The sequence below is a fragment of the Pomacea canaliculata genome, linkage group LG5 (genome assembly GCF_003073045.1).
Source record: "Pomacea canaliculata isolate SZHN2017 linkage group LG5, ASM307304v1, whole genome shotgun sequence".
In the NCBI taxonomy this organism is placed as follows: domain Eukaryota; kingdom Metazoa; phylum Mollusca; class Gastropoda; order Architaenioglossa; family Ampullariidae; genus Pomacea; species Pomacea canaliculata.
This window is the reverse complement of record NC_037594.1, coordinates 9,896,191-10,037,733: the sequence shown is the minus strand read 5'-3', so window position 1 is coordinate 10,037,733 and position 141,543 is coordinate 9,896,191. Positions and strand designations below refer to the sequence as shown.

Here is a 141,543-nt window from a genome sequence, read left to right as displayed (position 1 = left end):
ACAAAACAGTTTGAAATTGTAAATACTGGCACAGACAACACTTTATGATGAATAAATGTAAAACGTTTTTGTTGTAACATACACTTCCTACCGTTTCTCACTGATTTTTTAAAAATAAATATAATAGAGGTGAGGACGAAGCACCTTTTTTTCATTCTTGTACCACAACGATTTGAGACAGAAATGAAGACATTGTGGACCTTTGCAATTTCTCAAATAGTTACAAACTTGAAAAAAGAATTGTATGATTTTTGTGTGGTAATTTTGACTGTGACATCTGGTTTCTAAAGGTTTTTTCGCATGTTTAAATATATCCTCAAACAAGAAAAGGATTTTTTATACATGCTTGACTTACTACAGTTCAATCTTTTTCATTTTTAAAGAAATACAAGTCACACATACGAAAAATGTTTTATGGTCATAATGTAGAGTCTGAAGGAAATGTACACATATGCATTCTAATTTCTTCATCATGAGACAGAGACGAGATGACAGAACAGAGCAGAGACTCATTTTGACACCTGATGACTTTAATACAAAGAGACTTAGAGAGAGAGAAGAGACAGACAGAGAGAGAGACTAGAGACAATAAGACATGAGAGACCAGTGAGACAGAGAGACAGAGAGAAGAGAGAGAGTCACAGAGTCACACTGAGAGGTCAACTCTTCAGAAGTTCACGATGAACTGAAGCCAAAATCAACCCTGAGTGATGAAATCATACAACTTTACGGAACCACTGACTCTTGTAAGAAAATACAGAATGTGGTGAAATGCAGATTGCAGAGAGAGATTCATGACAGGGACCAAGAGTTATTTGACTAAGTTAACATTCCTGCATGGGAAAATTTAGTACAATTTTCATACTGAAGTCTTATTTAACAATTCTAGTCTTTCTTTCCTCTGTGACGACCGTGACAACAAATATGAATGTGTACAAACAGCGCAATGAGTGTTTTCAAGGCCAGGAGCCGCAACACACTGCTGGCACCCATATGAAGAATAATCAAAGACTGAAGAGCATAAATTTGTTTAAGAATATCTCATATCCTACTGGTGACATTTATATCAGGTACGCATCTGGTGTCATCACAAAACCGGTACACGTTAAGCAATAAATAAATTTTGATATATTCTTTAATTTAAGCGAACAAGTTTTGCTACAATTTTTCTTAAAACGCTCAAACTATATGACTACCATACTGAACAAAAACCTCATCTTTGTAACGGGAAAAATATATAGCTATTAAGGACAATACTTTCAATAAATTTCAAACCTTCTGCCTACAAAGTGCAGACACTCGAGAGATGCAACAGCTAATTTAACGGTGCATGTACACCAACGGGAAAACCCCTCCACCCCTGAGAAAACGTGTCTGCTAATGAAGTTTGTGAGCCTGTTGACGTAAGTTACAACAGTTTGGATCCAGACAGGTCCTTTTGTGGCGAACTGTCGGTTATCGCGAAGGACTAGGATGAACTGGTCACAGAGAAGGAGATGAAACAAAAGGGTGAGCTAGCTGCCAAGTGTTGACAACATTTTAGTCCTTCCCAAGATCCCACGGACCCATGTTATTCTGGTGATGGCTGCTAAGACTTAAGATCATATTCTTTATAAAGATTACAATTTCTCTGGTAAAGGACTCACTCTTCTTGGTGGAAAGGAGCATCATGACACGTAACTGCAAAGAGAGAAGTGTTGTGACTGTGCATGTGTTTAGATTAACCTCAAGTGTATCGTGTATGTTCGGTGCCAGCAGGATCAAGCTGAGTGCAGAAAAAACAGGAAGTGGATTCAAGGAACCACCCTCTTCACTTGATGTGGACCTTCTTGTAGAGCAGGGATGCCCAACCTACGTCCCGCGGGCCATATCCGGTCCGCGACGCGGTCTATCCGGCCCGCGAAACTTCTGCCCACAGAGCAGGAAATCGGCATGTTAGTAATAAAAAATAATATATATAAAACAAAACCCGAAAAAAAGGAAGAAGTATTTATCCCTACGTAGGGATTTAGACCAGGAGAAAACACAAGAAAAGTAATTAAGACGTACGTGGACATGCCGTGGGGGTCTGTTAAAAGAGGGGAACACAAATATTCACCACAAACAAACAAACAAACAAACAAACAAACAAACAAACAAAACAAACAAGCAAACAAACAAGCAAACAAACAAACATGAGAAGATCAGATGAACTTTGTCATCAGCTATTTTTTTTCGAAACATTGTACTTGAACATTTTGCTGTGGGACCAGCAGTCCCCAAATCTGCTTTGTGACAGCTGGCAAGCGGGCTTGGCAAACCACTGTTTTCGAAAAAACAGGAGTTTTTTTTTCGCTAAAGTTTTTTCCGAGGATTAATAGCATAAAGCTCGCGGTGCCGACGAGGGTAGGCGCACTGGTGGGCTCCGCCAGTTAATGAGAGGAGCAAGAAAGTCTGAGGCTTGAAGACTGATGCTGGCAAGGTCTTGTTGCTGGAAGCTGTCAAAACGCACACAACCGTCAGAGGAGCGTGAGATCGGACTCTCGATGCTGACGCCCCTCTACTCTCTACACAGAATAAAGAAGGGATAAACGCGTGGTTTGATTTTAATTGCAAAGGTAGGAACACATTCATTAGTTGTTGGAGATTTCTTGCAACAATTGTTTCATTACGATATTTTTGTTACTCTAAATAAAAGGTTAAAGTTAAAACTCATCTCACTACGCTGAATGCGTTCCATGTAACATATATTTAAAAAAACATTCTCTCTGATCAGGACTGTACTTGCGATAATTACCTCATTTAATAACCATTTTCACTGATTGCTCGTTACTGATTGAAGGAGGTTGATCTTGACATACCAGCATGTAGACTTGCTCGAGCCACATAAATTCACATTCATGCCTCTTTCTGAATTTTAGTATTGCACTGCACAGAAATCACTTCGGAGTTTTTGTCTTATTTTCAATAATAACAACATGGCAGAGAGATTGCGTGCTCGCTCCCGAGTACAAGGCTCGAAAGCAGGAATTTGTGTTGCTGGCACGGGCAGGTGCACCGGCGCTCCAGTTTTGCTAGCTGCAGTGAGGAGAGGGGGATGTTGTTGCCGGACTTTGCAGCAGCCACAGCAGCCTCACTTCCAAACCTGAAGTAATGACTAGCTTTGTAATCTTCAGACCACAGTCAAAAGGCACATTCCTCCACATCTAGGGGTGCTTGCGCCTGTAGTAAAGTGAGAAAAATGAGCCGTTAACTTCAGCACCGACGCGAGGCTGTGCTGCTCCCTCGGCAAAAGACAATTAATACACCCTACTCCCCTTCCAAAAAAGTAAACAATTTATTAATAAAAATACTGGAAAAATTATACTTGTAGGCATACATCTATTTCTGAACTAAAAATTTAAGCAATAAATATAGGCTTTCATATTACCATAATGGTTGTCGTGGTCTGTAGCAAGACTCACCAGATTTGAGTTCGCAAGCACATACGAAGCACATTTAGAAGTCATTCGACAGGTCAAGCGACAATACCAAGAAATTCGTAAAGAACGATTTTGTGACGAATTAAAATGTATAACTTAGCTAACAGTGCATCTCCTCCGGACACAATCTAGTCGACAAATATATTTTTTGGTGCACAATCTTGTCCACAGGCATACTTTTATTTCCAGAAGTTTCTTAGATATTCTTTACGACAAAGTCCATACCGACATGGATACAACAAGAAAGATCAGAAAAAAAAAGTAAAATCAAACAACAAGCTTTAACGTCCCCACGAGGTGGTGCAGCCTCACAGATGTCAGCTTTTTAACCTTTTTTCTTACCATTTTTTGTGTAGTCATGCTACTTTTATCTAACTTTTGAATGGAATACATTTATTGCTACCCTTTATTACTAGCCTATCCAACTTCATTCTTTTCAACATTTCTGTGGTCTCTCCTTTTTATTTGGAATGCTGAAAATGTTTTTTTTTAATTGGACAATGATCTTCTACCGTCCTTTGAATTAGCACTTAAACCACAATAGGACACTCTAGAATGGGCAAACGCCGTACCGGCCCGCCCGCGGCCGCCCACCAGTCTGAGTTAACTAGTTAGAAAATTAATGCCCAGCCCTTAGAATAAAGATACGTTTTAAGTTTTCGATTATATATTTTCATGAATACATAAAAATAGATATAGACGATCCATTATACACACAAACATACATAACGCAATCAGAATATGCCTAACTATCAATTGCAGTGTGTAAAGTAATAGCTTTTGATCATTTTGTTTTCAGATTTCTGGTAGACTGGTAAAAGACACAAAAATAACAACACAAGCGATAATGAAACGGATTATTATGCCTTCTATGACAAAATTCAAACTATGTATTATGCCTCCTACATCTGGGTCCTCGCAGCCTTTGGCGTCCCTGGCAACGTGGCCTGCATCTTGACAGTTGCTACAATGACCTCACCACGGCCACCGTATACGTGGTGCTGTTGGCGGCGGCAGACCTCGCAGCTCTGGTACTCAAGTTAATCTCTCACCAGATTTACTATCATGAAGTGCCGGTAAATACATTTATCTGTAAAGGGGATGTGGTTGTTCAGGTAGTCAGCTGCTACGCCAACTGGACCCTCGTCCTCATCTGTTTTGAGAGGTTTCTGGGCGTGTGCTATCCCTTGAAAAGAAATGCTTACTTCACTACGAAGAAAGCCATTGTCATTGCTGTGCTGCTTGGTCTGACCCTGTGTTTGTGTTTTTCTGTATGGATTCGTTCAAATGACAAGACAGAAGAGGGATACTGTTTCGTCCCGGAGTACGCACGTGAGTTCCATACGACCTACTGGTACTGGATTATAGCCTCCATTTACTTTTTTCTGCCCTTCATCCTAATCTCTATCTTCACTGCCCTCATCATTGTCAGTCTCAGGCAGCAGAGAAAGGCGCGTGAGGCCATCAGGGTGACAACCCAGTCCATATCAGGGAAGACAACTGAGGCACGAGTTGAACAGACCATTTGTATCATGATGGTGTGTGCTGCTATTGTCTTTCTGTTGCTAATCTTGCCTACCTGCATATATCATAGTATTGCACCATTGGAGATACTTAAAGACGACACCCCAGAAAAAATTTTTGCATCGGCAATGTTCCAACATCTTGCCATAAGTTTATCAGAAGCTAACCATGCTGTCAATTTTTACATTTATTTTCTCTCTGCCAAAAGGTTCCGCTTTCGCTTTAGGGATCTGATGGGCAAATGTTTTCCTTGCTTACGAAGACGAGCGCATGAAAATATTTACAAAGGTTACACTTCCAAGACACAGAGCTCCGTGTTACATGAGAGTAACATAAATGTAAAAACAGTGTAAGGATCAAACAGGAAGACCTAGCTTGGACTATAGGCTGCTACTTCTACTTGCTACTTACTCTGTGCCATCGGGAAAGAAATCTGAAAAAAGAAATACAGACACAAATGGGCTGTACTACTTTGTGCTAATATGAAGTAATATATGTGTGTAAAGAAATGCGTAAGAAGCTCGACAAAAAAAAAAAAAAAAAAGATACGGACCCACACGAATTTAATAATTAAAACTAAATTAAACTAGGGACTACATATTGTTGCCTATCTAGAGAGAAACAACTAAAGAAATACTGTTTAACTATAACAGTTTGAAGATAATTACCCATACTTATGTTGAAACATTTAATTTGGTTAAATGATGATCATGTTCATCGTTCCATACTAGCATACACGGAGATGTGTCAGATCATTCAAATATTCCGCTGTTTATATCTGCATTTTATCAAGTACAGTACCGGCTGTTAATGGAGAGAAGAATTTGTTCCCTTTGATGAGAGTTCTGTCCCTTCGCCTAACAGGCTGAGGTGATCGGCTCTGCTTGATTTTGTTTGTTTTTTGTGGTCGTGCTTCGATATGGATAAAAAAGTTGAACCTACATGTTTACATGTGCTTCTGCTGCGTTTTCTTCCTCTTCTTGTTTGCAACAGGACTGTATATAATGTATATCATGTTATTTTGAAGTGCGAACTGTTTGGATCTATTGGTTGGATTCTACTCCGCCTGCTTCACTCGCTTATGGCAGCGACCTTGAGGTAGAGTGACTGAACTGAAGTGATGATCATCCTTTTGATGTTTCATGATAACATTTCATTATACTATCAAGATTACTTAATATCTTCCCAGTATTATCCTGATGTCACTAACCTTTATGTTCTCTGGAGTCCATACCGAGTCTACAGTGATCTCCCTTTACTGGCGGAACGCAGTGAGTCCTCGAGTTGTCTTTCCTTTTGCATCATTCTTATGATTTTGTGATTTTGTTCTACATCTTTGTTACTATTTTGTGTTGTTTTTCTACATTTTTGTTACTATTTTGTGATCTTGTTTTACATTGGTGTTACTATTTTATGACATTGTTCAGCGCAATAAGTTCCCCTTTGGCTGATATATTACATTTTAGAAATTTCTCACGTATGATTATTATTATTTGTATGCTTATTTATGTATATGTATGAAAAATTTAATGAAAATGTTGATTATTCAAAGTCTTTAGTAATTATTTATAAAATATTTACTAAGTTAATCAGAATAAAATAGAAATCACAAGGTGAATAATCTGGTTTTAATTATGCTGTATGTATTTTTATAATGCAGGCCATTAGACAATTGAAGATAGCTTCTAAAAAGTTACTGCACAAAAAAGGAATTGTAATTTAGCTAATTCTTGTGTGTTTGCTTGTGTATGGGGAGGGATGGTTCTTACAGAAAGATTATGGGTTGGACTCAGGCTACATCATGCATGCAAACACAGAAAACATGCTAAATGAGGAAAGGAATGTTCAGGAACTTATTTTCTTCAGTATGGTCAGTAACCTATTAACAAAATAATATGCCTGCTTTATCTTCAGACAAACCTAAGAATTTACTTCATGTGTTCCAGAACTTAAAGAACTATTTATAACATAGGGCTTTGCTTTCAATAATCTGAGCAGGTCTTGAACTGAAGTTAGCACTGGTTTCTGTATAAAAATTTTGTAATTAAATTTGATGTTATAAACCAAGCAAAAATCCCTTAAAGTATAATTACACCATATATAAAGCACAATTTGAATAATACTCCTAGGTATGAAGGTAAGAGAAATACTTTAGGTTTACTTGGGTTAGCATCTATGTATGGGTAAGTTTTAGTATGCATACAAGTACATGTCTCCCTAAATATCAAATGTTGTTGGACATAATCAATCCCCACATATTAATCCCCTTTGTATACTGAGTAAACATCTTAAAACAAATCTGCCCAAAAGTGTACTGGAAAAAGTGATCAAGAACTATAAAAAGAGTCTGTATGTGAACATACTTATGTCAATGTTGTGTTATGTTTGATATTATTGGTTTTGCTTGACCATATCATTTTCTCTTTATGTGATGTCTTAGATATGTGTGACATTTATATAAACAATTTATTTATAAATGCATTGGACGTTAAATTCCCATTAATATCCAGTAATAATAATGGTAATAATACAGTAATTGCCCTTGTAGACTAATAAAGTTGTATAAATTGTATTAAAGCTTGACTTCTAAAACCTTCAAAATTTTCGGCAAGGGATCGCGAATCTTTGAGTGTCTGTGCTGTGGAGTGTAAAACGCGGAGAGTCTGGCCTTGCCACAGGTATGCGCGGGTTTATTTTCAGAGAACGGAAAGGGAGGAAGGGAGGTTGTTGCAGACAAGGCAACATGAGCGCTCAGCGAAAATGACTGGAAATAGAGCATAAAGTGTCACAAAACCAGATTCTGGTGGTATTTTATGACACATGAAATCACACATGAATTGTCAAGAAAATATGAAGTGACGGAAGGGTAGTATTTCTAATAGTAGCATCGTCTGTATGAGCTGAATTCGTAGAGGAAAGATGCAACATCGACGCTTTCTAAACCGTCAGGTTTACAAGTAAAATCGGGACACTGTCACAAACATATCATCAGTCGCATCTTTATCCAGCACAATGTTATAAAAACTGACAGAGGGCGCTATTGATCTGCGTGATCCAAAGAGCTAAGCAGGAATGGAGGGCGACAAACGTATCAGGAGCTTTGACGAGAACACGTACGAGCAAGCCAAACAGTCAATTTTACATGCGGCTAAATGACGAAGAAATAAGTATTTACATTGATAACTGTGTGCACGATTTTTATAATGTTATCATTAATTTTAACGGTAAAAAGTCATTATCAGCAGTCATTTGCGACTATAAAATAAAATTGCCATGCTCGAAATTCACCATCTAATGAACAAATTACAGGAGTTTATCTTAGACAAAGGCAGATTTGAAATATGTTTATATCTTACTAACAATAACAATAACTAGGTGCATTGATGAAAATATTTGAACTCCCATTTTTCAAAATGGCCTCCACCATAGTTCCATACTTCAAACTTTATAACTCAATCAATTTTAGGACTAGAAGAAAGACAAAAACCTGCACATTTCGACGATATCCAATTGGTAAAATCCAAAAATTTCCGAGTGAGGACTCATTTCGTCGTGGCGGGTCCCATTTGATAACAGCTGTCACTTTCTTTTAGCAAACCCCCTGATGGTCTTTCTAGTTTTCACGATGTTGGATACAGCTGCTCTTGGTGTACGATAATTTGATGCGACATCGGAAACACCGATGCCACTTGCCGCTCTCATAATTCTCTATGATTTCTTTTGCATCCTCTATCATGGGTCTAATTTTCTTTCCTGTGAAGTGTTATCGCGAACTTTCTCAGGACCCACGATGACGCATTTTCACGAAAACAAATCAAACATCTCACAAAAGCTACAAAAATAAAAACACCCAGTGGAGCTCTGCACTGTGCGATAACCACCCCAGACTGACACGTGATCCTTTGTTTCGACTTGAACATCCTACATTTCTGGGACTCATGACCGCCAGAAGGACTGGCAAGTACAAAGGTTTGTACTGTATTCTGTAACCTCTTCATCAGTGTGAGAAAAGCAGCTCACTAATCTCTAAGCTAAGGTGAAGGAGGAAAGAAAAGATTACAGCCCTAAACATCAGCCACCACACTGGAGGCTGGCTCAGGTCTGTGTCGGGATGCTGCCGGAGGACTTGCTAGGACTGATGTTACACAGTGTGTGAGAGCGTTGGTCCTGATTCACAAATTTGAGGTAAGCACGATCGTAGTCAGTTGGTTTATTGCAACCATTGTTTTACTTCACAGCCTTTGAAATTAAGATATCAAAAAAATTATTACAAAGATAATGTTTTTAATTATAGTTGACCATTGTGAAGCTACTAATACAGTAATAAACAGCAGACAGCAACCTACGCAAAATTTACTTTTGTCAAAACCTGTTCAAGTTACAACTTTGTTAACAATTTGTTGCCGCAGCCTGTGACTGTGAACACGGTGTGCGGCACTTGTGAAAGGAAATGAGTGGATGGTTAAGTGAGCAGTTGAAACTTTCTGGACGAGTAAGCACTTCATTTTGTAAACGTTTGGCCAGTCGTTCACTCCGCGAGGAAACCAGCTAGGGACCTAGACACGCAGCGCGTGGGGACTGACGACTCTCCGACTCTCCGACTCTCCGACCGCCCACCTTTGTGCCACACTACAAGGCGGGAGGAGGTAGTCCTTTCAAGACTAAAGATAGACACACCTATGCCACGCAAGGATACCTCTTGCGAGGTGAACTACCACCAGGTTGCCCCTGGTGTAAGGGAAATTTTAATGTATTACACCTTTTGATTATCTGTCCAGAGCTCCAGATCATCCGACGACAGTTTTTTTTTTACAGCAAATTCTCTATTTAGCTTATTTAGGTCCGTCCCATCGGCGGCAATCTTTACCTATTTAAAAAGAATAGGACTATATCATCAAATTTAAGTTTTTACATTCTGATATTTCTCACTTAATTCCTGGTGTGTTGGTGGCCTTTTTGGGCTTCACCCTTCTTACACTTCATTTTTCTTTTACACCTTCTTCACTCACTATGTTCATTTGTTTTTAAAGATAATTGATTTGAGACGATTTAACCCCAAAACCTTTAAACTTAAAAAATATTTTTATTGCCGTTATATAGCCTAGTTGCTGGCTCGGCATTAAACACTAAACAACAACAACAACAACAACAACAACAACAACAACAACAACAACAACAACAACAAAAAGCTGTCCGCTTTCTGAACGCAATATAAAAAGATAAAAAGGAGAAACAAAAATAATAACAAAATGCAATTTCTGAAATACGATATTTTCTCTGCCCTTTGATGATGAAAGCCTTATTGATGAGTGTGATAAAGTACATCTATTATTAATGCTGCCTTAATACACGAAAGTTCACAATACACATCACGTGTGTAGAAAAGACTGTCTCACACGTAGGTCAGCAGCGCCACATGGCGGCCAAATTAGTGTGAGTCTAGAGGGGGGACGCAGTCACGACCAAGTGTCTGTCTCAAAAGTAGAGTTGTGGCAGTTACACCACGAACTTGTATTACTGGACTGATTACAGACAGATTTTTGCCAGTTAGCTACTAAAAACGAGGCAGGTGTGTATTAAGCTTCCGCTTTAGTCACATTCATTGTTAAGGCTCGCCGAGACTAACAGCAGAGAACTTTGCAAGAGGTTAAGCGTTGGTCTCGGCAAACAGACAGCAATCTACCTGTACACCTCCATGGTTACACCGCCAGCCTGCAACATTGAAATGCGAAGCAAACGACATCACACCCAAACGATGGACGGGGGGACAGCAGCTACACAGACACCACCTCCAGCCCTACAGGACGTCCAGGTCTGCTCTCTACTCGCGATTGAGAGGACTGGCATAACCTATTATCTAAATGCTGTGAGGACTATGACATCCAAAATATTGTGTTATTTGTTGGAGAAATTATTTATTTTTTGACCTTATCTCGTAGACTATCAAGATTATTTGATCCCTATAAATACCTGGGTGTAGCCGCTTCATCTCTGTACTCAGAGTTGTTTCACCATCGGGAAGCTGTCTTGTGTAGGTTTTAGACGGACTAGCACCCAGGCGCTCTATCAGTGACTGTCGGTGTGTAAGTGGGTCTGTATTCGTGTCTGAAGCACAACTTTGAGAAATACTGTCTGACTTTTTTTTTATTGTTGTTAATTCTTATTTAACGACGATTACTGAATTAAGAATGTAAGCTCGCTGTTTTATCTCAGAGTTTGATTACGGAGAAAATGAATTATTTTAGTAAGAAAATAGAAGTAGTAGTCTGTCAACAAGATTCTTTATGCTACAAAATACACACGTGTTTTTGAATTTGGAAAAACAAACACAGAGCATTACTGTTATTTCTTTAGCCGAGATGTAAGAACACTCGTAGGATACCAAGAATCTTTACTTACAACAGTCAAGCAGCGTAACCTGGTTTTCTGTGGTCATGTGATCCGAACCTTGTGAAGGACTCTCCTGCAAAGTACTTGGAGGTAGACGCCGCAGGTGCTGAAATTAAGAACTAGCTTACGTAGGTCAAAGAATGGACTGGTCGACATGTACAGGACCTGCTGACTGTCGCCTACAATTGGCAAGAGTCATTGGCGGCCATGTCAGGTGCCGGGTCTATCTCTGTACTCCCCCTAAGCGACAAAAACTGGTCAAGGGACGACTGAGTAAAAGTAATGTTGCGGAGAGGGGATAATTTTATGAAGACAAGCACAGACAGACTCGAGGGTAAATAAGAGACAAAGGGAGAAGGGGTTTCAGAATAGTTAGCCTTGTTTTCGTAGTTGTATAATTTTTCAAATACGTTTACTGTCTGGAAACCGACCTTCATGAATTCTACTTTGCAAAGTTTCCTAATTTGTTTCTGTGTCGATCTACGTACTCTCTGTTGACAGCGCAGTGCTTCAAGCTCTTTGTTGTCGTCCATAAACATTGTAAGACATTGCTAGGATGACATCCTGAACAACGGTTACTTGTTGAATGGCAAATTATATTTCTTGACTTTTTCAAAAGAAGTTTACCGCACGTCTTGTGGGACTTTGTGTCGTCTGTGGTGCGGGCAGGTAGAGAGACCATGGGACCAGAGACTGAGTCAGCGTGCACGACACACTGCAGTGAATGGAACTGTTTAGCAGCTCGTTAAAAATTATCTTTGATACATTGCACATTTGTTTCTCTCTGAAATGTATTTGTGCGTGCGCTCGCATATACTCGTTATAGGATGAAAGGAAGGAGGTCGTGACTAACAGAGTTATACTTGGAAGATGCTTTGGAATAGCTTGTCTTCTGTCTTCTCTATTTTTCACTCCACCCTTGTTCTCCTTTAATCACAGAGATATACATTTTTAATATGTTGAAAGTAAAGCAGCCTTGATTTTTGCATCAAAGATGTCTTTCTTATAGTGCAGTGCGTTTAGAGACAATGTTTATACTGTCATTAATTCTGCAAATACAAACCGAAGACCTTTTAGGTCTACACATTTATATGTCTAGAATATCACGCTGAACGTTTGGTAGTCTATAGTCACCTCACTTTCAGAATGCTGCATCTTCTTGCTGAACTGTGATTATTTTTCAAAGGTACAGTTCTTTGGATGCTATTTGTAAAAAAAAAAAAATTGATAATCACTTCCGACACTTTTATATTTACGAGATCTTTCGACGTGTGACACATTTTTTGCTTTACTTTTAAGATTGCATATGGATTCCAGAGTGGAACAAACTCTTACTTGTCATTCCTACGCAGATCGAAATATTGTAAACGATGTTTCAGTATTGAACATTAGACATAGATTAACGTTTGAAAAAAAATGGACAAAAGAACAATTGATGGTGAAGTAAAAATCAAACCTTACACAAGACATATACGGTAATTACATATTTTGAAGGTGACAGAAAGACAGCAGAAAATGTCAAACAAGAAACAACAACCAACAACCCAACCCCAACCTGAAAAAAAAAGGAAAAAGCAATGAAGTCTGTAACAGACATACTACTAACCGACTTGAACACTAGACATTACAAATATTGCAAACTTATTTGTATTGCTGAGAATAATGTATGACATCTCTGCTTCGATTAGTTTTCAGTATTCTGCGTGACTACAGCAACAGTGACTATGAACAACACAAACGATACTGAATCGGAGCTCTTCCAGTACTACAGGACAATTCAGTTTAAATATTACAAAGTGTACATCTGGGTGCTGGTAGGTGTGGGTGTGCCTGGCAATGTCGCCTGCATCTTAGTAACCACATCCATGACCCTCACTACAGCCACCTTATACATGTCCTTGCTGGCCGTAGCTGACCTGTTGACTCTGGTACTGAGGCTTACGGTTCATCAGATGGACATTTACGAAGTGCCATTAAATACCTTTGTTTGTAAAGTGGGAGTGTTTGTAGAGTCAGTCGCCAGCTACGCCAACTGGACTCTGGTGCTGGTGTGTTTGGAACGGTTTTTATCCATTCGCTTTCCTCTCAAGAAGAAAATCTACTTTACTAAGAAGAGAGCTATTCTCATCGCCGTGTTACTATGGATGATAGTGTGTTTGTGTTATCTTTATGCGTTCATTCAAAGAGACCACAGAGAGGAGAGATACTGTGGTTATTCGCAGTCTTCTCATGATTTCGGCGAAACCTACTGGTACTGGATTACAGCCTTCATCAACTATTTTCTTCCCTTTATCCTCCTCCTCATCTTTCCTTGCCTTATCATCGCCAGTCTCAGGCGACAACGAAAGGCGCGCGAGGCCATGGTAAGGACAACCCGGAAAGTCAGGGGAGACAACGCAGACAAGAGTTGAAGGTCGCCATCTCTGTCATGGTGGTGTGCGATGCAATCGTCGTCATTGTCACCTACGCCCCATCCTGCATATATCACGTTATGGTACTACTCGACATGTTGAAATACGATACCATCGAAAACACGTTTACGTCATCTTTGTTGAATCAGTTAACAGTACTTTTATCAGAAGCGAACTATGCTGTAGACTTTGTGATATACTTTGCTGCCTCCAAGAAGTTCCGTTCTCGTTTTATAAAGCTGATTAGAAAATGTTTGACCTGCAGGTGTAAAGAGATAAAGAGTAGCTATGTAGACTATTTGGACATTATGAGTATCTTTTGTATTTGAGGGAAACATGATGTTTGTATCAGATTTATAAAATGTGTATTATTGTCATGTAAATGTATTACTTTTTATTTATAAATATAAATAACTATTTGTGGCATATTCCTCTTGAAGTCTTCAATGTTCATTCTCTATATTTATTAGCAGCATTTTGTTGAAGTAATATTTTCACTGGGCATGCTAAACGTGGCTGACTGGGATTGGGCGCTTTTATAGTCTACTCATCCATGCATCATTAAGAAAAATATGCTTTCTCTAAAATTGTTTAATATTGCGACCACATGTGAAGTTGTATTTCTTTTAATGTGATGGCAAACAGCTAGCTAACTGTGGTTTAGTTCTTTTCGATGAAGTTTTACACATCGTTATTCGTTTCCTTGAGACGATCTGTTAAAAAATACATGTCGAGCTCAGACATCACACTCTTTCGTTATTTTTTCTGGAGGTGATTTTGCTGGCTTGTGTTAGCGGGTCACTGTTCCTGTTAAGTTTTAATTTGATGCCATAAAAAATAATTTCTCTTTCTCACATCGAAAATATTTTTTTTTTTTTGAGAACACTTTACGAACATTGTCATTAGCAAAGGCGGTTGTTTGAGTGTGTTACACGGCACAGTTAACTTGTAGCCTTGTCCATCCCCTGTGACCGTATCGTGTACCCAGCATCACGTGATTCAGTGGATATTAGCTTGTTTGCTCGATTTGCAGACTGGAATTAGTGGAGACTGGTATTAATGGCACTGCATCTCCCGGTGTCGACTTTAGTTACTGAAAGAAAGACAAATAAAAATTAGAAAAAAGATTACATTTGTAAAAATACTAGAAAAATATGTGTGTGTGTGTGTTTTTGTGTGTGTGTGTGTTCGCAAGTGTGTGCCCATGTGTGTATTAAGGGTGAAAGAAAAATATTTACTCAAATCTGTTTTAACATTTACTGATACAGTAATAAGCTTGATATAGTGACAAGGCTTTAGGAATCGCATTTCTTATCTATAGTAAACTGGCATACCAAACAGTTTGATTTAGTGTAAAATTTCTGAAACAGACAATTGACGTAAATAAATGTAAAACATGTTTTTGTTGTTGTACTGTACACAGGTCTGCTTCCTACTTTCTCACTGTTAACTGCGCGGTGTCCGAAATGAAACAAAATAACATAATAAGGAACTTAAATAGATGCACACATTTACCGACATTTTTAATGAACATATTGACCGATTTACTGCGTAGATGTGACTGCAGTTGACGTGGGAGACCAAAGGTCGCTGGTGACTAATGGCGAGTCTGTTAAGCGAATCTGAACTTTGAAAAGTGTGATGTGTCTCCACAATAAAGCCACATAATAACAGTCACCTTTGTGTTGACTGTTGTAACATTATGGAAGGATATTTGTCAGTAGGATCTTTGTTCCTAGCGGCGCCCATGACAATATGGCATTCATTATCACAGCCACGCTAATGACCTTTATTAAGGCGACCTGACACAGCTTCCTGTTCGGGGTCACAGACCTCTTGGCTCGAGTGTTCACGTTTAACCTTACATCAGATTTGTCAGGACAGGATGCTACTAAATATAGTCGTAGTTAGTGCTGGTACCCAAGCCGCGCCCGTCCTCGTCTCTTTCTACTGAAATTCTTTTCAGTCTGCTTTTCTTTTAATAAACAAGTCTGCTAATTGTCATCTCCACACTACCTAGGATGCCATTTTGTTCGTGGTATTTGTGAACACTTATGTAGTGATTCATTGTGAGTACGCTAGTAAATTCGCCTGCACTCATGGTGAAGGTAAAGATAATCCGATGATTGTACTCTCATGGAGGGACTGGGGTATCACAACGCTCCTTATCTTCTGGGCAAAGTTTTGTGGTTTTGTACCCTCCCTTGGTACTTTAACTTTACCAAACCTCTTAGGAGTCAGTTACTAACTTCACAGCTAGGTATCACGAGTTTAGAACCTTCTATTTTGCACACATACGGTTTCGAACCCTATTTTTTTAGCCACCAGCTATCCGCTCCGTCTACGCTTACTGCTACGTTTTGCGATCGCGTAAACTATCTTTTGCTCTTCGTGTTGTTCTTCAACATCTGCCTCACCTCATGGGGTGTAAAGACAGGGAGGGTGATGTCTGCGTAGTTACACAGTGCATGAAATAAAAGTAATGTGGCGAGACGGGGGGAAGGAGAGGCTTGAGATGAGTGTAGTACAGGTAGTAATGGTTTAAAAGACACGAATTTGTTTACGAGTATCTCATGTGAGGAGTCTTATCTTTTCATGCTAATAATCACTAACAGCATCACGAGACTCGCCCTCGCTTGGGTGCTTCTGCTGATATGAGTGGGTGAGACATAAAGACTGGGATGCACTTTTACTGGCAGGTGTGATTGAGTTTAAATTTAATTTTATTGTGTATAAAACTCCTGACAAGAAGAGTTTCCGTTTTCTTTGTAAGAGCCAAAACTTTTTACTGTCCAATTCACTAGTTTTACTTTTTGTTACATTACATATACGATATTCATCTGCCACATCATCATCCTCTGCTACAAGAGACAATGCATAATTCTTAAACATATTCTGTCTCTGGCCCGAAACTACTTCCTCTAAAACTAGGTACCGGCACACAAAATTAATACAAATAGTACCGAAAAATATAAGAAAATAGTCTCTACCAACACTGACTTTATACTCGTGATCAAAAAACTGATTTATTAAAAGACTTACTGAAAAAATATATCCAAATTAAAAAGGAAACGAGTTTTGCGCTTGGTACTTTTGCCTGAAGACACCATATTTTAAGTACTTCGTTTCAAATACTAATTTACTAAATAAACATAAAAAATATTTTTTAATGTAAAGATTTTATTGTAAATATTATATTTATCCTCACAAAACACACATTATTCGCTCCGTCACGCATTTTTAATTTTCTTTTGCATTAAAAACGTACTCGAACGAAAAACGACAGAAAATGGTTGCTTACATATTGTTTGTGGAGGACTTCTTGGACAATCTATAAATAGGTTTATTTGTACGGTCAGTAAAGATAAAATAAATTTTTAGTCTAGTTTTTAGTTTTAGTTTGATCTGTTACAAAGACAAGATAGTTCTACAGCACTGTAATAAGCTGGGCTGATCGTTGTTTTGATGCGAATTGTTTTCAATATTCTACTCTTCGCAATATCTCAGTATTTAATGCTTAAGTCCTGACTTCTACATTTTTTCAATCTGTCCCCTATCTAATTTTCACACCTTAAAATGGTTGTTTTTAGTGCCGTTTTCAGCATTTCCAATAAGATGTACATCTGTCACTATTTTCATGAAGTTTTTTTTATACTGCAAAAGCTTCAATCATATTAAAGTTAATTAATTTCACGCGAAATAGCTGCATCAGGTTCACAACAGCTTCCATGAATTCTACTATCATGCAAACTTCCACAAGAAGGCAAATGTTAGAGAATATGCACAAATGTGGAGGACAATGTAGAGTTCTCCGTGTGTCACCCTGCTATTGCTCATACACAGCAGCGACAGGAAGGTTGTCGGAAGAGAATTAGAGGAAACGTTCGATGACGTAGGCAGACTGAGGTGCGGACACATTAAGCAGCGCGCGGTGATCACGTGGTTAATTTGATGCACTGACTGCACGAGGTGATGCTGCGAGTGTTGTTTGCTGATTTCAGTGGAGAGCAATAAAGGCGTTTGCTGTGCACGAGCTCAGCGAGCATCAGTGCAGTAGCTGCTGTTGGAGCAGGTCTGTTATGTAACAGTGTGAGCAGTCTGTAGCCTCTAGTGACTAGTTACACACAGACCCACAACACCATCCCTTGCTCGTGAGTATGTTGTCTTCATTAGGTGAAATTAGATTTAATTACATTAAACGTTGCTTATAAAATTTCTTTAAATTTTCATGAATAAGACGTAAGACAGTATGTCTTCGCATGTACTTTTTTTTTGATGGAGATGTGTTTCTAATGTCTGCATCCAAGCATCCGGTCGTCCAATCATGTACACATCCATTCGTGTATCTATCCACTAGCAATTACTTCAATCTCTTGCTGTAGCTTTCGCCTTATTTCTTCATTTCACTCCTTTTTTCTGTAGTTTTCAGACTTGTTATTTTACTTTTGTAGTGCTCAGAAGATTGAGGGTTACTACAGTAAGAAAAGGTGGTATAAAATTTGCTCTTTTCTTTTTCCTTATCTTTCTTCAACGACTATGGATTGTACACAAGAAGCACGGGACGAGGACGTCTGACGTGGAGCTTTGCTAAGTTTTTCTTCTGTTTTGATCTACGTGCTCTTTGTTGACAGTGCAGTGCTTCTTTCTCTTTTTTTCGTCCATAAACACTGACATCAATAGGATGACTTCTTGCAAAACGGTCAGTCGTGTGGCAGATTATATTTCTTGACAAAATGTTCAAAAGAAGTTTACCGCACAATCAAAGCAAGACTTGTCTTGTGGGACTGTGTATCGTCCTGTGGTGCGGGCAGGTAGAGAGGCCATGGGACCAGAGACTGCGCTGCACGACACACTGCAGTGACTGGAACCGGGAGAAAAAAACAAAACCAAAAATACTAAGAAACACTTTTTGTTCTTCTGAGTTGGAACTGCTTAACAACTCAGTAGAAACAAACTCTTTATTAACCTTTGTACGTTGTTTCTCGCCGAAATGTTTCTGTACGCTCGCGCTCGCGCGTGTGTGTGTGCTTAGCGTGATTGCAAAAGCATGTTTATTCCCATAGATACGTGAAAGACATTCCTCGAATTGTATCAGTATATATATATATCTTTAGAGAAAGAGGTCGGTTACCTATAATGGTTCTTAGTAGTTTTTGGAGGTAAATCTGGATAGACGCTGCGGCTGATGTAGCTCGCCAGTTGTGCTTGTCTTTGGCGGTGATGAGCATGTCCTGTAGACACGACGTCCACTCCTTTGGTTGCCAGACAGTTCTACATTTGATCAACTCGATTTTCAGGAAGCTTGCTGCTGCAATGAAGGGTTCTGGCGTCCTCAGAGGATGATGACCGTCCTCTGTAGAGTCACTAATGATAAGAGATTCAGAGCAATACATGTACTCGTCAAAAAATAAACTTAATCAAGAAGGCCGTGACTCATAGGGTAGTACTTGGAAGATGTTTTGGAGTCGCTTGACATTTGTCTTCTGTAGTCCCTCCCTCTTCCTCTTCCTTTGATCACATGGGTCAAGGAATTCATATTATTCATAACTGAAAGTTGTTCTTCTTTCTTTACCTTTCTATATTTTTCGGGATGTTTAATTTTTTTCCCGAAAGAATGTGCAATGTGTTTAGGGTGGTGCATTTAAAGAAATGTTTTACTGTCATTAATTCTGCAAAACACAACCGGAGGATATTTTAAGTCGACACGTTTCTGTTTCTAGAATATCAATGTGAAAGTTTAGTGGTTGATAGTCACCTCACTCTCTCCCCAGACTGATGCATCTTCTGGGCTGAGCTGTGATCGTTTGATTCTTTTACAAACTTGCAGATTCTTCTATGCTTTTAAACAATTTGCCATATTAGTCCTTCTAGTGTTTTACTAATTGGGTCGATGAGTTCCTTCCTTCTGTGCTTTAAATTCTTCTACTTTATTTTTTTAGATGGCTTTTTTGTATTCCAGGTCTTTGTATACAAGATTTTTTTTAAAATTCAATCAAGAAAATTTTTATTCCCATGCATATTGAAATGTTGTAAACCGTGATTTAGTATTGAACATTGGCCTAGATTATTGTATTAAAAAATGGACGAAAAGAACAAAGTGGATGACGAAGTAAAATCAACCATGTACAAGACATATACATAATTACATAATTTGACTGTATTAAATAAATGAAAAATGTCAGACAAGAAAGAAAAAAGCAAAAAACTATTAAAGTATATTACAGACGTACTACTAACGGACTTAAACACTAGACATTACACATATTGTAAACTTATTTGTATCACGGAGAACAATGTATAACATTTCTGTTTTGATTAGTTTTCAGTATTCTGTGTGACTACAGCAACAGTGACTATGAACAACACAAACGATACTGAATCGGAGCTCTTCCAATACTACAGGACAATTGAGTATCAATATTACAAAGTGTACATCTGGGTGCTGGTAGGTGTGGGTGTGCCTGGCAATGTCGCCTGCATCTTAGTAACCACGTCCATGACCCTCACTACAGCCACCTTATACATGTCCTTGCTGGCCGTAGCTGACCTGTTGGCTCTGGTACTGAGGCTTATATTTCACCAGATCGCCTTTTACGATGTGACAGTAAATACTTTTGTTTGTAAAATGGAAGTGTTTATACTGTTAGTCAGCAACTACGCGAACTGGACTCTGGTGCTGGTCTGTTTGGAACGGTTTTTATCCATTCGCTTTCCTCTCAAGAAGAAAATCTACTTCACCAAGAAGAGAGCTATTCTCATCGCCGTTTTACTGGGGATGATACTGTGTTTGTGTCATCTTTATGCGTTCATTCAAATAGACTATAAGAGGGTAAATACTGTCATTTTCCGGAGTCTTCTCCTGATTTCGCAACATCTTCTGGTACTGGATCAAATCCTTCATCGTCTATTTTCTACCCTTTGTCCTGCTCCTCATCTTTCCTTGTCTTATCATCGTCAGTCTGAGGCGACAACGAAAGGCGCGCGAGGCCATGGTAAGGACAACCCCGGTTACGTCAGGGGAGACAACGCAGACAAGAGTTGAGGTCGCCATCTCTGTCATGGTGGTGTGGGATGCAATCGTCGTCTTTGCTACGTACGCCCCGATCTGCATCTTGAGCCTTATTCTACCATTCAAAATATTGAAATATGATACCGTTCTCAGAGGGTTTACGGCTATAATGTTATGGCATATAGCATTCACTTTATCAGAAGCGAACTACGCTGTAGACTTTGTGATATACTTTGCTGCCTCCAAGAAGTTCCGTTCTCGTTTTATAAAGCTGATCAGAAAATGTTTGACCTGCAGGTGTAAAAGAGATCAAGAGTAGCTATCGTTATTCCTTTAATTGAGACGATTCTGTTAAAAAATACTTTTTAAGCTCAGACATCTTTTGATTTTTTTCCCGCGACGGAATTTTTGCTGGCTTGTGTAAGTATGTCACTGTTCACGTTAAATTTAAATTTCATGCAACAAACATTTATCGACATCGTACATGTCTGTAATTATATCTAAAAATCAAAATGGGATAATTAGTTTGATGGTATAACAAATAATTTTATTTTCTCACATGCAAAGGACTTTTGTTTTGAGAAATTGGGTTTAGCGAGGTCGGTTGTTTGAGTGTGTTACACCGCAGTTTACTAGTAGCCTTGTCCATCACCTAGCATCACGTGATTCAGTGAATATTAGCTGTCGGTAGAAAACCTTATAGCTATGGGCAGCTGTGTATAGGAAACCTTATATTTTATGTGTTTTACAAATCTCATATTAATGGACAGCTGTGTACGGAAACCTCATAGGTATGGACAGCTGATCCTTTCCTTCGTCCTCCCTCTTTTAAACTGCAACGACTTTGTGTATGTGCAGACACGTGCTGGTCATTGTGATTGCGTGTCAGTGTGTGTGTTAAGGACAGAAAGAATTACACATTCGCCTACTTGTACATCAGGTGACCGCGCAGATAGAGAGTAAGGCATCATACACATTTTTTATACATTCAAACGGAGACATACATCAGCTTTTTCTAGATGTGTTTTCCAGTCTAATATAATTATCGTTAAACTAAACATATGAACATTTAGATGACAATTAATATCTTTGTGTAAGCCTGATTAAAAGTCAGTAGTAGATAGTTTCGAAAATATACTATGGAAAACGCAGTCTTCTTACTATACGTGACCCGATGCCTAAGGGTGACTAGGAGAACCATGTCTTCCCTTCCCTCTCAATGTGGTTACTAGCGACTACGAGTCGCATGCCTGAAAAGACGTGGAATCTGCGGGTCTGCTTAAGAGTCACATTTCTTATAAATAGTAAACAGTTTAATTTAGTGTAAATATTTCTGGAACCTACCATTTAAGTAAATAAATGTAAAACATGTTTTTGTTGTAGTAATGTACACAGGTCGGCTTCCTACTTTCTCACTGTTAACTGCGCGGTGTAACTGAAGAAAGTTTTCTGTCAACAGCTAGGTCTGGCAGGAACCTTTTGCATGGTAATTTTTTTGGTCATTCCTATAAAAACATGTGAATTCATTTCCTTGCTCAAATATAAATTGCTTGAAAAAAGATTTGTATGATTTTTTGGTAAATTTGCGAGAGACACTGATGGTTGTTTAAGTTTTGTATGTTTGAAAGAATCCTCATAAAATAGACTTTTTCTATACCTATTAAATGATATTTAATTCAGTTGTTAATTTGTATTCTGTAAGAAAATACCTTTGATAAGTATTTTGATAATGTAGAGGATATTCTAAGCAATGTACAGATATGATAATTCTAATTTTTTCTTCATGAGACAGGCTTTTTCCATGGATGACAAATATGTGATTTCTCATTTTTGACCCTTGTTTTATGTACTTCATTAAAAAGACTTAGTTTTAATAAATTCAGCTTTGTTATTAATTAAAGTACCTACAATAATTATCTAATACCATTTCTGTTTGGCATTGTGTGATAAAATAAATGACTGAGATTTCCATGGCCACTATTATGGTCCGGCAAAGCATGCAACTCCCATCCCCTTCATATCCGCCACTCTCACACCATTGAGTCTTGTAAGAAATTCCTCACCAACAGACTGACAAACGCATATGGAATGGAGACCAACACTGAGAGGATCAATAACAGCAAGAAATTCATTTTATCTGTACCACAACACTCGATGTCATATAGATAATGTTTAGACAAGCAAACGTTGTCTAGATATAAAGTAAAAATAAGTGTAATAAATGGTGAATGGACGAAGCACTTTTTTGAATTATCTGAAATACGATAATTTTCTCTTCCCTACGATGATGAAAACCTTATTGATGAGTGTGATAAAGTACATCCATTATTAATGCTGCATAAATACACAAAAGTTCACAATGCACATCACGAGTGTAGAAGAGACTGACTCACACGCCATCTGAAAGTCGATTGGTTGTTTGTGATGGTCAGGAGCGCCACATGGCGGGCAAGTTTGTGTGGGTCTAGAGGAGGGGTGCAGTCACAACCACGTGTCTGTCTCAAAAGTACAGTTGTGGCAGTTACACCACGAACTTGTATTACTGGACTGCTGGCAGACGGTTTTTTTTTTTTTTTTTTTTTTTGCCAGTTAACTACTAAAACGAGGCAGGTTTGTACAAAGCTTCCGGTTTAGTCACATTCTCGGCTCGCCGAGCTTAACAGCAGAGAACTTTGAAAGAGGCTAAGCGTTGGTCTCGGCAAACAGACATCATTTCTTCTATACACGTACATAGTTACACCGCCAGCCTGTAACATTGAAAGCGACGCAAACGACATCAGCGATGGACGTGGGGACAGCAGCTGCACAGACACCACCTCCAGCCCTACTGGACGTCCAGACCGTGGGATGAACTTTATTCACGAAAGCGCCGTCTTAAACAAGAACGAGGCCGTGTGGGCCTAGTGTAATGGCTGCCAAAATATATGAGGACTGATGCACATGTATCAAAATGTCCGTAATACCGGATCTGGAATTCATCCTACGTTTCTACAACCACGGTTCACAAAGAGAGAAGACTTACATTAAATAACCTAATATTTTGATTTGTTTTAGCAAGGTTAGTATATCAGCCTTTTATTATCAACATATAAAATCTTATTGTAAGATATGATCTTTTTCTTCGTGTGCGTTGTATGCTGTAGATTATTTCTAATGATAAACTGGTTTGTCTTTGCTTTCACTCAGTATTCTTCAAACATATTTTCTGACTTTTCAATATTAGTTCAGCTGTATGAGTGGATGTACAATACGCCGGTATCTTTCCATGCTTTGTAATACTGCTACAATACTAATATTTGGCACGGAAACGCAATAACCAATATGCTAGATACAATTGATGCATATGTTGACATATAAATAAAAGAGGAATGTTGCATTTTTCTAATTGCTGGTCGCTCACAACACGCAGTAAAATGTCAGAAACGTGGGGTGCGTGTGGCAGTGGGTGGCTCACACCCCAACTAAATGTTGTCCGCTGTGGTCAGCAGCACTGACTGACTTACAAATGTGTTGGTCCACAAGGGGATGGAGGGAACGGCGGGGAAAGGGAGAAGCTGCACTCAAGCTGCGGGTAGGTGGACCTCAGGTCTACCGTCAGCCCTGTCCTTCGATACGGGTAGGTGTCGCGTGCCCCCATGTCTGGGCGGGGATGACCGTCTTGGTATGGTTTGCGCATGCGTGGTGGCTCAAGGTACATGTGTAAGTTCTATGCACGCAGTCGCTTTAGTGGTTACGATAGATGTATGTATGGATGGATTAGCAGACAGTTAGGCGGTTTTGCTTATCGAAACTAACTTATCCTGTCAGCTGTATTCTTTTTGTATTCGTGTTATTCTATGCTTGTGTTTTGTAGTGTTTTGGATGGGAGGAAAGTCCTACTGACGATAACAACCAGACATATTAATGTGACATTTAGTCTGCTCTCTCCTCGTGATTGAGAGGACTGGTAATCCTATTATCTAAATGCTGTGAGGACTATGACATCCAAAATATTGTGATATTTGTTGGAGAAATTATTTATTTTTTGACCTTATCTCGTTGACCATCAATATTATTTTAGCCCTATAAATGGCTGGGTGTAGCCGCTTCATCTCTGTACTCTGAGTTGTTTCACCATCGGGAAGCTGTCTTGTGTAGGTTTAGATGGACCAGCACCAGGCGCTCTATCAGTGACTGTTGGTGTGTAAGTGGGTCTGTACTCGTGTCTTACCACAACTTTGAGAAATACTGTCTGACTTTTTATTGTTGTTAATTATTACTTAACGACGATTACTGAATTAAGAATGTAAGCTCGCTTTTTTATCTCTGAGTTTGATTACGTGATAAAAGGAATTATTTTAGTAAGAAAATAGAAGTAGTAGTCTGTCTACAAGATTCTATGCAAAATACACATGTGTTTTTGTATTTGAAAAAACAAACACAGAGCATTACTGTTATTTCTTTAGCCGATGTGGATACGCAGGATACAAGATACAGCAGTCAAGCAGCGTAACCTGGTTTTCTCTGGTCATGTGATCCGAACCTTGTGAAGGACTCTCCTGCAAAGTACCCTGGAGGTAGACGCCGAGGTGCTGAAATTAAGAACTGGCTTACGACGGTCAAAGACTGGACTGGTCGACCTGTACAGGACCTGCTGACTGTCGCCCACAACTGGCAAAAGTAACGAACAGAAACCCAACGACAAAAACCGGTCAAGGGACGACGGAGTAAAAACAAATTTTGTAGTTCTTATAATTTTGCAAATAAGTTTACTGTACTGAAACCGACCTTCATGAATTTTACTGTCATGTAAATTGCAACAAGAAGGCAAATATAGATAGAAAATATGAACAAATATGAATACTTTGATCACAGTACCACAAGTCCAAGAAGGTTGTCCCTGAAGGATTTAGAGGAAATATTCTTTGATGCAGGCAGATTGAGATGCAGGAGAATGGAGCATGGCTCCCTGTGTGCAGAGGCTTAATTTGATGTCCTCACTGTACGAGGTGATTGTGTGTGGAGACCAATGAACGTTGTACGGCCACGAGGTCAACAACCAGCAGTTCAGTAACCACACCAGGGTGATGCTGTGGGCGTGTTTTCAGAGTAAAAGATAACAATACAGGTGTCTCCGTGCACGAGCTCAGCGAGCAGGTCTGTAACAGTGTGAGCAGTCTGTAGCCACTAGTTACTGTAAGACTGACAACACCATCCCACATCAGTGCTGGTGAGTATGTTGTCTTAATTAGGTGATAGGTTAAACATTGCTCGCTAAAACCTCTTGGTTACTTTGACCTTCGAATTTTCCTAAGTGGGATGTAAGACAGTATGTCATCAGATGTACTTTAGTAGAGATGAAATGTGTCTAATGTCTGCATGCCATCATCCAACCATCCGGTCATCCAGTCATGTACACGTCCATTTAGTTATCTGTCTGTTCATTCGTGATGATTTCAGTATCTTGCTATAGTTCTCTCCTTATTTCTCCGTTTTCACTCCCTCTTGTTTGTGTAGTTTCCAAACTTGTTATTCCGCTTTTGTAGTGCTCAGAGCCTTTAGGTTTGCTATGAAGCAGGTTTGCGTATCTTTCATTTCATCTTCTTTATCTTCTTCTTCAACTCAAGAAACACGGGACAAAGACGTCACACGTGAAACTTTGCAAAGAACAAACTCATACTTTTTTTTAAGGTGCATCCTAGAACATTTTCATTCCTACGGAGTTCAAAATATTGTAAAAGGTGATTCAGTATTGAACTTTGACCTAGATTATCTTTTTTAAAGAAATAGGCAAAAAGAGCAATTGATGATGAAGTAAAATCAACCTTATACAAGGCATTTACGTAATTACATGTTTTGAAGGTGATAAAGAGACAGCAGAAAATGTCGAATAAAAAACAACAACAAACAAACAAAAAAAACCCACAAAAACAATGAAGTCTGTAACAGAAGTTTACAAACGGACTTGAACACTAAACATTACAAATATTGCAAACTTATTTGTATCAAGGAGAATAATGTATGACATTTCTGGTTTGATTAGTTTTCAGTGTTCTATGTGACTACAGCAACAGTGACTATGAACAACACAAACGATACTGAATGGGAGCTCTACAAATACTACACGAACATTTTGGATGAATTTTACAAAGTGTACATCTGGGTGCTGGTAGGTGTGGGTGTGCCTGGCAATGTCGCCTGCATCTTAGTAACCACATCCATGACCCTCACTACAGCCACCTTATACATGTCCTTGCTGGCCGTAGCTGACCTGCTGGCTCTAGTACTTAAGCTTATATTTCACCAGATGTACATTTACGAAGTGCCATTAAATACCATTGGTTGTAAAATGGAAGTGTTTGTAGCATTAGTCAGCTGCTACGCCAACTGGACTCTGGTGCTGGTGTGTTTGGAACGGTTTCTATCCATTCGCTTTCCTCTCAAGAAGAAAATCTACTTTACCAAGAATAGACCTATTCTCATCGCCGTGTTACTGGGGATGATACTGTGTTTGTGTAATCTTTATGCGTTCATTCAATTAGACCACAGAGAGGAGAGTTACTGTAGTTATCCGGATTCGTCTTTTGATTTCGTCAGAACCTACTGGTACTGGATTACAGCCTTCATCTACTATTTTCTTCCCTTCATCCTCCTCCTCATCTTTCCTTTCCTAATCATCGTCAGTCTCAGGCGACAACGAAAGGCGCGCGAGGCCATGGTAAGGACAACCCCGGACACGTCAGGGGAGACAACGCAGACAAGAGTTGAGGTCGCCATCTCTGTCATGGTGGTGTGCGATGCAATCGTCGTCTTCGTCACCTTCGCTCCGATCTGCATCTTGAACCTTATTAAACCATTCGACACATTGAACCATGGTACCATTCACACAAGGTTTACGGTGACAATGTTAGAGTTTATGGCAAGAACTTTATCAGAAGTGAACTACGCTGTAGACTTTGTGATATACTTTGCGGCCTCCAAGAAGTTCCGTTCTCGTTTTAAAAAGCTGATTAGAAAATGTTTGACCTGCAGGTGTAGAAGAGATCAAGAGTAGCTATGTAGACTATTTGGACAGTATAGGCATCTTTTGTATTTGAGGGAAACTGGCTGTCTCTATCAGATTTATAAATGTGTATTATTGTCATGTAAATATATTATTTCTTACTTAAAATCTTTGTGGCAGATTCCTCTTCAAGTCTTCAATGTTCAGTCGTTATATTTATTGGCAGCATTTTGTTGAAGTAATATTTCACTGGACATGCTAAACGTGGCTGACTGGGATTGGGTGCTTTTATAGTCTACTCATCCATGCATCACTTAAAAATATGTTTTCTCTAAGTCAAAGATTGTTTAATATTGTGACTACCTGTGAAGTTTTATTTCTTTAAATGTGATGGCAAGACAGCTAGCTAACTGAGTGGATAAGTTTCGAGGAAGTTTTACACCTATCTATTCATTTCTTTAAAGCGATTCTGCTCAAAATTATATTATATAAAGTATATACTTTTTGATTTCTTTTATTACTTCACGTTGGCAGTGTATGCGTGCTTGCATATATTCCAATTAAGATAAAAACCATGAATATTTTTCATGTTTCCTTAACATAACATGCAAGGATTGTTTATTCAATATACACCTCACAAACCTGTAAGATGTAAAAGAAATTTATTTTATTAAGATCTCAAATTAAGATTTAGACATGGTTTCTTTTCAAAGAATGAATTGAATCAGTAAAAAAACCCAACAAAAAAAAAAAACAACACCAAAAAAAAAAAAAATAAAAAAAAAAACAAGAGTCAAACATTGACAAACATTCAACTTTGTTTGATTAAAACTAAAAATTGTGGATATCTTGACATTTTATGTTATAAGAATTGAGAAAGAGTTAATGTTCTGACACATGAGTAATTATATCTGATGTTAGAACTCACGATCTTGTGTCTTCGTGACAATCGCTGTACAGCTGTGTATTGTACCCTCTAGCAGGGAATTTTATTACTGTTTGTAAACATTCGGAAATGCTTACGAGACAGTGTCTGTACCTTTTGGATTCTTTTCATAGCTTAGGAAACGAATATTATTCTTGCTTAAAGAAAGTATTATATTATTCAATAATAATCTCTAAATCGTATTTAACTCAATAATCAGTTTGTGTTCTTTAATTAACGACTATTGATAAGTATTTTTATGATGTAGATATTTTGAACAGTGTAAAAATATTTGATTTTTATTTCTTAAACGCGAGACATGTTTCTGAGAGTTTCTATACATGTGTTTGTGAGATGTCTCATTTTTTGACAACTGTTTTATGTACATTTCATTAACAAGACTTCTTTTCAACGAATTGATTTTGGTTACTGATTAAGGTATAAAAGTATAAAACCGTTTTCTGTCTCGCATTGTGTGACACAATGCATGGTCTAGCTTTCCATGGTCACTGACTATTATGGTGAATCAAAGCAGTGCAACTTCCATCTCTTTATATCCGCCACTGACACACCATTGAGTCCACGGTCCACTACATGTGACTATAACCAGATTTTTACCCTCAGTTTTAGTTTTGTCAATTAGTCCGTCCTCTCGATATCTTTCTATCTTGATTATTTTTAGCTTATATTGTGTGTTATACACTTCGATCTTACAGTTGTCCATTCTAACATGTACTAAACGTTGATTATTTTTGAGTATGGAACACGTGACACACCTGCATACCTTACGTCCACACGTGTTCTTTTCAACAACAAAACACAAACATCTGCCAGAGGGCTTCCAAAATTTTATATTTCAGCCCACCCCCACAAACTCCATCCTCAAAAAATACTGAAAAATTTCTTTTAGTCTTTTTTTTAATTTATTAGAAAAACTTTAACAAAGGGCAATCGTAATAAGAATAAGATTACAAGAAAACTCTTAACAAAAGGTAATCTGTCTTTGTTGATTGGTTGGTGTGTGTTTCTAATAATAATAATTACAAAGCTCGTCTACTCAAAGGGAGACAACTCAGTACACATTTGTTTCTGTACAAGAACGCCCTCGGAATACAAATGACAGAAAATGGCCGTTAATTGCACGTGGGCAAAGTATTTCCTTTAAATGAAGATTTTAATGAGGCAGCGTACTGCTACAGACAAGTAAAATGTAGAGACTGAGTGAGTAGAACATGGTGAGAATGTAGTTTCTGTTGCACCATGTAGTCATTTAGTAGTGATGAAAGCTAATTTTGAGTTGTTTAATCTCCTCGAAAGACAACACTGTTGTGCATGACTGACTTCGGCGTTATTATCGTTCTTTACGTTAATTATCGTCAATGTTATCCTCCAATGTATTATCGCAACACTAAAATACCTCAAGTCCTCAGTTCTCCACTTTTTCGCCCTTGTCACCTAACTCCGTTTGATACTTTGAGTTGCCTGCTTCACAGCCGTCTTCAGCATTTTCGATGAGATGCCCTCCTGTCACTATTTTCTAAATGTAGTGTTCAAACATTAATTATCGTCAAACTTAAATTAGTGTCAGACCCTTACCTTCGCTGATTGTTTGAACAAAAGTGGAAAAGGAATAAGCAAACGCTGCCTTATGAAAAACACATTGAGAGAGCAACAAGAGTAAGCATACCTTTTCTGATATTTTAAAAGAGTCCTAAATGGAACAAAATAACATAATAAGGAACTTAAATAGATGCACACAATTACCGACATTTTTAATGAACATACTGACCGACTTACTGCGTAGATGTGACTGCAGTTGACGTGGGAGACCAAAGGTCGCTGGTGACTAATGGCAAGTCTCTTAAGCGCATCTGAACTTTGAAAAGTGTGATGTTTCTCCATAATAAGAGCCACATAATAACAGTCAACTGTTGTAACATTATGGAAGTATATTTCTCAGTAGGATCTTTGTTGCTGGCGGCGCCCCTGACAATATCGCATTCATTATCACAGCCACGCTAATGACCTTTATTAAGGCCACCTGACACAGCTTCCTGTTCGGGGTCACAGACCTCTTGGCTCGAGTGTTCGCGGTTACCTTACATCAGATTTGTCAGGACAGGATGCTACTAAATATAGTCGTAGTTAGTGCTGGTACCCAAGCTGCACACCCGTCCTCGTCTCTTTCTACTGACATTCTTTTCAGTCTGCTTTTCTTTTAATAAACAAGTCTGCTAATTGTCGTCTCCACACTACCTAAGATGCCATTTTGTTCGTGGTATTTGTGAACACTTATGTAGGGATTCAATGTGAGTACGCCAGCAAATTCTCCTACACTCATGGTGAAGGTCAAGATAATCCGATGATTGTACTCTCATGGAGGGACTGGGGTATCACAACGCTCCTTATCTTCAGGGCAAAGTTTTGTGGTTTTGTACCTTCCTTGCTACTTTAACTTTACCAAACCTCTTAGGAGTCAGTTACTAACTTCACAGCTATGTCTCACGAGTTTAGAACCTTCTATTTTGCACACACACGGGTTCGAACCCTATTTTCTTAACCACCAGCTATCCGCTCCGTCTACGCTTACTGCTACGTTCTGCGATCGCGTAAACTATATTTTGCTCTTCGTGTTGTTCTTCAACATCTGCCTCACCTCAAGGGTGTAAAGACAGGGAGGGTGATGCCTGAGTAGTTACACAGTGCATGAAATAAAAGTAATGTGGCGAGACGGGGGGAAGGAGAGGCTTGAGATGAGCGTAATACAGGCAGTAATGGTTTATAAGACACGAGATTTGTTTACGAGTATCTCATGTGAGGAGTCTTATCTTTTCATGCTAATAATTACTAACAGTATCACGAGACTCGCCCTCGCTTGGGTACTTCTGCTGATTTTAGTGGGTGAGACATAAAGACAGGGATGCACCTTTACTGGCAGATTGCTGACAAGAAGAGTTTCCTTCCGTTTCCCTTGTAAGAGCCAAAACTTCTTACTGCCTACATCAGTCGTTTGAGTTTTTGTTACATTTCATATACGATATTCATCTGCCACATCATCATCATCTGCTACAAGAGTCAAAGTAAATTCTAAAACATATTCTCTCCCTTGCCCGAAACTACTCCCTCTACAACTAGGTACCAGCACACAAAATTAATAGTACAAACAGTACAAAAGAATATAAGAAAATAGTCTCTACCAACACTGACTTTATACCCAAGTGACTATGACACTGATTTGTTAAAAGACTTACTGAACAACATATCCAAATTAAAAAAAAACGAGTTTTGCTCTTGGTACTTTTGCCTGAAGACACCATATTTTAAGTACTTCGTTTCAAATACTGATTTACTAAATATAATTATAACATACTTTTCAAAGTAAATATTATGTAAATAACATGGAGGGTTTCTTTGTCTGTCAGATGGCCGAGACCAGTAACATCTGTCGTTATGGAGCAGAATTTACGTTCAAATTCTACTTGGGTGATTTTATTTTTGTTTTAAAAGGAGTCACAAAGCTTTCTTGCTGCATAGAAAACTGTGTGGCATTTAATGATGTTGATATAGAGGATGTGGTGAATTTAATGATTTCAGTATTGTTGTTGGCATTGCAGGTTCAGTTTATGTCTCTTGCACGTTGAGAAATTTCATAGGCGGAGCGCTGTTTAACGTTTGAATGACTGTAGGGTCATTCATACAGATTTCACATTAACGTATATCATAGCGATGCAAATAACATTAACAGTAAAATATTTACAGACAGAAGAAATTAAACACAGAGGCTACCGGAGTCGGAAAGTCTTACCCGTAAAAAGACTTTAATTTTTAAGATGTAGAAAACATCCTTACGAAGATCTTCTTCTGTAAATTCTTCAGTTATTTGTTTGTACGTTTACTTTGGAAAGATTTACATGCAAGTAAAAAACTAATGATGGAATAATGTCTAATGATAAGAGATAATGATATGTTCAAGATGAAACTTGCCGAATTCAAAGTAATCCACCCTTTCCATTCTCAAGATACACACCCACAAACATCAGCATGTACAGGTCAAGGCCACTCGCACAGACGTCAGAGTTGTACATAGCGAGTCAACAGGGCTGGGAACCAATTAAATCTATTTCCTTTATTTCTTATGGGAAAAACTGTTTCGGATAACGAACATTTTGGATAGCGAACAACTTTCCAGAACGAATTATGTTCGTTAACCGAGGTTCCACTGTATATGGTTCCTAGCAGTAGAGAGATGAAAGATGTTCCTTGAACGCGATATAGGAATGTACAGTCTTCTGGAACAGAGCACTCCAAGCTTGCCCCATTCCTCCTTTCTTCACACACACGCACATACAGATATAAACAAACACACGCATACTCACCAATACACATAAGAAAGGAAAGCATTGTCCATGTACAATGATTAGAAAAGTTAAATAAACATGTTTATTAAAAGGTGTTTATGCATAGTAAACAACCTCACTCCAAAATATTCGAACTGTAAATACAGTCTCTGCCACTTTTACAGAACCACTTTTAAAGTTTCATTTATGTTTGTTTAGGATTTAGTGAAGATAAACAAGTTTATTAATTAATTCACTTCACATCTAATGTCGGTGAAAGATTTTTTTCTTAATGAAAACCGCCAAGTGGAATGGGCGACATATACAATGAAGGCAGATACATGCCAGCAAGGACAAACACTACACAGTCTTACTGATAACATATCTCCGATGGGACAATCAAGTCAAGGCAAGTCCAGGCAAGTCGTTAGTCTTGTTGTTGTTGTTACACTGTAACACGACCTCTGGGAAATAAGAACAGCAAACTATCCTCGAGGTGTGAACTAAGGTGACAAAACCCTTTTCTTAAGATCTTATGCAGTCTACGGACATGGTTTTGTGTGAGAGATGAAGGTGCATGTTTATGACTATGCATGTCTAGCCATGTTTGAGGTGCTGTGCGTCAGTGTGCGTGTGTGTGCACAATACAGTAATTAATAAAACGCCCACATACACACATGTTACATCCCAGCATGAAGCATATATGCAATTATAGTAAGTTGGATTTATGTTTGTGTGTACATCTTTTTCTCTACGCTGGAAGCAATTTATTTTGGATGTGCATTTGTGTATTGTTTCTGCATGTTTGTGCGTGTGATGGAGTGTGTGTATGCCTGGATATATGGGTGTACTGTATGCATGTGTGTGAGAGAGTGAGAGAGATATCATGTGTGCATGCTCGTGCGTTCATATGCAGTGTGGGTTTCATTTTCATCATGATTCCATTAGTACAATCAATTTTGCGACAACTGTAAAAAGAAAAAGAAAAATTAATAAAAGTATCATTAGCTGGTTGAAAACGTTTGACTCTTCAGACTGCATTTCTAATTGTTAGATGCATGCTCATATTGCCATGTCTCCGGACAAACAAGCGTGTTGTTTACCATAATCGATATCAGGCCAGTAAACATCCCTGGTGTCAAAAACCACAAGACTATAACTCACCCTGCACTTCCACCCGTACTGCCTCCTGCCCCTCCCACTGGTACCAGCAAATCCTCACATCGAGCTTTCAATAAAGCAGGCAGCGATTGTTTTCTGGCGAGGAGACAGCAAGTCCGCATCGGGGAGGGGGTGGGTGTAGTGGGGTGGGAGTAGGGTGGGTGTGGGGGGGCTCAGCCGCTGACTGCAGACTTAACACGCTTGGGCGCATGACAGGAAGCGGGAGGAGTGTGTAGGGGGAGTGAATGGAGATGAGACGCAGTTTCCACTGGAAGAGTACAACACTCTCTTGTTCCTCGCAGAAATAAAAGGTCGCTGCCAGACACTGGCATCGGACTTCTCGCAGGTGCAGCCTGTAATGGACTTCCACGTGTGGGTCCTGCGCGCAAGGATTAATTTGCACTCGCATGCACCCGTCCAGCATACGTCCACACGTTCACTCCAAAACATACAGATTTCAACATGAATAACGAATATAATGAAAGAAAAGATGTACATACATATATATATAACTACATAAAAGATTGGCTACAAGTATATCTTAAAACTTATCTCTCTGGTGTTTCTTCTTGATAGTTTCTCACGATAATAACTCCACTGCTCACTATTCACAAGTTACAGTTCAGTCCTATGTAGACTTCAACGAGAGTTCACAAATTCCTGCTTATCCAAATTCACACATCACAGTTCAGTCCCCACGTGGACTTTAACGTCTTCTATGATCTCTAAGACGGACTCTCAGCGGCCGCTCACCAGCTCGCTACTTGGAGAAGTGACGTTCTCTGCCCTCGCCAGACTTGGTTCCTTCTTCCGGTGGGCGTAACTTCCTTCCGTTGGCCTTGGAGGTGTAGCAAGGGTCTGGACGCAGGTGTAAGGGGCGTTGCTCGCCTCAGGCGGTCCCGACCTTCAGCTGGACAAAGAGAGGTCGGGCTGTTACCGGTTGTCTCCCTCTGGCCATGGTTGACTCGCGGCCGCTTACGTCAGGTGTTGTCGTTTACTTTCGACTGGCACTGGTCATGAATGGCGGCCAGACATTTGGCGCGCCAGTAGGGCCGGTATGCCGCCAGCTTGACCAGTTCACTGCTTTTAATCATTGTAACAACATTACCCCACCCGACTAACACACTAAATCCCCTAACTACACAAAATGCTACAAAAGTAGAAACATATTTTCTACACAGCTCCTGTCACTGTGGCCACTGCTAGCTTCAAGCTCGGGGATTCAGAGGTGAAACGACTGGCGAACATCTGGAACTCAAGGAGCTTTGGGGAACCTTAAGTCACGCACGGTTAGTTTTGAAAGTTAATAACACCTTGGAATTAAATTTTTTTTTTTAAATAGTGATGTCTTCCACATTGAATTAAACAGAGAACGAACAGTTTCACATACTCTATGTGTTTATAGTTTCACAGTTGTATTTCTGACAGTTAGGTCTCTGTACTTCGTAGACGTCGAATAATTTTTTTGTTTAAAAGTTTATAGGCATCCACAGAATTAAATTTGTGTGTGTGTGTGAAAGAATTACCTATACAATGAACATCACACAAGAAATAAATTCATGTTTTATTGAAAATAAGTTTCATTATACTTCTCGTATCAATCGAGATTACGTTTGACATTTTCCTTTAATTATTTTAGTTTTGGAAATGCTTCTATGGTTTGTCGGAATAACATGGCCACATCATATTGAAATCCAAAGTTTCTATAAAGGAATTTGCTGAAGTTGGAAACAAAAAAAATGTACAAACAGTTTGGAGGACGGTCGTGAAAATAATATGTCAGTAAAAAGGTGGCGGGGTTGAGGGAATGGATCGTTATAAACAACCAAACAAAGCCACTCTAAGCAACAAAACATTCTGTAATTTCACACCGCATAGCAGAAAGTAGTTTTGGAAATGTTTTCATCAAATGCTTGTTTTGAAGCACCGCGTGACTGGTTTTAAAGTAAGAGCAGGAAAAACAAATGAAATATTTTGAAACGCCTAACCCTGGAAGGCGCGTGAGTCGGTACCTGCTAATTCCCCGTTAATGTTTTACCCCCACTTTGAGGTCTGCTAGTTAATCTGTTCTACTGATATGATTATTTATAACTAACGGTGTCTCTTTGTTGTCTTTTATACTTTATGGTCATAACTGTCCCTTCCATCATATATTCGTCATTGGCCTAGTATTTGTGTCACGTGCTGAGCGCGCTGGACACACGTAACGCACACGAGCTCATACAAACGACAAAACACAAAGATTGGCCAGTAGGCTTCTAGAATTATATGTTTCACCCTTCACACCAAAACACTTTTTCCTTGATTTAAAAAAAATTCAATTTATGGCAAGAACATTAGAAAAATTATTAGAAAAAGACAGAATCCGATCGTAATAAGTCGTCATGAAAAGACAATTCTAAATACATAGGTAATCTCCCTTTGATGACTGGTGTGTTGATGTTTATAATACCACAGCAAAGCGAGATTAACTCTTAACTGTTGTTTTTTTAAATTATCTCTTGTATTATTAAAAAGGCACACTTGTATTAAAAATGAAAAAAAAAATGGTTGCATATATATTGCATGTGGAGGAGTTTTTGGACAATCGAGGCTTTAATTAACGGTGTATTTAAGAAGCGCGGCAATGCTTGCAGAAATATAGAGACAGTGTAAATAGTTTTTTTGTACTGTTATGCAGTCAGCAAGGATAGAACAAATTATTTTAGTTTCATCTTTAGTTTTAGTTTAGCCTGTTACAAAGACAAGAATGTTCTACATCACTGTAATAAGCTGGGATGATCGTTGTTTTGATGGATGCGAAGTGTTGTCGATATTCTAATCTTCGTAATATCTCATTATTTAATGCTTAAGTCATGACTTCTATACTTATCTGTCACCTATCTCCGTTTCACACATTAAAATGACTGTTTTCAATGCCGATTTCAAATAAGATGTACATTAATCTCCGTGTGTCACCTGCTATTGCTCATACATGAGGAAACGTTGTATGACGTAGGCAGACTGAGGTGCGGACACATTAAGCAGCGCGCGGTGATCACGTGGTTAATTTGATGCACTGACTGCACGAGGTGATGCTGCGAGTGTTGTTTGCTGATTTCAGTGGAGAGCAATAAAGGCGTTTCTGTGCACGAGCTCAGCGAGCATCAGTGCAGTAGCTGCTGTTGGAGCAGGTCTGTTATGTAACAGTGTGAGCAGTCTGTAGCCTCTAGTTACTGTCAGACACACAACACCATCCCACATCAGTGCTCGTGAGTATGTTGTTTTCATTAGGTGATAGGTTAAACGCTGCTTGATAAAATCTCTTTGACCTTTCCTGAATAGGATGTAAGACAGCATGTCACTGCATGTACCTTTTTTTGATGTAGAAGTGTTTCTAATGTCTGCACATCATCATCCAAGCATCCGGTCGTCCAATCATGTACACATCCATTCGTGTATCTATCCACTAGTAATTACTTCAATCTCTTGCTATAGCATTCGCCTTATTTCTTCGTATCACTCCCTCTCTTTTGTGTAGTTGTCAGACTTGTTATTCAGTTTTCGTAGTCCTTAGAGAATTGAGGTTTACTACCAAGTAAGAAAAGTGGTATAAAATTTGTTCTTTTTTTCTGATGATGATGAGAGGAGGATACGTTCGTGCACCCAGCAAACACATTTTGACCGCCTGTTGCCTCCCAAGTGACTATAAACATGGAGGTTTCTTTGTCTGTCAGATGGCCGAGACCAGTATCATCTGTCGTTATGGAGCAGAATTTACGTTCAAATTCTACTTGGTGATTTTATTTTGTTTTAAAAGGAGTCACAAAGCATATTCCTTCCTCTTTAGGACATCAAGTTTTAGTCGTTTTTTGTCTGTTTAGAAAAAAGGTTCATTAAATTCTCGATTTCTTAATTTTTCCTTTTTAAAGTACTTGGGAAAGGTTTTTGTCCTGACACATGAGTGTCATCACATATAGGTGATGTCAGAACTCTTAGTCCTGTGTTGTGGTAACAGTCGCTTTACAGAGATTGCTGTGGACAGCTGTGTATAGAAACCTCATAGCTGTGGACAGCTGATCCCTGTTTCCATTCATTTCTCCTCCCTCTATTATTGCAACGACTTTGTGTATGTGCAGACACGTGCTGGTCATTGTGATAGCGTGTCAGTGTATGTGTTAAGGACAGAAAGACACACACATGTACATGAGGTGACCAAGTAGATAGAGAGTAAGGCATTCTATATACATTCACACTGGGACATACATCAGCTTTTTCTAGATGTGTTCTCTCAGTCTGAAATAATTGTTAACTTATTAATATTTGACTAAGCAATCAATATCTTTGTGTAAGCCTGACAGTGCCACCCTGCGAGTGCCACCCTGCTACTGTTAGCTTCGTTTGGTGACAGCAAAGACACTAACATGTGTTTACTTTTCATGTTTAAATTTTCTCGTTTCTTTAATAGGTATCGCACTCTTAAAAAACTGTATTTTCTGTGTCTGTGTGTGTTAAAAAGACTTAGTTTTAATAAATTAATCTTTGTTATTAATTAAAGTACCTACAATAATTATATAATACCATTTCTGTTTGGCACTGTGTGTGATAAAATAAATGATTGAGATTTCCATGGCCACAATTATGGTTCAGCAAAGCATGCAACTCCCATCCCCTTCATATCCGCCACTTACACACCATTGAGTCTTGTAAGAAATTCCTCACCAACAGACTGACAAACGCATATGGAAAGGAGACCAACACTGAGAGGAACAACACCATGATCAATAACAACAAGAAATTCATTTCATCTGTACCACAACACTCGATGTCATATAGATAATGTTTAGACAAACAAACGTTGTCTAGATATGAAGTAAAAATAAGTGTAATAGATGGTGAATGGACGAAGCACTTTTTTTTTCCTTTGACCACAACGACTTGCCGTGAGCCAGAAATGAAGACATTGTGAAGAACTTTGTTTTCGCATAAAAGTAGTTACATAATGTAACAATTTAAGGGTTTCAAGTGTCTAAGACTCACATCTTTTTCTAAAGGTGACTTTACAATCTAGCCTCAACTCAAACAAGACAAAGGATGAAATCAAGCGATGTTTACATCTTACTCACTACAGTTCAATCTTTTTCACACTGCTATGTGTCCAGTCTTGAACAGACAAGAAAGAGGGCAAGTCACCCATACCAAGGAAATGTTAGAAGGGAAGTTACTGGTAATAATGATGAGTCTGAGATGACCAAGGCTCAACCTGTCACAAACACCACAGCATTCGATGCAGAGAGAATCAACTCTTCAGAAGTTTCACGATGAACTGAAGCACAAAATCCACGACCTGAGTGATGAAATAAGAATGTTACAACAGAATTTACGGAACTTCACAGAAAATACAGAATGTGGTGAATGCAGATTGCAGAGAGAGTTCGGACCTGGACAAGAGTTATCTAAGTGTGATTGATCGGGGAAGAGCCCCGGATGTTAACATGGTAGCTATCGTTAGCTGTGTGTCGCCGAGAGAGTATTGTGTTGAGGCGAGTTATTATTTATGCATAATTGTCTTGTAATCTGTCAGGTCCTGATTCATTCGACAACTTAATAACATGATTTGGACAGCCTGATGCAATCGATTTGTGTTTTTTGAAAGAACGCGTATTTGTCTGGTGCGAGTGTGTTGTAGACCCACCCGAGCCATGACAGTTTGGTGTTCAGCAATAAAGATATAAGATTGTATTAATAAACGCTGTGCGCTTTCTGAACACACTAAAACAAATAAAAAGAAGAACAAAAATAATAACAAAATGCAATTTCTGAAATACGATAATTTTCTCTTCCCTACGATGATGAAAACCTTATTGATGAGTGTGATAAAGTACATCGATTATTAATGCTGCCGAAATACACAAAAGTTCACAATACACATCACGAGCGTAGAAAAGACTGACTCACACGCCAGCTGAAGATCGATTGGTTGTTTGTGTTGGTCAGCAGCGCCACATGGCGGGCAGGTTTGTGTGGGTCTAGAGGAGGGGTTCAGTCACGACCACGTGTCTGTCTCAAAAGTACAGTTGTAGCAGTTACAACATGAACTTGCATTGGTGGACTGCTGGCAGACGGGTTTTATTTTTGCCAGTTAACTACTAAAACGAGGCAGGTTTGTACAAAGTTTCCGGTTTAGTCACATTCTCGGCTCGCCGAGACTAACAGCATAGAACTTTGAAAGAGGCATAGCGTTGGTCTCGGCAAACAGACAGCAGTCCATGGTTACACCGCCAGCCTGTAACATTGAAAGCGACGCAAACGACATCACAGCCAAACGATGGACGGGGGGACAGCAGCTGCACAGACACCACCTCCAGCCCTACTGGACTTCCAGGCTGTGGGATGAACTTTATTAACGAAAGCGCCGTCTTCAACCAGAACGAGGCCGGTTAGCCTAGTGTAATGGCTACCAAAATATATAAGGACTGTTGAATGTATCAAAATGTCCGTAATACCGGATCTGGAATTCATCCTACGTTTCCACAACCACGGTTCACAAAGAGAGAAGACTTACAATAAATAACCTAATATTTTGATTTGTTTTAGCAAGGTTAGTATATCAGCCTTTTATTATCGACATATAAAATCTTATTGTAAGATATGATCTTTTTCTTCGTGTGCGTTGTATGCTATAGATTATTTCTAATGATAAACTGGTTTGTCTTTGCTTTCACTCAGTTTTCTTCAAACATATTTTCTTACTTTTCAATATCAGTTCAGCTGTATGAGTGGATGCAAGAACAATACGCCGGTATCTTTTCGTGCTTTATAATACTGCTACAGATGATTGTTTAATTACTTTGTAATGAATTTCTTAAGCATGAAAACGATTGCTAAAGCTCTTTTCCTACTACATGTGTCGTTAACATTCGAATTAGAAACTAACACTGTATTTAATCCAGTAAACTGTTGTTAAGGAAAAAACAACAAACATTTTACTTTTCTTATTTCCTGTTTTGCAGCATTATTCCGTCTCACGACTAAAATCCTTTGATTGCTTGTGTCAGCAATAGTCGTTTGACAATCTTTTTACATGTCAGAAATGTCTACAGGTGCTTAAACCAAAATGAAGAAATTAACGCTCTTGAGGTTTCAATTTACAATAATTTTGCATTATATCTTGATTTACGAGAACAGTAGTTGATTCGATGTCAAAATCAACAAGCTATCAAATCTGTGTAGCCTCTCGCTAACAAAGGACCCTAAAGTTCAAACAGTTTTAATTCTGTTCTCAAATAAAATAAGCTAATGTTAAATGTTAATCTGATTATTTACATTCATTATTCTCTTTCAAAAAGTCAAGTAGTTTAATATTTGGCATAACCGCAATAACCAATATGCTAGATGCAAATGTTGGCATATAAATAAAAGAGGAATATTACAGTTTTCTAATTGCTGGTCGCTCACAGCAAGCAGTAAAATGTCACAGACGTGGGGTGCGTGTGGCAGTGGGTGGCTCACACCCCAACTAAACGTCGATTAGTTGTGAGTTGTGGTCAGCAGCACTGACTGACTTGTACAGGACCTGCTGATTGTCGCCAACAATTGGCAAGAGTAACGGACAGAAACCCAACGACAAAAACCGGTCAAGGGACGACAGAGGAAAAACACATTTTGGGGAAAAAGGGGATTTTCGTAGTTCTTATAATTTTGCAAATAATTTTACTGTCTGAAAACCGACCGTCATGAATTTTACTGTCATGTAAATTGCAACAAGAAGGCAAATATTGAGAGAAAACATAAATAAATGTGTAGGACAATTTGGAGTTCTGCGTGTGTCACCTGACTACTTCTTCCGCTTTTGATCACAGTACCACAAGTCCAAGAAGGTTGTCGCTGAAGGATGTAAAGGAAATGTTCTTTGATGAAGGCAGATTGAGATGCGGGAGAATGGAGCATGGCTCCCTGTGTGCAGAGGCTTAATTTGATGTCCTAACTGTACGAGGTGATTGTGTGTGGAGACCAATGAACGTTGTACGGCAACGAGCTCAACAACCAGCAGTTCAGTAACCACACCAGGGTGATGCTGTGGGCGTGTTTTCAGAGTAAAAGATAACAATACAGGCGTCTCCGTGCACGAGCTCAGGGAGCAGGTCTGTAACAGTGTGAGCAGTCTGTAGCCACTAGTTACTGTCAGACCGACAACACCATCCCACATCAGTGCTGGTGAGTATGTTGTCTTAATTAGGTGATAGGTTAAACATTGCTCGCTAAAACCTCTTGGTTACTTTGACCTTTTCCTAAGTGGGATGTAAGACAGTATGTCATGAGATGTACTTTAGTAGGGAAGAACTGTGTCTAATGTCTGCATGCCATCATCCAACCATCCGTTCATCCAGTCATGTATACGTCCATTTAGTTATCTGTCTGTTCATTCATAATGATTTCAGTATCTTGCTATAGTTCTCTCCTTATTTCTCCGTTTTCACTCCCTCTTGTTTGTGTAGTTTCCAAACTTGTTATTCCGCTTTTTGTAGTGCTCAGAGCATTTAGGTTTGCTATGAAGCAGGTTTGCGTATCTTTCATTTCATCTTCTTTATCTTCTTCTTCAACTCAAGAAACACGGGACAAGGGCGTCACACGTGAAACTTTGCAAAAACAAACAATTACTTTTTTTCAAGGTGCATCCTAGAACATTTTCATTCCTACTGAGTTCGAAATATTGTAAAAGATGATTCAGTATTGAATTTTGACCTAGATTATCGTTTTAAAAAATAGAGAAAAAGAGCAATTGATGATGAAGTAAAATCAACTTTATACAAGACATATACGCAATTACATGTTCTTAAGGTGATAAAAAGACAGCAGAAAATGTTAATTAAAAAACAACAACAAACAAACAAACCAACAAAAACAATGAAGTCTGTAACAGACGTACTACAAACGGACTTGAACACTAGACATTACAAATATTGCAAACTTATTTGTATCACGGAGAATAATGTATGACATTTCTGCTTTGACTAGTTTTCAGTATTCTGTGTGACTACAGCAACAGTGACTATGAACAACACAAACGATACTGAATCGGATCAATTAGAACACTACTGGACAATTTTGTATGAATTTTACAAAGTGTACATCTGGGTGCTGGTAGGTGTGGGTGTGCCTGGCAATGTCGCCTGCATCTTAGTAACCACATCCATGACCCTCACTACAGCCACCTTATACATGTCCTTGCTGGCCGTAGCTGACCTGTTGGCTCTGGTACTTAAGCTTATATCTCACCAGATATACATTTACAATGTGACATTAAATACCTTTCTTTGTAAAATGGGAGTGTTTGTAGATTTAGTCAGCAACTACGCCAACTGGACTCTGGTGCTGGTCTGTTTGGAACGGTTTTTATCCATTCGCTTTCCTCTCAAGAAGAAAATCTACTTCACCAAGAAGAGAGCTATTCTCATCGCCGTGTTACTGGGGATGATACTGTGTTTGTGTTATATTTATGCGTTCATTCAAATAGACCACATAGAGGAGACATACTGTGATTATCAGGATTCTTCTGATTTCGCCAGTACCTACTGGCACTGGATTACAGCCTTCATCTACTATTTTCTTCCCTTTATCCTCCTCCTCATCTTTCCTTGCCTTATCATAGTCAGTCTCAGGCGGCAACGAAAGGCGCGCGAGGCCATGGTAAGGACAACCCCGGACACTTCAGGGGAGACAACGCAGACAAGAGTTGAGGTCGCCATCTCTGTCATGGTGGTGTGCGATGCAATCGTCGTCTTCGTCACCTACGCTCCGATCTGCATCTTACGTCTTATTGAACCATTCGACATATTGAACTATGATAACCCTCACACAATGTTTAAGGTAAGACTGTTCACGCGTATAGCAATTACTTTATCACAAGCGAACTACGCTGTAGACTTTGTGATATACTTTGCTGCCTCCAAGAAGTTCCGTTCTCGTTTTATAAAGCTGATCAGAAAATGCTTGACCTGCAGGTGTAGAAGAGATCAAGAGTAGCTCTGTAGACTATTTGGACATTATCAGTATCTTTTGTATATGAGGGAAAGTGGCTGTTTCTGTCAGATTTATAAAATGTGCATTACTGTCATGTAAATATAGTATTTCTTATGTAAAATATTTGTGGCATATTCCTCTTCAAGTCTTCAATGTTCAGTCGTTATATTTATTAGCAGCATTTTGCTGAAGTAATTTTTCACTGGACATGCTAAACGTGGTTGACTGGGATTGGGTGCTTTTATAGTCTACTCATCCATGCATCACTTAAGAAAAATATGCTTTCTCTAAGTCAAAGATTGTTTAATATTGTGACCACCTCTGAAATTATATTTTTCAAAATGTGATGGCAATGACAGCTAGCTAACTGTGGTTTAGTTTGTTTCGAGGAAGTTTTACACGTATCTATTCGTTTCTTTAAAGCGATTCTGTTAAAAAATAATATTATATAATGCTTTTTGATTTCTTTTATTACTTCAGATTGGCAGTGTATGCATTCTTGCATAGACACCAATTAAGATAAAAGGCATGAATATTTTTCATGTTTCCTTCACATAGCATCCAAGGATTGTTTATTCAGTACACATCTCCCAAACCTGTAAAACGTAAAACAAATTTATTTTATTAAGATCACAAATTAAGATGTCGACATGGTTTCTGTTCAAAGGATGAATGGAATCAGTATTTAAAAAGCAAGAGTGAAACATTGACAAACATTAACTTTGTTTGATTAAAAAAAACTATGGCAAATTTTGGATATCTTGACATTTTATGTTATAAGAAGTGAGAAAGAGTTAATGTTCTGACACATGAATAATTATATGTGATGTTAGAACTCACGATCATGTGTCTTGGTGACAATCGCTGTACATCTGTGTATTGGACCCTCTAGCAGGCAATTTTATTACTGTTTGTAAACATTCGGAAATGCTTGCGAGACAGTGTCTGTACCTTTTGGATTCTTTTTATAGCTTAGGAAACGAATATCATTCTTGCTTAAAGAAAGTATTATATTATTCAATAATATTCTCTAAATCATATTTAACTCAATAATCAGTTTGTGTTCTTTAATTAAAGACAATTGATAAGTATTTTTATGATTTAAATATTTTGAACAGTGTAAAAATATTCGATTTTTAATTCTTAAACGCGAGACATGTTTCTGAGAGTTTCTATACATGTGTTTGTGAGATGTCTCATTTTTTGACACCTGTTTTATGTACATTTCATTAACAAGAATTCTTTTCAACGAATTGATTTTGGTGATTGATTATAGTATAAAAGTATAAAACCATTTTCTGTCTCGCATTGTGTGGCAAAATGCATGGTCTAGCTTTCCAAGGTCACTGACTATTATGGTGAATCAAAGCAGTGCAACTTCCATCTCTTTATATCCGCCACTTACACACCGTTGAAGTCTTGTAACAAATGTCTATAATAAGCACATCTTGTCTTTAGCACTGGGCTTTAAAACACGGTCCACTACATGTGACTATAACCAGATTTTTACGCCTCCGTTTTAAGTTTTTGTCAATTAGTCCGTCCTCTCGATATCTCTCTATCTTAATTATTTTTAGCTAACATTGTATGTTGTAAACTTCGATCTACAGTTGTCCGTTCTAACATGTACTACACGTTGATTATTTATGAGTATGGAACACGTGACACACCTGCATACCTACCGTCCACACGTGTTCTTTTAAACAACAAAACACAAACATCTGCCAGTGGGTTTCCAAACTTTTATATTTCAGCCCAACCCCACTAACTCCCTCCGCAAAAAATACTGAAAAATTACTTTCGGTCGTTTTTTTTTAATTTATTAGAAAAACATAAACAAAATACAATCGTAATAAGTCGTGATTAAAAGAAAACTCTCAACAAAAGGTAATCTGCCTTTGTTGATTGGTTGGTGTGTGTTTCTAATAATAATAATTACAAAGCCCGTGTACTCAAAGGGAGGCAACTCAGTACACATTTGCTTCTGTACAAAAACGCCCCGGATACCAAATACAGAAAATGGCCGTTTAATGCACGTGGGCCAAACTATCCGGTAATATGAAAGATTTTATGAGGCAGCGTACTGCTGCAGACAGTAAAATGTAGAGACTGAGTGAGTAGAACCATGGTTGAGAAGTGTAGTTTTGGTTGCACCATGTAGTCATTTAGTAAGGACGAAAGCTAATTTAAGTTGTTTAATCTCCTGAAGACAACACTGTTGTGCATGACGTCTAAGCATCGTCAATGTTATCCTCCTATGTACAAGTGGAAACCGGGTCGGTTAACGAACTGAATCCGTTCTGGAAAGTGTTCGTTACCGAAATGTTGGTTATCCGAAACAATTTTTTTCCATAAGAAATAAAGGAAATAGATTTAATTGTTCCCAGACTCCTGTTTGACTCGCTAAATTTGAAAGTGGGACAGGCTATATAGTATTTGTTTTAAATAGAACAGTTATAAACAATATATAGTGGAGTTAAATAGAACATAAAAACGATTAACGAAAGCATTTTAAAACGATCAGAAAACTTGCCGTTTTGACGGCGTGGTTGGAAGCAGGTGTGGGGAGGAAGGGTGAATTACTGCTTTGGATTCCCTCTCCATGAGCACGTGACCTTATCTGTTAAAATCGGGTGTGACTCCCCTTTGCTTTAAACTTTGAGGTTAAAAGAAAAAACTTGTCCCATGTCTGTGCTTCTGCCTTTTTTGTAAAACTTGGTAATACGACATCACATATCCGACAGACGCATGCCACCTTCATACTTTGAAACATTTCCTTTTACAGTTCATTTGTGGGCTGCTTCTTGTCATTACCCCCCCCCTCACTACTAGTTAATTGCCTCACCAGAATCTTCTTTAATAGGAGCCTGCGATTGAGGTTATCTTATTAAAATAAAGCAACAAAAATCACTAAAATAAGAAGGATGCGCACAGATACAGGATGTACGACCGATCGCAACTGTGTCTCGAGCGCGATGATGACATGCGGTCGTCACGTGTGTTACAACCGTGGCTGTCGTTATCCGAAATTTGTTCGCTATACGAGACTACAACTTTTAAGAAAATTTTTGTTCGTTAACCGACAAATTCGCTATCCGATGCGTTCGCTAACCGAGGTTCCACTGTATTATCGCAACACTAAAATACCTCAAGTCCTGACTTCTTACTTCTTCTCGCCTTTTCACCTAATCCGTTGAAGATACTTGAGTTGGCCCTGCTCACAGCCGTCTTCCAGCATTTCGATGAGATGAAACCTCCTGCTCACTATTCTAAATGTACTGTTTTAAAACATTAATTATCTCAAAGTTAAATTAGTGTCAGACCCTTACCTTCGCTGATTGTTTGAACAAAAGTGGAAAAAGGAATAAGTAAACCGCTACCTTATGACAACAACAAAACATTGAGAGGAGCAACAAGAGTAAGCATTACTTTCTGATATGTTAAAAAAAGAGTCCTAAATGGAACAAAATAACATAAAAGGAACTTAAAAGTCACAGCCAGTATTACCGGAACATTTTTACATGAACATATTGGACCGACTTACTGCGTAGCTGTGACTGCAGTTGGTGTGTGTACGTGGAGTGGGGGACCATGTACAGGTCGCTGGTGACTAATGGTCAAGCTCCTCTAAGCGCATCTGCACCTTTGAAAAGTGGTGATGTTTCTCCATAAGGTAGAGACGCACATAATAACAGTTCAACTGTTGTAACATTATGGAAGTATAGTTTCTCAGTAGGATTTTGTTGCAGCGGCGCCCCTGACAATATCGCATTCATTATCACAGCCACGCTAATGACCTTTATAAGGCCACCTGACACAGCTTCCTGTGGGGTCACAGACCTTTGGCTCGAGTGTTCACGTTTACCTTACATCAGATTGTCAGGACAGGATGCTACTAAATAATAGTCGTATGTTAGTGCTGGTACCCAAGCTGCCACACTCCGTCGCCTCTCTTTCTAACTCGACATTCTTTTCAGTCTGCTTTTCTTTTAATAAACAAGTCTGCTAATTGTCGTCTCCAACAACTACCTAAGATGCCATTTTGTATTTGTGAAACACTTATGTAGGGATTCAATGTGAATACGCTTATAATTCGCCTACACTCATGGTGAAGGTCAAGATAATCCGATGATTGTTACTCTCATGGAGGGACTGGGTATCACAACGTACCTTATCTTCTAGGGCAAAGTTGTTGTGGTTTTGGTACCACTCCCTTGTACTTTAACTTTACCAAAACTCTTAGGAAGTCAGTTACTAACTTTCACAGCTAGGTGTTCACGAGTTTGAGAACCTTCTATTTTGGCACTACACACGGGTTCGAACCCTATTTTCTTAACCACCAGCTATCCGCTCCGCCTACGCTTACTGCTACGTTTTGCGATCGCGTAAACCATCTTTTGCTCTTCGTGTTGTTGTTCAACATCTGCCTCACCTCAAGGGGTGTAAAGACTGGGAGGGTGATGTCTGAGTAGTTACACAGTGCATGAAATAAAAGTAATGTGGCGAGACGGGGGGAAGGTGAGGCTTGAGATGAGCGTAGTACAGGCATCAGTGGTTTAAAAGACACGAGATTTGTTTACTAGTATCTCATGTGAGGAGTCTTATCTTTTCATGCTAATAATCACTAACAGCATCACGTGACTCACCCTCGCTTAGGTGCTTCTGCGGATTTAAGTGGGTGAGACAAAGATTGGGATGCACTTTTACTGGCAGGTGCGATTGAGTTTAAATTAAATTTTATTGTGTATAAAACTCCTGACAAGAAGAGAGTTTCCTTCCGTTTCCCTTGTAAGAGCCAAACATGCTTACTGCCTACATCAGTCGTTTGAGTTTTTGTTACATTTCATATACGATAATTCATTCTGCCCACAGTCATGCATCCTCTGCTACAAGAGACAAAGTAAAATTCTAACATAACCTTCTCTCCCTTGCCCGAAACTACTGTACAACTAGGGACCAGCACACAAAATTAATAGTACAAACAGGATACAAAGAATATGAAAATTCGACCTCTACCAACGACTGATCTGATACCCAAGACTATGAAACGATCTTATTAAAAGACTTACTGAACAACATTTATCCAAATTAAAAAGATAACGATTTTGCTCTTGGTACTTTTGCCTGAAGACACCATATTTAGGTGTGAACTAAGGGAGTGACAAAACCCATTTTTATTTTAAAGATCTTATCCAGTCTACGGACATGGTTTTGTGTGAAAGATGAGGTGCATGTTATCGACTATGCATGTCTGCCTGTTTGAGGTGCTGTCGCGTCAGTGTGCGTGTGTGTGCACAATACAGTAATACAACGCGCCACATACACCACATGTTAACATCCCACGTCCCAGCACCGAAGCATATATGCAAAATATAGTAAGTTGATTTATGTTTGTGTGTACATCTTTTTCTCTACGCTGGAAGCAATTTATTTGGATGTGCATTTGTGTATTGTTTTCTGCTTGTTTGTGCGTGTGATGGAGTGTGTGTATGCCACCCTGGATATATGGTGTATTGTATGCATGTGTGTGAGAGTGAGAGAGATATCATGTGTGCATGCTTCGTGCGTTCATATGCATTGTGGTTTTCATTTTCACTCATGATCCATTTAGTCCAATCAATTTTGCGACAACTGTAAAAAGAAAAAGAAAAATAATAAAAAGTATCATTAGCTTGTTGAAACGTTTTCGACTCTTCAGACTGCATTTCTAATGGTTAGATGCATGCTCATATTGCCATGTCTCCTGACAAACAAGCGTGTTGGTTTACCCATAATCGATATCAGGCCAGTAAACATCTCTGTGTCAAAAACCATCAGGAACTATATACTCACCCGGCACTTACCCCGTACCTGCCCTCCTGCCCCTCCCACTTGGAAGTACCAGCAAATCCTCACATCGAGCTTTCATAATAAAGCAGGCAGCGATTGTTTTCTGGGCGAGGAGACAGCAAGTCGGTCATTCGCGGTGAGGGGTGGGTGTAGTGGGTGGGAGTAGGGTGGGTGTGGGAGCTCAGCCGCTGACTGCAGACTTAACACGCTTGGGCGCATGACAGGAAGCGGAGGAGTGTGGAGGGGGAGTGAAGGGAGATGAGACGCAGTTTCCAACTGGAAGAGTACAACACTCTTCTTGTTCCTCGCAGAAATAAAAGGTCGCTGCCAAACACTGGCATCGACTTCTCGCAGGTGCAGCCTGTAATGGACTTCCACGTGTGGGTCCTGCGCGCAAGGATTAATTTGCACTCGCATGCACACCGTCCGCAGGCACGTCCACACGCTCACTCCAAAACATACAGATTTCAACATGATAACGAATATAATGAAAGAAAAGATGTACATATATATATATAACTACATAAAAGATTGGCTACAAGTATATCTTAAAACTTATCTCTCTGGTGTTTCTTCTTGATAGTTTCTCACGATAATAACTCCACTGCTCACTATTCACAAGTTACAGTTCAGTCCTATGTAGACTTCAACGAGAGTTCACAAATTCCTGCTTATCCAAATTCACACATCACAGTTCAGTCCCCCACGTGGACTTTAACGTCTTCTATGATCTCTAAGACGGACCCTCAGTGCCGCTCACCAGCTCGCTACTTGGAGAAGTGACGTTCTCTGCCCCTCGCCAGACTTGAGTTCCTTCTTCCGGTGGGCGTAACTTCCTCCGTTGGCCTTGGAGGTGTAGCAAGGGTCTGGACGCAGGTGTAAGGGGCGTTGCTCTCCTCAGGCGGTCCCGACCTTCAGCTGGACAAGAGAGGTGGGGCTGTTACCCGGTTGTCTCCCTCTGGCCATGGTTGACTCGCGCCGCTTACGTCAGGTGTTGTCGTTACTTCGACTGGCCACTGTGATGAATGGCGGCCAGACATTTGGCGCGCCAGTAGGGCCGATATGCCGCCTGCTTGACCAGTTCACTGCTTTTATCATTGTAACAACATTACCCCACCCGACTAACACACTAAATCCCCTAACTACACAAAATGCTACAAAAGTAGAAACATATTTTCTACACAGCCTCCTGTCACTGTGGCCACTGCTAGCTTCAAGCTCGGGGATTCAGAGGGTGAAACGACTGGCGAACATCTGGAACTCAAGGAGCTTTGGAGAACCTTAAGTCACGCACGGTTAGTTTTGAAAGTTAATAACACCCTTGGAATTAAAAATTTTTTTTTTAATAGTGATGTCTTTCACATTGAATTAAACAGAGAACGAACAGTTTCACATACTCTATGTGTTTATAGTTTCACAGTTGTATTTCTGACAGTTAGGTCTCTATACTTCGTAGACGTCGAATAATTTTTTTGTTTAAAAGTTTATAGGCTTCCACAGAATTAAATTTTTGTGTGTGTGTGAAAGAATTACCTATACAATGAACATCACACAAGAAATAAATTCATGTTTTATTGAAAATAAGTTTCATGATACTTCTCGTATCAATCGAGATTACGTTTGACATTTTCCTTTAATTATTTTAGTTTTGGAAATGCTTCTATGGTTTGTCGGAATAACACGGTCACATCATATTGAAATCCAAAGTTTCTATAAAGGAATTTGCTGAAGTTGGAAACAAAAAAAATGTACAAACAGTTTGGAGGACGGTCGTGAAAATAATATGTCAGTAAAAAGGTGGCGGGGGGGTGGGGAGGGAATGGATCGTTATAAACAACCAAACAAAGCCACTCTAAGCAACAAAACATTCTGTAATTTCACACCGCATAGCAGAAAGTAGTTTTGGAAATGTTTTCATCAAATGCTTGTTTTGAAGCACCGCGTGACAGGTTTTAAAGTAAGAGCAGGAAAAACAAATAAAATATTTTGAAACGCCTCATGCAATTTCTCTAGAAGAGTAAGTATTAAGCTAGACATGTGGCTACACTTGTCGCAGGGTTGTCTCATTGTGTGTATATAGCAGGCTTACTTCAGTATATAGATATATGTACACTGTCATAAATGACACCATATTTTAAGTACTTCGTTTCAAATACTGATTTACTAAATATACTTATAACATACTTTTGAAAGTAAATATTTTGTTTATCCTCACAAAATACGCATTATCCTCTCCATCACACAAAACAAAAATATGCTCTGAACGAATGACGAAAAGTTGTTCTTTATTGAGATTTAAAAGTGATATTTCTGTTGCTAAAAGGCCATGAAATACTTTGAATTTAAAACGAGCGATTTTGTGCGATTGGCGACTTTCCACCAGCTGGAAGGCGCGTGAGTCGGTTCCTGCTAATACCCCGTTAGTTGTTTTACCCCCACTTTGAGGTCTGCTAGTTCATCTGTTCTGCTGATATGATTGATATTAACTAACGGTGTCTCTTTGTTGTCTTTTATACTTTATGGTCATAACTGTCCCTTTCATCATATACTCGTCATTGGCCTAGTATTTGTGTCACGTGCTGAGCGCGCTGGACACACGTAACACACACGAGCTCATACAAACGACAAAACACAAACATTGGCCAGTAGGCTTCTAGAATTATATGTTTCACCCTTCACACCAAAACACTTTTTCCTTGATTTAAAAAAAATTCAATTTATGGCAAAAACATTAGAAAAATTATTAGAAAAAGACAGAATCCGATCGTAATAAGTCGTCATGAAAAGACAATTCTAAATACATAGGTAATCTCCCTTTGATGACTGGTGTGTTGGTGTTTATAATACCACAGCAAAGCGAGATTAACTCTTAACTGTTGTTTTTTTAAATTATCTCTTGTATTATTAAAAAGGCACACTTGTATTAAAAATGAAAAAAAAATGGTTGCATATATATTGCATGTGGAGGAGTTTTTGGACAATCGAGGCTTTAATTAACGGTGTATTTAAGAAGCGCGGCAATGCTTGCAGAAATATAGAGACAGTGTAAGTAGTTTTTTTGTACTGTTATGCAGTCAGCAAGGATAGAACAAATTTTTTTAGTTTCATCTTTAGTTTTAGTTTAGCCTGTTACAAAGACAAGAATGTTCTGCATCAGTGTAATAAGCTGGGATGATCGTTGTTTTGATGGATGCGAAGTGTTGTCGATATTCTACTCTTCGTAATATCTCATTATTTAATGCTTAAGTCATGACTTCTATACTTATCTGTCACCTATCTCCGTTTCACACATTAAAATGACTGTTTTCAATGCCGATTTCAAATAAGATGTACATTAATCTCCTTGTGTCACCCTGCTATTGCTCATACATGAGGAAACGCTGTATGACGTAGGCAGACTGAGGTGCGGACACATTAAGCAGCGCGCGGTGATCACGTGGTTAATTTGATGCACTGACTGCACGAGGTGATGCTGCGAGTGTTGTTTGCTGATTTCAGTGGAGAGCAATAAAGGCGTTTCTGTGCACGAGCTCAGCGAGCATCAGTGCAGTAGCTGCTGTTGGAGCAGGTCTGTTATGTAACAGTGTGAGCAGTCTGTAGCCTCTAGTTACTGTCAGACACACAACACCATCCCGTGCTCGTGAGTATGTTGTCTTCATTAGGTTGAATTAGATTTAATTACATTAAACGCTGCTTGATAAAATCTCTTTGACTTTTCCTGAATAGGATGTAAGACAGCATGTCTCTGCATGTACCTTTTTTTGATGGAGAAGTGTTTCTAATGTCTGCACATCATCATCCAAGCATCCGGTCGTCCAATCATGTACACATCCATTCGTGTATCTATCCACTAGTAATTACTTCAATCTCTTGCTATAGTTTTCGCCTTATTTCTTCGTATCACTCCCTCTCTTTTGTGTAGTTGTCAGACTTGTTATTCAATTTTCGTAGTCCTTAGAGAATTGAGGTTTACTACCAAGTAAGAAAAGTGGTATAAAATTTGTTCTTTTTTTCTGATGATGATGAGGAGGAGGATACGTTTCGTGCACCCAGCAACACATTTTGACCGCCTGTTGCCTCCCAAGTGACTATAAACATGGAGGGTTTCTTTGTCTGTCAGATGGCCGAGACCAGTAACATCTGTCGTTATGGAGCAGAATTTACGTTCAAATTCTACTTGGGTGATTTTATTTTTGTTTTAAAAGGAGTCACAAAGCATATTCCTTCCTCTTTAGGACATCAAGTTTTAGTCGTTTTTTGTCTGTTTAGAAAAAAGGTTCATTAAATTCTCGATTTCTTAATTTTTCCTTTTTAAAGTACTTGGGAAAGGTTTTTGTCCTGACACATGAGTGTCATCACATATAGGTGATGTCAGAACTCTTAGTCCTGTGTAGTGGTAACAGTCGCTTTACAGAGATTGCTGTGGACAGCTGATCCCTGTTTCCATTCATTCCTCCTCCCTCTATTATTGCAACGACTTTGTGTATGTGCAGACACGTGCTGGTCATTGTGATAGCGTGTCAGTGTATGTGTTAAGGACAGAAAGACACACACATGAACATGAGGTGACCACGTAGATAGAGAGTAAGGCATTCTATATACATTCACACGGGGACATACATCAGCTTTTTCTAGATGTGTTCTCTCAGTCTGAAATAATTGTTAACTTATTAATATTTGACTAAGCAATCAATATCTTTGTGTAAGCCTGACAGTCAGTAGTAGATAGTTTCGTAAACACACTATAGAAAACGCAGTCTCCTATACGTGACTCGATGCATGAGGTTGACTATGAGAACCATGTCCTGCCCTCCCTATAAAGGTGGTTACAAGCGACTACGAGTCTCAAGTCTTAGAAGACGTGGAATCTGTGGGTCTGCTTATGAACGACCTTTACCCTGCGACCTGCGAGTGCCATCCTGCTACTGCTAGCATCGTTTGGTGACAGCAAAGACACTAACATGTGTTTACTTTTCATGTTTAAATTTTCTTGTTTCTTTAATAGGTATCGCACTCTTAAAAAACTGTATTTTCTGTGTCTGTGTGTGTTAAAAAGACTTAGTTTTAATAAATTAATCTTTGTTATTAATTAAAGTACCTACAATAATTATATAATACCATTTCTGTTTGGCATTGTGTGATAAAATAAATGATTGAGATTTCCATGGCCACAATTATGGTTCAGCAAAGCATGCAACTCCCATCCCCTTCATATCCGCCACTCTCACACCATTGAGTCTTGTAAGAAATTCCTCACCAACAGACTGATAAACGCATATGGAATGGAGACCAACACTGAGAGGAACAACACCATGATCAATAACAACAAGAAATTCATTTCATCTGTACCACAACACTCGATGTCATATAGATAATGTGTTAGACAGCAAACGTTGTCTAGATTTGAAGTAAAAATAAGTGTAATAAATGGTGAATGGACGAAGCACTTTTTTTTTCCTTTGACCACAACGACTTGCCGTGAGCCAGAAATGAAGACATTGTGGAGAACTTTGTTTTCGCATAAAAGTAGTTACATAATGTAACAATTTAAGGGTTTCAAGTGTCTAAGACTCACATCTGTTTCTAAAGGTGACTTTACAATATACCTCAACTCAAACAAGACAAAGGATGAAATCAAGCGATGTTTACATCTTACTCACTACAGTTCAATCTTTTTCACACTGCTATGTGTACAGCCTTGAACAGACAAGAAAGAGGGCAAGTCACCCATACCAAGGAAATGTTAGAAGGGAAGTTACTGGTAATAATGATGAGTCTGAGATGACCAAGGCTCAACCTGTCACAAACACCACAGCATTCGATACAGAGAGAGTCAACTCTTCAGAAGTTTCACGATGAACTGAAGCACAAAATCCACGACCTGAGTGATGAAATCAGAATGTTACAACAGAATTTACGGAACTTCACAGAAAATACAGAATGTGGTGAATGCAGATTGCAGAGAGAGTTTCGGGACCTGGACCAAGAGTTATCTAAGTGTGATTGATCGGGGAAGAGCCCCGGATGTTAACATGGTAGCTATCGTTAGCTGTGTGTCGCCGAGAGAGTATTGTGTTGAGGCGAGTTATTATTTATGCATAATTGTCTTGTAATCTGTCAGGTCCTGATTCATTCGACAACTTAATAACACGATTTGGACAGCCTCATGCAATCGATTTGTGGTTTTTTGAAAGTATTTGTATGGTGCGAGTGTGTTGTAGACCCACCCGAGCCATGACAGTTTGGTGTTCAGCAATAAAGATATAAGATTGTATTAATAAACGCTGTGCGCTTTCTGAACACACTATAAACAAATAAAAAGAAGAAACAAAAATAATAACAAAATGCAATTTCTGAAATACGATAATTTTCTCTTCCCTACGATGATGAAAACCTTATTGATGAGTGTGATAAAGTACATCCATTATTAATGCTGCCGAAATACACAAAAGTTCACAATGCACATCACGAGTGTAGAAAAGACTGACTCACACGCCAGCTGAAGATCGATTGGTTGTTTGTGTTGGTCAGCAGCGCCACATGGCGGGCAGGTTTGTGTGGGTCTAGAGGAGGGGCGCAGTCACGACCACGCGTCTGTCTCAAAAGTACAGTTGTAGCAGTTACAACATGAACTTGCATTGCTGGACTGCTGGCAGACGGGTTTTATTTTTGCCAGTTAACTACTAAAACGAGGCAGGTTTGTACAAAGCTTCCGGTTTAGTCACATTCTCGGCTCGCCGAGACTAACAGCATAGAACTTTGAAAGAGGCTAAGCGTTGGTCTCGGCAAACAGACAGCAGTCCATGGTTACACCGCCAGCCTGTAACATTGAAAGCGACGCAAACGACATCACAGCCAAACGATGGACAGGGGGACAGCAGCTGCACGGACACCACCTCCAGCCCTACTGGACGTCCAGGCCGTGGGATGAACTTTATTCACTAAAGCGCCGTCTTCAACCAGAACGAGGCCTCGTGGGCCTAGTGTAATGGCTACCAAAATATATGAGGACTGATGCATGTATCAAAATGTCCGTAATACCGGATCTGGAATTCATCCTACGTTTCCACAATCACGGTTCACAAAGAGAGAAGACTTACATTAAATAACCTAATATTTTGATTTGTTTTAGCAAGGTTAGTATATCAGCCTTTTATTATCAACATATAAAATCTTATTGTAAGATACGATCTTTTTCTTCTTGTGCGTTGTATGCTGTAGATTATTTCTAATGATAAACTGGTTTGTCTTTGCTTTCACTCAGTATTCTTCAAACACATTTTCTTACTTTTCAATATCAGTTCAGCTGTATGAGTGGATGCAAGAACAATACGCCGGTATCTTTTCGTGCTTTATAATACTGCTACAGATGATTGTTTAATTACTTTGTAATGAATTTTCTTAAGCATGAAAACGATTGCTAAAGCTCTTTTCCTACTACACTGTCGTCGTTAACATTCGAATTAGAAACACTAAACACTGTATTTACATCCAGTAAACTGTTGTTAAGGAAAAAACAACAAACATTTTGCTTTTCTTATTTCCTGTTTTGCAGCACTTATTCCGTCTCACGACTAAAATCCTTTGATTGCTTGTGTCAGCAATAGTAGTTTGACAATCTTTTTACATGTCAGAAATGTCTACAGGTGCTTAAATCAAAATGAAGAAATTAACGCTCTTGAGGTTTCAATTTACAATAATTTTGCATTATATTTTGATTTACGAGAACAGTAGTTGATTCTATGTCAAAATCAAGAAACTATCAAATCTGTGTAGCCTCTCGCTAACAAAGGACCCTAAAGTTCAAACAGTTTTAATTCTGTTCTCAAATAAAATAAGCTAATGTTAAATGTTAATCTGATTATTTACATTCATTATTCTCTTTCAAAAAGTCAAGTAGTTTAATATTTGGCATAACCGCAATAACCAATATGCTAGATGCAAATGTTGGCATATAAATAAAAGAGGAATATTACAGTTTTCTAATTGCTGGTCGCTCACAGCAAGCAGTAAAATGTCACAGACGTGGGGTGCGTGTGGCAGTGGGTGGCTCACACCCAAACTAAACGTCGATTAGTTGTGAGTTGTGGTCAGCATCACTGACTGACTTGTACAGGACCTGCTGACTGTCGCCAACAATTGGCAAGAGTAACGGACAGAAACCCAACGACAAAAACCGGTCAAGGGACGACAGAGGAAAAACACATTTTGGGGAAAAAGGGGATTTTCGTAGTTCTTATAATTTTGCAAATAATTTTACTGTCTGAAAACCGACCTTCATGAATTTTACTGTCATGTAAATTGCAACAAGAAGGCAAATATTGAGAGAAAACATAAATAAATGTGTAGGACAATTTGGAGTTCTGCGTGTGTCACCTGACTACTTCTTCCGCTTTTGATCACAGTACCACAAGTCCAAGAAGGTTGTCGCTGAAGGATGTAAAGGAAATGTTCTTTGATGCAGGCAGATTGAGATGCGGGAGAATGGAGCATGGCTCGCTGTGTACAGAGGCTTAATTTGATGTCCTAACTGTACGAGGTGATTGTGTGTGGAGACCAATGAACGTTGTACGGCAACGAGCTCAACAACCAGCAGTTCAGTAACCACACCAGGGTGATGCTGTGGGCGTGTTTTCAGAGTAAAAGATAACAATACAGGCGTCTCCGTGCACGAGCTCAGCGAGCAGGTCTGTAACAGTGTGAGCAGTCTGTAGCCACTAGTTACTGTAAGACTGACAACACCATCCCACATCAGTGCTGGTGAGTATGTTGTCTTAATTGAGGTGATAGGTTAAACATTGCTCGCTAAAACCTCTTGGTTACTTTGACCTTCGAATTTTCCTAAGTGGGATGTAAGACAGTATGTCATGAGATGTACTTTAGTAGGGAAGAACTGTGTCTAATGTCTGCATGCCATCATCCAACCATCCGGTCATCCAGTCATGTATACGTCCATTTAGTTATCTGTCTGTTCATTAATAATGATTTCAGGATCCTGCTATAGTTCTCTCCTTATTTCTCCGTTTTCACCCCTTCTTGTTTGTGTAGTTTCCAAACTTGTTATTCCGCTTTTTGTAGTGCTCAGAGCATTTAGGTTTGCTATGAAGCAGGTTTGCGTATCTTTCATTTCATCTTCTTTATCTTCTTCTTCAACTCAAGAAACACGGGACAAGGGCGTCACACGTGAAACTTTGCAAAAAACAAACAATTACTTTTTTCAAGGTGCATCCTAGAACATTTTCATTCCTACGCAGTTCGAAATATTGTAAAAGATGATTCAGTATTGAATTTTGACCTAGATTATCGTTTTAAAAAATAGAGAAAAAGAGCAATTGATGGTGAAGTAAAATCAACTTTATACAAGACATATACGCAATTACATGTTCTTAAGGTGATAAAAAGACAGCAGAAAATGTTAATTAAAAAACAACAACAACAAAACAAACCAACAAAAACAATGAAGTCTGTAACAGACGTACTTACAAACGGACTTGAACACTAGACATTACAAATATTGCAAACTTATTTGTATCACGGAGAATAATGTATGATATTTCTGCTTTGACTAGTTTTCAGTATTCTGTGTGACTACAGCAACAGTGACTAATGAACAACACAAACGATACTGAAATGGATGTCGTCAAATACTTAAGGACCGTTTATTATGAATTTCACAAAGTGTACATCTGGGTGCTGGTAGGTGTGGGTGTGCCTGGCAATGTCGCCTGCATCTTAGTAGCCACGTCCATGACCCTCACTACAGCCACCTTCTACATGTCCTTGCTGGCCGTAGCTGACCTGTTGGCTCTGGTACTTACGCTTATATCTCACAGATCGACGTTTACAATGTGACATTCAAATACCTTTGTTTGTAAAGTGGGAAGTGTTTGTACAGTTAGTCAGCTGCTACGCCAACTGGACTCTGGTGCTGGTCTGTTTGGAACGGTTTTTATCCATTCGCTTTCCTCTCAAAGAAGAAAATCTACTTCACCAAGAAGAGAGCTATTCTCATCGCCGTGTTACTGGGGATGATACTGTGTTTGTGTTATATTTATGCGTTCATTCAAATAGACCACAGAGAGGAGACATACTGTGATTATCAGGATTCTTTCTGATTTCACCAGAACCTACTGGTACTTTATTGTAGCCTTCATCTACTATTTTCTTCCCTTTATCCTCCTCCTCATCTTTCCTTGCCTTATCATCGTCAGTCTCAGGCGGCAACGAAAGGCGCGCGAGGCCATTGTAAGGACAACCCCGGACACGTCAGGGGAGACAACGCAGACAAGAGTTGAGGTCGCCATCTCTGTCATGGTGGTGTGCGATGCAATCGTCGTCTTCGTCACCTTTGCTCCGATCTGCATCTTTTACCTTATGAAAGCATTCGAACATAGTGAACTATGCTATAACCTCACACAAGGTTTACGATGATTGTGTTATTGCGTATAGCAATAGCTTTATCAGAAGCGAACTACGCTGTAGACTTTGTGATATACTTTGCTGCCTCCAAGAAGTTCCGTTCTCGTTTTAAAAAGCTGATCAGAAAATGTTTGACCTGCAGGTGTAGAAGAGATCAAGAGTAGCTCTGTAGACTTTTTGACATTATCAGTATCTTTTGTATTTGAGGGAAACTGGCTGTTTCTGTCAGATTTATAAAATGTGCATTACTGTCATGTAAATATAGTATTTCTTATGTAAAATATTTGTGGCATATTCCTCTTCAAGTCTTCAATGTTCAGTCGTTATATTTATTAGCAGCATTTTGCTGAAGTAATTTTTCACTGGACATGCTAAACGTGGTTGACTGGGATTGGGCTTTTATAGTCTACTCATCCATGCATCACTTAAGAAAAATGTTTTCTCTAAGTCAAAGATTGTTTAATATTGCGACCACCTCTGAAATTATATTTTTCAAAATGTGACTGCAATGACAGCTAGCTAACTGTGGTTTAGTTTGTTTCGATGAAGTTTTACACGTATCTATTCGTTTCTTTAAAGCGATTCTGTTAAAAAATAATATTATATAATGCTTTTTGATTTCTTTTATTACTTCAGATTGGCAGTGTATGCATTCTTGCATAGACACCAATTAAGATAAAAAGCTTGAATATTTTTCATGTATCCTTAACATAACATACAAGGATTGTTTATTCAATACACACCTCCCAAACCTGTAAAACGTAAAACAAATTTATTTTATTAAGATCGCAAATTAAGATGTCGACATGGTTTCTGTTCAAAGGATGAATGGAATCAGTATTTAAAAAGCAAGAGTGAAACATTGACAAACATTCAACTTTGTTTGATTAAAAAAAACTATGCCAAATTTTGGATATCTTGACATTTTATGTTATAAGAAGTGAGAAAGAGTTAATGTTCTGACACATGAATAATTATATCTGATGTTAGAACTCACGATCATGTGTCTTCGGTGACAATCACTGTACATCTGTGTATTGGACCCTCTAGCAGGGAATTTTATTACTGTTTGTAAACATTCGGAAATGCTTGCGAGACAGTGTCTGTACCTTTTGGATTCTTTTTATAGCTTAGGAAACGAATATCATTCTTGCTTAAAGAAAGTATTATATTATTCAATAATATTCTCTAAATCATATTTAACTCAATAATCAGTTTGTGTTCTTTAATTAACGACTATTGATAAGTATTTTTATGATGTGTTAGATATTTTGAACAGTGTAAAAATATTCGATTTTTATTTCTTAAACGCGAGACATGTTTGTGAGAGTTTCTATACATGTGTTTGTGAGATGTCTCATTTTTTGACACCTGTTTTATGTACATTTCATTAAAAAGATTTAGTTTTAACGAATTGATTTTGGTTATTGATTACGATATAAAAGTATAAAACCGTTTTCTGTCTCGAATTGTGTGACAAAATGCATGGTCTAGCTTTCCATGGTCACTGACTATTATGGTGAAGCAAAGCAGTGCAACTTCCATCTCTTTATATCCGCCACTTACACACCATTGAGTCTTGTAAGAAATGTCTTATAAGCACATCTTGTCTTTAAGCACTGCTTTAAACACGGTCCACTACATGTGACTATAACCAGATTTTTACCCTCAGTTTTAGTTTTGTCAATTAGTCCGTCCTCTCGATATCTCTCTATCTTGATTATTTTTAGCTAACATTGTGTGTTATACACTTCGATCTTACAGTTGTTCATTCTAACATGTACTATACGTTGATTATTTTTGAGTATGGAACACGTGACACACCTGCATACCTTACGTCCACACGTGTTCTTTTCAACAACAAAACACAAACATCTGCCAGTGGGCTTCCAAAATTTTATATTTCAGCCCACCCCCACAAACTCCATCCTCAAAAATACTGAAAAATTACTTTCGGTCGTTTTTTTAATTTATTAGAAAAACTTTAACAACATGCAATCGTAATAAGAATAAGATTACAAGAAAACTCTTAACAAAAGTAATCTGTCTTTGTTGATTGGTTGGTGTGTATTTCTAATAATAATAACAACAACAATAATAGTAATTATAACTAAAAATTACATAGCTAGTTTCCTCAAAGGGAGGCAACTCAGTACACATTTGCTGCTGTACAAAAACGCCCTCGGAATACAAATGACAGAAAATGGCCGCTAATTGCACGTGGGCGGAGTGTTTCCGGTAAATGAAGACTTTAATGAGGCAGCGTACTGCTACAGACAAGTAAAATGTAGAGACTGAGTGAGTAGAACATGGTGAGAATGTAGTTTTGGTTGCTCCACCATGTAGTCATTTAGTAATGATGAAAGCTAATTTTGAGTTGTTTAATCTCCTCGAAAGACAATACTGTTGTGCATGACTGACTTCGGCGTTCTTATCGTTCTTTTGATGTGAAGTATCGTCAGTGTTATCCTCCAATGTATTATCGCAACACTAAAATACCTCAAGTCCTGACTTCTTTACTTCTCGCCTTTGTCACCTAACTCCGTTTGATACTTTGAGTTGCCTGCTTTCACAGCCGTCTTCAGCATTTTCAATGAGATGCCCTCCTGTCACTATTTGCTAAATGTACTGTTCAAACATTAATTATCTTCAAAGTTGAATTAATTTTAGACCCTTACCTTCGCTGATTTTTTGAACAAAAGTGGAAAAGGAATAAGTAAACGCTACCTTAGGAAAAACACATTGAGAGAGCAACAAGAGTAAGCATACTTTTTTCTAATATTTTAAAAGAGTCCTAAATGGAACATAATAACATAATTAAGGAACTTAAATAGATGCACACAATTATCGACATGTTAATTAAATATTGACGATTTTCTACGTAGTTGTGACTGCAGTTGACGTGTGAGACCAAAGGTCGCTGGTGACTAATGGCAAGTCTCTTAAGCGAATCTGAACTTTGAAAAGTGTGATGTGTCTCCACAATAAGAGCCACATAATAACTGTCACCTTTGTGATGACTGTTGTAACATAATGGAAGTATATTTGTCAGTAGGATCTTTGTTGCTGGCGGCGCCCCTGACAATATGGCATTCATTATCACAGCCAAGCTAATGACCTTTATTAAGGCCACCTGACACAGCTTCCTGTTCGGGGTCACAGACCTCTTGGCTCGAGTGTTCACGTTACCTTACATCAGATTTGTCAGGACAGGATGCTACTAAATATAGTCGTAGTTAGTGCTGGTACCCAAGCTGCACACCCGTCCTCGTCTCTTTCTACTGACATTCTTTTCAGTCTGCTTTTCTTTTAATAAACAAGTCTGCTAATTGTAATCTCCATACTACCTAGGATGCAATTTTCTTGGTGGTATTTGTGAACACTTATGTAGAGATTCAATGTGAGTAGGCCAACAAATTCTCCTACACTCATGGTGAAGGTCAAGATAATCCGATGATTGTACTCTCATGGAGGGACTGGGGTATCACAACGCTCCTTATCTTCAGGGCAAAGTTTTGTGGTTTTGCTACTTTAACTTTACCAAACCACTTAGGTGTTAATTACCAGCTTCACAGCTAGGTGTCACGAGTTTAGAACCTTCTACTTTGCACACATACGGGTTCGATCCCTATTTTCTTAACCACCAGCTATCCGCTCCGCCTACGTTTTGCGATCGCGTAAACTATCTTTTGCTCTTCGTGTTGTTCTTCAACATCTGCCTCACCTCAAGGGGTGTAAAGACAGGGAGGGTGATACCTGAGTAGTTACACAGTGCATGAAATAAAAGTAATGTGGCGAGACGGGGGGAAGGAGAGGCTTGAGATGAGCGTAGTACAGGCAGTAATGGTTTATAAGACACGAGATTTGTTTACGAGTATCTCATGTGAGGAGTCTTATCTTTTCATGCTAATAATCACTAACAGCATCACGAGACTCGCCCTCGCTTGGGTGCTTCTGCTGATTTAAGTGGGTGAGACAAAGATTGGGATGCACTTTTACTGGCAGGTGCGATTGAGTTTAAATTTAATTTTATTGTGTATAAAACTCCTGACAAGAAGAGTTTCCTTCCGTTTCCCTTGTAAGAGCCAAACATTCTTACTGCCTACATCAGTCGTTTGAGTTTTTGTTACATTTCATATACGATATTCATCTGCCACATCATCATCATCTGCTACAAGAGACAAAGTAAATTCTAAAACATATTCTCTCCCTTGCCCGAAACTACTCCCTCTACAACTAGGTACCAGCACACAAAATTAATAGTACAAACAGTACAAAAGAATATAAGAAAATAGTCTCTACCAACACTGACTTTATACCCAAGTGACTATGAAACTGATTTGTTAAAAGACTTACTGAACAAACATATCCAAATTAAAAAAGAAACGAGTTTTGCTCTTGGTACTTTTGCCTGAAGACACCATATTTTAAGTACTTCGTTTCAAATACTGATTTACTAAATATACTTATAACATACTTTTCAAAGTAAATATTATGTAAATAACATGGAGGGTTTCTTTGTCTGTCAGATGGCCGAGACCAGTAACATCTGTCGTTATGGAGCAGAATTTACGTTCAAATTCTACTTGAGGGATTTTATTTTTGTTTTAAAAGGAGTCACAAAGCTTTCTTGCTGCATAGAAAACTGTGTGGCATTTAGTGATGTTAATATAGAGGAGTGTGTGGAATTTAATGATTTCAGTATAGTTGCTGGCATTGCAGGTTCAGTTTATGTCTCTTGCACGTTGAGAAATATTTCATAGCCGGAGCGCTGTTTAACGTTTGAATGACTGTAGGGGTCTTTCATACAGATTTCACATTAAAGTATATCATAGCGATGCAAATAACATTAACAGTAAAAATATTCACAGACAGAAGAAATTAAACACAGAGGCTACCGGAGTCGGAAAGTCTTACCCGTAAAAAGACTTTAATTTTTAAGATGTAGAAAACATCCTTACGAAGATCTTCTGTAAATTCTTCAGTTATTTGTTTGTACGTTTACTTTGGAAAGATTTACATGCAAGTAAAAAACTAATGATGGAATAATGTCTAATGATAAGAGATAATGATAAGTTCAAGATAAGACTTGCCGAATTCAAAGTAATCCACCCTTTCCATTCTCAAGATACACACCCACAAACATCAGCATGTACAGGTCAAGGCCACTCGCACAGACGTCAGAGTTGTACATAGCGAGTCAACAGGGCTGGGAACCAATTAAACCTATTTCCTTTATTTCTTATGGGAAAAACTGTTTCGGATAACGAACATTTCGGATAGCGAACAACTTTCCAGAACGAATTATGTTCGTTAACCGAGGTTCCACTGTATATGGTTCCTAGCAGTAGAGAGATGAAAGATGTTCCTTGAACGCGATATAGGAATGTACAGTCTTCTGGAACAGAGCACTCCAAGTTTGCCCCATCCCTCCTTTCTTCACACACACGCACATACAGATATAAACAAACACGCGCATACTCACCAATACACATAAGAAAGAAAAGCATTGTCCATGTACAATGATTAGAAAAGTTAAATAAACATGTTTATTGAAAGGTGTTTATGCATAGTAAACAACCTCACTCCAAAATATTCGAACTGTAAATACAGTCTCTGCCACTTTTACAGAACCACTTTTAAAGTTTCATTTATGTTTGTTTAGGATTTAGTGAAGATAAACAAGTTTATTAATTAATTCACTTCACATCTAATGTAGGTGAAAGATTTTTTTCTTAATGAAAACCGCCAAGTGGAATGAGCGACATATACAATGAAGGCAGATACATGCCAGCAAGGACAAACACTACACAGTCTTACTGATAACATATCTCCGATGGGACAATAGAGTCCAGGCAAGTCGTTAGTCTTGTTGTTGTTGTTACACTGTAACACGACCTCTGGGAAATAAGAACAGCAAACTATCCTCGAGGTGTGAACTAAGGTGACAAAACCCTTTTCTTAAGATCTTATCCAGTCTACGGACATGGTTTTGTGTGAGAGATGAGGGTGCATGTTTATGACTATGTATGTCTAGCCATGTTTGAGGTGCTGTGCGTCAGTGTGCGTGTGTGTTCACAATACAGTAATACAACGCCCACATACACACATGTTACATCCCAGCATGAAGCATATATGCAATTATAGTAAGTTGGATTTATGTTTGTGTGTGCATCTTTTTCTCTACGCTGGAAGCAATTTATTTTGGATGTGCATTTGTGTATTGTTTCTGCATGTTTGTGCGTGTGATGGAGTGTGTGTATTCCTGGATATATGGTTGTACTGTATGCATGTGTGTGAGAGAGTGAGAGAGATATCACGTGTGCATGCTCGTGCGTTCATATGCATTGTGGGTTTCATTTTCATCATGATTCCATTAGTACAATCAATTTTGCGACAACTGTAAAAAGAAAAAGAAAAATTAATAAAAGTATCATTAGCTGGTTGAAAACGTTTGACTCTTCAGACTGCATTTCTAATGGTTAGATGCATGCTCATATTGCCATGTCTCCGGACAAACAAGCGTGTTGTTTACCATAATCGATATCAGGCCAGTAAACATCCCTGGTGTCAAAAACCACAAGACTATAACTCACCCCTGCACTTCCACCCCGTACTGCCCTCCTGCCCCTCCCACTGGAAGTACCAGCAAATCCTCACATCGAGCTTTCAATAAAGCAGGCAGCGATTGTTTTCTGGCGAGGAGACAGCAAGTCCGCATCGGGGAGGGGGTGGGTGTAGTGGGGTGGGTGTGGGTGTGGGTGGGTGTGGTGGGTGGGGGAGGCTCAGCCGCTGACTGCAGACTTAACACGCTTGGGCGCATGACAGGAAGCGGGAGGAGTGTGGAGGGGGAGTGAAGGGAGATGAGACGCAGTTTCCACTGGAAGAGTACAACACTCTCTTGTTCCTCGCAGAAATAAAAGGTCGCTGCCAGACACTGGCATCGGACTTCTCGCAGGTGCAGCCTGTAATGGACTTCCACGTGTGGGTCCTGCGCGCAAGGATTAATTTGCACTCGCATGCACCCGTCCAGCATACGTCCACACGCTCACTCCAAAACATACAGATTTCAACATGAATAACGAATATAATGAAAGAAAAGATGTACATATATATATATAACTACATAAAAGATTGGCTACAAGTATATCTTAAAACTTATCTCTCTGGTGTTTCTTCTTGATAGTTTCTCACGATAATAACTCCACTGCTCACTATTCACAAGTTACAGTTCAGTCCTATGTAGACTTCAACGAGAGTTCACAAATTCCTGCTTATCCAAATTCACACATCACAGTTCAGTCCCCCACGTGGACTTTAACGTCTTCTATGATCTCTAAGACGGACTCTCAGCGGCCGCTCACCAGCTCGCTACTTGGAGAAGTGACGTTCTCTGCCCCTCGCCAGACTTGGTTCCTTCTTCCGGTGGGCGTAACTTCCTTCCGTTGGCCTTGTAGGTGTAGCAAGGGTCTGGACGCAGGTGTAAGGGGCGTTGCTCGCCTCAGGCGGTCCCCGACCTTCAGCTGGACAAAGAGAGGTCGGGCTGTTACCCGGTTGTCTCCCTCTGGCCATGGTTGACTCGCGGCCGCTTACGTCAGGTGTTGTCGTTTACTTCGACTGGCCACTGGTGATGAATGTGCGGCCAGACATTTGGCGCGCCAGTAGGGCCGGTATGCCGCCAGCTTGACCAGTTCACTGCTTTTATCATTGTAACAACATTACCCCACCCGACTAACACACTAAATCCCCTAACTACACAAAATGCTACAAAAGTAGAAACATATTTTCTACACAGCCTCCTGTCACTGTGGCCACTGCTAGCTTCAAGCTCGGGGATTCAGAGGGTGAAACGACTGGCGAACATCTGGAACTCAAGGAGCTTTGGGGAACCTTAAGTCACGCACGGTTAGTTTTGAAAGTTAATAACACCCTTGGAATTAAATTTTTTTTTTAAATAGTGATGTCTTCCACATTGAATTAAACAGAGAACGAACAGTTTCACATACTGTATGTGTTTATAGTTTCACAGTTGTATTTCTGACAGTTAGGTCTCTATACTTCGTAGACGTCGAATAATTTTTTTGTTTAAAAGTTTATAGGCATCCACAGAATTAAATTTTTGTGTGTGTGTGAAAGAATTACCTATACAATGAACATCACACAAGAAATAAATTCATGTTTTATTGAAAATAAGTTTCATTATACTTCTCGTATCAATCGAGATTACGTTTGACATTTTCCTTTAATTATTTTAGTTTTGGAAATGCTTCTATGGTTTGTCGGAATAACATGGCCACATCATATTGAAATCCAAAGTTTCTATAAAGGAATTTGCTGAAGTTGGGAACAAAAAAAATGTACAAACAGTTTGGAGGACGGTCGTGAAAATAATATGTCAGTAAAAAGGTGGCGGGGGGGGGGAGGGAATGGATCGTTATAAACAACCAAACAAAGCTACTCTAAGCCACAAAACATTCTGTAATTTCACACCGCATAGCAGAAAGTAGTTTTGGAAATGTTTTCATCAAATGCTTGTTTTGAAGCACCGCTTGACAGGTTTTAAAGTAAGAGCAGGAAAAACAAAGAAAATATTTTGAAACGCCTCACGCAATTTCTCTAGAAGAGTAAGTATTAAGCTAGACATGTGGCTACACTTGTCGCAGGGTTGTCTCATTGTGTGTATATAGCAGGCTTACTTCAGTATATAGATATATGTACACTGTCATCCATGACACCATATTTTAAGTACTTCGTTTCAAATACTGATTTACTAAATATACTTATAACATACTTTTGAAAGTAAATATTTTGTTTATCCTCACAAAATACGCATTATCCTCTCCATCACACAAAACAAAAATATGCTCTGAACGAATGACGAAAAGTTGTTCTTTATTGTGATTTAAAAGTGATATTTCTGTTGCTAAAAGGCCATGAAATACTTTGAATTTAAAACGAGCGATTTTGTGCGATTGGCGACTTTCCATCAGCTGGAAGGCGCGTGAGTCGGTTCCTGCTAATACCCCGTTAGTTGTTTTACCCCCACTTTGAGGTCTGCTAGTTCATCTGTTCTGCTGATATGATTAATATTAACTAACGCTGTCTCTTTGTTGTCTTTTATACTTTATGGTCATAACTGTCCCTTCCATCATATACTCGTCATTGGCCTAGTATTTGTGTCACGTGCTGAGCGCGCTGGACACACGTAACACACACGAGCTCATACAAACGACAAAACACAAAGATTGGCCAGTAGGCTTCCACAATTATATGTTTCACCCTTCACACCAAAACACTTTTTCCTTGATTTAAAAAAAATTCAATTTATGGCAAGAATATTAGAAAAATTATTAGAAAAAGACAGAATCCGATCGTAATAAGTCGTCATGAAAAGACAATTCTAAATACATAGGTAATCTCCCTTTGATGGACTGGTGTGTTGATGTTTTATAATACCACAGCAAAGCGAGATTAACTCTTAACTGTTGTTTTTTTAAATTATCTCTGTATTATTAAAAAGGCACACTTGTATTTAAAAAGTAAAAAAAATGGTTGCATATATATTGCATGTGGAGGAGTTTTTGGACAATCGAGGCTTTAATTAACGGTGTATTTAAGAAGCGCGGCAATGCTTGCAGAAATATAGAGACAGTGTAAGTAGTTTTTTTGTACTGTTATGCAGTCAGCAAGGATAGAACAAATTTTTTTAGTTTCATCTTTAGTTTTAGTTTAGCCTGTTACAAAGACAAGAATGTTCTGCATCAGTGTAATAAGCTGGGATGATCGTTGTTTTGATGGATGCGAAGTGTTGTCGATATTCTACTCTTCGTAATATCTCATTATTTAATGCTTAAGTCATGACTTCTATACTTATCTGTCACCTATCTCCGTTTCACACATTAAAATGACTGTTTTCAATGCCGATTTCAAATAAGATGTACATTAATCTCCTTGTGTCACCCTGCTATTGCTCATACATGAGGAAACGCTGTATGACGTAGGCAGACTGAGGTGCGGACACATTAAGCAGCGCGCGGTGATCACGTGGTTAATTTGATGCACTGACTGCACGAGGTGATGCTGCGAGTGTTGTTTGCTGATTTCAGTGGAGAGCAATAAAGGCGTTTCTGTGCACGAGCTCAGCGAGCATCGGTGCAGTAGCTGCTGTTGGAGCAGGTCTGTTATGTAACAGTGTGAGCAGTCTGTAGCCTCTAGTTACTGTCAGACCCACAACACCATCCCACATCAGTGCTCGTAAGTATGTTGTTTTCATTAGGTGATAGGTTAAACGCTGCTTGATAAAATCTCTTTGACTTTTCCTGAATAAGATGTAAGACAGCATGTCTCTGCATGTACCTTTTTTTGATGGAGAAGTGTTTCTAATGTCTGCACATCATCATCCAAGCATCCGGTCGTCCAATCATGTACACATCCATTTGTGTATCTATCCACTAGTAATTACTTCAATCTCTTGCTATAGTTTTCGCCTTATTTCTTCGTATCACTCCCTGTCTTTTGTGTAGTTGTCAGACTTGTTATTCAATTTTCGTAGTCCTTAGAGAATTGAGGTTTACTACCAAGTAAGAAAAGTGGTATAAAATTTGTTCTTTTTTCTGATCTTCTTCAACGACTATGTATTGTACACAAGAAGCACGGGACAAGGACGTCTGAGGTGGAGCTTTGCTTAGTTTTTCTACTGTTTTGATCTACGTTCTCTCTGTTGACAGTGCAGTGCTTCTTTCCCTTTGTTGTCGTCCATAAATACTGACATTGATAGGATGACATCTTGCACAAGAGTCAGCCGAATGGCAGATTATGTTTCTTGACAAAATTTTCAAAAGAAGTTCACAACAAACAAGAGTCGTCTTGTGGGACTGTGTATCGTCCTGTGGTGCGGGGAGGTAGAGAGGTAATGGGACCAGAGACTGAGTCAGCACGACACACTGCAGTGACTGGAACCTGAAGGAAAGAAAAAATAATGACTAAGAAAAACGTCTTGTTCTTATGAGTTGGAACTGCTTAACAGCTCAGAAGAAAAACATTTGTACGTTGCTGCTCGCGGAAATGTCTCTGTACCCGCGCGGACATAGCTCGCCAGTTGTGCTTGTCTTTGGCGGTGATTAGCAAGTCCTGTAGACACGACATACACTCCTTTGGTTGCCAAACAGTTTTACATTTGCCCATCTCGATTTTAGGCAAGCTTGCTGTTGCAATGAACGGTTCCTGATGTTCTTGGAGGATGACGACCGTCCTCTGTACAGTCACTAGTGTTCAGAGATTCAGAGCAACAGATGTACTCGTTAAAAAATAAACTTAATGAAGAAGTTCGTGACTCACTGGGTAGTGCTTGTAAGATGTTTTGTAGTCGCTTGCCTTTTGTCTTGTGTAGTCCCTCCCAAGGCCGCCGAGAGCCAGCTCGGGCCCCGGGACAGACCTCTCCGGGCCCCTTGTACTTGTAATCGTAAATTATTTTCCCAGTATTTAATGTATGTTTACAATTCGAATCTCAATATCTACACTCAAACTCAACTTCTGCATGTGTAATGCTTGGGTGTTCTGTCCTTAGACCTTTCTTTAAAAGAAAAAGAAAAGGAGAAGAAGAAGAAAAACATCCACTGACCAAGGCCGGGCCCCCTTGACAGCCGCGGGCCCGGGTATACCAGACCCCCCTGTCCCCCCCTCTCGTCAGGCCTGGTCCCTCCCTCCCCCTTTTTTGATCACAGAGGTCTAGGACATCATTCATGACAGAGTTGTTTTTCTTTCTTTACCTTCCTTGTATTTTTTCGGGATGTCTTTGTTATAGTGCAATGTGTTTAGGGTGGTGCATTTAGATAAATGTTTATACTGTCATTAATTCTGCAAAACACAACCCGAGGATATTTTCAAGTCTACACGTTTCTGTTTCTGGAATATCATTCTGAACCTTAAATGGTCCATGTCAACTCACTATTTCAAGAGACTGATGCATCTTATATGCTGTGCTGTGATTGTTTTACAAAAGTACAGACATTTCTATGCTGTTAAACAATTTTCCATATTAGTCCTTCTAGTGTTTTATTAATAGCTCAGTGAGTTCCTTCCTCCTGTGCTTTAAACTCTTCTGCTTTACTTTTTAGATGGGTTCTTTGTATTCCAGGTCCTTATATAAGAGGTCTTTATTTAAAATCAATCAAGAACATTTTAATTCATACGCAAGTTGAAATGTTGTACATTGTGATTCAGTATTGAACTTTGACCTACATGATTGTTTAAAAAATGGACAAAACGAGCGATGGATGGAAGTAAAATCAACCGTCTACAAGACATATATATCATTACATTTTTTGACTGTGATAAAAAAAAATGAAAAATGTCAAACATGTGAAAGTGAAGTGATATTACAGACGCACTACTAACGGTAGACATTACAAATCTTGTAAAGTTATTTGTATTGATGAGAATGATGCATAACGTTTATGCTTTGTTTAGTTTTCAGTGTTCTGCATGACTACGGTAACAGTGACTATGAACAACACAAACGATACTGAACCGGATCCATTGGAACACTACAGGACCATTTTGTCTGAATTTTACCTAGTGTACATCTGGGTGCTGGTAGGTGTGGGTGTGCCTGGCAATGTCGCCTGCATCTTAGTAGCCACATCCATGACCCTCACTACAGCCACCTTATACATGTCCTTGGTGGCCGTAGCTGACCTGTTGGCTCTGGTACTTAAGCTTATATTTCACCAGATGTACATTAACGGCGTAACAGTAAATACCTTTGTTTGTAAAGCCGATGTGTTTGTAGAGTTAGTCGGCAACTACGCAAACTGGACTCTGGTGCTGGTCTGTTTGGAACGGTTTTTATCCATTCGCTTTCCTCTCAAGAAGAAAATTTACTTCACCAAGAAGCGAGCTATGCTCATCGCCGTGTTACTTGGGATGATACTGTGTTTGTGTTATATTTATGCGTTCATTCAAATAGACCAAAAAGATAAGATAGACTGTGAAGATCCGGATTCTCCTGATGATTTCACCAAATATCCTTGGTACTGGATTAACACCTTCATCTACTATTTTCTGCCCTTCATCCTCCTCCTCATCTTTCCGTGCCTTATCATCGTCAGTCTCAGGCGACAACGAAAGGCGCGCGAGGCCATGGTAAGGACAACCCCGGACACTTCAGGGGAGACAACGCAGACAAGAGTTGAGGTCGTCATCTCCGTCATGGTGGTGTGCGATGCAATCGTCGTCATTGTCACCTTTGCTCCGATCTGCATCTTTTACCTTATTGTACCATTCGACATAGTGAATTATGGTACCGCTAGCGAATTGCTTACGGTGTGGATATTACATATTACAGCAGTAACTTTATCAGAAGTGAACTACGCTGTAGACTTTGTTATTTACTTTGCTGCCTCCAAGAAGTTCCGTTCTCGTTTTAAAAAGCTGATCAGAAAATGTTTGACCTGCAGGTGTAGAAGAGATCAAGAGTAGCTATGTAGATGTAGATCATTTTGACATTATAGGTATCCTTTGTATTTGAGCGAAACTGGCTGTTTCTATCAGATTTATAAAATGTGCATTACAGTCATGTAAATATATTATTTCTTACTTACAAACTTCCTGGCATATTCCTTCCTCTTTAGGACATCAAGTTTTAGTCGTTTTTTGTCTGTTTAGAAAAAAGGTTCATTAAATTCTCGATTTCTTAATTTTTCCTTTTTAAAGTACTTGGGAAAGGTTTTTGTCCTGACACATGAGTGTCATCACATATAGGTGATGTCAGAACTCTTAGTCCTGTGTTGTGGTAACAGTCGCTTTACAGAGATAGCTGTGGACAGCTGTGTATAGAAACCTCATAGCTGTGGACAACTGTGTATAGAAACCTCATAGCTGTGGACAACTGTGTATAGAAACCTCATAGCTGTGGACAGCTGATCCCTGTTTCCATTCATTCCTCCTCCCTCTATTATTGCAACGACTTTGTGTATGTGCAGACACGTGCTGGTCATTGTGATAGCGTGTCAGTGTATGTGTTAAGGACAGAAAGACACACACATGTACATGAGGTGACCAAGTAGATAGAGAGTAAGGCATTATTCACATTCTATATACTGTTCATTCACACGGGGACATACATAAGCTTTTTCTAGATGTGTTCTGTCAGTCTGAAATAATTATCGTTAACTTATACTTATTAATATTTAGCTAAGCAATCAATATCTTTGTGTAAGCCTGACAGTCAGTGGTAGATAGTTTCGTAAACACACTATAGAAAATGCAGTCTACTATACGTGACCCGATGCATGAGGTTGACTATATATCCTGCCCTCCCTATAAAGGTGGTTACAAGCGACTACGAGTCTCAAGTCTTAGAAGACGTGGAATCTGTGGGTCTGCTTATGAACGACCTTTACCCTGCGACCTGCGACCTGCCAGTGCCACCCTGCTACTGTTGGCATCCTTTGGTGACAGCAGACATACTAACATGTGTTTACTTTTCATGTTTAAATTTTCTCGTTTCTTTAATAGGTATCGCACTCTTAAAAAACTGTATTTTCTGTGTTTGTGTTTTCGCTGGTGTGTGTATTAAGGGTTAGAGAAAAACATTTTGTCTAATCTGGTTTATTATTTAATATTATTTAATAATAAGTTGATATAGTGACAAGCCTCTGGGAGTCATATTTCTTAAAAATAGTAAACTGGGAAACAAAGCAGTTTGATTACGTAAATAAATGTAAAACATGTTTTTGTTGTAGTAATGTACACAGGTCCACTTCTTACTTTCTCACTGGTAACTGCGCGGTTTAACCGAAGAAAGTTTTCTGTCAACAGCTAGGTCTGGCAAGAACCTTTTGCATAGTAATTTTTGGTCTTTCTTGTAAATATGTGGAAACGTTTACGAGACAATGTCTGTACCTCTGCTATCATTTTGTAGCTCAAATATCAAATTTGCTTGAAAAAATTTGTATGATTTTTTTTGTAATTTTGTGTGTGACATTGATGATTGTTTGACTTCTGAATTTTTGAAAGAATCCTTGTAAAATAGAATTTTTCTGATAATCTCTTAATAATATTTAACTCAGTGATTAATTTGTGTTCTGTAAGAAAATACCTTTGATAAATATTTTATAATGTAGAGGATATTCTAAACAATGTACATATATGTTTATTCTAATTTCTTCATCATTAGACAGGTTTTTCTATGAACGAAAAACCTGTGGTGTCTCATCTTTGACACCTGCTTTATGTACTTCATTAAAAAGACTTAGTTTCAATAAATTCAACTTTGTTATTGATTGAAGTACCTAAAACAATTGTATAATACCATTTCTGTTTGGCATTGTGTGATAAAATATATGATTGAGCTTTCCATGGTCACTGACTATTATGGTCCAGCAAAGCATGCAACTCTCATCCCCTTCATATCCACCACTTACACACCACTGAGTCTTGTAAAAAATGTATTACCAACAAACTGACAAACGCATATGAATGAAGACCAACACTGAGAAGAACAACGTTATTATCACATAATTATAATTATAATTGATATATATATATGATCAATAACAACGGTACAACAGACGTTACGTGAGTACAGCTCAGGGTACATCTCCTACAGGAAGCCACCCTCTCCAGTAAGCGCATTAGGATCATAACAGCAACGTGTCTGTGGTGTATAGAATCTGGAATCGCCATAACATCAGGTTTTCTACAAACTACAATAATTCAATGCTCATCAGTACAACATAATTGATGAATTTCAGAACAGAGTGACATCTAAAACACGAATATTTAGCTGTCAGGTTCAAGGACGCCAGCGTTCCTCATAGTCCAGATAAAGACAAGTTCATGTTTTGGTCAAGTAGGTTAGAATTACATAAGAAGTGATTACAAAATATGGGAGAGATAAGATCCTTCACCAAGATGGTGTGTATTAGGCCCCGGCACGATGCGTGCCACGTGGTACAGAAGTTAAGGGAGGTGACTCGCTGGCGGACAAACTCCACACCATAATTCGAAGCACTCACAGCTCTAGGTATTTAAGCTATTTTCGCGACAGTATGGACAAGAAATTCATTTTATCTATACCACAACACTCGATGTCATATAGATAATGTTTAGACAAGCAAAAGTTGTTTAGATTTGAAGTAAAAATAAATGTAATAAATGGTGAATGGACGAAGCATTTTTTTTCCTTTGACCACAGCGACTTGCCGTGCGCCAGAAATGAAGACATTGTGGAGAACTTTGTTTTCGCATAAAAGTAGTTACATAATGTAACAATTTAAGGGTGTCAAGTGTCTAAGACTCACATCTGTTTCTAAAGGTGACTTTACAATATAGCCTCAACTCAAACAAGACAAAGTATGAAATCAAGCGATGTTTACATCTTACTCACTACAGTTCAATCTTTTTCACACTGCTGTGTGTACAGCCTTGAACAGACAAGATAGAGGGCAAGTCACCCATACCAAGGAAATGTTAGAAGGGAAGTTACTGGTCATGATGTAGAGTCTGAGATGACCAAGGCTCAACCTGTCACAAACACTACAGCATTCGATGCAGAGAGAATCAACTCTTCAGAAGTTTCACGATGAACTGAAGCACAAAATCCACGACCTGAGTGATGAAATCAGAATGTTACAACAGAATTTACGGAACTTCACAGAAAATACAGAATGTGGTAAATGCAGATTGCAGAGAGACATTTGTGACCTGGACCAAGAGTTGACTAAGTGTGATTGATCGGGGAAAAGCCCCGGATGTAACATTGTAGCTATCGTTAGCTGTGTGTCGCCGAGAGAATATTGTGTTGAAGCGAGTTATTATGTATGCATGTGTCTTGTAATCTGTCAAGTCCTGATTCATTCGACAACTTAATAACACGATTTGGGCAGCCTCATGAAATCGTTTTGTGTTTTTTGAAAGAACACGTATTTGTCTGGTGCGAGTGTGTTGTAGACCCACCCGAGCCATGACAGTTTGGTGTTCAGCAATAAAGATATAAGATTGTATTAATAAAAGCAGCTTTCTGAATACAATCGAAAAAATAAAAAAATAAAAAGAAGAAACAAAAATAATATCAAAATGCAATTTCTGAAATTCTCTGTCCTGTGATCATGAAAGCCTGATTGATGATTGGTGTGATAAAGTACATCCATTATTAATGCTTCCTAAATACACAAAGGTTCACAATACACATCACGAGTGTAGAAGAGGTTGTCTCACACGCCAGCTGAAGGTGGATTGGTTGTTTGTGATGTTCAGCAGCATTACATGGCGAGCAGGTCTGTATGGGTCTAGAGGAGGGTGCAGTCACGACCACGTGTCTGTCTCAAAAGTACAGTTGTAGCAGTTACACCACGAACTTGTATTACTGGACTGCTGGCAGACGAAGTTTTACCAGTTAACTATTAAAACGAGGCAGGTTTGTACAAAGCTTCCGGTTTAGTCACATTTAGTCAGCATAGAACTTTGAAAGAGGCTAAGCGTTGGTCTCGGCAAACAGACAGCAAGCAGTCCACCTGTACATGTCCATGGTTACACCGCCAGCCTGCAACATTGAAAGCGAGGCAAACATCACAGCCAAACGATGGACCGGGGACAGCAGCTGCATAGACACCACCTCCAGCCCTACAGGACGTCCAGACCGTGGGATGAACTTTATTCACGAAAGCGCCGTCTTCAGCCAGAACGCTTGGGCCTGGTGTAATGGCTGCCAAAATATATCAGGACTGTTGAATGTATCAAAATGTCCGTAATACCAGATCTGGAATTCATCCTACGTTTCCACAACCACGGTTCACAAAGAGAGAAGACTTACATTAAATAACCTAATATTTTGATTTGTTTTAGCAAGGTTAGTATATCAGCCTTTTATTATCAACATATAAAATCTTATTGTAAGATACGATCTTTTTCTTCTTGTGCGTTGTATGCTGTAGATTATTTCTAATGATAAACTGGTTTGTCTTTGCTTTCACTCAGTATTCTTCAAACACATTTTCTTACTTTTCAATATCAGTTCAGCTGTATGAGTGGATGCAAGAACAATACGCCGGTATCTTTTCGTGCTTTGTAATACTGTTACAGATGATTCTTTAATTACTTTGTAATGAATTTTCTTAAGCATGAAAACGATTGCTAAAGCTCTTTTCCTATTACACTGTCGTCGTTAACATTCGAATTAGAAACACTAAACACTGTATTTACATCCAGTAAACTGTTGTTAAAGGAAAAAACAACAAACATTTTGCTTTTCTTTTTTCCTGTTCGACAGCATTATTCCGTCTCAAGATTAAAATCCTTTGATTGTTTGTGTCAGCAATAGTCGTTTGACAATCTTTTTACGTGTCACAGTTGTCCATAGGTGCTTAACCCAAAATGAAGAAATTAACGCTCTTGAGGTTTTATATCTTGATTTACGAGAACAGTAGTTGATTCGATGTCAAAATCAACAGACTATCAAATCTGTGTAGCCTCTCGCTAACAAAGGACCCTAAGTTCCAACAGATTCATTCTTTTCTCAAATAAAATACAAAAGCTGATGTTAAAATGTTAATCTGATTATTCACATTCATTATTCTCTTTCAAAAAGTTAATGTCATGGAAACGCAATAACCAATATGCTAGGTGCATATGATGCATATGTTGACATATAAATAAAAGAGGAATATTACAGTTTTTCTATTGCTGGTCGCTCACAACAAGCAGTAAAATGTCAGAAACGTGGGGTACGTGTGGCAGTGGGTGGCTCACACCCCAACTAAATGTCGATTAGTTGTGAGTTGTGGTCAGCAGCACTGACTGACTTACAATGTGTTGGTCCACAAGGGGATGGAGGTAACGGCGGGGAGAGGGAGAAGCTGCACTCAAGCTGCGGGTAGGTGGACGTCTACCGTCAGCCCTGTCTTCGATACGTAGTGTCGCGTGCCCCGATGTCTTTGGCGGGGATGACCCGTCTTGGTATGGTTTGCGCATGCGTGGTGGCTCAAGGTACACGTGTAAGTTGTATACACGCAGTCGCTCTAGTGGTTAGGATTGATGTATGTATGGATGTATTAGCAGACAGTTACGTGGTTTTGCTTATCGAAACTAACTTATATTGTGAGCTGTATTCTTTTTGCATTTCTTGTTATTCTATGCTTGTGTTTTGTAGTGTTTTGGATGGGAGGAAAGATAACAACCAGACATATTAATGTGACATTTAGTCTGCTCTCTCCTCGTGATTGAGAGGACTGGCAAGCCTATTATCTAAATGCTGTGAGGACTATGACATCCACAATATTGTGATATCTGTTGGAGAAATTATTTATTTTTTTGACCTTATCTCGTTGAACATCAATATTATTTTAGCCCTATAAATTCCTCGGTGTAGCCTCTTCATCTCTGTACTCAAGAGTTGTTTCACCATCGGGAAGCTGTCTTGTGTAAGTGTTACATGGACCAGCACCCAGGCGCTCTATCAGTGACTGTTGGTCTGTAAGTGGGTCTGTACTCGTGTCTGAGCACAACTTTGAGAAATACTGTCTGACTTTTTAATTGTTGTTAATTCTTATTTAACGACGATTACTGAATTAAGAATGTAAGCTCGCTGTTTTATCTCTGAGTTTGATTACGTGATAAAAAGAATTATTTTAGCAAGAAAATACAAGTCAACAAGATTGTTTGTCTGCAAAGTACACACATGTTTTTGAATTTGGAAAAACAAACACAGAGCATTACTGTTATTTCTTTAGCCGAGATGTAAGAACACTTGTAGGATACCAAGAATCTTTATTTACAACAGTCAAGCAGCGTAACCTGATTTTCTCTGGTCATGTGATCCGAACCTTGTGAAGGACTCTCCTGCAAAGTACCCTGGAGGTAGACGCCGCAGTGCTGAAATTAAGAACTGGCTTACGAAGGTCAAAGACTGGACTGGTCGACCTGTACAGGACCTGCTGACTGTCGTCCACAATAGGCAAGAGTAATGGATAGAAACCCAACGAAAAAACCGGTCAATGGACGACGGAGTAAAAGCAAATTTTGCGGAAAGAGGGGACAGACTCGAACGTAAAGAAGAGACGAAGGGGGAAGGGGTTTGAGATTACTTGGCCTTGTTTTCGTAGTTCTTATAATTTTGCAAATACGTTTACTGTCTGGAAACCGACCTTCATGAATTCTACTGTCATGGACATTGCAACAAGAAGGCAAATATCGAGAGAAATTATGAATAAATGTGTAGGACAATTTGGAGTTCTTTGTGTGTCACCTGACTACTTCTTCCACTTTTGACCACAGTACCACAAGTCCAAGAAGGTTGTCGCTGAAGGATTTAGAGAAAATTTTCTTTGATACACGCAGATTGAGATGCGGGAGAATGGAGCATGGCTCCCTGTGTGCAGAGGCTTAATTTGATGTCCTAACTGTACGAGGTGATTGTGTGTGGAGACCAATGAACGTTGTACGGCCACGAGCTCAACAACCAGTAGTTAAGTAACCACACCATGTGATGCTGTGGGTGTTTTCAGAGTAAAAAGATAACAATACAGGCGTCTCCGTGCACTAGCTCAGCGAGCAGGTCTGTAACAGTGTGAGCAGTCTTAGCCACTAGTTACTGTAAAGACCGACAACACCATCCCACATCAGTGCTGGTGAGTATGTTGTCTTAATTAGGTGATAGGTTAAACATTGCTCGCTAAAACCTCTTGTTTACTTTGACCTTCGAATTTTCCTAATTGAATGTACGACAGTATGTCATCAGATGTACTTAGTAGGGAGAACTGTGTCTAATTCTGCATGCCATCATCCAACCATGTGCCGTCATCCAGTCATTTGTACACGTCCATTTAGTTATCTGTCTGTTCATTATGATGATTTCAGTATCTTACTATAGTTCTCTTTTTATTTCTCCGTTTTCACTCCCTCTTGTTTGTGTAGTTTCCAAACTTGTTATTCCGCTTTTGTAGTGCTCAGAGCATTTAGGTTTGCTATGAAGCAGGTTTGCGTATCTTTCATTTCATCTTCTTTATCTTCTTCTTCAACTCAAGAAACACGGGACAAAGGCGTCACAAACTTTGCAAAGAACAAACTCTTACTTTTTTTCAAGGTGCATCCTAGAATCTTTCCAGTCCTACGCAGTTTGAAATATTGTAAAAGGTGATTCAGTATTCAACTTTGAGCTAGATTATCGTTTTAAAAAATAGACCAAAATAGCAATTGATGATGAAGTAAAATCAACCTTATATAAGGCATTTACATAATTACTTGTTTTGAAGGTGATAAAAAGACAGCAGAAAAAGTCAAACAAAAAAGAACAACAACAAACAAACAAACAAAAGCCAACAAAAACAATGAAGTCTGTAACAGAAGAAATAGAAACGGACTTGAACACTAGACATTAAAAATATTGCACATTTATTTGTATCACGGAGAATAATGTGTGACATTTCTGGTTTGATTAGTTTTCAGTATTCTGTGTGACTACAGCAACATGACTATGAACAACACAAACGATACTGAACCGGAACAATTCAGCTACTACAGCACCATTTTGTATGAATTTCACCACGTGTACATCTGGGTGCTGGTAGGTGTGGGTGTGCCTGGCAATGTCGCCTGCATCTTAGTAACCACGTCCATGACCCTCACTACAGCCACCTTATACATGTCCATGCTGGCCGTAGCTGACCTGTTGGCTCTGGTACTTAAGCTAATATTTCACCAGATCGTCATTCACAATGTGACAGTAAATACTTTTGCTTGTAAAGTGGAAGTGTTTGTACAATTAGTCAGCTGCTACGCCAACTGGACTCTGGTGCTGGTCTGTTTGGAACGGTTTTTATCCATTCGCTTTCCTCTCAAGAAGAAAATCTACTTCACCAAGAAGAGAGCTATTCTCATCGCCGTGTTACTGGGGATGATACTGTGTTTGTGTTATCTTTATGCGTTCATTCAAGTAGACCACAGAGAGGAGAGATACTGTGATTATCCGGATTCGTCTTTTGATTTCGTCAGAACCTACTGGTACTGGATTTTCACCTTCATCTACTATTTTCTTCCCTTCGTCCTGCTCCTCATCTTTCCTTGTCTTATCATCGTCAGTCTGAGGCGTCAACGAAAGGCACGCGAGGTCATGGTAAGGACAACCCCGGACAAGTCAGGGGAGACAACGCAGACAAGAGTTGAGGTCGCCATCTCTGTCATGGTGGTGTGCGATGCAATCGTCGTCATTGTCACCTTCGCTCCGATCTGCATCTTGAACCTTATTGAACCATTCGACATATTGAACCATGGTAGCCTTCACACAAGGTTTACGGTGAAAATGTTATGGCTTACAGCATTAACATTATCAGAAGCGAACTACGCTGTAGACTTTGTGATATACTTTGCTGCCTCCAAGAAGTTCCGTTCTCGTTTTATAAAGCTGATCAGAAAATGTTAGACCTGCAGGTGTAGAAGAGGTCAAGAGTAGTTATGTAGACTTTTTCGACATTCTAGGTATCTTTTGTATTTGAGGGAAACTGGCTGTCTCTATCAGATTTATAAAATGTGCATTACTGTCATGCAAATATATTATTTCTTACTTAAAAGCTTCGTGGTATATTCCTCTTCAAGTCTTCAATGTTCATTCTCTATATTTATTAGCAGCATTTTGCTGGTCATATTTCACTGGGCATGCTAAACGTGGCTGACTGCGATTGGGTGCTTTTATAGTCTACTCATCCATGCATCACTTAAGAAAAATAGGTTTTCTCTAAGTCAAAGATTGTTTAATATTGTGACTACCTGTGAAGTTTTATTTCTTTAAATGTGATGGCAAGACAGCTAGCTAACTAAGTGGATAAGTTTCGAGGAAGTTTTACACCGATCTATTCATTTCTTTAAAGCGATTCTGCTTAAAAATTATATTATATAAAGTATATACTTTTTGATTTCTTTTATTACTTCACGTTGGCAGTGTATGCGTGCTTGCATATATTCCAATTAAGATAAAAACCTGAATATTTTTCATGTCCTTAACATAACATACAAGGATTGTTTATTCAATACACACCTCACAAACCTGTAAGATGTAAAAGAAATTTATTTTATTAAGATCTCAAATTAAGATTTAGACATGGTTTCTGTTCAAAGAATGAATTGAATCAGTAAATTAAAAAAAAGAGTGAAACATGGACAAACATTCAACTTTGTTTGATTAAAACTAAGCCAAATTTTGGATATCTTGACATTTTGTTTGATAAGAAGTGAGAAAGAGTTAATGTTCTCACACATGAATAATTATATCTGATGTTAGAACTCACCACCTTGTGTCTTGGTAACAATTGCTGTACAGCTGTGTACTGGACCCTCGAGCAGGGAATTTTATTACTGTTTGTAAACATTCGGAATTGCTTACGAGACAGTGTCTGTACCTTTTGGATTATTTTTATAGCTTATGAAACGAATATTATTCTTGCTTAGAGAAAGTATTATATTATTCAATAATAATCTCTAAATCGTATTTAACTCAAGAATCAGTTTTTTAAATTATAAAATAACCAGTTCTTTGTAATGTGTTCTTTAATTAAAGACAATTGATAAGTATTTTTATGATGTGTTAGACATTTTGAACAGTGTAAAAATATTTGATTTTTATTTCTTAAACGCGAGACATGTTTGTGAGAGTTTCTATACATGTGTTTGTGAGATGTCTCATTTTTTGACAACTGTTTTACGTACATTTCATTAAAAAGATTTAGTTTTAACGAATTGATTTCGGTTACTGATTAAGGTATAAAAGTATAAAACCGTGTTGTGTCTCGCATTGTGTGACAAAATGCATGGTCTAGCTTTCCATGGTCACTGACTATTATGGTGAAGCAAAGCAGTGCAACTTCCATCTCTTTATATCCGCCTCTTACACACCATTGAGTCTTGTAAGAAATATCTTAAAAGCACATCTTGTCTTTAAGCACTACATAACCCTACAAACATCTGCCAGTGAGCTTCCAAAATTTTATATTTCAGCCCAACCCACAAACTCCCTACGCAAAAAATACTGAAAAATTTCTTTTGGTCTTTTTTTTTAATTTATTAAAAAAAACTTTAACAAAATGCAATCGCAATAAGTCGTGATTAAAGGAAAACTCTTAACAAAAAGTAATCTGTCTTTGTTGATTGGTTGGTGTGTGTTTCTAATAATAATAATTACAAAGCTCGTGTACTCAAAGGGAGACAACTCAGTACACATTTGCTTCTGTACAAGAACGCCCTCGGAATACAAATGACAGAAAATGGCCTCTAATTGCACGCGGGAAAACTATTTCCGGTAAATGAAGATTTTAATGAGGCAGCGTACTGCTGCAGACAAGTAAAATGTAGAGACTGAGTGAGTAGAACATGGTGAGAATATAGTTTTGGTTGCACCACCATGTAGTCATTTAGTAGTGATGAAAGCTAACTTTGAGTTGTTTAATCTCCTCGAAAGACAACACTGTTGTGCATCACTGACTGTGGCGTTCTTATCGTTCTTTACGTTAATTATCGTCAGTGTTATCCTCCAATGTATTATCGCAACACTAAAATACATCGTCCTCACTTCTCCTTCTGTTTACAGGGCTGGCTGCTTGCCGTAATATAGCCTTAGTTGCTGACACGGCGTAAAACACAAATTACACCCCCCCCCACTCACTTCTCCACTTTTTCGCCCTTGTCACCTAACTCCGTTTGATACTTTGAGTTGCCTGCTTTCCATCCGTCTTCAGCATTTTAAATGAGATGCCCTCCTGTCACTATTTTCTAAATGTACTGTTCAAACATTAATTATCTTCAAAGTTAAATTAGTGTCAGACCCTTACATTGGCTGATTTTTTTGAACAAAAGTGGAAAAGGAATAAGTAAACGCTACCTTATGAAAAACATATTGAGAGAGCAACAAGAGTAAGCATACTTTTTCTAATATTTTAAAAGAGTCCTAAATGGAACAAAATAACATAATAAGGAACTTAAATAGATGCACACAATTACCGACATTTTTAATGAACATATTGACCGACTTACTGCGTAGTTGTGACTGCAGTTGACGTGGGAGACCAAAGGTCGCTGGTGACTAATGGCAAGTCTGCTAAGCTCATCTGAACTTTGAAAAGTGTGATGTGTCTCCACAATAAGAGCCACATAATAACAGTCACCTTTGTGATGACTGTTGTAACATTATGGAAGGATATTTGTCAGTAGGATCTTTGTTGCTGGCGGCGCCCCTGACAATATCGCATTCATTATCACAGCCAGGCTAATGACCTTTATTAAGGCCACCTGACACAGCTTCCTGTTCGGGGTCACAGACCTCTTGGCTCGAGTGTTCACGTTTACCTTACATCAGATTTGTCAGGACAGGATGCTACTAAATATAGTCGTAGTTAGTGCTGGTACCCAAGCTGCACACCCGTCCTCGTCTCTTTCTACTGAAATTCTTTTCAGTCTGCTTTTCTTTTAATAAACAAGTCTGCTAATTGTCGTCTCCACATTACCTCGGATGCCATTTTGTTCGTGGTATTTGTGAATACTTATGTAGTGATTCATTGTGAGTACGCTAGTAAATTCGCCTAAACTTATGGTAAAGGTCAAGATAATCCGATGATTGTACTCTCATGGAGGGACTGGGGTATCACAACGCTCCTTATCTTCAGGGCAAAGTTTTGTGGTTTTGCTACTTTAACTTTACCAAACCTCTTAGGAGTCAGTTACTAACTTCACAGCTAGGTGTCACGAGTTTAGAACCTTCTATTTTGCACACATACGGTTTCGAACCCTATTTCTTTAGCCACCAGCTATCCGCTCCGCCTACGCTTACTGCTACGTTCTGCGATCGCGTAAACTATCTTTTGCTCTTCGTGTTGTTCTTCAACATCTGCCTCACCTCATGGGGTGTAAAAACTGGAACTGGCAGGTATGAGTTGTTACACAGTGCATGAAATAAAAGTAATGTGGCGAGACGGGGGGAAGGAGAGGCTTGAGATGAGCGTAGTACAGGCAGTAATGGTTTAAAAGACACGAATTTGTTTACGAGTATCGCATGTGGTGAGTCTTATCTTTTCATGCTGATAATCACTAACAGCATCACGTGACTCGCCTTCGCTTGGGTGCTTCTGCTGATTTAAGTGGGTGAGACATAAAGACAGGGATGCACTTTTACTGGCAGGTGTGATTGAGTTTAAATTTAATTTTATTGTGTATAAAACTCCTGACAAGAAGAGTTTCCTTCCGTTTCCCTTGTAAGAGCCAAACATTCTTACTGCCTACATCAGTCGTTTGAGTTTTTGTTACATTTCATATACGATATTCATCTGCCACATCATCATCCTCTGCTACAAGAGACAATGCATATTCTTAAACATATTCTGTCTCTGGCCCGAAACTACTCCCTCTACAACTCCCTCTACAACTAGGTACCAGCACACAAAATTAATAGTACAAACAGTACAAAAGAATATAAGAAAATAGTCTCTACCAACACTGACTTTATACCCAAGTGACTAAGAAACTGATTTGTTAAAAGACTTACTGAACAAACATATCCAAATTAAAAAAGAAACGAGTTTTGCTCTGGGTACTTTTGCCTGAAGACACCATATTTTAAGTACTTCCTTTCAAATACTGATTTACTAAATATACTTATAACATACTTTTCAAAGTAAATATTATGTTTATCCTCACAAAATACACATTATTCTCTCCATCACACAAAACAGAAATATGCTCTGACCGAATGACGAAAAGTTGTTTTTTTTTATTGTGATTTAAAAGTGATATTTATAATAAGTCGTCATGAAAAGACAATTCTAAATACATAGGTAATCTCCATTTGATAACTGGTATGTTGATGTTTATAATACCCACAGCTAATGGAGCTTAACTCTTAACTGTTGGCTTTTTAAAAATTATCTCATATAAAAAACGCCCTCTTGTATTAAAAATGACAGGAAATGGTTGTATATATATTGTATATGGAGGAGTTTTAGGTCAACCGAGGCTTTAATTAACGGTGTATTTAAGAAGCGCGGCAATGCTTGCAGAAATATAGAGACAGTGTAAATAGTTTTTTTGTACTGTTATGCAGTCAGCAAGGATAAAACAAATTTTTAGTTTCGTTTTTAGTTTTAGTTTAATCTGTTACAAAGACAAGATAGTTCTACATCACTGTAATAAGCTGGGATGATCGTTGTTTTCATGGATGCTAAGTGTTGTCGACATTGTCTGTTTTCAATGCCGTTTTCAGCATTTCAAATAAGATGTACATTAATCTCCTGGTGTTACCCTGCTATTGCTCATACACAGCAGCGACAGGAAGGTTGTCGGTAGAAAATTTGAGGAAACGCTGTATGACGCAGGCAGACTGAGGTGCGGACACATTAAGCAGCGCGCGGTGATCACGTGGTTAATTTGATGCACTGACTGCACGAGGTGATGCTGCGAGTGTTGTTTGCTGATTTCAGTGGAGAGCAATAAAGGCGTTTCCGTGCACGAGCTCAGCGAGCATCAGTGCAGTAGCTGCTGTTGGAGCAGGTCTGTTACACTCAGACCCACAACACCATCCCACATCAGTGCTCGTGAGTATGTTGTCTGCATTAGGTGATAGGTTAACCGTTGCTCGATAAAATCTTTTTGACTTTTCCTGAATAAGATGTAAGACACTATGTCTCTGCATGTACCTTTTGTTTGATGGAGAAGTGTTTCTAATGTCTGCATGTCTGCATCCAAGCATCCGGTCATCCAATCATGTACACATCCATTCGTGTATCTGTCCACTAGCAATTACTTCAATCTCTTGCTATAGCTTTCGCCTTATTTCTTAGTTTCACTCCCTTTCTTTTCTGTAGTTTTCATACTTGTTATTCTACTTTTGTAGTGCTTAGAGCAGTGGTTGTCAAAGTGTGGTCCGTGGACCACTAGTGGGCCGCGGGCATAAGTCAGGTGGTCCGCGGCTGACAGTCGTCATATGTCAGCAAAGTGATGTTTAAAGTGATGCATTCCTCGCTATAACATTTTAATTACAAAGAACGAGGTAGTTTCATGTCAACTTATAACTATACTACTGTCACTAAAGGACATTTAGTTTTGAATTGTAATGAAACAAATGCGGCAATTTAAATTTGAAATTCATATTACAGAGTGATTTTAGGCCTTGGTAGTCCGTCATATTTTTTACTTAAGTAAAGTGGTCCGCAGTCCGAAATACTTTTAGAACCACTGGCTTAGAGCATTGAGGTTTACTACCAAGCAAGAAAAGGTGGTATAAAATTTGCTCTTTTCTTTTTTCCTTATCTTCTTCAACGACTATATATTGTACACAAGAAGCACGGGACGAGGGTGTCTGACGTGGAGCTTTGCTTAGTTTTTCTTCTGTTTTGATCTACGTGCTCTTTGTTGACAGTGCAGTGCTTCTTGCTCTTTGTTGTCTTCCATAAACACTGACATTGATAGGATTACATCTTGCATAACGGTCAGCCGAACGGCAGATTATGTTTCTTGAAAAAATTTTCAAAAGAAGTTCACAACAAACAAGAGTCGTCTTGTGGGACTGTGTATCGTCCTGTGGTGCGGGCAGGTAGAGAGGCCATGGGACTAGAGACTGAGTCAGCACGACACACTGCAGTGACTGCAACCTGGAGGAAAGAAAAAAAAAAGACTAAGAAAAACTTCTTGTTCTTATGAGTTGGAATTGCTTAACAGCTCAGTAGAAAAAAACTTTAGTAACATTTGTACGTTGCTGCTCGCTGCAATGTCTCTGTACCCGCGCGGGCATAGCTCGCCAGTTGTGCTTGTCTTTGGCGGTGATTAGCAAGTCTTGTAGACAGGACGTCCACTTAGGTTGCCAGACAGTTCTACATTTTCAGACTTCCTCGTCGAGATTTTAGGCAAGCTTGCTGTTGCAATGATGGGTTCCTGTTATCCCTGGAGGATGACTACCGTCCTCTGTACAGTCACTAGTGTTCAGAGATTCAAGGCAAGAGATGTACTCGTTAAAAAAATAAACTTAATGAAGGAGGTCGTGACTCACAGGGTTGTACTTGGAGGATGTTTTGGAGTCACTTGTCTTTTGTCTTCTGTAGTCCCTCCATCCCTAGGACATCATTCATGACAGAGAGTTGTTGTTCTTTCTTTACCTTCCTAATATTTTTTGGGATGTTTAATTTTTTCCAGGAAGGATGTCTTTGTTATAGTGCAATGTGTTTATGGTGGTACATTTAGAGAAATGTTTATACTGTCATTAATTCTGCAAAACACAACCCGAGGACATTTTTAAGTCGATACGTTTCTGTTTCTGGAATATAATTCTGAACCTTTCATGGTCCTTAGTCTGCTCACTATTCCCACAGACTGATGCATCTTCTGTGCTGAGCTGTGATTATTTTACAAAAGTACAGATATTTCTATGCTGTTAAAAAATTTTCCATATTAGTCCTTCTAGTGTTTTATAAATAGCTCAATGAATTCATTCCTCCTGTGCTTTAAACTCTTCTGCTTTACTTTTTAGATGGGTTCTTTGTATTCCAGGTCCTTCTATGAGAGGTCTTTGTTTAAAAATCAATCTCGAACATTTTCACATGCAGATTGAAATGTTGTAAACAGTGATTAAGTATTGAACTTTGACCAAGATTATCATTTAAAAATGGACAAAAAAGAGCGATTGATGGTGAAGTAAACTTAACCTTATACAAGACATTTACATAATTACATTTGTTGAAGGTGATAAAATAAATGACAAATGTTAAACAAGAAAAAAAAAACCAAACCAGCTTCAGTAAAGTACATTACAGACGAACAACTAACGGACTTATTTGTATTACTGAGAATAATGTATACCATTTCTGCTTTGATTAGTTTTCAGTATTCTGCGTGACTACAGCAACATGACTATGAACAACACAAACGATACTGAATGGGATCTCTACAAATACCAGTGGACCGTTCAGTTTCTATTTTACAAAGTGTACATCTGGGTGCTGGTAGGTGTGGGTGTGCCTGGCAATGTCGCCTGCATCTTAGTAGCCACATCCATGACCCTCACTACAGCCACCTTATATATGTCCTTGCTGGCCGTAGCTGACCTGCTGGCTCTGGTACTGAGGCTTATATCTCACCAGATATACCTTTACAAGGTGACATTAAATACCTTTGTTTGTAAAGTGGATGTGTTTGTAGATTTAGTCAGCAGCTACGCCAACTGGACTCTGGTGCTGGTGTGTTTGGAACGGTTTTTATCCATTCGCTTTCCTCTCAAGAAGAAAATCTACTTCACCAAGCACAGAGCTATTCTCATCGCCGTGTTACTGGGGATGATACTGTGTTTGTGTCATCTTTATGAGTTCATTCAAATAGACCACATACAGGAGAGATCCTGTTATTATCCGGAGTCTTCTCTTGACTTCGTCACAAACTACTGGCACTGGATTAAAGCCTGTATCTACTATTTTCTTCCCTTCATCCTCCTCCTCATCTTTCCTTGCCTCATCATCGTCAGTCTCAGGCGACAACGAAAGGCACGCGAAGCCATGGTAAGGACAACCCCGGTTACGTCAAGGGAGACAACGCAGACTAGAGTTGAGGTCACCCTCTCTGTTATGGTGGTGTGGGATGCAATCGTCGTCATTGTCACCTTCGCTCCGATGTGCTTGTATTACCTTTTGGTACCATTCAACGTAGTGAATGAATGGTTTACGTCTACAATGTTAACGCATACAGCAGTAGCTTTATCAGAAGCGAACTACGCTGTAGACTTTGTGATATACTTTGCTGCCTCCAAGAAGTTCCGTTCTCGTTTTAAAAAGCTGATCGGAAAATGTTTGACCTGCAGACGTAGAAGAGATAAAGAGTAGCTATGTAGATGTACATCATTTTGACATTCTAGGTATCCTTTGTATTTGAGGGAAACTGTTTCTATCAGATTTATAAAATGTGCATTATTGTCATGTAAATATATTATTTCTTAGTTAAAAGCTTCGTGGCATATTCCTCTTCAGACATCCATTTAGTCGTTTGTTTGTTTTTTTTGTCTGAATCATTAGAAAAATGGTTGATTAAATTCTCGATTTCTTCAATTTTCCTTTGTAAAGTACTTGAGAAACGTTACCGTCCTGAAACATGCGTGATTATGTCAGAACTCTTAGTCCTGTGTAGTGGTGACAGTCGCTTTACAGTGATAGCTGTGGACAGCTGTGTATAGAAACCTCATAGGTATGAACAGCAGATCCCTATTTTCTTTCCGACCTCCTCCCTCTATTATTGCAACGACTTTGTGTGTGTGAAGACGTGTGCTAGTCACTGTGATATGACATGACATCATGGTCATTGTGATAGCGTGTCAGTGTGTGTGTTAAGGACAGAAAGAATTACACATTCGCCTACTTGTACATCAGGTGACCGCGCAGGTAGAGAGTAAGGTAATATACACATTCTATATACATTCACACGGGGACATACAGCAGCTTTTTCTAGATGTGTTCTCTCAATCTAACATAAGTTTCGTTAACTTATAGTTATTAATATTTAGATAAGTAATGATCTTTGTGTAAGCCTGATTAAAAGTTGTTAGTTTCGTAAACACACTATAGAAAACGCAGTCTACTATACGTGACCCGATGAATGAGGTTGGCTATAAGAACCATGTTCTGCCCTCCCTATAAAGGTGGTTACAAGCGACTACGAGTCTCAAATCTTTGAAGACGTGGAATCTGTGGGTCTGCTTATGAACGACCTTTACCCTGCGACCTGCGACCTGCGACCTGCCAGTGCCACCCTGCTTCTGTTAGCATCCTTTGGTGACAGCAGACATACTAACATGTGTTTACTTTTCATGTTTACATTTTTCTTTAATAGGTATCGCACTCTTAAAAAACTGTATCTTCTCTGTGTGTGTGTGTGTGTGTGTGTTTTTTCGCTGGTGTGTGTATTGAGAGTTAGAGAAAAACATTTACTCTAATCTGGTTTATTATTTACTGATAATAATTTAAGATAGTGACAAGGTTCTGGGAGTCATATTTCTTATAAGTAAGAGACTGGGAAACAAAGCAGTTTGATTTAGTGTAAATATTTCTTGAACAGACAATTTACGCAAATAAATGTAAAACATGTTTTTGTTGTTGTAATGTACACAGGACGGCTTCCTACTTTCTCACTGTTAACTGCGAGGTGTAACTGAAGAAAGTTTTCTGTCAACAGCGAGGTCTGGCAGGTAGCCTTCCCTGGGCATTTTTTATTATTCTTGTAAACATTTGGAAACGTCTACGAAACTGTGTCTGTACCTTTGAAATAATTTTTTAGCTTAAATATAAAATTTGTTTTTTTTGCTTGTGACACTGATGGTTGCTTAAGTTTTGCATGTTTGAAAGAATCCTGGTAAAATAGGGTTTTTCTGATACTCTCTAGATCAATGGTTTGTTTGAGGTACCGAACCCACAAGTTTCATATGCACATTCACCGAACCCTTCTTTAGTGTCATCACAAATTTACATAATCAGTCGGGTGTGTCTTGACCTCCGTGGCGGAGGCTCCACCGAACCCCTGAGACCGACTCACCAAACCCCTAGGGTTCGATAGAACCCCGATTATGAACCACGGCTCTAAATGATATTTAACTAAGTTATTAATTTGTATTCTATAAGGAAATACCTTTGATCAATATTTTATAATGTAGAGGATATTCTAAACAATGTACGTAAATGCTGATTCCAATTTCTTCATCATAAGACAGGTTTTTCTATGAATGACAAATATCTTTGACACCTGCTTTATGTACTTCATTAAAAAGACTTAGTTTCAATAAATTCAACTTTGTTATTGATTGAAGTACCTACAGGAATTATATAATACCATTTCTGTTTGGCATTATGTGATGAAATAAATGATTGAGCTTTCCATGGTCACTGACTATTATGGTGCAGCAAAGCATGCAACGTCCATCCCCTTCATATCCGCCACTCTCACACCATGAGTCTTGTAAGAAATGCCTTACCAACAGACTGACAAACGCACATGTAATGAAGACCAACACTGAGCAGAACAACACTATGACCAATAACAACGGTACAACAGACGTTACGTGAGTACAGCTCAGGGTACATCTCCAACAGGAAGCCACCCTCTCCAAGTAATCGCATTAGGATCATAACAGCAACATGTCTGTGCTGTATAGAATCTGGAATCACCATAACATCAGGTTACACTTGTACATTTTGTATTGCTAGAGCTGGTAATCATGTGTTTTTTCAAGCATTGTGATATTTAGTATTATATAAAGTATACTGCTTTTTTATTTCTTTTATTACTTCACGTTGGCAGCGTATGCATGCTTGCATAGATGCCAATAAAGATAAAAAGCAGGAATGTTTTTCATGTTTCCTTAACATAACATACAAGGATTGTTTATTCAATATACACCTCACAAACCTGAAAGACGTAAAACAAATTTATTAAATCAAAATCACAAATTAAGATGTGCACATGCTTTCTATTTGAAGGATGAATGGAACCAATACAAAAAAGGAGTGAAACATTGACAAACATCAAACTTTGTTTTATTGAAACTATGGCAAATTTTGGATATCTTGACATTTTATGTTATAAGAAGTGAGAAAGATTAATGTTCTGATACATGAGTAATGATATTTGATGTTAGAACTTGTATCTTGGTGACAATCACTGTACAGCTATGAGTCGGACCCTCTAGCAGGTAATTTTTATTATTGTTTGTAAACATTCGGAAATGCTCAGAAGACAGTGTCTGTACTTTTACGAACCTTTTCCTAGCTCAGGCAACGAATATCAATCTTGCTTGAAGGAAATTTTTATGATTAATGTAATTTTTTGTTGACATTGATGTTTATTTAAGTTCTGCATGTTTGAGACACAGTTCAAATGCTCATAAAATGTTAGACATGTTTCTAATAATACGGTTTATCTATTTAACTTAATAATAAATTTGTGTTATATAAGAAAATGCTATGGATAAATATTATTTGGTGAAGCAGATACTTTTAACAATGTACAAATACAGTGGAACCTCGGTTAACGAACTTAATCCGTTCTGGAAAGCTGTTCGTTATCCGAAACAATTTTTTCCATAAGAAATAAAGGAAATAGATTTAATTGGTTCCCAGTTCCTGTTGACTCGCTAATGTTTGAAAGTTACAGGCTATATAGGTATTATTATAATAAGAACAGTTATAATGCAATATGAATGGAGTTAAATAAACATAAAACATTAATGAAAACATTTAAACATCAGAACACTTGCCGTTTTGACGGCGTGGGTGGAAGCAGGTGTGGGGAGGAAGGGGTGGAATTACTGCTTTGATTCCCCCTCCATGAGCACACGTGACATTATAACATCGGGGGTGACTTTCCTTTTTTGTCGCTTTGAGGTTAAAGGAAAAAAAACTTGTTCAGTGTCTGTTCCTTCTGCCATTCTTGTAAAACTCTTCGGTAATACGACATCACATATCCGACAGACGCATGCCACCTTCATACTTTGAAATCATTTTCTTTTACAATTCATTTGTTGGCCGCTTCCTTGTCATTACCTCACTACTATTAATTGCTCTTAATCTTCTTTGGAGCCATGATTGAGTATTGTCTTATTAAAATAAAGCACAAAAATCACTAAATAAGAAGGATTCGCACAGATAAGGAACGACTGATCGTAACTGTGTCTTGAGCGCGAATGATGACATGCTGGTCGGTCACGTGTGGTTCACGTGGCTGTTCGCTATCCGAAATTTTGTTCGCTACCCGATACAAATTTTTAACGAAATTTTTGTTCGTTATCCGAAATATTCGCTATCCGAGGCGTTCGCTAACCGAGGTTCCACTGTATGCCGATTTTATTTCTTCAACGTGAGACAGGTTTCTGGGTGTTTCTATACATGTTTGTGTAATGTCTCATTTTTGACACCTGGTTTACAAGTGTTTCAGTACAAAGACAGTTTGATTTAATTGAACTTTGTCGTTGACGAAGATACCTAGAACAATTGTATGATAACTTATCTAGCTTTACATGGTCACTGACTTTTATGAAGAAGCAACGCAGTGCAACTTCCATCTCTTTTCTATCCGCCACTTCCACACCATTGAGTCTTGTAATAAATGTTTTAAAAGCACATCTTGTCTACAAGCCCTGCTTCACACACGGTCCACTAAATGGGACTATAACCAGCAGATTGTTTACCCTTATTCGTCCTCTCGATATTTCAGTCTTCGTTACTTGTAGCTAGCATTGTGTCTTTTAAATTATGAGTCACACATTGAGTCAAAGGAACTCGTTCGTGACACACCCGCATACACCACGTCCACTCGTGCTCTTTTAAGCAGCAAAGCACAAACGCTTCCAGAATTTTATATTTTAGCCCACTCACCCCCACCTTATAAAACGAAATTTTCTTTTTTTTTCCTATTTTAAATTTTTTGAAGAACATACACAAAACAGTTGTAATATGTCGTCATGAAAAGACAACTCTTAACAAGCATGTGACACACGTTATCTGCCATTGTTGATTGGTATGTTGGTGCGTGTTTCTAACAATAATAATTACATAGCTCATTTCCTCATAGGGAATACGAGCTCAGTACACTTTTGCTTCTGTCTGAGAACGCCCTCGGAATACAAATGACAGAAAATGGCCGCTGATTGCACGTGGGCGGAGTATTTCCAGTAAATTAAGACTTTAATGACGCGCCGCACAGCTGCAGAAATTTTAACTTTTTTAATTTTGGCGAGACGGGGGGAAGGAGAGGCTTGAGATGAGCGTAGTACAGGCAGTAATGGTTTATAAGACACAAGATTTGTTTACGAGTATCTCATGTGAGGAGTCTTATCTTTTCATGCTGATAATCACTAACAGCATCACGAGACTCGCCCTCGCTTGGGTGCTTCTGCTGATATGAGTGGGTGAGACATAAAGACAGGGATGCACTTTTACTGGCAGGTGCGATTGAGTTTAAATTTAATTTTATTGTGTATAAAACTCCTGACAAGAAGAGTTTCCTTCCGTTTCCCTTGTAAGAGCCAAAACATCTTACTGCCTACATCACTCGTTTTAGTTTTTGTTACATTTCATATACGATATTCATCTGCCACATCATCATCCTCTGCTACAAGAGACAAAGTAAATTCTAAAACATATTCTCTTCCTTGCCCGAAACTACTCCCTATACAACTAGGTACCAGCACACAAAATTAATAGTACAAACAGTACAAAAGAATATAAGAAAATAGTCTCTAGCAACACTGACTTTATACCCAAGTGAGTATGAAACTGATTTGTTAAAAGACTTACTGAAAAGACATATCCAAATTAAAAAAGAAACGAGTTTTGCTCTTGGTACTTTTGCCTGAAGACACCATATTTTAAGTACTTCCTTTCAAATACTGATTTACTAAATATAATTATAACATACTTTTCAAAGTAAATATTATGTTTATCCTCACAAAATACGCATTATTCTCTCCATCACACAAAACAGAAATATGCTCTGACCGAATGACGAAAAGTTGCTTTTTTTTATTGTGATTTAAAAGTGATATTTATAATAAGTTGTCATGAAAAAATTCTAAATTCATAGGTAATCTCCCTTTGATAACTGGTATGTTGATGTTTATAAATAATAATACCCACAGCTAATGGAGCTCAACTCTTAACTGTTGGCTTTTTGAAAATTATCTCGCATTAATAACGCCCTCTTGTATTAAAAATGACAGGAAATGATTGCATATATATTGTATATTGAGGAGTTCTTGGACAATCGAGGCTTTAATTTACGGTTTATTTAAGAAGCGCGGCAATGCTGTAGAAATATAGAGACAGTGTAAATAGTTTTTTTTTGTACTGTTATGCAGTCAGCAAGGATAAAAAATTTTTAGTTTCGTTTTTAGTTTTAGTTTAGCCTGTTACAAAGACAAGATAGTTCTACATCACTGTAATAAGCTGGGCTGATCGTTGTTTTGATGGATTCGAAGTGTTGTCAACATTGTCTGTTTTCAATGCCGTTTTCAGCATTTCAAATAAGATGTACATTAATCTCCTTGTGTTACCCTGCTATTGCTCATACACAGCATCGACAGGAAGGTTGTCGGAAGAGAATTTCGAGGAAACGCTGTATGACGCAGACAGACTGAGGTGCGGACACATTAACATCGCGCGGTGATCACGTGGTTAATTTGATGCACTGACTGCACGAGGTGATGCTGCGAGTGTTGTTTGCTGATTTCAGTGGAGAGCAATAAAGGCGTTTCTGTGCACGAGCTCAGCGAGCATCAGTGCAGTAGCTGCTGTTGGAGCAGGTCTGTTACACTGACACACAACACCATCCCACATCAGTGCTCGTGAGTATGCTGTCTTCATTATGTGATAGGTTAACCGTTGCTCGATAAAATCTTTTTGACTTTTGATGAATAAGATGTAAGACAGTATGTCTCTGCATGCACCTTTTGTTTGATGGAGAAGTGTTTCTAATGTCTGCGTGTCATCATCCAAGCATCCGGTCGTCCAATCATGTACACATCCATTCGTGCATCTATGCACTTGCGATTCCTTCAATCTCTTCCTATAGTTTTCGCCTTATTTCTTCCTTTCACTCCCTTTCTTTTCTGTAGTTTTCATACTTGTTATTCTACTTTTGTAGTGCTTAGAGCAGTGGTTCTCAAAGTGTGGTCCGTGGACCACTAGTGGAACGAGGTAGTTTTATGTCAACTTATTACTATACTACTGCCACAGACGTTTTGTATTGTAAAGAAACAAACGCGGCAATTTAAATTTGAAATTCATAGTACAGAGTGATTTTAGGCCTTGGTGGTCCGCCATATTTTTTACTTGTTCTTCTGAGTTGGAACTGGTTAACAGCTCTGTAGAAAAAAACTTTAGTAACCTTTGCACGTTGCTGCTCGCTGAAATGTCTCTGTACCCCAGAGGACAGACGCTGTGGCGAACATAACTCGCCAGTTGTGCTTGTCTTTGGTGGTGATGAGCAAGTCCTGTAGACACGACGTTCACTTCTTTGGTTGCCAGACAGTTCTACATTTGCCCATCTCGATTTTAGGCAAGCTTGTTGTTGCAAGGAAGGGTTCCTGATGTCCCTTTAGGATGACGACCGTCCTCTGTACAGTCAATAGTGTTCAGAGATTCAGAGCAACAGATGTACTCGTTAAAAAATAAACTTAATCAAGGAGGTCGTGACTCACAGCTATGTACTTGGAAGATGTTTTGGAGTCCCTTGTCTTTTGTCTTCTGTAGTCCCTCCCTCCCTAGGACATCATTCATGACAGAGAGTTGTTTTTCTTCCTTTACCTTCCTTGTATTTTTTGGGATGTTTAATTTTTAGTGCAATGTGTTTAGGGTGGTGCATTTAGAGAAATGTTTATACTGTCATTAATTGTGCAAAACACAACCTGAGGACATTGCTACGAGGACGTTTCTAGAATATCATTCTGAACCTTTAATGGTCCATAGTCAACTCACTATTTCCACAGACTAATGCATCTTCTATGCTGAGCTGTGATTATTTTACAAAAGTACAGATATTTCTCTGCTGTTAAACAATTTTCCATATTAGTCCTTCTAGTGTTTTATAAATAGCTCAATGATTTCATTCCTCCTGTGCTTTAAACTCCTCTGCTTTACTTTTTAGGTGGGTTCTTTGCATTCCAGGTCCTTGTATAAGAGGTCTTTTTTAAAAATCAATCTCGAACATTTTCACATGCAGATTGAAATGTTGTAAACAGTGATTAAGTATTGAACATTCACCCAGATTATCATTTAAAAAATGGACAAAAAAGAACAATTGATGGGGAAAAAAACTTAACCTTATACAAGACATTGACATAATTACATCTTTTGAAGGTGATAAAATAAATAAAAATTGTCAAACAAGAAACAAAAAAACCTATGTTAAGAATATCACAGACACACCACTAACAGATTTAAACACTAGACATGACAACTATTGAAAATTTATTTGTATTACTGAGAATAATGTATGACATTTCTGCTTTGATTAGTTTTCAGTATTCTGTGTGACTACAGCAACATGACTATGAACAACACAAACGATACTGAACACTGGGCCATTTATAATGAATTTTACCAAGTCTACATCTGGGTGCTGGTAGGTGTGGGTGTGCCTGGCAATGTCGCCTGCATCTTAGTAACCACATCCATGACCCTCACTACAGCCACCTTATACATGTCCTTGCTGGCCGTAGCTGACCTGTTGGCTCTGGTACTGAGGCTTATATCTCACCAGATCAGCCTTTATAATGTGCCATTAAATACCTTTGGTTGTAAAGTGCGTGTGTTTGTAGATGTAGTCGGCAACTACGCCAACTGGACTCTGGTGATGGTGTGTTTCGAACGGTTTTTATCCATTCGCTTTCCTCTCAAGAAGAAAATCTACTTCACCAAGAAGAGAGCTATTCTCATCGCCGTGTTACTGGGGATGATAGTGTGTTTGTGTTATATTTATGACTTCATTCAAAAAGACCACTCATGGGGAGCATACTGTGCGTCTTATTTTGATTTCTTCACAAACTACTGGCACTGGATTAAAGCCTGTATCTACTATTTTCTTCCCTTCATCCTCCTCCTTATCTTTCCTTGCCTTATCATCGTCAGTCTCAGGCGTCAACGAAAGGCGCGCGAGGCCATGGTAAGGACAACCCCGGACACGTCAGGGGAGACAACGCAGACAAGAGTTGAGTTCGCCATCTCTGTCATGGTGGTGTGGGATGCAATCGTCGTCATTGTCACCTTCTCTCCGATGTGCCTCTTTTACCTTTTGCTACCATTCAACGTAGTGAAAGAACCCTTGACGGCTGCAATGTTAACGTATATAGCAACAGCTTTATCAGAAGCGAACTACGCTGTAGACTTTGTGATATACTTTGCTGCCTCCAAGAAGTTCCGTTCTCGTTTTAAAAAGCTGATCAGAACATGTTTGACCTGCAGGTGTAGAAGAGATCAAGAGTAGCTATGTAGATGTACATCATTTCGATATTAGAGGTATCCTTTTTATTTGAGTGACATTGATGTTTATTTAAGTTCTGCATGTTTGAGACACTGTTCAAATGCTCATAAAATATTAGACATGTTTCTAATAGTTTCTTTATCTATTTAACTTAATAATAAATTTGTGTTATATAAGAAAATGCTATGGATAAATATTATTTGGTGAAGCAGATACTTTTAACAATGTACAAATACGCCGATTTTATTTCTTCAACGTGAGACAGGTTTCTGGGTGTTTCTATACATGTTTGTGTAATGTCTCATTTTTGACACCTGGTTTACAAGTGTTTCAGTACAAAGACAGTTTGATTGAATTGAACTTTGTCGTTGACGAAGATACCTAGAACAATTGTATGATAACTTATCTAGCTTTCCATGGTCACTGACTTTTATGAAGAAGCAACGCAGTGCAACTTCCATCTCTTTTCTATCCGCCACTTACACACCATTGAGTCTTGTAATAAATGTTTTAAAAGCACATCTTGTCTACAAGCCCTGCTTCACACACGGTCCATTAAATGAAAATATAACCATCAGATTGTTTACCCTTATTCGTCCTCTCGATATTTCAGTCTTCGTTACTTGTAGCTAGCATTGTGTCTTTTAAATTATGAGTCACACATTGAGTCAAAGGAACTCGTTCGTGACACACCCGCATACACCACGTCCACTCGTGCTCTTTTAAGCAGCAAAGCACAAACGCTTCCAGAATTTTATATTTTAGCCCACTCACCCCCACCTTATAAAACGAAATTTTCTTTTTTTTTCCTATTTTAAATTTTTTGAAGAACATACACAAAACAGTTGTAATATGTCGTCATGAAAAGACAACTCTTAACAAGCATGTGACACACGTTATCTGCCATTGTTGATTGGTATGTTGGTGTGTGTTTCTAATAATAATAATTACATAGCTCATTTGCTCACAGGGAATACGAGCTCAGTACACTTTTGCTTCTGTATAAGAACGTCCTCGGAATACAAATGACGATTGCACGTGGGCGGAGTGTTTCCGGTAAATTAAGACTTTAATGACGCGCCGCACAGCTGCAGAAATTTTAACTTTTACAATGCCTTTAAGAGTCATCAATGTTAGTCTCCTATTTGTTATCTCAACATAATTATACATCAAGTCCAGACCACTTTTTCACCTTTGTCTTTTAACTCCGTTTGACACTTTGAAATGTCTGCTTTCAAGGCGGTCTTCATCGTTTTAAATGAGATGTGCTCCTGTGAACATTTTACCTGAGATTTGTTACTATACAAACATTGATTATATTAACGATAAATTAGTTGGAAAATCGTTTGAAAAATAGTGGAAAATGAATAATTAAAATAAGTCTTAGGAGAAGCACACTGAGAGAGCAGCAGGAAAATAAGTACTTTTTTGAATGTTTGTAAAAGAGTCCAGAATGAAATAAAATAACAAAAGAAGGCACAAATAAATGCACACAATTATCTAATTGTTTCCATTAATACTATAAGACGATTTACTACGTAGTTGTGACTGCAGTTGACGTGGGAGACCAAAGGTCGCTGGTGACTAATGGCGAGTCTCTTAAGCGCATCTGAACTTTGAAAAGTGTGATGTGTCTCCACAATAAGAGCCAGATAATAAAAGTCACCTTTGTGATGACTGTTGTAACATTATGGAAGGATATTTGTCAGTAGGATCTTTGTTGCTGGCGGCGCCCCTGACAATATCGCATTCATTATCACAGCCAGGCTAATGACCTTTATTAAGGCCACCTGACACAGCTTCCTGTTCGGGGTCACAGACCTCTTGGCTCGAGTGTTCACGTTTACCTTACATCAGATTTGTCAGGACAGGATGCTACTAAATATAGTCGTAGTTAGTGCTGGTACCCAAGCCGAGCCCGTCCTCGTCTCTTTCTACTGACATTCTTTTCAGTCTGCTTTTCTTTTAATAAACAAGTCTGCTAATTGTAATCTCCACACTACCTAGGATGCCATTTTGTTCGTGGTATTTGTGAACACTTATGTAGAGATTCATTGTGAGTACGCTAGTAAATTGGCCTACATTCATGGTGAAGGTCAAGATAATCCGATGATTGTACTCTCATGGAGGGACTGGGGTATCACAACGCTCCTTATCTTCAGGGCAAAGTTTTGTGGTTTTGTACCTTCCTTGCTATTTTAACTTTACCAAACCTCTTAGAAGTTAATTACCAGCTTCACAGCTAGGTCTCACGAGTTTAGAACCTTCTATTTTGCACACATACGGGTTCGAACCCTATTTCTTTAGCCACCAGCTATCCGCTCCGCCTACGCTTACTGCTACGTTTTGCGATCGCGTAAAACATCTTTTGCTCTTCGTGTTGTTCTTCAACATCTGCCTCACCTCAAGGGTGTAAGGACTGGAACTGGCAGGTATGAGTTGTTACACAGTGCATGAAATAAAAGTAATGTGGCGAGACGGGGGGAAGGAGAGGCGGAGGAAGGAGAGGCTTGAGATGAGTGTAGTACAGGCAGTAATGGTTTATAAGACACGAGATTTGTTTACGAGTATCTCATGTGAGGAGTCTTATCTTTTCATGCTGATAATCACTAACAGCATCACGTGACTCGCCCTCGCTTGGGTGCTTCTGCTGATTTAAGTGGGTGAGACAAAGATTGGGATGCACTTTTACTGGCAGGTGCGATTGAGTTTAAATTTAATTTTATTGTGTATAAAACTCCTGACAAGAAGAGTTTCCTTCCGTTTCCATTGTAAGAGCCAAAACTTCTTACTGCCTACATCAGTCGTTTGAGTTTTTGTTACATTTCATATACGATATTCATCTGCCACATCATCATCCTCTGCTACAAGAGTCTAAGTAAATTCTAAAACATATTCTCTCTCTTGCCCGAAACTACTCCCTGTTAAACTAGGTACCAGCACACAAAATTAATAGTACAAACAGTACAAAAGAATATAAGAAAATAGTCTCTACCAACACTCACTTTTTACTGTGACTATGAAACTGATTTGATAAAAGACTTACTGAACAAATATATCCAAATTAAAAAAGAAATGAGTTTTGCTCTGGGTACTTTTGCCTGAAGACACCATATTTTAAGTACTTCGTTTCAAATACTGATTTACTAAATATACTTATAACATACATTTCAAAGTAAATATTATGTTTATCCTCACAAAATACGCATTATCCTCTCCATCACACAAAACAAAAATATGCTCTGAACGAATGACGAAAAGTTGTTTTTATTGTGATTTAAAAGTGATATTTCTGTTGCTAAAAGGCCATGAAATACTTTGAATTTAAAACGAGCAGATTTGTGCGATTGGCGACTTTCCACCAGCTGGAGGGCGCGTGAGTCGGTTCCTACTAATACCCCGTTAATATTTTACCCCCACTTTGAGGTCTGCTAGTTAATCTGTTCTGCTGATATAATTAATATTAACTAACGCTGTCTCTTTGTTGTCTTTTACACTTGATGGTCATAACTGTCCCTTTCATCACATACTATACATTGGCCTAGTATTTGTGTCACGTGCTGAGCTCGCTGGACACACGTAACACACACGTGTTCATACAAACGACAAAACACAAAGATCTGCCAGCAGGCTATTAGAATTATATGCTTCACACTTCGCACCAAAACACTTTTTCTTTGATTTAAAATAATTCAATTTATGGCAAAATCATTAGAAACATTATTAGAAAAGGACAGAATCCGATCGTAATAAGTCGTCATGAAAAGACAATTCTAAATACATAGGTAATCTCCCTTTGATTACTGGTATGTTGATGTTTATAATAATAATACCCAAAGCTAAGCGAACTTAACTCTTAACTGGTGTTTTTTTGTTAAATTATCTCTTGTATTAAAAACGTCCTCTTGTATTAAAAATGACAGAAAATGGTTGCTTATATATTGTTTGTGGAGGAGTTCTTGGACAACCGAGGCTTTAATTAACGGTGTATTTACGAAGCGCGGAATTGCTGCAGAAATATAGAGACATTGTAAATAGTTTTTTGGTACGGTTATGCAGTCAGCAAGGATAAAACAAGTTTTTAGTTTCATTTTTAGTCTTATTTTAATCTGTTACAAAGACAAGACTGTTCTACATCACTGTAATAAGCTGGGCTGATCATTGTTTTGATGCGAAGTGTTGTCAACATTCTACTCTTCCCATATCTCAGCATTTCATGCTAAAGTCGTGACTTCTATACTTATCTGTCACCTATCTCCGTATCACACATTAAAATGACTGTTTTCAATGCCGATTTCAGCATTTCAAATAAGATGTACATTAATCTCCTTGTGTTACCCTGCTGTTGCTCATACACAGCAGCGACAGGAAGGTTGTCGGTAGAGAATTTGAGGAAACGCTGTATGACGCAGACAGACTGAGGTGCGGACACATTAAGCAGCGCGCGGTGATCACGTGGTTAATTTGATGCACTGACTGCACGAGGTGATGCTGCGAGTGTTGTTTGCTGATTTCAGTGGAGAGCAATAAAGGCGTTTCTGTGCACGAGCTCAGCGAGCATCAGTGCAGTAGCTGCTGTTGGAGCAGGTCTGTTATGTAACAGTGTGAGCAGTCTGTAGCCTCTAGTTACTGTCAGACACACAACACCATCCCGTGCTCGTGAGTATGTTATTTTCATTAGGAGATAGGTTAAATGTTGCTCGATAAAATCTCTTAGTTAATTTGATCGTCTATTTTAGTGAATAGGATGTAAGACATTATGTCAGCCCGTGTGCTATATTTTGTTTTAGCGGAGAACTGTGTCTAATGTCTGCAAGCCATCATCCAAGCATCCGGTCATCCAGTCATGTGTCTATTCGTGTATCTGTCTATCCATAGCGATGACTTCAAAATCTTCCTATAGTTTTCCCCTTATTTCTTCATTTAACTCCCTCTCTTTTCTGCATTTCCATACTTGTTATTCCACTTTTGTAGTGCTCAGAACATTGAGGTTTACTACCAACCAAGAAAAGATTGTATAAAAATTGTTCTTTTCTTTTTTTTCTTATCTTCTTCAACGACTATATATTTTACACAAGAAGCACGGGACGAGGACGTCTGACGTGGAGCTTTGCTAAGTATTTCTTTTGTTTTGATCTACGTGCTCTTTGTTGACAGTGCAGTGCTTCTTGCTCTTTGTTGTCGTCCATAAACACTGACATTGATAGGATGACATCTTGCACAAAGGTCAGCCGTGTGGCAGATTATATTTCTTGATTTATTTAAAATAAGAAGTTTACCGCACAATCAAAGCAAGACACGTCTTGTGGGACTGTGTATCGTCCTGTGGTGCCGGCAGGTAGAGAGGCCATGGGACCAGAGACTGATTTTAGGCAAGCTTACTGCTGCAATGAAGGGTCCCTGATGTACTTGTAGGATGATGACCGTCCTCTGTACAGTCACTAGTGTTAAGACATTCAGAGCAACATATGTAATCGTAAAAAAAAAACTTAATGAGGGAGGTCGTGACTCACAGCGTTGTACTTGGAAGATGTTTAAGAGTCACTTGTCTTTTGTCTTCTGTAGTCCCTCCCTCCCCCTCTTTTGATCACAGAGGTGTAGGACATCATTCATGACAGAGAGTTGTTCTTCTTTCTTTATCTTTATCTAATTTTTTCCAGAAAGGATGTCTTTATTGTAGTGCAATGTGTTTAGGGTGGTGCATTTAGATAAATGTTTATACTGTGATTAATTCTGCAAAACAGAACCCGAGGACATTTTTAAGTCTACACGTTTCTGTTTCTAGAATATCATTCTGAACCTTGAATGGTCCATAGTCAACACACTATTTCCACAGACTGATGCATCTTCTGTGCTGAGCTGTGATTATTTTACAACAATACAGATATTTCTATGCTGTTAAACAATTTTCCAGACTAGTCCTTTTAGTGTTTTATAAATAGCTCAATGAGTTCCTTCCTCCTGTTTTTTAAACTCTTCTGCTTTTTTTTTTTTTTAGAAGGGTTCTTTGTATTCCAGGTCTTTGTATAAGAGGTCCTTTTTTAAAATTCAGTCTAGAACATTTTCATTCATACGCAGATTGAAATGTTGTAAAAGGTGATTCGGTATTGAACTTTGACCTAGATTGTCGTTTCAAAAAATTACACAAAAAGAGCGATTCATCGTGAAGTAAAATCAACCTTCTTACAAGACATATACATACTTACATTTTTTTAAGGTGATAAAGCAAATGAAAATTATCAAACAAAAAAACAAAAAACTAAGTAAAGTATACTACAGGCGTACTACTAACGGACTTGAACACTAGACATTGAAAATATTGCAAACTTATTTGTATTACTGAGAATGATACACAACATTTCTGCTTTGATTAGTTTTCAGTATTCTGCGTGACTACAGCCACAGTGACTATGAACAACACAAACGATACTGAATCGGATCAATTCAACTACTACAAGACCATTTTGTATGAATTTTACAAAGTGTACATCTGGGTGCTGGTAGGTGTGGGTGTGCCTGGCAATGTCGCCTGCATCTTAGTAACCACATCCATGACCCTCACTACAGCCACCTTATACATGTCCTTGCTGGCCGTAGCTGACCTGTTGGCTCTGGTACTTAAGCTTATATTTCACCAGATCTACCTTTACGACGTGCCATTAAATACCTTTGGTTGTAAAGCCGACGTGTTTGTATCTTTAGTCAGCTGCTACGCCAACTGGACTCTGGTGCTGGTGTGTTGCGAACGGTTTTTATCCATTCGCTTTCCTCTCAAGAAGAAAATCTACTTCACCAAGAAGAGAGCTATTGTGATCGCCGTGTTACTGGGCATGATACTGTGTTTGTGTTATATTTATGAGTTTATTCAAGTAGACCACAGAGAGAAGAATGACTGTAATTTTCCGAAGTCTTCTCTTGATTTCGTCACAACCTATTTTTACTGGATTATAGCCTTCATCTACCTTTTTCTGCCCTTCATCCTCCTTCTCATCTTTCCTTGCCTCATTATCGTCAGTCTCAGGCGACAACGAAAGGCGCGCGAGGCCATTGTAAGGACAACCCCGGACACGTCAGGGGAGACAACGCAGACAAGAGTTGAGGTCGCCATCTCTGTCATGGTGGTGTGGGATGCAATCGTCGTCTTTGTCACGTACGCCCCGATCTGCATCTTACACCTTATTGAACTATTCGACATAGTGAAATATGATACCCCTGACACAAGGTTTACGGTGTGGATGTCATTACTGATAGCAATAACTTTATCAGAAGCGAACTACGCTGTAGACTTTGTGATATACTTTGCTGCCTCCAAGAAGTTCCGTTCTCGTTTTAAAAAGCTGATCAGAAAATGTTTGACCTGTAGGGGTAGAAGAGATCAAGAGTAGCTATGTAGATGTACACTATTTCGATATTATATGTATCCTTTGTATTTGAGGGAAACATGATGTTTGTATCAGATTTTTAAAATGTGTATTATATCTGACTTAAAAATTTCGTGGCATAATCCTCTTTAAGTCTTTAATTTTCAGTGTATGTGCTAAGGACAGAGAGACACACACATACGCCTACTTGTACATAAGGTGACCGCGCAGACGGAGAGTATAAGGCAGCGGTTCTCAACCTTTTACTTGTGACGACCCCCCTGACGAACACCGGTACGTCCGCAACCCCCCCCCCCCCCTTAGCCAGCTAGGTCGGTGGAAGAGGGGAGGGAGCCTTAGCTAACCTCGAACGCCGCGTCGAGGAAATCAATGCAATTCAATAACAGAAGAACAAAGTTCGTATCTGCAAGAAGTATAACTGTTAATGAAATTTTACTAAAGCTAATAAATATTATTTTATTGGACACTCACTTTGATTAATGAGAAGGTTGAGCCTGCTTGCTGTTGCATAGAGAAGCGAACCTGTGTGCGATGTTCGTACCCACTGCTATTCGCAGCTCAGCCTCTGCGTCCACACGATTTCTGTATTTAGACTTCAGTGCTGCCAATGCTGAAAATCCTTGCTCACACATATACGAAGTTGAAAATGGCAGCAGAACTTTCATTGCTTTCTCAGAAAGCACCGTTGACGCTAATCCAGAATTTTGGCACTGGTGTTGTTTGGAAGACCATTTTCAGGGATTGGTCACTCGAAAGGTCGATGAGCTGCTCTTCTTCTTCTGTGGACAACTCGCTTGTGCTGGGATCAGCCAGAAATGGATTACGAATCCCATCGTATTTAGTCACATCAATTTTGGCGAAGTAATGCTGAAACCTTTCTTGCAGTCCGTTTAGATGGGCAATAATTATTTCCTTCACCAGATCAAGATTCAAGTTGTCAGCCTTGCACTTACACAAGCACAGAAACATATCACAAATATTTTCCTGGCGTATCTTTTGGTCCACAACGAAATTTTTCGGACGAAAGCATTCATCTTGTCAGTTGTTTGTAATATGGTGGTGTCTTTCCCTTGCACAGAAGTATTCACAACGTTCAGCTTCTCAAACATGTCCGATAAATATGCCATTAGCAGCAGTCATCGGTCGTTCTTAAGCCCCCACCCCGCACTGTCTGGTCATGGCCTTCTGTCAGGGACCTAGAGTACTAGGACTGAGCACGTGCGAGGGCGAAAGGGTGTGAATGATGGACGTTTCCTGAATGCGTGCCTTTTAGATGTTTTTTTAAAAAAAAGAGAGAGGTGGGACTGGAGAGGGAGAGGGGAGTCAGCGATGAGAGACTGGGGGAGAGAGAGAGGGCAAAAGGCGAGAGGAGGGAGATTGGAGGCTTAATTGTTGAGAGGGGGATTGTGTTTTGAGTTTTGGAAGTGAGAAGTCACTGCATGCCGAGACAGTGTACTTGAATAGGGAGAAAAGATTTGGAGTTTGAGACCCCTCACCACTCGGTTACACAATGTAAACTAATTTCACTAATACCGGTATAAGAAACTTTTAAAAAAGGACCACCTTCGCGCCCCCCTTGTAGGCACGTCGCGTCCCCCCCCCCCCAGGGGGGCAAGCCCCAACCGTTGAGAACCGTTGGTATAAGGCATTATTCACATTGTATATACATTCACACGGGGACATACATCATCATTTTCTAGATGTGTTCTCTCAGTCTGAAATAAATATAGTTTATTTATACTTATTAATATTTAGATAAGTAATTAATATCTTTGTGTAAGCCTGATTAAAAGGTCAGTTAGTTTCGTAAACACACTATAGAAGACGGTCTACTATACGTGACCCGATGCATGAGGGCGACTATAGGAACCATGTCCTCCCTCCCTATAAAGGTGGTTACAAGCGACTACAAATCTCAAGTCTTTAAGTGGAATCTGTGGGTCTGCTTATGAACGACCTTTACCCTGCGACCTGCGAGTGCCACCCTGCTACTGTTAGCATCCTTTGAGACACACTAACATGTGTTTACTTTACACGTTTAAATTTTCTTGTTTCTTTAATCTGTACCGATACCGCACTCTTAAAAAACTGTATCTTCTCTGTGTTATGTGTGTGTGTGTTTTCGCTGGTGTGTGTATTGAGGATTAGAGAAAAACATTTACTCTAATCTGGTTTATTAGTTACTGATAATAATTTAATAAAGTGACAAGGTTCTGGGAGTCACATTTCTTATAAATAGTAAGCCAAGAAACAAAGCAGTTTGATTTAGTGTAAATATTTCTGAAACAGACAATTTACATAAATAAATGTAAAACATGTTTTTGTTGTAGTAATGTACACAGGTCGGCTTCCTACTTTCTCACTGTTAGCTGCGCGGTTTAACTGAAGAAAGGTTTCTGTCAACGGCGAGGTCTGGCAGGTACCTTTTGCATGGTAATTTTTGATTATTCTGGTAAACATTTTGAAACGTTTACGAGACAATGTCTGTACGTTTGGAATCCTTTTCTATCTCAAATTTCAAATTTGCTTGAAAAAAAAAAATGTGTATGATTTTTTGTTGTTGTAATTTTGGGTGTGTGTAACGTTTTCTTGAGAAATGTTGAATGTGTCTGCGAGCGCGTGTAAACATCTGCATGTAAACCACGCTCGCCGCGCTCTTCTCACCTTTTTCAGCAAAAAGGTCCGGCCAACGATTAACACATTTAATGTTCAGGAAACTAAATAGTGACAAAATGAATGAAACAAAGTAAAATAGCACTACATGACTTCACCCTCCATTCCTACCGTCGCCCTCCGTTCTTCCCTCTCTGGCCGCTCTCTCCCGCCACGTCATTCCTCATTTGACGTCAAAGAATGCGTCACCCAGAGCCGCGTCAGCGCTCGCGCGACTGCTCCTCCCCGACCACAAGGAGAACCAAAAATAAACATGAATACAAATATGCTCGCCTGAATCGCGAATCATTACAGTGTGACATTGATGATTGTTTAAGTTTTGTATGTTTGAAAGAATCCTTGTAAAATAGAATATTTCTGCTATTCCCTAATTGATATTTAACTCAGTGATTAATTTGTATTCTGTAAGAAAATACCTTTGATAAATATTTTATAATGTAGAGGAAATTCCAAACAATGTACGTAAATGCTGATTCTAATTTCTTCATCATTAGACAGGTTTTTCTATGAATGAATAACATGTGGTGTCTCATCTTTGACACCTGCTTTATGTACTTCATTAAAAAAGACTTAGTTTCAATAAATTCAACTTTGTTACTGATTGAAGTACCTAAAACAATTGTATAATACCATTTCTGTTTGGCATTGTGTGATAAAATAAACGATTGAGATTTCCATGGTCACTGACTATTATGGTCCAGCAAAGCATGCAACTCCCATTCCCTTCATATCCGTCACTTACACACCATTGAGTCTTGTACAAAATGCCTTACCAACAGACTGACAAACGCATATGGAATGGAGACCAACACTGAGAAGAACAACGTTATGATCACATAATTATAATTATAATTGATATATATATATGATCAATAACAACGGTACAGCAGAGATTACGTGAGTACAGCTCAGGGTACATCTCAAACAGGAAACCACCCTCTCCTAGTAATCGCATTAGGATCATAACAGCAACATGTCTGTGGTGTATAGAATCTGGAATCACCATAACATCAGGTTACACTTGTACATTTTGTATTGCTAGAGCTGGTAATCATGTGTTTTTTCAAGCATTGTGATATTTAGTATTATATAAAGTATTGTGCTTTTTTATTTCTTTTATTACTTTCCATTGGCAGTGTATGCATGCTTGCATAGATGCCAGTAAAGATAAAAAGCATGAATGTTTTTCATGTTTCCTTAACATAACATACAAGGATTATTTATTCAATATACACCTCACAAACCTGTAAGATGTAAAACAAATTTATTTTATTAAAATCACAAATTAAGATATGGACATGGTTTCTGTTTAAAGGATGAATGAAACCAGTATAAAAAAGGAGTGAAACATTGACAAACATTCAACTTTGTTTTATTGAAACTAAGCCAAATTTTGGATATCTTGACATTTTATGTTATAAGAAGTGAGAAAGAGTTAATGTTCTGACACATAAGTAATTATATCTGATGTTAGAACTCGCGATCATGTATCTTGGTGACAGTCAGTGTACAGCTATGTACCGGACCCTCGAGCAGAGAATTTTATTACTGTTTGTAAACATTCGGAAATGCTCACGAGACAATGGCTGTACTTTTACGAACCTTTACTTGCTTAGGCAACGAATATCAATCTTGCTTGAAGAAAGTTTTTATGATTCATGTAGTTTTTTGGTGACATTAAAGCAAGAAAACACAAACGCTTCCAGAATTTTATATTTTAGCCCACTCACCCCCACCTTATAAAACGAAATTTTCTTTCTTTGTCCTATTTTAAATTTATTAGAAGAACATACACAAACAGTTGTAATATGTCGTCATGAAAAGACAACTCTTGACAAGCATGTGACACACGTTATCTGCCATTGTTGATTGGTATGTTGGTGTGTGTTTCTAACAATAATAATTACATATCTCATTTGCTCACAGGGAATACGAACTCAGTACACTTTTGCTTCTGTACAATAACGCCCTCGGAATACAAATGACAGAAAATGGCCGCTGATTGCACGTGGGCGGAGTGTTTCCGGTAAATTAAGACTTTAATGACGCGCCGCACAGCTGCAGAAATTTTAACTTTTACAATGCCTTTAAGAGTCATCAATGATTTACTGCGTAGTTGTGACTGCTGTTTACGTGGGTGACCTAAGGTAGCCTGGTGACTCATGGCAAGCTGTGCCCAGTCTCTTAAGCGAACCTGAACTGAGTTTTATGTGTAACCATAATAAAAGCCACATTGAAGCAGTAAATCTTGTGATGACTGGTGAAACATTATGGATGAATATTTCTCTGTAGAACCTTCGTTACTGACGGCGCTAACAGCACCACGTGACTCGCCTCCACTTGGGTGCTTCTGCTGATATGAGTGGGTGAGACGTATACAGATTGGGATGCACTTTTACTGGCAGGTGGGATTGAGCTTTAAATTTACGGTGCATAAAACTCCTGACAAGAAGAGTTTAAGTTTTCTTTTTGAGAACCAAAACTTCTGACTGCCTACATCACTCATTTTAGTTTATTTTTAATGCAGATGAAGAATCAGTATTTGCTTATCTTAAAATAAATCATCAACCAGTTACCAATTAAACAGTTTTACAGATCTTTGAGTTATGGGTTCCGTGAGTAAAATCTTATGCTTCAAATTTTCCAGTAGCTACCTTTTAAATGACGAGTGGAACAGTCTTTTGGCTTGAGATGCACAATAGATAGTTGATTTCTAAGTAGTTCGAAATGTCTAGGATAGGGTGGCCATCTGGGAGATTGGACAGGAGCAGAAAATCACAAAGCAAGAGCGAGGTTATAGAACATTTACAAAGCAAAAACTTTTACAACAATTTTGTTACTGTATTAGGATGAATGAGTATGAGAAACAAGAAACATGAGACAAGAAGTGACAGGTGAGGTGTAATGACGTATTACAAAGACTACTTCAAGTGCAAGGATACCTAGAAACAATCCAAAAATATCAAGAGAAACAATGACAAAGCATCAAAGATGTTAAGATGCATTATTTATTTACCTCTTCAATATCGCTTACCCCAGTTGACTTTAGGCAAAACAGCACACGATCGAATGGTTTTGAATATTTATAACTATGCAATAAACATGCAATAAAAGGCAACCATCTGTGATACACCTTTTTAAAGAGCATTTTTTAAACATTTACGAGGTGTGATTTTTAAGAAATGTAGATTTTGTTTTCTTGTACTAAATTAAAATGAAAGATTGTAACTGTACTCGACAGAGAGAAGACCAGGACAGTAGGTCAAAAGTTAGAAATTTCTCACAAAAATTATTTACACATTATTTACAAACAAAAAGTTGCCTAACGAACATATAATTATTTTATTAAAATATGTATATATATTAGAATTTAAATGCTACCAATTTTTGTAATTTTCGGATGTTGGAATACAAATCCATACCGAATTGAGTAACCAACAACTGCCACAAACATTGTGCTTGATCAACTGAAAATTTTTCCAGTTTCCAACAACAAAATACCTTATTTGTTGACTTTATCCTTTGTTAAAGGCACGTACTCCATACCATAACAACTCCTGAATGTGTCAATAGTTTCCTCCCTTACAATATATTCGTTTATTCACACTGGTTGAGAAAGCTTCATCCATCATTCCTTAATGGGAAGACATGACAAACCACATTGCAGTCATTAAAGATGACATGCTACAAGGAATGCTGAACAAGTGTGAAGCACATCGCCACACCTAATAAAATACTGATATGTGAACGCTTCACCTGGCGAAATCATTCTCACAATCCATCGACCGAAGAAAGGATCACAGAATCACAATCACTTTAAGCATCTTTCTGAGCATCAATTACTTCCATATTGATTGAAATACGATTTATGTACTTCACAGTTTTTTATTTTTATTTCTGCAGGTGACCATGACGCCTCGCATTTAAGCTGTGAAGTGAAGGACAGGGACGACAACACCACAGCAACATTCTCGTCACCTGCAACGGTGGTCTCCCTTGGCACAAGGCGAGGTGCCGCCCGTCAGACTGGTGTTAGATGGGCTGCTCTGAAGATTTCATCCCGTGTGATCGATGTCGATGGAAAAACTATACTTTTGACTTTGTTCAAAATGCGGGAGTGAGCGACAAACACGACAACCTTTCTGTTGAATTTGGCTCAGTTACAGTTAAGATGTCTGTTAAAAGTGGATCTCATCTTTTCCGTTCTGATTTATGACCTTTTCTTACAGAGGGTTATCATTGCTTCTGTAAATATAAACACCTTACGACAGCGAATCTGTTTCCGTACTGATGCAGCAGTAGCTGTGATAGCATCTTAAGAAAGCGCAGAGGCAGGAAATGGATAATAGCTTTAATTATAAATAATTGTGATCTGTAAAAACAATTCCTTCAGACTCTGTGCTTCATGAACTACACCGTGTAAACACGAGGGGGTAGACAACGATTCCCTCACACCCCTATACGTGCCATGGTGTTCGTGACACACCTATACCTGCTCTCCCCTTCTCCCTTCACACTTACTGCTAATCGTGTTGGCACCTGTCCAGTACCTGCAAATTTCTGTTGCCCGTTACGTGTGTGTGTGTGTGAGACTCACAAGAAAGATAACTGATCTGTAACACACGGAGGAAATATGCTGGGTATACATGTGCACTGATGGGGAGTACCCTCAAATTAAATGTGTCCGCCATCCAAGTCTTTTTGAGCCTATTGCAGACTGGTCTAGCTGGGGTGACTCGGAGGTTAACGGGATTACTCAGCTCAGTTACACAATATGAAATAAAATATAAACCGTTCAGCTAACTGCTTCACATTGCCAATCAAATCGTCCTCTTTAAATCCTGTCTACGCGTTATCGTGAATATCGTCATAGGATGAAATCCTTTTTATTACAAGTATCGATGTTTTTCTTGCAAAAGAGTGCACTTCAATCATCGGAATATGTGCATTAAAAACCTCAATCGCAATGAGTGAAGCGAAAGGTCCACTAAAGCTGTGCCAGTGTTTTGGCAGATCGCAAGTGTGGATCTTGTATGTCCTCAACCGACAGGAAGAAGCTGACCGAGGACATAACTGAAAATGAATTCCCTGAGGTAGGACCAGCTCTGTAAAGGTCAGGGTTCATTTCGTTACATTGCATACATATCTGGTGAAATATTTTTCTGATTAGATAAAAATAATAGCAATGACATACACAGAAATTGCAACCGTTTCTTTAGCACCAGGGCACATTCATTATATTATGCCCCGTCTATGATATCACGCGCAGTTAGCACACGAAACATTATCCCAGATAATCTTTTGAATTGGGGCTAAAGTGGGGACCAATGATGTCGTTGGCACTCTGAGAGCGTCCGTTATATTCCGCTCCAAATAAATCCAGAATATTCTTTGATAAATTCACGGACGATGTTGGCAAACCATCTTTTAGAGAAGCTGAGCAGTCACCATCGAGAGTGGGACAGTTGCAGAGAATCTGAAAGGTCAGAGGTGAGTAGATTTCTGGCCTGAGGGCTTCTGCAAGACAATATATTACTTGCCGTGCTGAGATGGGATAGGAATCTTATAATTATATAGCTAATAAAGAGAGACGGTAAAAAGAAAAAAAGGGGTTAGAAGTAACTGAAGAGTGGAGAGCGAAACCTTGTAAACAGGGTAGGTGAGCGTTTGAGTGTAGAGCAAACATGTCGACAGCTGTCACTGACTACTCACAAGGAGCTAAGACGTTACGTGGTGGCAGTTGGGAAAAGGGTAAACCCTAACAACCAACCAAAAATTTCAACAATGGAAAGAAGAGTGTGGTAGACAGAACCAGCAGGGCAGTAAGATGTAAGACTTCTGTATAGATAGGACTACCACAAGACTTGATGTGTCCGTAACTTGTCAGGACTAGAGTCTGCATCCCTCCACTCACATCTTTCAGCCACCGATTCCCGAGGTCAAGGGGTTAGGCCGAACTGGTAACCCGCAAGAAAGGTCGTTAGTAAGGAAATTGTGCACGAGTAAATTTTATCGTGGGGAGGAGGGAATAAGAAATCGAGAGAGGGAAGATAAAGCTCTGCATTCAGGACTTTAGGCACATTACACTCTTTGTACACAGAGTTGATTATCGGGTTTTTTTTTTAATACTTTAGCATTTATTTTTTTAATTTATCCCTTTCAACAAAATTACTATCATAAAATCCAACTAAAGCAATCAAATAGAGAACATGCTTTTGTATCGCGGGAAAAAATTGGATCAACGATGGTATTTGTTCAAGAGGAACGAGCTGAAAACGCCATGTCGTCGTCGTCGTCGTCGAGAGGGTTCATCCACCGACAATTCGTCAACGTTGAAGACTGACCCCCATAATGGCAGAAAGGCTTCTCTAGGCATCAAGTCTAAGTCTAAGCTGCAACACTGAAGCTCTGATGGCCATGCTTCCAACACCAAACAATCCGTTGAAGAAAGAGAGGGAGAGATAAAAAGCAAAGGAGGGAGAGAAAGGTCCATTGTCCTCGTTGCGTGCTCTGTGACTGTGGCGAGATAGACAGAAGGCTCCAACGCTCGTCAAAAGCGTTGATAAGTCTTCTGTGGTGTCTAATTGACACAGCTCTAGATAACCGTGGTATTCCTAGCATTTGAGATTCCCACCAGCAATTAGAGTTTCTACGTACAACAGGACCTTTCCGACAAAGAATCCCAATCACTGTTCAGAAACCATCCTCAGATAAGTTATTTTCCGTCGATCCATCGCCCACGACACCGCAATGGGTTAATGTCTGTCACGTGATGTTGGCGTAGGTGTACGTTTGTCGAAGTGGTTGCTTAATTACCATATGTGTGTGGCAGTTGACACTCACTCACACCAACGACTCATTCAAGGCGCCAACTGCTGCAATTCAGTTCCCCAGAGACGGATGTGGAAGCCGCAACAGGAGGCTGCACACCAAGTGATAACTGAGCTGGTAAGGGGTTCAGCACTGTGCATGGTGTGTGTGAGCCCTAGCTACTCTCAATTTCATTTCTGTACTTCTTTAATATAAATGACATAACGAGTATAAGTCACAGACTTTGATGATGCCAGGATAGATATTGTAATCAAAAGTATAAAGTACATTTCCACAATTAGCTTGGAATTTAGTTGCGGACTAACAACATGAGGTAGGTTCGTTTCTTGTACTGGAAAGTGGAGATTGGCCAATTTTCAAGCATGGTAACTTAGACGGTGATTTTACTGTCAGTTATTCCTATTTCGTCTGGTGTAGCACTCCTTTCTAGATCGTTGTAATGTTCCTCACCCTACTGCTAGTGCTTCTACAGTTCTACACTCTCGTCACCTTTATTTCAAACCCCGTGATCCCTTTGTCTTGTCTTTATGTGAATCGTATGTTATTAATGAGTTAAAAATAATCATAACTTGAAGGTAACATCGGTGAACATTTTGTTCAAGTTTCAAATGATTGTAAAGTGAGCGCTGTCAAAACTTATGTAGATTTTCGCTTTTTAAATAAACGCTTACTAATGCTTACAATCAAACCAGGGGTAAAGTTCTTTTTAAAAAAAATTAAGTTTAATATAGGAAACTAATTTAATAAATGTGAGTCGGAAAATTTCTTCCGTTGGGAAAGAAAATGAAATTAAACATTGACCTGCACAGACCGTTAAACTCGTTGCGGAATCCGGGTATTGGTGGATTGCCAGGGTTTGTGCCCTGTGAGGTGCCGGCATCTTATATCAGCGATATGTTTCTAGCTGCCATGGGGAATTTTTGTGCTTTCAACCTCTTGTGCACAGGTGATAGAGCGATGTTTCAAGGCTTTTATCTCCCGCAGACAAAGTTGGAAGATGATGCCATCCGGTTACAGCTGGTATTTTTTGGCTTGTCTCTCGTATCTCTTGCTGAGCAGACGGCGCTGAGTTTCCTGTACAGGTGGGTGTGAGGGGTGGATGGGTAAGTAGGTAGGAGTTGGTGTTTTACGCTGTCAGCAACTAAGACTATATCACGGCAAGACAGCCAGTCCTGTAAACAGGTGCTAAATGCACAGAAAAAAAGCGTGCCCGAGACGAGAGCTGAACCCAGGACAGCCAACCCTCAGTGTATTGGTGACAGGCGTTGATCGTTGCCACCGGACCACTCCATCCTGTTCAACGAGAACTCATTCTTTAAGTCCTTCGGCGTTTTGATTCAGCATAAAGCGACATTCATATTATAATGAAAGCAGTAAGTACAGTTTTAGTTTCGGCTCACATGTGAGTTAAACACTCGTTTGCTTTCTTTTCATGCTGTACGAAAGTCATGTTTTGTGTAATATATCACTGCCACCGCTGGAGCCATCACGATGTGGAAGTCTTTAGCAGACAGCTGTGAGAGTCTTTTAAAAACATAGTAACACATTAACATAGTAAGAAATAAAGTGGTGTATTTACTCCACGAGAGCGCTCAGGATGGAGAGAGGTATTTCATTTTTCTTTGCACTATCGGAGGCCACAAACCTCAGACCGTCTGGAGACAATCGTGAAGGTCTCTTGAGAGGAAAGTGTAGCGTAGTTTGTTTTTATCACAACACCACTTTGACAGCTCATTCAGGTTTTTCTTTCATTGTCGGCTGTGCCAAATATGTCAGACCATGTGTTGCTGATCTCAGCCTGTTGCCAGACAAATGCTGCAGGGATACAAGGTTTGAGGGTTCAAAGACCTGCTAATGCTGGATAGATGGTGGTAAGATAATGGCAAAAATTGAGAGACAGGTGGCTGTTAGGGTGGGTAGGCGATGCAAATTCTGTATCAGATAAAATTCTGTTTTAGTCCGCTGTCACAATTCTACAAACTCAAATCGGTTGCACTGGCAAAAACCGGTAAACAACAACCAAAAATACTGTCCTGTAGAGCAGGAGTGAGGAACCTTTTATCTTCCAAGATTAAAATAATCGTGACTGTTTAGTATATATACCTCCTCCTGGTGAAAGAGTTCATGGCATTTATAAAATGTCTACACACATGGTAAACGAATAGACATGTCTGCACATGCAGAAATAAACTCATAAACCCAAACTAGTTTTCGTTATCGAAATCTTTTTGCTTTGTTCATCCTCTAAAAATTGATGAAGAGATAATGTTGGAGACTTGTAGTCCTGAGCTGTACACTAAGATACACATCATTGTTGACGGTCATTTCTGTTATTGTATGAGCCGCGTACCAACAACCGACATACAACCGGAAGTGGTCTACCGTAAGTTCAGGGTGAAGGCCACATGTAGGAACAATTCTCCAAAATCGTGTTTGTAGGCCGTGGGTTGTCTGCGAGAAGCATGTGCCCGTAAGTGTCCTGTCTATCCCATAATAGGCGTCCCTTGTTTGTCCCTCAAAACTTATGTTATGATTATTATTTGTTTAATACACATTTATGTTTCTATGAAAAAGCTGAAAAGATTTATTGAAATATGCAATTGCCTTTGCGGGCCGGATCTACCCTTGCTGTAGAGTGTCAACTTTGATAACATCCCCCACCTCTTGCTGTTGTGGTAGTTCTGCTGTCGTGTTTCGTGCCAGGTATCTCTTCGGGGTGCCTGCGCAATCCACCCCGATACGTGACTTGGCAACGAAACAGTTACTTCTTATCGTGCGAAAGGGGGAGGGTATTGGAAAGTATTCAGCAGATAATGAAAAGGACAATGTAGGTAGCTTTGGGGAAGGGAAAGCCGTGGGTGGAGATACGGTGTTTAATGTCTACTGAGTAATCAGCCCCCGACTGGAGAGCAATGACCTTCGCAGCAGCCGAGCAACATCCGGAGCGTGCAGCGAACAGAGTAGAAGGACTGAGACACAACAACAACATCACACAGCCACGAATACAAAAGGCTCTGTACAAGAAGGAACTGAAACCAACAGAATGTGTCATCAGGAGCTGCATCATTGCGAAGACGTGCAGCATCCCACCTACTCCTGCTCTCTTCTTACAATTCCTACTGATGACGTCATGGATGTTCGTCCGTTGCGTTTCTCTTCCTCGCCTCATCCTGGTCTTCGTTCACTGCTGACGTCGTAGAAAGAAACCGCGAGGATTTCTAGGCAACTGCGCATCAGGAAGCACCATGAATGAAGGAACTGTGTGGTGGAGTAAACGAAAGGAGCAATATGTGCAGGCCCCACAATCCACGCTCGCCGCCATGACTGTCCCTCTGAATTAGGACGAACTGAGGGAAGTGACTCATGTTTAATGAACAAGTGGCATCTCTGGAGGGTCACATATGGTCACAGGGTCAAGCTGCAGAATCCTTCTCGTTAGGGTTAGTTCTTTTGTGACGGTCTTGTGTGTCAATGAGACCTTGCAAAGACAGACTGCCAGCCTTGTTGTGTCAAGTGTCATTGCGGATCCCGCCTGCGACTTGAATGGTTAGAAGGGAAGTGTGATGACGAGTGTTTACTATGTTACGATGGGGCAGTGATGACACTTGTAAAAAGTCAAACCCTCTTCTCTCGGACCTTGGTTTTGGCTCTGAAGGCCATTCAAAGTGCAGCCTGGTATCACCAAGCTCCCTCCATGTCACAGACGGAGGCGGATTGGGAAATTACTTTAGGAATCACGCACCTCCAAGTATTTTCATCCAAGTACTGCTTTATAAAGACACAAAAAACACGAAACCAAACTGAAAATATAAATAAGTTTTTTCCTCTCTCCGTTTTTTTTTTCTTTTTGAGACGAGTTCAGCATCCGACAAGGAGAAGATGAGGGAGGGCGAGGTTAGGCGACAAAAAGTACTCTAACCTCTTCTCTTCCCAGACGTTCATACACACCAGTCACCGAAATAGGAATCCGCAGGCGAATATTCACGAGCTGGAACTATCAACATTCCCTCTCAGATATCAGCCTAATGAGGCGTGACCACGAAAACGCAGGTCGCTCATTTGGGACAGATTTCCCATGTGACTTCCAGTCGTCTGTTAAATCAACAGGAAGTATTTAGGTTGAGCCGCAACATAATAACTAACCAGCCTCCAATCATTTCCTTTTAACGGTCATCTTGTAACCTACATGGTATTCAGTTCTTTCAACTCTTTAAGGAGACTTTACTTGTCACCGATTTTTTTTGCCAGGTCCATTAAGTTAAATGTTTATGTTGGGGTGGCCCTAACCTCACCTAATAACATCCTCAACCCTCAATAATGTCCCGCACACACGTGATGACAGCCGCTCAAAGCCACACCATCAAACCCTCGACAACAGCAAGTGGAGGCGGTGAGTGGTGGGTTCAAGACTCGCATGGTCCCACTAGGGCTGGTGGAGTGACGACGATGAAGTCGCTCGGTCCCCAGGGTGGACCCACATTTCCGCCAGACTGATGATGCTTTTCTTTTCTGCGCCGACTCCATATGCTCCTCGTCGTCCTCTGAAGACTCATCGTCACCAGGTGCACATCCGCGTCGTCTACAAACTTTATCGCCTTCATCAATCATCAGTTTGTGGACCTGACACTCGACTCGCTCCTGACGATTTTATCGGCTTCATCGAACGCCCTTGACATCTGTGGGGAGAGCGCCGGCCTGTAGCGATGATAGAACTGTCTGGAAACACTCGACAGCACGTGACGATGGACTGAGACAGTGTTTTCATGGCAATGTTGAGCACATCTCGTGCTGTTTATAACATTGTTTTTTGTAGTCATGTTTTATAAAAATATAAGAAATATGTACTCGTTCCCACGTTTCACATTGACCACAGGCATTAGAGTGGTGACAAATAGTTGTACTACCCTCATTCGTGCTGTAAAGTATATTTGTGTGTTTGCTTCTAGTTCAAAATCAAATGTGAGTAGATAAAACACTGTCGTCTGCACTTACTGACAAGATCTATATACATATTAGTTGGTAATTTTTAATGTGTGTGCGTTCATACACATACAAACACTCATACAAACACACATCCAAGCCTCAGTTTTATAGTCACACCAACCATGGAAAGTGTAGTCTGCAATGCAATGTTTTCTGTGTAACAATCCAATTTGCTGGGTTGTTTATTGCGGCAAAACTCACTAACTTTGCTGTTTTGTTGCTGGAGACAAAGTGTATTTTTATGTCAAACATCTATTATCAGTAAATGAGTCCACATATTCGTAATTTTCGCCAGTCTGTTTCCCAGTTATTGTACCAGGCCGGTCTCTGGTTCCCCCGCTTTGTATTTATGCCCCTCCGACCAGTCTCCCGAATTATAGTTTGTCAGTTGAGTTGAGAGTCGCTTTCCATCATTTTTTTGGGGAAATTGCATTATTTGCCTGTAGGTTCGGATCATAACAGATAACACAGTCCTTCACTGGGGTGGACGTGCCAGGAAGCGGGATCCTGATCCTGGCTCCCTTTACACACGGAAACTCGTTAGTGTAATGTTTTACAGTTCCTTCTGTGACACCATTAATGGGTAATGTTACAGATGGAATCATGGATATTATTGTGATTAACGTGCGGGTGTCGCGTGCGTTATGTCACTAACCCTGGCTTTACGAAGAAGAGGCCAGAATCATTTTCAAATAACAAGTCGCGGGCTTTTGTGAAACTGTCAAAGTAACAAAACATGTTGACACTAACTTACAGAACAATTTAAAAGTTTTTCTGCTGTGGGACGATGAAAGGCACACGATCGTGACCTAAGGAAAACATGTTCGTTTGTTTGTCTACGGACTAACGGTCCTCCTGGTGCCCAGGCCCCGTATGCAAGAAACACCGTTAGCCAATCGTAGCGATAGAGCCTTTCGGTCCGAAAGCTATCGCAGCGATAGTCTCCCCACTAACGTGGTATGCAGGGACACGCCGATAGAACTCCACTAGCTTTCGGCGCGGTAAGGCAGTTCTATAAATAGCTTCCGGGTAGGCCCGATTTTCATGCGCTACTGCGCATGTATTAGTTTTAAAAGTGGCGTTTACTTTTGTGGGTTACATTACAAAGCATCAACACACACACACCCTGCAGCAGGTATTCAGCAGTGAGATGCAATGCAAACTAAAAATTTTGGGGTTACAGTACAAAGCCTCAACACACACAAACTCTCTCACACAAGGCAAATCCTATGTCAAGAACTAGAAGGTTTGACTGTCACATTACAGTCATGTTAGTCTGCACAATACCTAAGCTAGGATGTTAATTTTGCCTTTTTCAAATTTAAAATATCATTTAAAAAGCAACTAATCATGGCTAAAATCAAATAGACAACAAGCTGAACAAGTTTTATCAGCAGCATAATAACTCATTTATTATGTACCCGTAACACTGGAGTAAGCGACCCACGTCGATTCGACCATTCGATTGCTGCTGCAATGTCATTTGTCAGTTCTAAACCATCGTGTCTTCTAAATTTATATTTCTGGTAAAGTTCTTGGTCGTTGTACCGGTCCAGGGGAGGATTCCTGTCCCGAAAAACACGTTCGCGGCGCAAACAGCGTCGAATACGGTCCCCGAACCTCCAGTCCGCCATCTTGTGCTTTCGGTACGATAGCGAGCTAACGGAGGGGTGAGGCTCCATTAGCCGTAGAGCTACGATAGCCGGCTATCGGCGGTCCCTGCATGCGAATTTTCCCGCGCTATCGTGAAGAAAGGGATATCGTACCTATCGCGGTGCTATCGGTGCTCCCTGCATACGGGGCCTGGCATCTCGCGCTGCTGTTGTGGGTCACATGACCTCATAGTTGCCGAACTTACACCTGCCTACACCTCACGGGGCTGGTCATGCTAAAGATTTGATCTTAAGGCGCTACAAAAGACTTTTTTTTTGGCAGAATTACTTATGAATAAAGAATAAATAAATGAAGGAGAACGACTAACAAAGTAACATAACACAAGGAAGTTAAAGCCCTGGAACAACAGCACAGACCTGAGGTCAGGTGCAGGAGATGACATTCGTCATTGCGACAATAACGTTCGTGTTCACACGCTTGGCCTCGTTACTGAAGCAGCTGGACTTTATCCTCGTTGTTGGTATCATTGTAACAGGGATGACGATCGTGAGTACTATTTTTAGTAGTTGATGAGTCGTTGATTTCTTCAAGCTTAAACACCCACACAGAAATGATGAGTCTTGAAATAAATTTGAAATTCACTTTCTACTTCCACTTTTTGGGGACAGGAAGCGTGAAGGTTATGTGTGGGTGTGTGAGAGAGAGAGAGGGAGGGAGATGGGGTTGGGGGCTTGGGGGGATCCAGAGGGAGACCATAAAGCACAGGGTACCGTGTAGGTAGACGCATTGTTGTGCTACTCTCCCCTCCACTCCCCTCCCCAATCAGTGTTGCAGGATGTGGTCGAAGGAGACTCAAATGTCAGCGGAGAACAAACAAAGTGTAAAAGTAGGCGTTAAGGTAAAGGTAAGTGTAAAGTGTAGGCGACCCCTGTGTTCTCAGAGAACTCGTGCAACAATAACCTGTCAAGTACGACATTTGCTATAAACTATTTATCACAACTGTTGTGCAGATGGAGTTATTATTGGCGATAACAATGGTAACAGTCTTTCTAATACTAGTAGTGTTGTATGACTACCACTACAGGGTGGGCCCCTGACAGGTACCCCGGCTACTGTATCACACGCTCGCGTGAGTCGCCAACTTGCGTTCGTTTGTCAACTCAATGTTCAGGGAAAGTGCAGCCGGAGATAGGCAGACTGAGGTGTTGTGTGTGACACAGTCATAAAACACTTAACAGGCCTGCACTTGCGATAAGGTGACAGACCAGGCTTGTTCTTACATGTAGTTGAATATGTATGTGTGGGACACTAGTTTGTGGAAGCACGCGAGAGACTGAGGTGTCTTGGTGAACACGGAGAAACAACACCAGAGACGTGACTATAGACTATAGACACATCAGATGGGAGAAAGTGAAAATGGTGTCATTCTTTGCCTAGGCAAGGTATGTTACAAAATAGCTTTGCAAAAAAAACAAAAAACAAAAAAAAACAAAAAAAAAAAAAACAACAACAAAAAAACAACCACACTTTGAAGTATTTATATTTTCAATTATTCATTCCAGTCGAGTTGAACTTATTGTCAGAAAACTTCAGAGACAGGACGCATGCCAACATCCGGTGAAGGGCAGGAGGCACTGAGTACCTCCCCCCCCCCCCATGTTAGGTCCGCAAGCAGAACAGTGTCTGGGGGAACCCTGTTGACCCTTCTTGGAATACTTGGTGTAGAGGTTTCCCATTATCGTCCTGGGACCCCCGCAATGGCCCTTTGTATTGCAAAGGAAGTATCTGTGGAGTAACATAAGTGTAGAGAGGTCAGACTACAGCTGAATGTAAGTATGTAAGAACTACATTTCCACTGAATTCACTGACATTGGACTGATTCCGGACATACCATCACCGCCATTTTCATCGGTCAGATTGGCGCTATCTACAGTTTTCAAAAACTGTTTGAGACGATAAGGATTCAGACTTTCCCGCAACACATGAACACACATTGTACTAAAGTGCATAAATTTTACACTTAATTTTCCCGCATTGGCGAGTAGTGTAATTATTGCTTGTCAGGTACAAAAGCGACAGTCACGAGGTGGCTCCAGTGTGAGCAAGTGTGAACATGATAGTCTGCACTGCCGGCGCTTGTATCTCCGGTTCAGTTTTACAAACACTATTAGGACAGTGTGTAATTTCATACTTCACAGAAATCATAGAAGTTTTACTTTCAAAGAAGAAGTAAAGATTTTGCAGGTAATGCACACCGAAGTATTGCCTTCTCCTTCACAACTATGAGCTTGCGACTGTAGTGAAAGGAGAAAAGACAGCAGTTGTCACATGACATTCATTTGCTCACGATGTCCACAGAAGACAGATGGTTCTGGAAGCTTTAGTGCTTACTAATACACATAATTATTGTTTCATAAAGTTCTCATTCTGAGCTCTGAATGTATTAGTTTAACTTGATATTGAGAAGAAAGAAAAAAAAATAATTACATAAAACTAAAGAAAGATAGAAGGAAAAGATAATCCAAATAAAAAGTCAGACGACAAAAAGAAGAGGCGTGAGAAAGAGAAGTGCATGGTGTGAGACTGTATGGTTTGCATTTCTGACCAAAAGTTAGATAAAATAGAGAATATCGTCAATAAATGTTACTTATAATCCTCTCACTGTTATCTACAGTTGTGGAGTACAATGTTTTTCTTGCTCCTTTCTAAGTTTCTGCGATTTTTTCCTTTCACAATCAACCACAGCAGCCCTCCAATCATGTCCTTCATAGAAACCAAAGCTCACGCGAAGGCTGTCGGTTATAAACTCAAACTATTTTACACTTGGTGTGATTTTATACTTACTATCAGACTTACAATTCTTCTCTGTGACGGCTTTGTTGTATTCTATGGCATTTGGAGGAAGGAAACGTTGGAGGGAGAACATATCTTGATTACCCTGGCACCTGAGAGGGTTAGCTTCTGATGTTCAAAGTCTTCAGTTCTCATACTCATATCCGACAGCTGCTTCTGGGCCTGCACCAGAGCCATCTACTCCACAGGAGGAGTCTGTTTAGAAGCGACAGACTTTTTACGTTGTTTTTACGTGATATGGTAATTACATAAATACGGATTTTCAAGAGATCCCGATTTTGTCTGTTTTGATTGTGGAATGTTGAGAACTGAAGAAGATTTTTTACGCAAAACTGGGGACTGGTGTCTTCTACCATCCTCTGACCACTATCACCTCAAGCAAGATAGGTCTTTGTGGAATGCAGGTATCGTTGCATGTGAATGGATACTTTTCCATGGATATTTTCTTTCATACAAATGTATATATAATACTTAACAGTCGTTCTAGACAGACATTGATATTACTCAATTTATTTTCAGATATCTTTGTGAACGGTGACAGACAATAAAATGAACGAAACAAGCGATTATGAAGAGGATCCTCATGCTTACTACGAAAACATTCAAAGACTGTATTATGCCTCCTACATCTGGGTCCTCGCAGCCTTTGGCGTCCCTGGCAACGTGGCCTGCATCTTGACAGTTGCTACAATGACCCTCACCACGGCCACCGTATACGTGGTGCTGTTGGCGGCGGCAGACCTCGCAGCTCTGGTGCTCAAGATAATCTTTCACCAGATGAGTTATCATGAAGTGCCGAACAATACATATTCTGTGTAAAGGGGATGTGGTTGTTCAGGTAGTCAGCTGCTACGCCAATTGGACCCTCGTCCTCATCTGTTTTGAGAGGTTCCTAGCCGTGTGCTATCCATTGAAAAGAAATGCTTACTTCACTACAAAGAAAGCCATTGTCATTGCTGTGCTACTTGGTCTGACCCTGTGTTTGTGTTTTCTGTATGGATTTATTAACATGGACAAGATGGAAGAGGGATACTGTTACTACCCGGAGCACACCCATGAGTTCGTCACAACCTACTGGTACTGGATAACAGCCTCCATTTACTTTTTTCTGCCCTTCGCCCTGCTCTCTATCTTCACCGGCCTCATCATTGTCAGTCTCAGGCGGCAGAGAAAGACGCGTGAAGCCATGAGGGCGACAATCCAGTCCACATCAAGGAAGACAAGTCAAGCGAGAGTTGAAACAACTATCTGTATCATGATGGTGTGCGCCGCTATTGTCTTTCTGATAGTCACATTGCCCACCTGCATATATCACCTCATTGCACCATGGGGGATACTAAAATACGACACCCCTCAACAGTATTTTGCATCGGTAATGTTCCAATATCTTGCCATAGGTTTATCAGAAGCCAACCACGCTGTCAATTTTTACATTTATTTTCTGTCTGCCAAGAAGTTCAGGTCTCGTTTCAAGGATTTGATAAAGAAATGTTTTTGCTTCAGAGAGAGAAGAGCATCTCTCAATAGTTTCACATCTACTACACAGAACTCCTTGATACAAAAGACCAATGAAATGGAAGCAACTGTGTAGCAATTAAACAGAAAGACCTAGCCTAAACTTTAGGCTGCGACAACTTTAATAATTGCTACCCACTTTATATCACTGGAAAAGAAATAAAGAAAGGAAATATAAACACAAATGGACAACATTGCTTGTAAATAGAAAGTAACATAGGCAAGGAGAAGTATGCACACAGCACTGGACCAATACTGAGCTCAAAAAGATATTTTATGTTGGAGCTTTAGTGTGATTGGGTGAGATAATAATCATGTTTATGGTTACAGACATGTGCACAGACGGTTGGTGAGGTAGTAGATAATTATTTCTTTTCTATCTGTATCTTTATTTTTCATTTTAGTAAGTAAGGGTTGTCAATGGAGAGAGTATGCTTGATGCATACTTATGTACTTATTTACTCTCACTAAAATTTATATTTGATCAAGTTCAATATTTTAAGAATGATGAGGATTACAGGCAGCAAATAGTAATTAGATATTTCGACTAAGTCAATGAAGATAAACCGGACGATGCAAGGTACCAAATCTGGTTTTACTTATGATGTATATAAATACATTTTAAATACAAAACATTATGCATACTATGTTGTCCAATCTTACATTTGTAAAAGAAACTAATCTGTTAAATTAGCATTCCTATTACATCATCTGCTCTAGAACCGATTCCTGAAAGGAATTTAATAAACAAATGAGCTTTTTGTTATGTTGTAAGCTACTTTCATTCGTGGGTTAAGGTTTATAGAGGGGAGGCCACTGGAAAGTAGCCGCCTCCTATAACAAGGACCAGAGGTTTCTCTGAAGTGCCCTACCAATGTATAAATATTATTTTGAATGTTATGATATTCTTTTCTTCCCCATATATATATCTTTATACATCTAATAGACATTGTACTTTACATTGCCATATATCTGCATCAATGTGTACTTGGAACAAGTGAGCATGGCTTTTGTTAGTGAGTCTGTATATGTGTACATGTCAGCATAATGCTAAGTTTGTTTGTTTGTTATTACTTGTACAATAGTCTTCTTTGTAATTCGCCAAAAAGTGTGTTTATATCTGTACTGAGTAAAGTCTTTATCATTTTTGTGTAGCTTTGTTAATGCTTGTATTTCCAGTAATACCTGCAGACAGGTCAAGCAGTTCATTTTTCAGGTAACCTCGCTGAACGCGGGTAATCCAGGTACTCTTAATCCACCACACAAAGATTTGAAGAGTCCTTCTAAAACAATTCTGTTGGCCAGTTGACAACATTGAAAAACAGATTAAAGATTCTGGTTTGTTACTAGTCTTTGTGGGCTAACTCAAATAGTTGACACTTGAGTGACACATTATTTCTCTTCTCATTCCTACCCCGGGTACCAGCCGCTGGAGAGACACAAGTCCACCCAGCATCAGCAAACACTCGGTAGCGGGGGATACATTAGAATTAGAGAATCACAACAATGGACTGCAATCGCTCCATTATCACTGGATCATCACATCATAAACAGTGTTTCCTGTCCAGATGAAGCGGACACTAGAAGCATGGAAGTACACGTTGCAGGAAATCAATTAGAACATTATTATTTTATGTGTAAGTTAGCCCACCACGTGTGGTAAATGTTATCAGTAAGACAATATTTTTTACAAAAACAACATTCATATAGTAATTAAGTGCAGTTAAATGAATGAAGTCATTGTAAAAGACAGACTCATTACAGGCTTTCATATAAACTCTGATACATATTAGAGTCGCTGAAGAAGGGAAGTCAAGAACCTTAAATCTGGCTTGTCCATTTGATAAATAGATTTAGTTCAGTCTGGCTAAATCAGGAAGACCCATGAAATGGAAGATGCAGGCTGTGATTTTGCTTAAAAAGAAGATGATTGGCACCTAAGGTATAAGACCACAGAAAGGATAACGGTAAATGGTAATGTGACTAGTGCTCAATACCAAGCCACTACTTACTAATACAATATGGTGAGAAGTGGACACAAGTAAGTTTAGAGATTGAGTCGTACAATAAACCAGAAAAGTAAAACTGAATGAGCAAAGCCAAAAACCAAAGAAATAAAAAAAAAAAAATAAAAACCAAACTGCATACCAGGTAAATTAAAAATAAAAAAAAACCCACGCCACCTCCAAATAAAATGTTAAAAAATACTAGAACATATCGGGTTGCGTGTTGTTCAGGTGTATAGCAGGATGAACAAGTGTATGATCTGGTGTTGGAGGATACTGGAACATATTAGTTACTCTTTGTTCAGTGGACAGCAGCGTGAGCGAGTGTCTCAGTGTCTGTCAACAGTCGAACACACAAAGTGGACCTTTGTTCCAAAATACAGCCACGCGAGTCATAGAATGAAGTATATCCGCGTGAAGCTTCGTTTGAAGGTATAAAAAAGTGACTAAACATTACCGAACACAAAAATAAAATAACATTAAAACATAAATGATAATTCACACTTTAATAAGGGTTGGTGTGTATAAGCAAATGCCCGAAAATGTCTGCTAATTCATCCAGACACACACTCACACAAAGACAGCTTTCATCTATCACCATAGCAACAACTGTCCTCCTATGGACGGCTTGAGTAGCTTAGTCACACATGCTCAGACCCTACCATGTCGGTCATTCATTTCCAGACTTCGGGACACAGTAGCCCTTGAGTTTTAATCCCCTTCGGATTTCAATCCCTAAAGTTCAAAATCACCTGATGTTCAAATAGACATGGAGAAGAAAGAATGAACAAACGGAAGAATAAAATACAAGATATATATATACACAATACCTTCAGAAGATGAGAAAAGAGAAATGAGTTGCATGAGGGAAAAGAAGTTTGTCTAATAAAACCAAACGTACGTGTCTATGGCAATGTGGTGTCTCGTTGTTTGATTCGCGAAGAGAGTATCTTTTCTAGGGTTTAATTCAGGTCCTTCTGATTAGATGACTGAACCACATAAACCGCAACTCCCTCACAGAAATATTTAGCAATAAAGATATAAGATTCTACTATTAAATACTGTCCGCTCTGAACACAATATAAAAAAATTAAAAGGAAGAAATAAAAATAATAACCAAATGCAAATTTGGAAATACGACATTTTCTCTTCCCTACGATGATCAAAACCTTATTGATGAGTGTGGTAAAGTACATCCATTATTTATGCTGCATAAATACACAAAAGTTCACAATAAACATCACGTGTGTAGAAGAGACTGCATCACACGCCAGCTGAACTTCAATCGGTTGTTAGTGTTGGTCAGCAGCGCCACATGGCGGGCAGGTTTGTGTGGGTCCAGAGGAGGGGTGCAGTCACGACCACGTGTCTGTCTCAAAAGTACAGTTGTAGCAGTTACACCACGAACTTGTATTACTGGACTGCTGACAGATTTTTTTCCCAGTTAGCTACTAAAAACGAGGCAGGTGTGTACAAAGCTTCCGGTTTAGTCTCATTCATTGTTTAGGCTCGCCGAGACTAACAGCAGAGAACTTTGCAAGAGGCTAAGCGTTGGTCTCGGCAAACAGACAGCATTCTACCTGTACACCTCCATGTCCATGGTAACATTGAAAGCGACGCAAACGACATCACAGACAAACGATGGACGGGGGGACAGCAGCTGCACAGACACCACCTCCAGCCCTACTGGACGTCCAGGCCGTTGGATGAACTTTATTCACGAAAGCGCCGTCTCAAACCAGAACGAGGCCTCGTGGGCCTAGTGTAATGGCTACCAAAATATATGAGCGCTGATGCATGTATCAAAATGTCCGTAATACCGGATCTGGAATTCATCCTACGTTCCCACAATTACGATTAACAAAGAGAGAAGACTTACAAAAAATAACTACAATGATACTGGATGCTTGCTTGCAAGAAAATGTGTTGGAGTGACACCGCTTGGTACCTGGTAACACGATTCAAGCGAAACTTTCTTGTGTAATGTGGTCTTTGCTTTTCTTAACTATGTGAAAGAGTGAAACAGTAGACTATCACGGATGTTAGGGGTTTGTTTTCAGTTTTGCTTTTTTAACATGTGGGGCGTGAATTCGGTCATTGACTTGAATAATTTGGGAGGTGCCAGACAGCAGACTTTGCCCTGCCCTAAACATTTACTCCTGCTGGCGTTGTGTCTAAGGACAACAGACATTGCCATCATTTAGCAGCAGTGTGGCGCCCAAGTGTATGGGAAAGTCGCTGCTGACTACAGTCTGTATGTTAATCACAATTGTGATGATGGACTCTATAACCCCGGGAGCTCTCATTCCCAGGGATACAGCCACGACAACCACAACCCAGGCTACGACCCGGCGAAACGACGCAGTGGTCAGAGGAATGTGATGACTATCAAAGATATTAGAGCTAATATTTCATTTTGTGTTTGCATTTTAAGGTGTAGGACTTACATTCGGTCACGACAGTCGATGTCAGAATTATACCAAGTGTAAGTTGCTTTGGCAAATACAGACGATATACGTACAGGCAGTAATCAAAGTATATCAATTGGAGTAGAATGGTGCAAAGAATGACAGTATGTAAACCGACCCTTAAGATTAAATAATGTTTATCATCTTTCGATATGGATCACTTTCATTAGAAGGAAAAAACAAAAATAAAATTGTGTGCATATTTGATAGAAATAATGGGTGCAGTGTGGGCATATAAATAAAAGAAATTTTTCTAATTGCTGCCTCACACAACAAGCAGTAAAATGTCAGAGACGTGGGGTATGTGTGGCAGTGGGTGGCTCACACCCCAACTAAATGTCGATTAGTTGTTAGTTGTGGTCAGCAGCACTGACTGACTAACAAATGTGTTGGTCCACAATGGGATGGAGGGAGGGACGGGGAGAAGGAGAAGCTGCGCTCAAGCTGCGGGTAGATGGACGTCTACCGTCAGCCCTGTCCTTCGATACGGGTAGGTGTCGAGTGCCCCGATGTCTGGGCGGTGATGACCGTCTTGGTATGGTTTGCTAATAACGGGAGAAAATGCGGCTTTGTAAACAACAACAATAAAAAAGATCGTATGTGCGTCGTCTGCGTCGGTTGTGTGTGTTTGTGTGTGTTTTCATCGTGAAATTAATACATATAATTAAAGAACAATTACTTTTATCTGTGCAGGTGCACATTATTCGCAGACTTGTATCACTAAAGGAGTTTATATTTCTAAACGACTTCTTTTACCTTTGCTTTGTGGATGTTTTAAGGCAATGGAGTGTCAACGGAAGTGAATATCAAAGAATATAAAACAGTGACTAACACTATCTACGGCTTGGAGACTACGATAAATCACTTTCTGTCAAAGTGTAGATAGTCCAGTACGGCCGGCCTTCTTTGAAAATTAGGTTTCAATGGTGAGTTGGGTTCAGCATCTTTCTGAGTGTAAGCATGTAAGGACATCAGTTACTGGCTAGTATCAAGTCGCACAGTATTCCCTCATACCGAAGCTATGACAGTTACAATTTGTTTCCGATAAAGTCCTGTTTACGACAACAACCAGACATACTAATGTGACATTTATTAACTGTTTTCTCCTCCCCATTCAGAGAACTGGTAATCCTATGATCAAAGTGCTGTGCTGATTATGACATTCAAAATATTGTGATATTTGTTGGAGAAATTATTTTGTTTGACCTTATCTCGTTGACCATAAAGATTATTTTAGCCCTATAAATACCTGGGTATAGACGGTTCATCTCTGTACTCTGAGTTGTCTCACCATCGGGAAGCTGTCTTGATGATCGTGTCTGGTCAAGACTTGTTGTTGCTTGTCTTGTTGTCCTTGGACCGGCACAGAGACTATACATGACCAAAGCAGGTAAAGAAATCGTTATTTTCGTTATTTTACATTCTTTATTTTTGAGAGGAAAAATGCACCATTGTCAGGCTTTGAATGAGCTGGAGAAGGCATAACAGTTGCAACATCCATAGATACAAGTATCACACAGACAGTACATACATAAATATAGATTCCAATCCATGAATTCATAGACTTCAATGATTTTATTTTCAGAGTTCAGTGTGATTGCCGACAGACTACAAAATGAACAACACAAGCGATACTAACAAGGATCTTTCTGATTACTACGACAACATTTACAGACTGTACTTTCGCCTCCTACATCTGGGTCCTCGCAGCCTTTGGCGTCCCTGGCAACGTGGCCTGCATCTTGACAGTTGCTACAATGACCATCACCACGACCACCGTATACGTGGTGCTGTTGGCGGCGGCAGACCTCGCAGCTCTGGTACTCAAGTTAATATATCACCAGATGACTATTATGAAGTGCCGGTAAATACATTTCTGTGTAAAGGGGATGTGTTTTCAGGTGGTCAGCTGCTACGCCAATTGGGCCCTCGTCCTCATCTGTTTTGAGAGGTTCCTAGCCGTGTGCTTTCCCTTTAAGAAAAATGCATACTTTACAAAGAGAAGGGCTATACTCATTGCTGTCTCACTTAAAATAACTCTGTGTTTGTGTTTTTTGTATGGATTCATAAAAATGGACAAGACGAAAGAGGGAAACTGTTACTACCCGGAACCCGCTTATGAGTTTGTCATCACCTACTGGTACTGGATTACAGCCATCATTTACTTTTTTCTGCCCTTCATCCTTATCACTATCTTCACCGGCCTCATCATCGTCCGTCTCAGGCGGCTGCGAAAGGCGCGCGAGGTCATCGGGGCGACAACAAGGGAGACAAGCCAAACGCGAGTTGAGCAGACCATCTGTATCATGATGGTGTGTGTCGCTATTGTCTTTACAATACTCACCTTGCCCACCTGCATTTATCATTTCATTGCACCATGGGTTAATGTCAATACTGACAATCCAAAAGAATGGTTTGACTGGGTAATGTTCCGACACCTTGCCCTTAGTTTATCAGAAGCCAACCACGCTGTTAACTTCTACATTTACTTTCTGTCTGCCAGGAGATTCCGCTCTCGTTTTAAGGAACTGATGTGTAATTGTTCTTTTTTTTCTAAATAGAGAGCATCTTCCGATTATTCCGTAGCTACATCTTTGTTACAAAATCACAAATGAAACAATAGTGTGACATCCACAGACTCATTATTTCGGGTTTTATCAAAAAGGCTTGTCACTACTGTAACGCCGAAAACAATAAATAAAAGATTAGTGATGAAAGATCAACATTTTTGAAATTATTATCATATAAAATTCAATACAGCAATGAGTCGAATACTTTGATGTGCAAATACTGCTTGTAATGACATAGATTATTGCATATACATTTGCATAATATAAAACTTCTCACGACAAACGTTTTCTATTTTTGTTCATTAGCATTATATACTTCATAGAAAAACTATTTGCGATTGCAATGTTGTAACCATGACTTGCTGCGTATTTGAAATGAGATTATTTGGTGTAAAGAAAGGGGAGACTAACCTTGCGGGCTATAGGAGCAGGAACCGGATGGGACGACTTGCTGACGGATCTTGCCAGTTATATTGTTGTATGCTTGAATGGGTTAAATCTCGTTCTAACCTGGGAGCAGCATCCACACAGGACCGCCATCTTGAGGGCAGCAGCGTCATTGGATGACAAACGGATTCTGGAGCCGACCACCGACTCGTCAAGAAGCTGTACATGTGATGTGCCAGTAATGCTGCCAGTGCTGCTGCCAGTAATGCTACATCTCTGATGAACTACCAAACAGGAGAATTCAGACTCACATGTAAGAACATTTCGAACTCCTACTTCTATTAATTGTTGAACTCTGTCGGGACATAGTCTTACAACACGGAGGTATGAAACTGTTGTGCTGTATTCAGTCTTCACAAGTTGTGATATTTTTTATCTAATACTTTATAACCATGTCATTATGGTATATAACCTGTATTAACAGTGGTTCTTCATTATAATATTTCTGACTGTGAACGCCGTGTACAACTTTAATTCATCCATAGTTTTGTATTGTTGTATTCGAGATTTAGAACATTGTTGTAATAACTTGTCGGTAATTCTAATTCTATTCTTGTATATAAACTACTTATTGCGACTGTTGATGTTACAATAAGCTTAGAGTATTCGGACAGTAAATGTTTTTTCTTAATATGTGTTTACACTCCAGGGCGTTGTGTATTTTTTTGTTGTGATGGAAAGAGCATGGATGTCAGACTGCATGTGGCTGTTACACTTTAATTGCCAATACATAATAATAAAATAGTTCTGACACAAAGCAATAAAAATATTGTCATGTCCGGTAAACAACATGTCAGATTGCCTTCATTTGACTCACTGTGACTTGCTACTTCAAACAGTCGAAATAAAACACAAGAGATACGGGAAGACAATGGCACTTTGTACCCGTTATTAGCTTGCAGAATGCAGATTGAATATAAAGAAGGTCTAATATCAAATGAATTTCTTTTCTTAGAAAAATAATATAAATTGAACTAATCTGTTCTTGACTGCCCACATTTCAAATCAAATCAAATCGGACTTTGTTGTCATGACTAACACTATTTACTGTTTGGAGACTACGAGACATCCATTGTTTTCTGTCAAGATGAAGACAGTCCAGCACGGCCGGCCTCCTTTAAATTAGGTTTTAATGGTGAGTTGGGTTCAGCATCTTTCTGAGGATAAGCATGTAAGGACATCAGTACTGGCTAGTATCAAGTCGCACAGTATTCGCTCATATAAAATCATAGTGACAATTACAATTCTTTTGAGATAAAGTCCTGCTTACGACCACAGACAGACTAATGTGACATCCATTAACTGCTTTCTCCTCGCAATTAGCTGGCAAGCCTATTATCTAAATGTGTGAGGACTATGACATCCAAAATAATGTGATATTTGTTGGAGAAATTATTTTGTTTGACCTTATCTCGTTGACCATAAATATTATTTTAGCCCTATAAATACCTGGGTGTGGACGGTTCAACTCCGTACTCTGAGTTGTCTCACCATCGGGAAGCTGTCTTGTGTAGGTTCTAGAAGGACCAGCACTCAGGGGCTCTATCAGTGACTGTTGGTGTGTAAGTGGGTCTGTACTCGTGTCTGGAGCTCGGGAAGGTTCATTTGCTCGTCACGAGGCTCAAAGACCAACTTGCGGATGCCATCCACAGGCTCCGTGTATAGTTGTTGTAAGAACCACCACAAGATCTGCGGATCGAATAACTGCAAATAAAATGAGATGTAAGTCTGCTTCTCACATGCTAGTATAGGAAACACAACACGTTTTGCTGCATATTTGCTGGTTACAAGTTTCAAAACTAACGAGGTTAACTGTTGTACCCTTTGCTAGCTACTAAACAGAACAGATGGAGAACCTGTCATAGAAACTTTGAGAGGATGGAGAACTCCGAACGAATGAGAAATACTGTCTTTGGCTCTCACTTTTTAATTGTTAATTCTTATTTAACGACGATTACTGAATTAAGAATGTAAGCTGGATGTTTTATCTCTGAGTTTGATTACGCGATAAAAGAATTATTTTAGTAAGAAAATACAAGTAGTAGTCTGTTAACAAGATTCTTTGTCTGCAAAATACACACGTGTTTTTGTATTTGGAAAAACAAACACTGAGCATTACTGTTATTTCTTTAGCCGAGATGTCAGAAGATGTGTCGGAAGTAGAAGCAGTAATAAAAACATTCACCTGACACTAAATGTAGTTGTAGTTGCTATTTGTCATTAATTAACTCCAGAAGCTTAAGTACTACATGAAATTTTTTATTAAACAAACAGTACAGACTGAACACACTTTATACATATTAGTAACAAAAATCATTTATAATCTGTTTACAACGCTTTTAATGACTTTTTAAATATTTGTAATTAATTTTGTTTCTTTGTCCAACATAACTTTCTTTGACCCAGTGAGCTGTTTCGGCGTTGGAATGCCTGACCTGCAGGTGCTCAGTGGAGTCACGTGACTCGGGTGTGTGATGTTGGCGGCTGAGTCACAAAGTCTGATATCTGAGATGTTGGAAACTGTCCAGCTCTTGGTTTTGGCTCTCGTAGTCGGTACATGATAAAGCCCTCCTTGCTTTTTCTGTTTCCCGTTGAAGTTAACTTGAAGGTCTTTTCAAAAGGTTTGCCACTTCATTACTCAGGTGAGATTGTCTTAAAAGCTTTAAATGTCTTTACAATAATACAATTTTTCACTTTGCAATCAAGACACAAATTATGTGTTTTTTTTAAGAACTACTCAAAGCTCTTCAGTGTCGATAATGGAAAAGCAAAAGCGGTACACAGAAGGTAAAAGATCATCTTGGCATACTTCACATCGCAGTGAGCTGGATCCTCCTTCACCATTTTTTGCGGTTTGTTTCGTACGGAGTAGGAAAGGTGGGGAGGCAGGTGAGGGAAGGTATAAAGAGCACGACACTGACTGATGGCCCCACTGCTGTTCCCCAGAGGGGCAGGCAACAGACTCATCACCTGAGACTGAGACCCGTTAGAGGCGGTGGATAACAGGTGAACCGACTTTGTGAGGTAGGAACTGGGGGATAGAGTTCCTCTGGTCCTACACCGAGCGAGGAAGGGAGGCGTTTAAGCTTTTTGCAATCAGCACAACTGTTACAGGATAACAACTACGAATGTAATATAAAGAAGGTAAATAAGTTGTTACTTTTTACGGAATTACTGATTAAACTAATGTGTATATTATCTGCGAACATGTTTGTCAGAACAGAACTGTGATGTCAATCAGCTCATACATAATGTCTATTTACAATTCACCTTTTCACTTCTATTTTTCAAACCTCCATTCTCACAGCAGCCAGACTTAGCAGGGTAGAGTATCTCAGAGCAAAACCTTATGTACAGGGCTTATTAGAGTCTACAGTGAGGAGTATCAGCAGTAAACATCCCGGTTGTCGTTTTAAGATGCGAGCCTGCCTGCCTGCGTTCTATTCTTGGAAAGGGAAGATAGAGAGAGGGAGGGATGGAGATGTGTTGCCGACTGCGTGAACAGCGACTTCAGGAGGAAATACTGGGATGTATGTGTACTTCTCTGGTAACACTGACCGTGGTTAGGTCAAGCAATGTATTAACTAGAACCCGTTAGCACAGACATCACCTGTGAGAGTGAGGATAACTGATGACACGGACCACTCATCGTCGTAAGAACAGACCACGGTGTGTGAGTGTAGCAGGTCTCCTCAGCTAGACGAAGGTAAAACTGTGGTTTACAACTGATTTCATCTCTTGTAAAATTGTTGGTTTCTGTGTTGTGTAATGAAGTTTAGATACTAGCTTTGTGTGAAATGGTTACAGATTGCCTTCTTTACATGCTTGATTAGAAAAGTGTTATAGTAGATAGTAATCATGAAATAAAAAAACTACGAATTAGTTAGCAGAAGAAGACAGGTATTTATGCATGGCACCAGCTGCAGGTACACCCTGGAGAGCCCGGGTTAGCTTGACATGAACTGTGTGTGGCGGAGAGACAGTTTTTCCATCAAAGCTTGGATCATTCACTAGGTAATGCTAACACTGGTTAGAGTTTTTCGTACAAAACAGAAAAACAGTTATTCAGACAACCTTTCACGTATTATTCGTGCGTGAATCTGTCAGGTATTCGCTGACATCCTGTCTGTCTGTCTGTCTGTCTGTCTGTCTGTCTGTCTGTCTGTCTGTCTGTCTGTCTGTCTGTCTGTCTGTCTGTCTGTCTGTCTGTCTGTCTGTCTGTCTGTCTGTCTGTCTGTACCACAGCTCCGTGCATCGGTAGACTCATTAGCATCCTGAACTCAACGGACGATAACACTTTAGTGGGTTTCGACACCTAGCTAAATCTGAAGTTGATGAAGATGACATTTACGGACTTTTAGTTTAATTAGTGAATAGAGAAAGAAAGAAAATGGTGGATGAATGTACTGATGATTTTAAAGTTTAGTGGTTTTTCTCTTGCAGTAAAGAGCCAGCACAGAGAGGGTGTCCGGACCGCCCTGTTGTGTGTCTAAGAGAGTTTTTTTCTTAGAAAAACGGGAAAGAAAGGGAAAAACCAGTCATTAACTTCGTCGTCCAGCTCTTCACTTCTTAAGGAGACACGGCAAGTGGAAGGAAACTTTGCATGTAGGGGAGTGAAGGCTGCGTCTGCCTAGAAAGGTGCGAGGTTCATATTTTTGATTATTTCGGATTTGTTTTGTATACTGAATTTTTCCTATATTCTTTTCAAGATATATAGAAAGGTGTAAGTAATTTATTTTTAAATGTAACTGTCAATAGGCGCAGTCTACGGGGCCGGGAGATGGGTCATGGAATCGAGGGGCGGGGGATGAGCCTGACTAATGCCACTGAGTGATGGGGCTGGCAGATACCCTGAAGTACTTGAAGAGTTTTGTTGTAGTTGTTGTTGTTGTTGTTGTGTGAGTTAGTTGGAGTTGTTTGATTTTGTCGTGGAGTATGTTGTAGTCTCTTGTCCCCAGAGGCAGTACTACTGAGTCCAGTAACGTTTGTCGCCGAGTGGAGGCATCTGTAGTGTTTTACTGGTTTCTATGGATTAAGATGATGTGTGTGTGTAAGATATATATCTGGATTCTGGAACATTAGACCCTAGTGACTGTTGGTGCACTGGAACAAAAAGACCCTGTGACTAAAATTAAGAGTGGGATCTTATTAGTCATCAGTGAAAGCAGTGTTGCACCGGACTTACTATTTTTATGTTTGATTATCAACCGAGAAAAGGAAGTTTCTTTCAGGACTATGTTTAAATCTTAGTATTAACGAGTGACTGAGGTATGTTTACTTGGAAATTATTTCAACATTTATTGTGTAATTTTATTAAATTTGGCTAATATCATTACATGAATGCAAAAAAGGCAGATCTGTTTAGTGACGAAAAGGACGCACAGACAAACATATTTGACCATAAGATAAGAAAAACTTGAGTTGTAATGTTCACCCTTCTGATCCTCGTAGTCGAGGCAGAACATTAGATGTCTTGCTGAAAGACAGAAAAAGCAATTAATATTTTCTGTAGATTGTTCAAAGTTTATTAAGGTCCTGGCTGTGTCTATATCGCCGTATGGTTTTGACATTGTCAAACGTGGAGCATTAATAATCGGTGTCTGGTCAAGACTTGTTGTTGTTGTTGATGTTGTTGCTTGTCTTGTTAAGTCCTTGGACCTACACAGAAACTATACATAACCTGAGGAGACTAAGGTAATCGTTATGTTTGCTATGTTTTTGGTGGATAAAAAAGATTGTGACACGCATAAATGATAGTATCATCAAGAAATGTACAAAA

The 141,543-nt window shown here is 39.2% G+C and overlaps 7 protein-coding genes and 2 long non-coding RNA genes across 16 annotated transcripts; all 9 read left to right on the top strand.

Moving 5' to 3' along the window:
- Positions 1 to 17,155: 17,155 nt before the first annotated feature.
- On the top strand, positions 17,156 to 28,214 carry LOC112564384 (putative G-protein coupled receptor F59B2.13). 2 transcript variants are annotated; one of them, XM_025239151.1, is made up of 3 exons: positions 17,156 to 17,937; positions 20,106 to 20,219; positions 26,932 to 28,214. In XM_025239151.1, the coding sequence occupies exons 2-3, from the start codon at positions 20,142 to 20,144 to the stop codon at positions 27,826 to 27,828; spliced, it is 975 nt and encodes a 324-aa protein (XP_025094936.1). In that variant the 5' UTR covers positions 17,156 to 17,937; positions 20,106 to 20,141; the 3' UTR covers positions 27,829 to 28,214. The 2 variants fall into 2 exon arrangements, with proteins under 2 accessions (XP_025094936.1, XP_025094937.1); XM_025239152.1 differs by having other exon boundaries at positions 17,156 to 17,941.
- A 9,011-nt stretch (positions 28,215 to 37,225) lies between these two features.
- On the top strand, positions 37,226 to 45,402 carry LOC112564386 (cysteinyl leukotriene receptor 1-like). Of its 3 annotated transcripts, none has more exons than XM_025239157.1 (3): positions 37,226 to 37,451; positions 42,101 to 42,396; positions 43,198 to 45,402. In XM_025239157.1, the coding sequence occupies exon 3, from the start codon at positions 43,234 to 43,236 to the stop codon at positions 44,203 to 44,205; it is 972 nt and encodes a 323-aa protein (XP_025094942.1). In that variant the 5' UTR covers positions 37,226 to 37,451; positions 42,101 to 42,396; positions 43,198 to 43,233; the 3' UTR covers positions 44,206 to 45,402. The 3 variants fall into 3 exon arrangements, with proteins under 3 accessions (XP_025094942.1, XP_025094944.1, XP_025094943.1); XM_025239158.1 differs by lacking the exon at positions 37,226 to 37,451 and adding an exon at positions 40,564 to 40,780 and having other exon boundaries at positions 42,042 to 42,396; XM_025239159.1 differs by lacking the exon at positions 42,101 to 42,396.
- A 25,076-nt stretch (positions 45,403 to 70,478) lies between these two features.
- Positions 70,479 to 92,077, top strand: LOC112564387 (putative G-protein coupled receptor F59B2.13). Of its 3 annotated transcripts, none has more exons than XM_025239161.1 (2): positions 70,479 to 70,704; positions 90,292 to 92,077. In XM_025239161.1, exon 2 carries the CDS (start codon positions 90,321 to 90,323, stop codon positions 91,284 to 91,286), a length of 966 nt encoding a protein of 321 aa, XP_025094946.1. In that variant the 5' UTR covers positions 70,479 to 70,704; positions 90,292 to 90,320; the 3' UTR covers positions 91,287 to 92,077. The 3 variants fall into 3 exon arrangements, with proteins under 3 accessions (XP_025094946.1, XP_025094945.1, XP_025094947.1); XM_025239160.1 differs by lacking the exon at positions 70,479 to 70,704 and adding an exon at positions 87,851 to 88,016; XM_025239162.1 differs by lacking the exon at positions 70,479 to 70,704 and adding an exon at positions 87,851 to 88,020.
- Positions 72,955 to 73,929, top strand: LOC112563958 (neuropeptide receptor 22-like). The gene has a single exon (XM_025238436.1). It carries the CDS (start codon positions 72,955 to 72,957, stop codon positions 73,927 to 73,929), a length of 975 nt encoding a protein of 324 aa, XP_025094221.1.
- On the top strand, positions 81,917 to 82,867 carry LOC112563957 (putative G-protein coupled receptor F59B2.13). Its single transcript, XM_025238435.1, has one exon. It carries the CDS (start codon positions 81,917 to 81,919, stop codon positions 82,865 to 82,867), a length of 951 nt encoding a protein of 316 aa, XP_025094220.1.
- A 5,539-nt stretch (positions 92,078 to 97,616) lies between the features above and the next one.
- Positions 97,617 to 108,097, top strand: LOC112564385 (neuropeptide receptor 22-like). Of its 3 annotated transcripts, XM_025239154.1 has the most exons (3): positions 97,617 to 97,744; positions 105,010 to 105,081; positions 106,797 to 108,097. In XM_025239154.1, the coding sequence occupies exon 3, from the start codon at positions 106,833 to 106,835 to the stop codon at positions 107,805 to 107,807; it is 975 nt and encodes a 324-aa protein (XP_025094939.1). In that variant the 5' UTR covers positions 97,617 to 97,744; positions 105,010 to 105,081; positions 106,797 to 106,832; the 3' UTR covers positions 107,808 to 108,097. The 3 variants fall into 3 exon arrangements, with proteins under 3 accessions (XP_025094939.1, XP_025094941.1, XP_025094938.1); XM_025239156.1 differs by lacking the exons at positions 97,617 to 97,744; positions 105,010 to 105,081 and adding an exon at positions 104,436 to 105,009; XM_025239153.1 differs by lacking the exon at positions 97,617 to 97,744 and having other exon boundaries at positions 104,438 to 105,081.
- Positions 97,637 to 103,350, top strand: LOC112564388 (neuropeptide receptor 22-like). Its single transcript, XM_025239163.1, has 2 exons — positions 97,637 to 97,786; positions 99,458 to 103,350. The coding sequence occupies exon 2, from the start codon at positions 99,487 to 99,489 to the stop codon at positions 100,423 to 100,425; it is 939 nt and encodes a 312-aa protein (XP_025094948.1). The 5' UTR covers positions 97,637 to 97,786; positions 99,458 to 99,486; the 3' UTR covers positions 100,426 to 103,350.
- A 4,683-nt stretch (positions 108,098 to 112,780) lies between the features above and the next one.
- LOC112564389 lies at positions 112,781 to 115,172 on the top strand. Its single transcript, XR_003099205.1, has 2 exons — positions 112,781 to 112,882; positions 114,381 to 115,172. It is a non-coding gene; the product is annotated as an uncharacterized LOC112564389 (long non-coding RNA).
- A 2,100-nt stretch (positions 115,173 to 117,272) lies between these two features.
- Positions 117,273 to 129,423, top strand: LOC112564544. The gene is made up of 2 exons (XR_003099239.1): positions 117,273 to 117,425; positions 127,278 to 129,423. It is a non-coding gene; the product is annotated as an uncharacterized LOC112564544 (long non-coding RNA).
- The last annotated feature ends 12,120 nt before the right edge of the window (positions 129,424 to 141,543 follow it).

Bases quoted from the DNA above. Each gene is read 5' to 3' on its own strand.
- LOC112564384 (XM_025239151.1), top strand. From the start codon at position 20,142: ATGAACAACACAAACGATACTGAATCGGAGCTCTTCCAATACTACAGG. The intron at 20,220-26,931 runs ATCTGGGTGCTG...TACAAAGTGTAC, and splicing joins ATCAATATTACAAAGTGTAC to ATCTGGGTGCTGGTAGGTGT.
- LOC112564386 (XM_025239159.1), top strand. From the start codon at position 43,234: ATGAACAACACAAACGATACTGAATCGGATCAATTAGAACACTACTGG.
- LOC112563958 (XM_025238436.1), top strand. From the start codon at position 72,955: ATGAACAACACAAACGATACTGAACCGGATCCATTGGAACACTACAGG.
- LOC112563957 (XM_025238435.1), top strand. From the start codon at position 81,917: ATGACTATGAACAACACAAACGATACTGAACCGGAACAATTCAGCTAC.
- LOC112564387 (XM_025239161.1), top strand. From the start codon at position 90,321: ATGACTATGAACAACACAAACGATACTGAATGGGATCTCTACAAATAC.
- LOC112564388 (XM_025239163.1), top strand. From the start codon at position 99,487: ATGACTATGAACAACACAAACGATACTGAACACTGGGCCATTTATAAT.
- LOC112564385 (XM_025239154.1), top strand. From the start codon at position 106,833: ATGAACAACACAAACGATACTGAATCGGATCAATTCAACTACTACAAG.